This window comes from Candoia aspera, chromosome 4 (genome assembly GCF_035149785.1).
Source record: "Candoia aspera isolate rCanAsp1 chromosome 4, rCanAsp1.hap2, whole genome shotgun sequence".
Classification (NCBI taxonomy): Eukaryota; Metazoa; Chordata; class Lepidosauria; order Squamata; family Boidae; genus Candoia; species Candoia aspera.
The window spans coordinates 88,561,927-88,697,447 of record NC_086156.1 but is presented as its reverse complement, the minus strand read 5'-3'; the positions used below and the strand labels follow the sequence as shown (position 1 = coordinate 88,697,447).

The 135,521-nt window shown below is 38.4% G+C and overlaps 5 protein-coding genes and 1 pseudogene across 5 annotated transcripts; 3 read left to right on the top strand and 3 right to left on the bottom strand.

Moving 5' to 3' along the window:
• Positions 1-27,838: 27,838 nt before the first annotated feature.
• Positions 27,839-28,810, bottom strand: LOC134496385 (olfactory receptor 6B1-like). The gene has a single exon (XM_063302117.1). The coding sequence runs from the start codon at positions 28,808-28,810 to the stop codon at positions 27,839-27,841; it is 972 nt and encodes a 323-aa protein (XP_063158187.1).
• Positions 28,811-56,089: 27,279 nt separating this feature from the next.
• Positions 56,090-57,022, top strand: LOC134496384 (olfactory receptor 10A7-like). Its single transcript, XM_063302116.1, has one exon. The coding sequence runs from the start codon at positions 56,090-56,092 to the stop codon at positions 57,020-57,022; it is 933 nt and encodes a 310-aa protein (XP_063158186.1).
• A 4,853-nt stretch (positions 57,023-61,875) lies between these two features.
• Positions 61,876-62,865, bottom strand: LOC134496383 (olfactory receptor 6B1-like). The gene has a single exon (XM_063302114.1). It carries the CDS (start codon positions 62,863-62,865, stop codon positions 61,876-61,878), a length of 990 nt encoding a protein of 329 aa, XP_063158184.1.
• Positions 62,866-78,310: 15,445 nt separating this feature from the next.
• On the bottom strand, positions 78,311-81,492 carry LOC134496382 (olfactory receptor 11L1-like; annotated as a pseudogene).
• Positions 81,493-87,174: 5,682 nt separating this feature from the next.
• On the top strand, positions 87,175-108,428 carry LOC134495493 (albumin-like). The gene is made up of 15 exons (XM_063300986.1): positions 87,175-87,302; positions 88,343-88,403; positions 89,015-89,150; positions 93,696-93,907; positions 95,087-95,219; positions 95,634-95,731; positions 97,760-97,889; positions 101,310-101,524; positions 102,337-102,469; positions 103,748-103,845; positions 104,518-104,656; positions 105,661-105,884; positions 106,717-106,849; positions 107,541-107,597; positions 108,251-108,428. The coding sequence occupies exons 1-14, from the start codon at positions 87,218-87,220 to the stop codon at positions 107,586-107,588; spliced, it is 1,845 nt and encodes a 614-aa protein (XP_063157056.1). The 5' UTR covers positions 87,175-87,217; the 3' UTR covers positions 107,589-107,597; positions 108,251-108,428.
• Positions 108,429-123,938: 15,510 nt separating this feature from the next.
• On the top strand, positions 123,939-131,678 carry LOC134496381 (olfactory receptor 10A7-like). Its single transcript, XM_063302113.1, has 3 exons — positions 123,939-124,016; positions 126,058-126,984; positions 131,598-131,678. Exons 1-3 carry the CDS (start codon positions 123,939-123,941, stop codon positions 131,676-131,678), a joined length of 1,086 nt encoding a protein of 361 aa, XP_063158183.1.
• Positions 131,679-135,521: the final 3,843 nt, after the last annotated feature.

The following is a 135,521-nucleotide window of genomic DNA, read 5'->3' as shown; positions in this document are numbered from 1 at the left end:
AATGCTCAATTGTCCAAGCCAAAAATGTATCCAATGACTCAGAAGGAGCTTGAGGCATTACGGGACTTTATTGACAAAAATCTGTTAAGGGGGTTTATTGAACCTGCAAATTCCCCAGTTGGGGCCCCTGTGCTATTCCAGGAGAAGAAAGATGGCACACTGCGACTCTGTATGGACTATCGCGGGTTAAATTCCATCTCAATTTCCAACAAGTACCCTCTGCTGCTCATGAAGGACATGTTAGCTCACTTGTCTAAGGGCAAGATTTTCTCCAAGCTCGAACTTTGTGAGGCCTATTTCCGCATCCGCATACGAGCTGGAGATGAGTGGAAAATCACTTTTAATTGTCCACTAGGTTCGTTTCAGTACAAAGTCCTCCCTTTGGGGTTGGCAGGGGCACCCGGGGTTTTCATGCAATTGATTAATGAAGTATTACATAATCATTTGTTTAAAGGAGCCCTGGTTTATTTAGATGATGTTCTCATTTACACTGAAACCGAGGAGGAACATGAATGCCTCCTCAAACAAGTGTTAAGCAAACTTAGAGATGCCAAGCTTTATGTCAAGCTTTCCAAATGTGAATTTCACAAGACCCAACTTGACTATCTAGGTTATAGAGTGTCTGACAAGGGCATTGAAATGGACCCGGGAAAAATCCAGGTGATTTTAAGTTGGGAACGTCCCCGCACCCAGAGGCAGTTGCCAAGTTTCCTCGGGTTCAGTAATATTATCGCCAATTTATCCAGGGATTCGCTGGGATTGCCTTGCCTCTCATTGATTTACTCTGTACCAAGGGCTTGGGGGAGACACGCAAAGTAAAACACCCTGGGGCAGTGCTGAATTGGACGCCTGAATGTCAGGCAGCATTTGAGAAGTTAAAAACCCTCTTTACTGCTGAGCCTATTCTACAGCACCCCGATCCTGAACGCCCCTTTGTGATCCAAGTTGATGCTTCTGACTCCTCAGTTGGGGCTATATTGTTACAGAGATTCTGAAAATCACTTAAAACCCTGCGCTTATTTGTCCAGAAAATTTTCTGAAACTGAACGCCAGTGGCATGTTTGGGAAAAGGAGGCTTTTGCTGTAAAAGCCGCTTTAGAAGCCTGGCACCACCTCCTGGAAGGCGCTAAATACCCTTTCAAGGTTTGGACCGATCACAGAAATTTGGAAGCCCTCCACACTCCCTGGCGTCTCAGTCCTAAACAAATTCGCTGGGCTCAATTTTTCAGTCGCATTAAATTCCAGTTAAAATTTATTCCGGGAAAGAAAAACTTTCTGGCCGATGCTTTATCATGGTTACCTCAAGACCTTGACCAAGTAGCAGATGTGGTTGGGACTGTTCTCACTGAACCACAACTGGTCTTAGTCACTGTCACCTGGAGCCAGACCCGTGTGCAGCCAGCCCCACCCCCAGCCCATTCTGGGAAGCGCAAAGTGCAAGTTCCTTGTCAATTACAGAAGGGCTTTCTCCAGGCGCTGAAATCTGACACTTGGTTGCTAGCTAATAGAGACAATGTTTCTTTTGAAAACGGTCTGGCGTGGGTGGAACACAGCCTTTATGTGCCTGAAACTTTAAGAGCTAATATTTTGCAGTGTTCCCATGATGATAAGCTTGCTGGACACTTTGGTTTTGTCAAAACCTTGCATTTGGTTTGCCATCAATTTTGGTGGCCAAACTTAAGGCGTGATGTAAAAGACTATGTTGCTTCCTGTCCTGTTTGTGCCATGTCAAAGTGAAAAGGAGGGAAACCACAGGGGCTTCTACAGCCAGTGGCTAGCCCGTCCTGTCCCTGGGATGAGATTTCTATGGATTTTATTGTGGACCTACCTCCCAGTCAGAAAAAAACTGTCATTTGGGTTGTAAAATATTTTTTTCTCCAAACAAGCCCATTTCATTCCATGTGCGTCCATCCCATCGGCCCCACAATTTGCCTGCCTCTTTCTAATCCACATCTACCATCTCCACGGTAGCCCCTCCCATTTGGTCAGCGACCACGGGACACAATTTACTTCCCAGTTCTGGAAATCATTTTTAAAGTTGGTTGGCACCAAACAGGCGCTATCCACATTGTCGCATCCTGAGACTGACGGATCTACTGAGATTTTGAACTCCGCCCTTGAACAATTCCTTAGAGCATACATTAACTACCATCAGGACAATTGGGTGGACTTGTTGCCTTTTGCTGAAGTGGCTTACAACAATGCTGTCCATCAGAGTACTGGGCAAACCCCTTTTCGTGTGGTTTCTGGTCATGATTTTGTTCCCATCCCTGAGCTGCCACAACCCCCTCCCCAATCCTGTTCTACCTCTGACTGGGCTGTTAAGCTTGCTGATTCCTGGCTGGTGATTCAACAGACTTTGTCTGATGCCCAGGCCGCTTACAAGTTTCAAGCTGGTAAACGTCGTTCTTTGCAAAACGATTTCAAAATTGGGGAACAAGTATATCTATCTACCAAATTCATCAAATCCCCACAGCCCTCTAAAAAATTGCTCCCAAGTTCATTGGTCCTTTCCCTATTGTTGGTCTTATCAATCCAGTTACTGTTAAGTTGGACCTACCTCACAATTTGAAACGCTTGCACCCTGTTTTCCATTGCAGCCTGCTCAAGCCTGTCCACCACTCCTCCCACTGGCATCCCCAGTCTCCTCCTGCTGCTCCGATCATGATTGGTCAGTAGCACTTTGAGGTCAAGGTGGTCGTTGATTCTCGCAAGCTTTGGGGCACCCTCCAGTATCTGCTCCGATGGAAACACTTTTCTCATCCTGAATGGGTGCCTGCTCGCCACGTTAATGCTCCTGATTTAATTCGCCATTTCCACTTGGCTTACCCTCTGAAGCCTGCCGCTTAGTGTTTTCTTTCTTTTGGGGGGGGGGGCGGTATGTCAAGTTCACTATTTCAATGTGCAATGTACATCATAACATTTCACATGCCATGGCACTGACACGTGTTTCTGTTTGGGAGGGGGCTGTTGTGAAACCTTGTACCAAGCTCTGTATCTATGTTCATTGCAATGGAATGTTTTTGGGTTATGTGCTCTGCTCAAGGACTTTTCCCATGGACCATCAGAAGCCCTTAGGAGCACCTGGGATTGTGAACTTGAGAAGATTTTATGGGGGGAGGGATCTCATTTGTACCAAGGGTTTTTAGTTTGCTTTTGGCGTGCTTTTTTCATTCTCAGCTTTCTTTGTGAACCTGCATACTATTCTTTAATAAATCAGATATCTTTGTGAATCTGCTTATGAGTCTGATGGTGTTTTAGAATAGGCAATCATTACAGTAAGCTAATCAGAACCAAGAGGCCCTAAATATCAAGGGGGGGAGGGGCTTGTATCATTTTTTACCACTAAATTTGCCATGTATTGTGGCTTTGGCTTATTTTGCTTAAGTAGAATTGCTTGCATAATGCTGAAGCAAATTGCTGAAATGGTCTGTTCTGTTCATTGTCTGTATTGAAAATTGTCTATATTTTCATCCACAAAGAGGAAGTAAAATCTTGGGAGAGGTTGTTAATGCTAGTATACAACTTGTCTGTTTTACAATATGTGTGTGAGTTGAGAATTCCTAGCAAAACTTGAAATAAAATATCAAATATAATAAACAGGATTAGGCAAGTCTAATGAGTAAGCTGAGTAAACCAATTCTGGGTTGGCTTGATCATCTTGACTTTGTAGCACATTCTTCCTAGAGAAGAAGTTAACTCTTTAAATTGTTTTCACCATTTATATTTTTTATGTTATAAGCACGGTACAATAATGTAAATACATTTAAATATTTATTAGGTATTCATTAAGGTTAGATTTAAGTGATTGAAAGTGCCTCCACTGATCAGTACTCATGTTCTCAACACAGTAAACTCCTAGAGACACCCACTTCTATCACATACACATAAAATGAATTGATTAAATATCAAAGACCTGAGCCTTAATAACTTAAATTTGCTAATTTGATGCCTTATATTTAATAATAATAATAATAATAATAATAATAATAATAATAATAATAATAATAACAATAATAAATAAGTAGTAAGGTTGAAGAAAGATTGGAGGAGGGAAGAAAAGATAGGGAATATATTTATCACATTGCAGATTTATCATGATATCAGTTAGGATTTCTGAATAAAGGACTTGGCAAGCATTTTCAGGTGCCTAAATTTGTTACAAGACACTTTGCAAGAACAGCAGTGGCAATGTGCTTTTTTTTCCTCCCCTTACTAAAAAGAATGAATTTGAAAGAACTTAAAAGAAGCAGATCTAAAGAAGCTTAAATAGGCAACTGAGTTTGCCTTCAGAAGCACACTTCATTGAAATTGAGTTTTAGCCTTAGCATTTTTACTACCTGCTGTACTGTTTATTATTTTATTAGTAATGTGATCATAAAACATCTTCCTGCTTCTAAAAAGGCAGGCAAAAGGTAGTAGGAATAGCATAATTGATATGGTATCGCAACAATTGGCAAAAGAGGAAGGAGATAGCGTGAGGAGGCAACAGAGCTGCAACTGAAACTCTTGACTGTGGTTTATGATGAACAGGAAACAGGAAGATTGAGGACAAGAAAAGGATGGCTGCTGAACTATCTTGTGTTATTTATTCATTTACCACAAGTGATTATATTTAAAAGCATACTAGTGACTTAGGGAGAAGAAAAAGAAAGGTGCAACTGAGATGCCTACTGCAGATAAACTGACTTAGAACACTACCTCTCTGAAATAGCTTTCTTATGATAAATTCCACTTGATTTTACTCAAATTGGAATTACGTGTTTTACATACCCAATTCCTGTTTTAACAATACAAAGATATATTGATTCATAAAACAGGAGTTATATGCGTCTAGCAAATTTTATTCTTTCAGTTTGTTCGGATCCTGAAGAAGAATTTATTGCAACAGGAATCATGCAAAACTAGTTAGTCAATCTATTAATTTTTATTTTGGTTATTAACCAGCATAAAATAACAATAGATGATGACAATTTAAAACCAACCCAATATGAACAGTTTAGCCTATATGCTTTGATAAAATAGCTAATTTTTAAATTACTGACACAACTATAAAATCATGATTATCACTAAACGTTGGGACTAAGATTATGAAAAATACAATGTAATATAGTGCAGAATAAAACTGTATGATAGAAATGTGTGTGAGTGTGTGTGTAATATAATCTATGTCACAGCTAATTGTCTGTGGTCCAAATGTAATCAACCATTTCTTCTGTGGCTTGCGTTCCTAAACCACTTCTATAATGACACACAACTCCTTTCCATACTAAAAATACTTCTTTCTTCTGCTTTTAATGTTCCTTCTTTTGTTCTGACAATTTCCTCAGTGGCTTTCTACATACTCTTATCTCATTGTTGTGACCATCTTCTTCTGACCATTATTTGAACCCTACTCTTTCTTATACACCATTGTGACACCTTTGGTGAATCCCCTTATTTATTAAGGAATGGGGAGGAAAGGGATCTACAAGAAACAATCCTTCATAAATGTTGGACAAGGACCTGAATAAAATCAACTGTGGCTTGATGATTCCTGGGTTGAACTGTAGTGGTATGAGATTTATATACATAATTGTAGTTCAAACCCTGCACATAGCATGAAGACAATAGCTTTGGCAGATCTCCACTACATCTTCCCAGTATGAATCTACTCAAGGGCTGTCTTTAACATACTGTATATCTTCATCATTGACTAACTAAAAATATGTAGATTTTCATTTTTTTGACTCATTGCTTCTTTATCCCCAGTTAAAAAAAATTGCTGCTCCTATGAACATGAAAAGCGCTAATGCAAGATCTTCGGATCTGATATATTGTTGCATTGCCTAAAACAGCCACCAGTAAAAGACTGAAATTAAAATGCACTTAGCCTGTCTAGCTAAATCAACTGGGTATTTTTGTATAAAGTAGTTCCAGGTAATCAGAATGTGTTACTGGTTATCTGATAGGCTTCATTCAATTTCTGTTGTATTTTCTGTTTCATCAATTTCATAAATTAGCTAACACAAAATAACGGCTATAGGCTGCATGCACTGCTGATATTAACAATGAAAAATGACAATTATGGAAAAAAAATCTTAAATTGCTGAAGTGTGTTAATATGATTAAAATAAAATAAAATAAAGGCATTTTAAAAAGCATTTCACAATATATGCTTTCATTTCTCAATACAGTATATGCATCTATCTTGTGATTCTAATAAGCACAATGCAGTGATGTACATTTTATTGTGCTGCCATCTGGTGGACTCTTTGTTTTGTATCTTTGGAAGCAAACATTTGTCAAAGTCCTCCACCGCCACCCCCCTTGGGATCTAGAACTCTTTTACATGGACTGTGGCAGAATAGCAAGCACATGGATTCTTCTAGTGTGCTTGTGATCAACTCTTGCTGCCTTTGGAAAAACAATCATCAAGAGGGAATTGCTGATAAGAACAGCTATTTTTCTAGTCACCAGCCCCATATCTATGCCACCCTCAATTTGCTTTCCAGCTACCTGTATATATATAAATAAGGAAAACAAACAAACAAACATAGAATTATAAAAAGGAGTGTGTATCTGTGAATACGTATGTAATCACAAGGAGAAACAAGGAATTTTAAAGATCCATATGCAACATTTTTATCTAGAAAAGCATTTACAAAAGATACTCTATCAGAAATATACTAATTATTTGGTTACAAAATTATGAGATTTGAATAAAACTGTTCCTTAATTCTAGGGTTCTTTGAGGACTTTTGCCTTTGAAATAAAGAGAATATCAATACTTAGATCTAGAATGTAGAGTTGTTAAGAATTTGCTACAGCTTTCAACTCTTGCTTGATTTTTTCAGTATTCTGTCTCACATTTATTTTTGCTGCTTTTAGAAGAACTTCGATGTCTTGCCATGTGTAAGATATGTTGAAGGTGTTATATTTATTGTGCCAGTCAGCTACATTACCTTGGAAAACAAAAAGGGTGAAGTTCAATAAGCAAGCAAACATTTCCCACAACATCAAGCATTCAGCTTAGAGTAAATCTATACATATATTTTCTTTGGCATACTACAAAATAAATTCATTAAAATATAAAAGGGGATAGAAATCCTTTGAAACAGAGGTGGCTGCTTTAAGGATTTGGGAAGAGGTGCTTTGCAAGCATTAGAAAGCAATCTTTTTGAAAGAGTTGCGCAGCCCAGTAACATAATGTGAATTACATAAAATAGCAACTTTTTAAATGACTGAACAGGATAATTAAATCTACATCCATAATCCAATCCTATCCAATCCTATCTATCTAATTGTCAGCCTAATTTGGGGGATTTATCTGAATGGAAAATGATCCATCAACAATGGATGTTATATGGGACAGAAGTAAAAAGAAAGCTTCTTCACTGAGGGCACTGTTGCAAGAGATCATAAAAGGGTCTAAATTCTGTTCTACTTGCTCAGAGACCATCAACTATCTGTTATGCCAAACTTATCCTGGAATACAGGAAATAAACATTTTCAAAGTGTACTTCTTGTCTCTGTGAGAGACCGACATCCATTCAGTTTGGGCCAGTTATTAAAAACATGGGCTGTACCTCCACAGTTCACTCTGTTGAAAAGTGGAAAGTGCATGACAGTTGGACCACCATTGCTTTTGAAGATGTAGCAATCATAAGGGTTTTTTTTATCCTTGTCCAAATTTAAGGCATCAATTTCAGGAAAGGAAAGCTTGTTTTCCTTGCAGTATTGACCTGCTTTCTTGAGAGTCTGTGGAAAGAGGATAGAAAAGTGGTATTTATCAAAATCGATTTGAACTGCAGGATTCTGTACCACAGATGAGATGTCCACATTGATAGGGACTGTATCCATGCTGGAAAAATTGCATCATGACATTCTGAAAAGTATGGATTTAGATGTGCCAAAGAAGTCAATTCTACCAATAGGAGTGGAATTCATACGTTAGATAAGACTGTGCAAAAAGATCTTAACTGATGTCCTTTCTAGGGATTTGAGAACTTTGAGAGGGTGCTTCATTTCATTGGTGATTGAAGAGAAATTCTGCTTTGAAGTAGCTTGTGGAAACAAAGATGTGCCCTGCTTTTAATTAGCAAGAGAGAGCAGATTTGTCACATCTCTCAACAACAACTTATGTACATGCATGAGACATACACAGAAGGTACTGATCACAAGTTGGAATGATCACTCAAAGATTGGCTCTATCCTTTTCTATCAGGAAGGATGGCTGGACTGTTACAAGGAAGCAGTTCATGAAGCTGAATCACCTGCAATGTGACACCTCTTTTTTGAGATGACCATGACTAGCTCCTGGAATGCATCATTAGGCTTCAGTCTGAACATTATTAAAAAAACAACCAGTATTTAATATAACCATATAAAACAATATTTCCATATAAAACAATCTAGGTTTCAGCCTGAACAATATATAAAAAAATTTTTACTTTACTATCTCAAAGTAAATATGCATATTATAAAAAGAAGGGGGAAAAAAGTACCAGCATGAAAAGCCTACCTCAAAAGGATCTCCTGCACTAAAATCAAAAGACAGAATGAGTTTCACTTTTCTTTCTGGACGCAAGACAGGTGGGTAAGCAGAATTTATGGCTAACCCGGCATCACCCAACTGAAGGTGTGTCTTATCCGTCAAATCCTTGTCCTTCAAGTCAACTAAGGGGAGAGAATGAAATATTTCCTTGATTATTTATCTGTAGGGATCACTTTGAATGATTCAGTTATGTGATGCATATTATCTACAGACCTATACTGGAACTAAACCCTTTCTCTGTGAAAATCTTCCATGCTCACATCTTTCTAAATTCTTAGTTCTGCTAAACATTATCCTTTCCTCTATTGGGTACAAAACAAAATGATTCAAAATGATTGAGAACTTGCTCTAATATTATTCTAGTGTTGTCTATATATTGACAGTCACTTTAAAATATATTGTACCAGATCCTATCAAATGTCTGCAAGAAATTTATTCTGGTTTTAAGAACATAAAAAGACCTCTGCTAGATAATTCTAAACACTCACTTAATCCAACTCTCTGATTAGGAAGCTCAAAAATACAGCATGAAGGCAATGTCTCTGTCCAATTGCTACTTCTTAGAATCTGATTTTTAAAGTACACCATCTCTGATTATGGCAGTAGAACACAGTTATCAAGTAGCCATTTTGTTAACATTACTTCTAACCATTTATTTTTAAATGGCCTATACTTTAGGTGTCAGGGAACTATGATCTGGCATTTTAAGCATTATGTTCTTCAAACGTTATGTTGCCAGCAGTTAAACTGGATAAACCTTAATTTTCCTGTAGAAAGGTAAACATATATAACCACCTCACAAATATCTCAACAGTTCACAGCACCTAGACATTTGTGCCTGAAAAGAAAATTGTATGGATGAAGTTAATAGGAGTCAAATTTAACTTAAGGATATATTTATCTATTCTTTCTCATCAAAAGTGTATGTATTCATTTATATTTATCTTATTCTTACTGCATTTGTAAATATGGTTAGAGATGTTTCCCCATTTCCAGTTAAAGATGCAATCAGTAGTTTTGGTCAGAAATATCAAGATATCCCATATACCTGCAAAATAATAATGATAATAATAATAATAATAATAATAATAATAATAATAATTTAACAAAGCAATATCCACTCATTCAAATGTTCTTTCATTAAATACTGAGATCCCATATATATGACCACAATTTTCTTGGGAACCCATGAGAATCAGACTTGGTATAGTGGTTTCTTCACAAATAACTAACCAGCAGCTTGGTTAAAAACCCTAAAAACAAAATTTGGTAAATACTTTGGATGTAAAAGAAAGGCGAAAGTATTAAAATATGTATAATAATATTACTTATATTTAATTGAATTTATTGCTTATAAAAGGAAATTAATTTAGGGTTATTTTGGTCCTGGTCTGATTAACTAGTTTTTGGAGTCTGGCCTTTGACACATGATCCAAAGCTTAAGCCACAGTCTTAGTCTGGCAAAGGTAGTACACCCCATAAATTGCTCATTCCAAAGATTGCTTCTCTTGATGGTTAAGGCTGAAACCATTTATCATAATAGAGCCTTGTGTGGCTCAGAGTGTTAGGCTGCAGTATTGCAACTGAAAACTATCCCCATGACCCAAGTTCGATCCCAGCGGAAGCTGGATTCTTGGGTAGCCGGCTCAGGTCGACTCTGCCTTCCATCCTTCCGAAATCAGTAAAATGAGTACCCAGCTTGCTGGGGAAGGTGACGACTGGGGAAGGCAATGGCAAACCACCCCACTATAGTCTGCGAAGAAAATATCACAAAAGTGGCATCCCTCCAAAGGGTCAGACATGACTCAGTGCTTGCATAGGGGACCTTTCACCTTTTCACTATTCATCATACTAACATATAGTGGTGAGCTCTCCATTTCCAAATTGTAGTGTGTAGGATTCTTGCATAGTCATCTTCTTTGTACTCCTTTCCATTTCACTGGTGACTATTAGCAGAAGTGTGGAAACAGAGCAACAAGTGTTATTTTAACAAACAATTTTAATGCTACAAACAGCACCAATGGCTAGTTCTGAAGTTCTGGTAGCAACTTAATAATGAGGGTGCTGTAACTTTTTCTGAGGTAAAAGTTACAGAGGGAACTACAAACACTCTCAATTTGATTTAATGTACATTTCTACTGAATTTTAATTAGATATAGATAATATGATTACACACCAGTCAAATATGCAATACATTTCCTTGTCTAGTTGCATGATAAATTACAATTTAATAAAAATAGGGGTAGTCATTTTCAGGGCTATATGAGGCCCTGAAACCTCTAGTTGTGCAAGTATGGCTTTGAAATGCTGCAATCATGTGGCAACTGGGAACTTGAGACCTGTTTCAATAATTTGATTTTCTGCAACAGAATCAAGAAACAGATATGCACTAGAGGCTGCAGTTGTATTTTATGGATTTATTTTAGCTTCACAGGTCTGAAGGCAGCTGAATGTGGTAAGGTCACCAGAATGGCAGGGTATGAAATAACTTAAAAGAAAAATAGGCATGTCAGAGGTTCAGTGTTCTGATTTTTATCTTCCTTTTCTTTAAGCAAAGAAAAAGAAAAAAGAAAATAAATCACACCACCAATTTTTAACTTTGTTTATGAATTCCAGTGGTTCAATTCTGGAAGCTCTAGAGGTACAGAGGGCTGCAAAAAAATGGGTGGGGGGCAATAAATGTGCATAGCAGATAGCTGGATGGCATAGCAATGGTTGTACATGTATATCTTTTTGAATTTATCTATTTATTTTTTAAAGTACCATATATCTCTATATAATCCATAGGATTGTACAAGGTTTTGATCTGAAGATTCAAGGCAAAGACAATTCATTCAAGTCTCCCCTTCAGATTGATTTGATATGTTCAGTGGGTAACTACAGATAGATTGGTGGAGGGGGGGACAGTCTTGTGCATTGAAGTTAAAATTCAAATCTAATCATTCTGATTCAACAAGCTAAATAGACAATCCAAACTGGCAATCTGAATTAGATCTACACTGATCCATCCCCACCATTTTAACTCTCCTTTTCCAGAGTTGCCAAGCAGATACTGTCTTTCACACATAGGCCTGTCCATGCAGAAATCTTTACAGGATCTTTTCAGGACTTAAGGTGAACAGCTTCCAGTTGTATCTAAATACAGATCTTAGGGAATTCCAAGCTATTTTTTTCTTCTCACGATTTAAAACATAGAATTGTTTAAACTCCTTAAAAGTTAAGGAAACTAGTACTTCAAATAACATATATCCATACTACTCTGACAAAAAAAGCAAACAATATGTATCTTAGAACTACATTTTCATATTGGCATTTTTAAATGTATTTCTAATTCATTTATTTTTAAAAAAAGTAACCTTCAAGATTAAATTAATATATATGGATATGATACTTACTTGTTGTCATTTCTTTGTGGCTGATGATTATTTTTTTTTCAGCTGTGCAAAATACATAAACACATTTAAAAGAATGTCGTTAAGATCAAAAGTTAATATGCAGTAAAATGATTCTGCAAGAAAACAACTACACCAAGCTTCCTGTAAAAAGAACATGTTATACATCTGTATGTTCTAGGCCTCCCTTAGAAATGAAAGCTGGCTCAATGACTTTGGGCCATTCACTCTCTCTCAGCCTAACCCACCTCACAGGGTTATTGTTGTGGGGAACACAGAAAGCAGGAGTATTAGGTATGTTCAACACTTTGAGTTATGTATAAAAGGGGGGGACAAAAATATAATTTACAGCAACCGCAACTTAAGCACCACCAAACACAATGGAAGGAAGTGGTCAGTAGGAAAGGTTTAAAACATACAGGTATACATTGTAAGGCATACTTGCCTGTAAATTCTAGTTGTAAAATCTCAGCCATTTTCAAAGAGTGTTCTTTCCATTCAGTTGGGTCTAGAGTATAACTGTTTTCCTTCAGGACACAGCAAAAATTGTAGGTATCACTGGGTCCTTTATCTTTTGAACATAATTGGAGATGGGAAGAATGGATTAAAACATTAAACTTAAGATCAAATCTTCAGAATCTCTGTAGTTCAGATTTCTGAAAATGCATATCAGATTGTACTTCCAAACTTCTTCCAGACTGAATTTAGTGAATTTTACTGTAAGAAACAGACTAGAACTAAGACAGATGCAGGTAGAATGATTACTTTTAGTTAGGAACTTGTTGGCTGGAGGGTTCTGTATCAAGATGGCGACCGGTTGTGGAAGGTTCAGGGGCATCCATGGGGGAACTCCATAATGTCATAATGCCAGCCATGAGCAAAGCCTCACCACTTTTTATGTGATTGTGCAGCTGAGGCCACCATTTTGCCTTTTTTGGAGACTCTGCCCCAAAGTGACACTCCTGGGGAGGTGGCTTTAGTTGTTTCTGTTAATGAATTGGTCAACAGACATGGTGAAAGTAAAGATACTTTGCAAGGATACAAAGATCTGAAAACGTATAGTGAATGGTATTGGTGTCAATCAATGTTTCCTTTTCTTCTCATCACATGGATTTAATTTCTTTGACTTACTATTTCTCACTCCTTCTCTGCACTTTGCATAACACTGCTTATCCCAAAAGAGAGGAGCACAACAGCTATGATTATACACATGGATGTGTGCACTTTAATTACCAGTGACTTGGTTCATTTTGTGAGGACAGCTGGATAAAGGCTTTTGAAAATCCAAGGGGTAGCCTGACCCCAAGTTCAGTCCAAAGCCTAAATGAAATGGACAAGAGGTCCCTGCTCTTATTTAACTAGATACACATATCTAATTCTACAAGAGAAGTCACTGATAACTGCAACATCTTTGTTTATAGGAATTAGTCTTCAAGTATGCATCAGAAGTAGAAACCCCTATTGAGACCATGATGGACTTCATAGAAACAAAACCAAAGGGTAAAATCCAGCATTCCTCAAGGTCAATTTACCTTCTAAGACTTCCATAATGCTTGTGATATGCTTCTCAACGTCTTCATGCATTTTATTTTCTATAGTATGTGTTTTGCTATCCATAACACACAGCAGGAGGTGTATTACCCATAAAGCAGCTTCACAGAAATAGCAGGAACACCTGTATCCTTCAAAAACAGAAGGAAGCTGTTGAATTATTTTTTTATATCTATGAAGTGAATGCCTATTTCTTAAGATGCAGTTTAAAGAAAGCCTTGCCCAACCCGGTCCTGATTTCAAGCCTCAGCTCAGCTGCTCACAGCAGCCTCGTAACATTCCTTTCTTAACAAGATGTCTTTTTTTTTTTCTTTAAGTATCATCATAGCATCATAATTGCCCAGGCATATTATGCTTTAGAATGAAAGGCACTCGATTGCCAAAGGCAGCCATGCTATCACTTGAAGCAAGAAGAGAGGCTTTGCCTCTTGCTGTAAAAAACAATTTGAAATGTTGTTAGTGAATTCAGGGCCATAACTATAGTCATCTTCAGTAGGCCTGTGCATAGCAGCTGCATGCTGCCTTGACAAGGTGCTTCATGCCACAACAACATGTTTCTCCTTGTAAGGTGATGAGGCAAAACACTTCTTGTTAAGACAGTGGACATTATCTGGGAACCTTGTTTGGTGGTTGACTAGCTGGATGAGTTTTCTGTGCATGTGCAAAAAATTCCTTTTCTGGTCCCTCCAGGAGATGATGGAAACTGGGGTTTGGAGGAACACATACTGAGAAGTGCCTCCACATTTTTGTCTTCTATTGTCCAAATCAATATTTTCTTAACTTAAACATTGACCATGGCTGCTCCCTCACAAGCTGACTTTTCTATTTTTGACCCTTTAGACTAGAAAGCTACTGTCAATACTACACAGAGCAAACAGGGATTTAGATTTGATAAACAGAGAGTGGCTTCCTTTTGAAAGCATCTGTCGGTGTATATTTCAAAGGAGTTGGGGACCTTACCTGTTGCTAGATAATCAAAAACCATCTTCTTAATGAACTCTAGAAATGTAATAGAATCAAACAGTTCAGTTCATAAATATTTTCACATCTTTTAAAACATGGCATGCTTCAGGGAATAACTTTGCCCGTATCAGCCTTTCCACTTTTTAAGATCATGAGTGATACCTGGCCATTTAAATACTTTTATGAAAGACATTAACTTCAAATTAAAGATGTAAAAAATGTCTTCTTAGATGGCTTGCCAATTCATTCAAGACAGTTTTCTTTGACTATTTTAATATTTCAATTAATGTGTATGAAAGTGTGTGTTTCTGTACCACTTTATTTTATTGGCAGACATACATACACACACACACATATACATATATTTATTTCATTTCAAATTCTGTTGTATGATCCACCAAGGCCAGTTCTAAAACCCTTTAACCTAATAAAATTTAATTAGATATTTTTTCTGAGACTTGACTTGTCCTACAAGGAGCTCAGAAATACAGTATATACAGTATCTGCTCCTTGAAAACGACAACAACAAAACTTTAAAACTGCTTTAAAATAGATTGCAGTATGGCATAAGGGAGAAGCAGGCTTAATACATCCTACAATCCTAGTTCAGTTCCTATAGCACAATTATTTCTGTAAAGAGAGCAATGCAGGACATAGCTCAATGCTAAAGGATATGCCTAGCATTAAAAAAAGTTCCAAAATCAATTCAGTCCCTCACCTACCCATGAAAGCTTGGAAGAATCCTCTGTCTGGAATTTCAGAAAGCCACTACCAAACAATGTGGACTAGGCACAAGAAAAATGTGGGCTTCCAGTTGTTCCAGATGTGTCAAAGTACACATCAATCCAAACATCATGTCCAATTGTGAAGAATGTTGTGCTATTATAGATATCCCAGCCTTTGCACAGACAATGCTGGTCTGGAAAAACAATCTGACTTTACATGGGGCAGCTTACTTTGCCCTTTAGCAAACTTGAGCAATGAGTCTGTCCTTCAGGCTGCAATTCTATCTACATTCAGCTCTAAATCCTTTTGTGATCAATGTGATGCATTTCCATATAAGAGTGCATGTAGTTGTTTTTTTTTTTTTTTTTCATCCAATATGAAATATTAAATACCTATTATAACTCTGAGGTTTTCTTTGGAATTTGCAGCGCAACTTCCCCATAATCCTGAAAGAAAAGAAACATTGTTTTCTAGAAGCTTAACAAAATGTGCAAGAATGTGCACCATCAGGTATTGTGCTTAAATGAGAGGATGCACCACATTTTCTGGACCAAGAGCTTCACTTGGTCTCTAAGTTGTGGATAGGGGCCACCCTCCAAAAAGTAGGAGATGGCAATTGTGACAAAAATAATTATGATTCCATTTTATTTAGGACTAAACCTCACCACTAAGGAACAGGGTTAATATGATTATTCTCAAATCAGATATTTATTTAATAATTTTGTCCTTTGATCATGTTGAAAATAACGATTTGGTCATAATTTGGAGAGGTCTTGGGTGAGACATACCCTAGCATTTCATAGGGTCTTTAGGGGATGTTGTGGTGACACTTGATCAATTGGTCTTAAGATTCAATAGTTATATTAAAAAAAAATCAGAACAAATATGGTCACTAGTTAGATATCCACAATAGACAAAAGAAAATGCAACTGAAGAAAGAGGAACTGCTTAAAAGTTACAGATTTCCAAGTTACAGGACAGTGTATAAATTTCATCAGCTGAGGGCCATCTTAGGCTTTCTTCAAAGGATCAAGGGTTTCACTCCAAAAATAGGTTATTTGGGGAGGGATGCTGGGAATTGTAAAGGATGAATTGGGTACCCTAAGCATCTGAAAGACAGTCATTTTGATCCTCACCACTTCAACCCTTCCAATAGAGGAAAAAAGACATTTTTTTTTCCTCCTACTCTAAAAGCATTCTGGGAACCACTGAAGTGATGCCAGCCTGCATTCATAAGTATGATCGCTGGATTTCCAGACTGGAAAATACATTACTTCCAATACATTCCTTCATGTCGTTCAAAACTAGTGTAGGCATGACCCCTGTAAATTCCATTCTTTTGTCTGCTTATGTTCAAGCACCATGTCTTATATCTCTGTACAAAGTCTGTGATTGTATATGTGTATATAAGATTGCTTATAAGGGTAGCCACTTACTCTGAAATCACTTGATACCATGTGTGGTACTGTATTATTGTTGTTGTTGTTGTTATTATTATTATCCCATAGTAAGCAGAGTGTGAGAACTCTCTCTCACACACACAATAGAAGTTAGTGCAATTAGTGCAATTCTAAAAATACATAAAGTAAAGGTAAAGGTTTTCCTTGACATTAAGTCCAGTTGTGTCCAACTGTAAGGGGTGGTGCTCATCTCCGTTTCAAAGCCAAAGAGCCGACGTTTGTCTGTAGACACTTCCGTGGTCATGTGGCCGGCATGACTACATGGAATGCCGTTACCTGCCCGCTGAAGCGGTATCTATTAGTCTACTCACATTTGCATGTTTTCGAACTGCTAGGTTGGCAGGAGATAGGACTAGCCACGGGAGTTCACCCCGTCACGTGGATTTGAACCACCGACCTTCCAATCGGCAAGCTCAGCAGCTCAGTGGTTTAACCCGCAGTGCCACCACTGCAAAGTAAATCTCCATGTAGTCCAAAATCTCACTGATTTATTCTCAGAGTTATGCATATCAAATTGCAATCTTATTCAACACTAGTCAACTGTGCAATAGTATATTTTCTTTTGTATGAACCATTATATTCACCCACATTTTACTTGTGATGTTTATAACTTCCATCTGATGCCATGGGTTTATGCAGCTGATGCCTCCCAGGGACCCTAACACGCCTGCACTTGTCAGTATCCTTGCACAATTTATGAATAGTAGTACCCCCAAGATTCCAAACTGGAATGAAGACTGGGTGCTCCATGCAACCAAATTCCTCTTCCTGTCTTTGCACATTCTATATCAGTGTATCTCCATTAAAAACAGTGCTACCTCTCAGATAAGACATTTTCTTTTCATCCTTAAGTGCCTTCAGTTCACCATTCTCAAACTTGCTTCCAAGAAGAGTCATATCCACAAACGCACCAGGGTGAAAGAATCCAGCCTCATGTGGAGTAAATTCAAACCAGATATCTTTAAAAAAAATGAAAATTACACTTTGAAAATGTTGGAACTACTACAGTATTGCAAAACCAGGATATCTCTTTCAATACCATGTTTTTGCATGAACATTCTCTCAAAGTTTGGGGCCATTTCTTAGTTGAACCCAAGATATTGTTGTACATGATAGTATCAGAAAAAACAATGCATCTAGAAAATATGGATTAAACAGGTAACATATACGTGTGTCTTCCCCAAACAAATATATGGATATAATGCAGCACTTGTTGATTTCAAAGGGAAAGTTGTGAGAAACAGTCTTATATAGATCTTAGTGTTTACCTGGGTGGGCTTTCTTAGCTTTATTGTTTAATTTGGTTAAATCCACGGCTGCATAGATTGGGTAAGGCACATTCCCATTGTCAGTGATTTCCTGTTCCTCAGTCAGATGATGGTCATCCAGCTGTTGAGAAAAAAACTCATGAGCAAATAAATCCAAGCCAAGTTACATATCCGATATAAGATATGTAGGCTAAATTAACAGCCAGTTTGGTATAGTGATTAAGGCACCAGGTTAGACACTGGGAGACCATGAGTTCTAGTCCTGCCTCAGGCACAAAGCCAGCTGGGTGATCTTGGGCCAGTCACTCTCTCTCAGCCCTAGGAAAGAGGCAACAGCAAACCACTTCCGAAATCCTTGCCAAGAAAACTGCAGGGACTAGTGCAGACAGTTACCAGGAGTCAACAACAAATTGAAGGCACATGCATGCATGCATACACACACATGCTAGACTAAGAAGGGGAAAAATAATCCTGGAAGAATGCTGTGGTACATCACTTCCATACTGCTACCTAGAAAATTGTATGGCAAAATTTCTTCCATGTAAAAGTTAAGCACAGTGTGAAGGAGGAAAGAGTTAAGTTTTATGACTGCTGTTATTGCAGTAATCAGTCCTCTCAACTGAGGCTTCTTTGTTAAAACAAGAAAAGGAAATCCTTTTTAACACATTTAACATAATGCACAGCTTGTTTTGAGAGTACTTTGGTTAAAATAGGACACTTAAGTAATGAGAGAAAAAAACCTGCATATTTGTGATTCTACAGAAGTTTAGTATTCTAAAAATAATCAAGTTGAGAGGCACCCCTCCTGAGAGTCCAATGAAGGTTGCATATGCTTAGGGATACCCATCACTGATACTGCTTCGGAAGGAAGAGCTGAGAAATGGAATGGAATGCTTTAGAAGAGGAGAAGATTAGTTAGAACATTCACTCTACAACAATGTACACAATTCCATTTGTTCTGGTTTTAGAATAATAATCTTCATTTAGCTTTCTTCCATAGGAAAGTAACTCCATCTTCCTTCCCTCCCTCCCTCCCTTCCTTCTTTAAAAGGTACAAAAACAGTCTTTGTAGCATATAGAGAAAAAAAATGGGTTATGCAAAAGATATTGCACTATTGTTTCTTGAGCACATTTGCAGGTGTGCTTCTTAAACTTATTTAAAACAGTTATAGCATCCATCATAGTTCTAGGGAATAACAGAATCTCTCTTAAAAGGAATTATTTATACTCACTTCATGCATCATTATGTAGACTATAAAGTTACCCCAGAAATCAGTCAAAGAGTATGTGTCTTCTTTACTTGACTCAACCAGGCTTTTGAGGACTTTCTTCCAGTCCCAGGATGAGTTTACCAGTTTGTCAGACAGATTTTTTTCCAAACTGTCTAGCTGTTTTTCCCAATCCTTATTTTCGTAAATGTATGACATACACCTTGAAAATAGATAAAACTGTTGGCACAGCAATGGCAGAGGATCACACCCAACCTGAAACCTGGGTTAAAAATGCATATTTCCCAACTGTTCCATTTTGCCTGAGATGGTAGCAGTCACCATCTTATCCAGAAATATATGTCCCAGGAAATCCTAGTAATTCTTCTTAGCTCCTAGCTCAGGGACAAGAAATAGAATGGATATCAGAACTCTGAGCAGAAAGCCATGAAGGTTGACATGTGGGATTGATGTACATCTCGCTGGGAGAAAATGGCTCATGCAGGAGTGTTTCCCATCTGGCTGGCAGGGGGAGTGACTGAAGTACAGTATATATATGAAACTACTGGCCAATGTTTAGGGTTGGCTTATTCAGAAGCCTTGCTTAGTGAAAGACTGATTTACAGTATTTTCAGAAATTGACTAACTTAACTTTAATACTTTTAATACCAAGACATTCCAAAACACATATAAATTTAAATCATCATCATCATCATCATCATCATCTCTCCTCCCAGCTATGGTCCTATCCTCTCAAGTGCCATCATAGATTCTCCCCCCCACTGAAGTTTACAGAATTGGTAGAGGCAATTAGGTCAGATCCCTTGCTCTTTGTTCAGCTGCTACATCTACAAGTGTATAAATCATCCATCAACATAGCTTGTTGCCACTTACCAAGTAGAGCCTGATACTCCACAAAGATACGTCACAGTATCCAGCAGACCACATTCCTGTAGCGCTCCCAACGTTCCTTGCAGTGCGATCATAGCCCGCAGGCCCCCACCTGAACCTAATATGGCAACATTGGGAACTTTGTCCTGGAAGCAGAGAAATACTTCTTATTCTTGATAATACCTATTAGTCATACTAAATACTTTTACAACGGGTTGAGAACTGAACTCATAAATATATGATAAACTGGAAGGGAAAGATATATTTTTTTATTTATATCTCTTTAACCAAAATAGGTTAAAAAGATTCCCATGGGTTAGTACCATTATTTTTTTCTCTTATTTTCACACATATGATAATATATGTCTATATACATTTTTTTTTGCTTCCAGTTCAATTCAAGATAGGTACCCTTAGAACTTGGTGAAATCAATGGGAAAAGTCATTTACCTTGCCTTAAAACCTATTCATGTCAATGGGAACTTAGTGTGCTCACTTTATTTTAGATTTAATATAATGTCTAATGAGTTTTCTGTCTTTTGCATTTTAGTATGTCATTGTCCTGCCATTTCTTCCTTTCTGTTTGCAACTATGATGATTCTGTTTTTGTGTTTGTATAAGAACTAATCATAGAAAGTTAAATCTTCATTACAATAGTATCCAAAATACCCTATGAATATCATTGCTTTTTGCACCACAAATTCCACACTCAAACTGTATTCACACATTCATTAATCTATAATAAGTTTTACTTAGTGTGGCTTAATGTATTGTGTAAACCCAGATGTTATGGTTTATAAACTATGGTTTATAGCTTAGGATGTTGTGTAAACCCAGCTGTTACAGTATCTTCAACAAACTACCATTAAAACAAGCCACAGTTTAATACCATATATGAATCCACCCACAAAAAAACATTTCTCTCAGTGTTTTCAAATATTTTTCATTGTCTCCTACTTTTCCAATTCCCTCTTCTTTCAAATCTCTCATGTGGATCCATTCATTTCTGGCCTACTGTGGCCTATCTCCTTTCTTAGATCTCTTCCCTTCCTTAACAAGTTTTAAGAAATCACCAACTGAACCAATGGCAGATTCCCTCTCCTTCCCTGAGGCAGATTTCAGGCAAACCACAGCTAAAAATTGTATCAACAATGAAACCATCAGTGTCCTCCTTTCCCTACCAAAGAGCCATATAGTATATAGCACCTCACATTCCCCCAAACCTTAGTTGTGCCCCATAAGACCCTTCCAAATTTGCTTCTAAGTTGTATTTTTGAATGTGAAAAAAGGGATGACAATTTAATTTAACTTTAATTAAATTAAATCAACATTAAATTAAATCAAATGTTGTTCTAGCCTTTTCCCTTCCCCCAACCCCATCCCTTTTTAGCTCAATTCTTAGCATGCTACGCAAATGTCATGTCTGAATAAAAGAGGCTGCACATCAGTATAGATTATGGATCTTTACCATGGAACATTCAATGCCATGCTCCCGAAGACAATTTTTCACTCTGCATTTTCTTGCAGCTACGTCTGCTTTTTCTTTGTCTGATATATCTCTGGAAATCCGGATAAGGCCACTATTTGTAAAGAAATGCAGAAAGAATGTAAGAAATCACTTCCTACCATTCAAATGGAAGGCCACTTAAAGATTTCAAGTGTACAACTGTGAGGAAAGAAACAGTTTTTAGCTCATACATCATGTTATTAAAGAAGTTAGAGACAAAGATTGACTTCTTCATTGCTTTCTAAGTGATTAAATCTGCAAATTTCAACTTTCAGAAAGCACAGGTCAAATCTGCACATGAGTTTAAATTTTTAGTCAGGTTGGGAGAACTGAGGTAATTGGAACTATATCTGAGAACACAGTGCTGTTTACATTAAAAAGGAGGAGGAGGAAGCCTAACTGACAAATATCCTCTTTGGTCAGCATTTCACCTGAACAGCAGAAGACAGTACTAATCCCCAAATGTTTGTTAACAGGCATTAATAGATTAATGGAACTGATTAATCAAAATTGATAGAAATTACATTAATCAAAATGTTAGTGACACTTTGTGAACAATTTTCCCTGAAAACAGAGAGATTGGCAGAATCACTTCTTGTCTGAGAGACCATCTAACAGCTGATTGTGATTTAGCAAGTTCCTCACACACCTAGGGCTGCTTCAGCATCAGCATCTAGCTCAAAGACATCAGGTGTTGATAACAAGGCTGTTCACTGGGATTCATTTAAATTGTGCATTGAACATATGGAAAGGAATCTAGGCACGGGATGATGCCAACTGGGATGCTTCTGCCACAAGTCTCAACCTGATTTCCTCCTGTCATGCCCATTAATCAGGCTGCTTCTTTAAACTTAGCTATATAATGACTCCTCCAACTTCTTTGTGTTGCAAACAGCATATCCAGTTTGCCTTTTAATGCCCATTTTCATTGTTGGATATATGTGCTAAAGGTACATGAAACATCTATTTCCTTCTCAAATGTGTTGCAATTTATTTTACTAACATTTGCTACAAATATCAGTTCAGCTAAGGATGCACTTAATGAAAGAATGCTCTGAAGGAGGGCAAAATATCTCAATTGATTAGCAGCAACTGCCCACATTTTAATTAGGGTTCACATCCATTAGCAACCTCAGAGATTGCTTCAAAACTCCAGAATCTGTCATGTGGTGTGGTATGACCCTCTCAATTGACTGTCATGTAATAGATTTGCATGCTTTTCCTGCAAAGGCAGAATTAGGGCTGGATCTTTTAGGGATGAATTCCAGAGGTTTACAGACAAGACCTTCCCCCAGTGACCACCAAGAGAGCAGCAGCAACAGTAAATAGCTAAACCACTTTCTCAAATAATACTAAGCTGATTTAGACAACATTTGTATATAGTTGTTTATGTTTACTCAGTAATAAGTCTAGCTCTGCCTTGATATTGTTGTTAAGAGTTTATTGTAAATAATGAATATGCAGGTGAGAATTTGCATTGCATTATATTGCATCATATTGTAATAGTTATGAAATTTATATTCTGCCTTCTTGGCAAAGTTGATTCTTGATTCAAAGGCCAGTGGGTTTAGGACTGCCACTTTGGTGGGGCAAATTAGCATTGATCTATAGAAATGCCTTTTGTTTCAATAGTGTAAGTCAAGAGAGAAGGTTATAATAGTTTCATTACCTTTTTTGGAGAGCTGACAGTTCAGAAATGCTGGCCTTTATTTTGAGAGAGAGAGAGAGAGATTTTATAAATCTTGCACAAACATCAGTCAAATTTTACACTGTTCGGTTAACTCAGGGCAGGACATTTTTGGAGGGCAAAGATATCTTTTAACATGAGGAAGTGGATGCTAACGATCATAGAGTGGGTCAGCCACACCATCTATATGGGTAGGATTGGGGTTTGTGCAAAACTTTTTGCTGTACTTTTCTTCATAGTAATATGCCCACTTTAGGGGTACAGAAGAGTCAAAAACTGATTGTCATTTTCAGGATTCATGATTAGAAGAAACTCTGGGATCTGCCAAAGGAAATGTTGAAGCCATATGCTTCACTTCTATTGCTCCACACTGAAGTTTACTTAGTACTGAAGGCAGTATACAGTGAAAGACTTCAGGAAATAAGAGATAAATTGCATAGATTTCTTACCATTTTTCTTCTCAGTTTTCTTCCTCTTTGAATAACACAAGGATTTCAGAAATCTCTGTTGGAAAGAAACACTTAAAAAAAAAATCCCACTATACCATTACACAATTGTGTTATATTATTATTATTATTACACTATTTGAAGTCATTGAACAATTGGTATTTTTGTTTGTACAGTGAGTGCTCAACCTTGTGCAACTAAATAGCTTCAGCAATGTAGAATTTTTTTCCACTTCTATTCTTTGCAGTGCAAGTTTCAGATGCCAGAAGAATAAGCTAATCATCATGGTGTTGTACAAATTGATAGAAACAATTTTGGATTTTGGGGAGAGAGTTTTTGAGGGGTTAAAATAGCTATTTTAAGTATTCAGAAATCCAAAAGCTTAGCACAGTGTATTTCAGTAATTTCCACTGAAAACTTACATCCACTGAAGTCTTACGTTTTAAAAATTACACACAATAAGAAATAAAAATAAGGAATAAAAGATGGCAAAGAAGACCTGAATGGATGGATGGATATATAGCATGTATATGCATATGTACATGTATACACACACAAACACACACACACACACACACCTCAGCTCCTTCCCCCTATCTATGGATTCTTTTGGTGGGGTTGGAGAGTTTTTACGTAGCAAAAAGGGTGACTTACATGCTATAGAAAAAGGCACTCATTTGAACTTCTAAAAACTCCCAGCTGTAAGGAACCCACTAATCTAGCTATCCACTATCTGAGGGACCTAGAGGGAGAAGCATCTGACACCTTTAAAATCACAAGAAGTGCAGGTGAAGCAGTAAAACAAATACCTGAATGAAGTTTGACTGGATCAATTATTTGCCATTCCTGGGCTGGGCATGACACTCATGCTGGCCTGTTTTATTAATTGTGCATTTTCCCTATAAGAAGAAAATCTAACCCATATTATAAAAAATAAGATGATTGGCTTTTGGCATCATTACTGGTCAGCATTTATTATACAACTACACAAAAGTTGTTTGTTCCCTCCTTAAGTGGGCACAGCCTTGTATTCTGTCCCTAGTGCTGTTCAAATAAACATGGCTGAAGCAGACAGTGTGGTCTCCACTTGTACACCGGGTCATGGGGAATTTTCCCTTTCACAAGATTATATATCATATAATATATATATGAAAAGAAGTAAAGTAAGGAATGGAAATGACAAGCCAGGAACCAGCAGATCCCAGGCTAGAGACATCTGTCATGTTAAGATGGATCAGAAGCCTTCTACAGCCATCAAGAGAATGGTGAAAAAACAACCTAGAATTTTAATCCCAGATGATAGAACAATAAATATGTATGTACTTTTGTGTTTTGCTGTAAGTTAATGTGCTGGGTGTATGTGGATTCATTCTTGCCTATAACAAAGAGACTAATCAAACCAAGTCTTGTCTGTAAGCCTTCTGAGTAAGCCAGGTTCTCAATAATGGGCTAATTGTTTGGAAGGCTGAGAAATAAGGCCATGCATGGTGCAAGATTTAATATTTACACTTCTATTACTTCTTCTATATGTAATCAATCCCCACTGATATCTTATTGAAAGTTAGAATTTCCCAACAACCCTTACAGTACCTATTGTGAACTGATCCAAGTCCTTTGGACAACAAATGTGCTCTGGAGATTTAGCTATGTGGACTTTGTTCTTTGCACATCTACTGTAAAAAGGTTTCTTAACATGCCCATTGTATAAGGCCCCAGTGTAAGAATTCAATATATAAATTCTGCATGCTTGCCTCTGCAGGAAACAGTGCAAACACAATTCCTGCAATCAGTTCTAGCCACACCCAATGGCACATCACATGCCCAGTTAAGGCTCAAGACAGGAATGCTGTCAATTCAGGTTAGGGCCTGGAAGATGATGATTAATTCTTGGCTTAAAATGCAATGCTCCCCAGTTGCTTTGACCCCTCTAGTCCTAACAGGTAACTTCTCTTCAGCCTGGAAGCAGGTGGTAGAATATAAGCTGGCTTCATATGGGCTCTCCCCACTTTTCTTAATATCATTAGGTTATGATCAAGCTAAGCAACTATTCATTCAAAGAATAAGGGACATGGAGTTCCAGACTGAAGTTAGAAGCTGCCCCAACATGATAAAATTTGAATAAACAGATTTTATCATATTATTCCCACTTCCTATTCTTAGCCATAAAGCCAAATTTAAGTAGAGATTCTGGGAAAAAATAAAAAAATAAAAATAAGAAGCTTAACTCTTTGTTTTGGGGGATCTGTTACAAGGTTAACTGAGTATACGGTCCTAGTCTGTCTTTGTGTGTTCATAAAGAAAATATTCCCTGAAGAGCCATACTCACATTAAGTCTGAAGCAGATCACATTCATTGACAATTACGTGGAAGCTCTGCTGATCTAGGGTTTGGGCTGGATGGAATATATAAGGATCTATAGAAGCTGAGTCATACAACAAATAGTAGTGGGTTTTTTTTCCTGATAACCAGATGCATTGTAAAAACATTTCTGAGGAAGTATGAGCAATCAAAGTACACCTGCAAATTTCTGAAGAAAAACTTTGGGTTAAAGTCCAGCATATAATAGGAAAATAAAACAATCAGGCAAATATATAAAACTAACAAATGGGACAGCCACAAATAAATGGGACAGAAAAATGATATTGCATGAAATTAGCATGTCAAACAGCATGTTTTTGGTTTTGGTTTTTTAAATGCTGAATTCTATTATCTTTGAACATTGGAATCCAAAGGCTAGAAATAAATTCTAGGTTGCTTCCAAGTGTTTCCAAGCATCAAGATACTGAATTAACCATCCCAACAGGACTTTGATGCCTAAAGGCTGTCCTTCAGTTCCAATCATAGTTATTTTGTTTTTTTTTAATATAGCTTTGTTTCACTATTGATAAGGTGGTACTGGGATAGAAGTCCTCATCAATTAAACCATTTTATGATTTATTACCTGCAAATCATAGCCTAATTTTCTTCCCTTGGAACTTTGTTTTTGTACATGATAACTGCAGTGAGATTATCGTATGCACAAATATTTGGCATTACCCACAATGGAGGAATGGTTGGTGAAGTTGATGGACGTTTATTGCTGACTGGAAACCCCTTATGGACTTTTTGCATGAAACAGAAAAAAATGAACTTAGGATTTATGATTTTGATGATTAGACAAAATAAATTATAGAAGTAAGGGAGTTATGTTGTAGACACAGAGTAAGCAGTGAATGTATAATTGTGCTTTTAACTGCTGTAAAGAAGATTGAAGCTACTTCTTCATATCTTTTTTCTTCTCTATTTTTCTTTTACTTTTTTTTCCTTTCTTGCATTTTTACCTTTCTCTGATTGATTTCTTTCTTTTCCTTATTTTTATTCATTTGTATTAGGTTTTATTTTTATCTTCCTTTTAAAAAAAAATCTCAAGTTGTATGCTAACAGATAATAACTAGCTAAATGAGGAGCTCAGGACCCTGTCCAATGTACCTTTAGTCCCAGACACTTATCCCATATGTTTCTCCCACTATTAGAACCCCATAGCATGCACAGGTAATTTTTACAAAACAAAATAATGTTTGGAATGTCAAAATGAGTGGCTCCCTCATTGACCAGGTGGAAAGGATGCTGTTCAATTCACAGTCCTCAGCATGCAGGATGAGAATATTCACTAAGTGGAATGAGAACAATTCTGATGCTCTTGAGGGAAGGCAAAATGTTGTTATAGAAATGCCACATCCACAACATGATACTATCAAAACAGCTGGAAGAAAGACAATGTTTTCATGCTTCTTTAAGTGAGCAGACACAGATTTTAATTAATTTTAATTAATCAGGAGCAACAAAAAAAAAAGCAGAGTATTAGAAAGAAGTATACGCTTGTTCATAAAAAGGCTCTACAATAGAAACAAAATGAAAAGATTAGGGGTTCCCCCAGTCATACTAGGATTTGATTTGTTTTAATGCACTCGGCTTTTCTTTTTTGGGGGAATAATATTATGTGTCAACCCCCTTGGAATTTGAAATGTTCCAGCTTGGAGTGACCCAAATATTTACCCTTAATTGGTACAGAATTCATGGGTGAGGCACTTGGAATGACCAAATGTGAAAGCCTAAGAAATTTTGAAACTGCAAACAATTTATTCCAAAAACGTTCTGGTAATTTCCTCTGTGGAGAATGATCTATCAGTCTAAGCCTTGATTATTAGAAAAACACATACATTTTAATTACACTGGGTGTTTTGAACTCTTCTTGAAGATACAATATTGTTAGTGACTTTCCTGAGAGCATCCTTGAATTCTCTGTTCCTCAAGGTGTAAATAAAGGGATTCATCATAGGAGTCAGGACTGTGTAAAGAACAGAGAACACTTTGTTCAGATTGTTCAGTCTGTTGCTTTTTGGTAATGTGTAAACAATGATCAGGGTTCCATAGAAGATTGCAACCACAATGAGATGAGAAGAACAGGTAGAAAATGCTTTTCTTCTGCCAGAGATGGAAGGAATTCTTAAAATGGTTCTAATGATGCAAACATAGGAAGCCAAGGTCATCAACAAGGCTGGCATTGTGCAAGCAGAACCTAGGACAGACATCGATGTTTCTGCTTGGTAACTGTCACTACAAGCAAGAAATAAAAGTGGTGAATAATCACAAAAGAAATGGTCCATTTCATTCGGACCACAGAAAATTAACTGAGAAGCAAAGAGTGTAGTGAATGAAGTAGACACAAAACCTATCATCCAAGACACTAGGGACAACTGAACACATAACCTATGGTTCATGATTGTTACATAGGACAAGGGTTTACATATGGCTAAATACCTGTCAAAAGACATGGTGGATAAGAGATAACACTCAAAGCAAGCAAAAGAGCCCATGAAATAGAACTGGAGGAAACATCCACTAAAAGAAATCCCATGGTAATCCCTTATAAAACTGACTAGAGTCCTAGGGACGATTACAGAACTGTAGCAAATTTCTGAAACAGACAGGTTTCCCAGAAAGAAATACATGGGCTTATGAAGATTATGATTAGTGAGAACTACTGCAACTATGAGGATGTTTCCAAATACTGTTGCCATATAAATTGCTAAAAACACCACAAAGAGGACAATCTGAAGTTCAGGACGAGTTTTGAACCCTAGAAGCAAAAATTCTGTCACAACTGTTTGATTGTCACTTTCTTTTCTTGCCATAGGTGATTTCATGCAGTAGTTCCTGAGAAAGAAATCACAGTTATAAACATTCATTGAATTAGATCCTTATAATTACAGTAATATTCATGTTTTCGTAGCAATTCCATGCATTGTATGAGACTTCTTGTGATCTATCTTAATTATCAGACCCTCTCTTTTTATGAGCCAACATCAAGAAAGTCAAGTGTGGGCAAGGTGTTTTCCTTCTACTTTTTATTTGTCTGTTTATGTGCTTTATCATCAAAGACCAAAACCACTACAGCAGAATCCCATAAAACCAATAAATAAACAAACAAACAAATGTCAACTCATAATATAAATATCAATGAACAGGTACAAATTAACCATTAAATATCATTAGCTGGCTATGGAGATTAAACATCAGTTTTAGACAGAGCTTGGAGTATGGAATAGGTATAAAAGTTTAAAAGAAGGGAATCAGATATGCATCCCTGTTTAACTCCTGTTAAAACCAACATCGAAGCAGAGAGATCTCTAAAGCTGGCCTATCTGACCTACATATATGTAACATCATAAGTAATTTCATGTAGCATCATGACTAATTGCAGACAGCAATCTATACTTGTTTCTCTTGATTTAGCCCATAGCACCTCCCTATATAGCGAGTCGACGTCCCCTTTCTTCATGATCACCTGGAAAGATTTTTCAGTCAGTTTTAACACCATACATTTCTCAAAACCTTAATGTCTGGGTCCAAACCTGCTTCCTCCTGCATTAGCCTAACAACAATTTCTCATGTAGATGCCTAGAATATAATTCAGTAATAATATTTAAGAGGCTAACTGGCCAATAGTTGAACAGATCCATTTTATCACCTTTCTTAAAAATTGGGACAAATACAGAGAAACACCACTCCTTCAGCATCTGAAAAACTGATTGGCATGAGTAAATAGAGAAGTCAACACTGAGGCCCACTGGCAGAATTGTAAGAGTTCACCAGAAATGAGATGTTCCCCAATGGTTTTCCATTCTTCAGTTGGCCAAAAAGTTTCAGTGGTGGACATAGGAGGCCAGTCAAGGAATCTACAGCTAGGTAAGAAGCACTTCAGTCATTAAGAGCAACACTGAATATTTATTTACTTACTTAAATGGTTTATATAGCTGCCATCTCACACAAAGTAACTCTTACAAGATTAAAATAGACAAAGCCACCAAACATAACCCCAGGCACCAAAGGATAAACTGTTGACCATCAATAGTAGCAAAGCTCATCGAGCCACCTGACCCAAATGCATGGGGAAACAGCCAGGTGTTTGATGCCTTGTGAAAGGTTGAGAGGGTTGGGCCAATACAAATATCTGGGGGGACACTCTTCCACAGGGCAGGTGCTGCCACTGAGAAGGCACAAATCTGGGGTCCAACAAGATGACCTTATTCAACAGAAGGGCCCTGGATCGTGTCCTGTCTACTAGATCTGGTGTAGTGGGCAGAAAGAATAGCAGAAAGGCAGTCTTGGAAGTAGCTTGTGGCATGGAAGGCTTTATAGGTGATGACCAGAACTTCGAAATGCACCTGGAAACCTAGTAGGAGCCAGTCAAGCTCATGAAGCAGCAGTTTTACAGGGACATAAGGAGAAACACCCAAAACTGCACAAACCCCTGCATTCTGGTCCAGCTGCAGCTTCCAACTGCCCTTCAAGAACAGCTCCATGTAGAACATCTTACAGTAATCCAAATGAGAGGTGACTAAGGCATGAGTCACCATGAGCAGGGCGCCCCTTTCCAGCAATGGTCACAATTGGTGCACAAGGCAAACCTGTGCACAAGCCCCGCTCGCCATGGTTGCCACCTGCTCCTTGAGCAGCAGCCAAGAGTCCAGGAGGACCCCCAAATTGTGCACCGACTCTAAATAGAGAAGGCCATCCCAATGCAGAGGTAAAGGTGGAAAATTCCTGGAACAAGGAGGCCTTAAAACCCACAGCGATTCCACCTTGCCAAGGAACAGCCGAAGCCTGTTCTCCCCCATCCAGACCTTCACAGCCTCTAGACACTGGGAAAGGATCTTGAATACAGGACTAAAGTGCTCGACTCATATCTTGGAGGAATAGGCTTGAAAATCCTCTCTAAAAGATGACCACTGGTTGGGCATGTTAACGTTTCCTACTACAGATTAAGGTTACTATGGTAACTAATCATTTTGGCTGGGTGAAAAGGTTGAATTCAACTGTCCCCTTTTCAGATGTTGATTTTTGCACCTGGGGGGAGAAACTTACCTGGACTTGTTTTTTAGTTCCTGTTTCCTTTCTGTGTAGGCATGTAGCTGCTCTGAGAGCCAAGCCTTTTAAATATATTTTGTTTTCTGTAAATAAATTATTTTTATAGAAATGCCTGGTGTGTGTGACTTTTCTGATCTCTCCTGGGCCAAAGGCTTTCCCAGCAATCTCCCAACAGGTTATGTGCCCAGTAAACAGCCCAGTAAGCCCAGTAAAACCCAGAGAGAATAGAGAGATCAGCTCCACACCTCATGCACAATTTAAAGGCAGGTAGCAAAGACCTGTGAAGATTTTCTTTGGAGCCACCTGGAGATTTTCCAGCAACTGTCGGTCTACAGGACAAAGAAGCCAGCTGAGGTGACTTGCAAAAGAAGGAAGAAGCCATGGCTACCTCCCAGCCCTCAGCGATGCCTCTGGAGCACCTATCAGACACCAACTACTTGAATTGGGCCCTGAAGATGGAGATGTATCTTCGCAGAGAGAATCTTTGGCTGCCAATTGGTGAGCAAACCCCCCAAAATCCCAGTGCTGAATGGCTGAGACAGGATGAGCGGGCTAGAGCCACCATTATCCTGGGAGTTGAGGACAATCAGCTAGTCCATGTGCGAGGTATGCAATCTGCAAAGCAACTTTGGGACGCTTTGAGAGACTTGTATGTAAAGGCAACAGCAGGGAGTAAAGTTACCCTGACGAAAAAGCTGTACAAAGCCTACCTTGCAGAAGAAGATAGCCTTCCAGAGCCCCTGCATTAAATTCAGCAGCTGTTTGTTGAGTTGCAGGAGAGAGGAATGGAATTTACACCTCTCACAAAATCCTATATCCTCCTATCCTCACTGAATGAAACATGGGACACACTGATTTGGACCCTGGAGGCTATGCTTGAAGCAGACCTCACCCCATTGTATGTTACACAGCATTTACTCGCTGAATGGGAGAAGAGAGAGGAAAGATTCCCCCCCCCATCTCTTCTGGAAAGCTGCAATACCAGAAAACAAGGGAAAAGAAGGGAAAGGAAGCTGAGGCCACAGCACTAGCCAGCCAGCGATGCTTCACTTGTGGTTCAGCTGGACATTTGCAAAGAGACTGTGCCATGAGACCCAAGAGTAGAAAGACAGAGAAGAAGAACACAAGGGCAACACAGAAGAAGGCTCTTCATACAACCCAAATTGCACAGGTTGCTGAGAAGGGTAATTCTGATGTATGGGTGTTAGATTCTGGGGCCAATTGTCATTTATGTAATTGTAAAAGCTCTTTTGTGTCACTGTCTAAAACTGAAAGACAAAGTGTATCTTTGGCTGATGGGTCTGTGACCAAAATTATGGGACAAGGTGACTTGTATTTATCCTGCTTGGGAGAAACTGTGAAAGGTGTGTTGTATGTGCCAAATTTACAATCAAACCTTTTATCTGTGGCACAACTGGCTGCAACAGGGTATATCATAACATTTAAGAAAAATGGTTGTGAGATATGAAAAATGGGACATTGTGTGCTACTGGTATGTTAAAAGACTCCTTGTACATTGTGCAAAATGCAAGGAAGCCAAGCTGCAAAGCTACAGTTGGCAACACTCCATATCATGACCAATGTGCACACCTGATGCATCGAAGATTTGGTCATGCTAATTTCAGATATATAGCACAAATGTGATAGAGGAGGAGAGTTCCTTTCTCACAAATTCAGAAGGTTCCTAATGGAAAAGGGGATAGAACAAATTTGAACAACCCCTGAGCAAAATGGTGTTGCTGAAAGAAAGGGCAGAACCTTGCAAAATGCAATGGAATGCATGTTAAAAGATTCACGATTATGTTTTAAGTACTGGGGAGAGGCAACATCTACTGCCACTTATGTACAGAACAGGTTGTATAACTCTGTGATTCAGGACACTCCATTCCATTTGTTTTATGGTGTGAAACCAAAGGTAAACCAGCTTAGAGTGTTTGGTAGCACTGCATGGGTTCATATTCCAAAACAACAGAGAAGGAAAGGAGGCCCCACAACAAAGAAAGCCATCTTTGTTGGCTATGAACAAAGCCAGAGGAGCTACAGGTTCATAATGGGAGAGAAATTAATGGTTAGCAAAAGCGCTTCTTTTGCTGAACAAAACTGGGGGAGATTAAACTCTAGCTCTCCAGTTGATCTGACCACCACAAGAGAACAGCAGGGACTTGCTGATGGTGATCTTTTGCCTGATGAGGACATTAAACCAGAAAAGCAAACTGAAGATCTGTCTGATGAGACAGATGCTTCTCAGGAAAGTGATAGTCAAAATTTAAGCCCTGTATTACCTCGCAGATCTCAGAGAAGTAATAAAGGCGTTCCTCCATCACGTTTACAGCCTGAAACAGTAAAGGCTTTTCACATATTCACAGAACCTTTGTCTTTAGAACAAGTGAATGCTTTACCACCTGAGATTGCACAAAATTGGCATTCTGCCATGCAACAGGAGTTAGCATCCTTGAAAGAAAATAAAACATGGAAACTGGTAAATCTACCTCCCAATGAACGCTGTCTAGGTTGTAGGTGGGTTTTCAAACTGAAAAGGGATGCTGATGGCAAAATCCAAAAATATAGAGCAAGGTTGGTTGCAAAAGGGTTCACTCAAAGGAAAGATTTAGACTTTGACAAGACTTTTGCACCAGTTACTAAAGGTAAATCAATTAGATTACTGTTAAAAGTTGCTGCACTCAAAGGAATGTCAGTTCACCACTATGACATTCAAACTGCATTTCTCTATGGTGATTTAGACCACAAATTATACATGCAGCAACCCCCTGGCTATGAAAAAGGGGAGAATCTAGTCTGTGAACTGCAGAAGTCAATCTATGGGTTAAAACAAGCTGCTAGATCCTGGAACCAAGAATTAGATGAAAAACTGCAGAATTTTGGTTTTGAAAAAGGAAAAGCAGATCCATGTGTATATATGAAGAAAGACAAACAAGGCTGTATGTATCTGTGCATTTATGTTGATGATTTGCTGCTGTTCGCATCAACAGAAAAACAAAGGCTTGATTTTGAAGCCTGCATGAAAAGCCATTCCACATTAAAAAGCCTTGGAACAGTAACTAATTACCTAGACTTGGAAAAACACAGGGAGGAGGATGGTAGCTTTCTGTTAAACCAAAGGGGAGATAATGTTAAAATAATGTGAATGGAAAGACATACAGAATTGTCAAAGAAGATTGGTTTGCATCTTAATCTGTAGTATAAAAAGGGGAGTGTTAATGTTTCCTACTACAGATTAAGGTTACTATGGTAACTAATCATTTTGGCCGGGTGAAAAGGTTGAATTCAACTGTCCCCTTTTCAGATGTTGATTTTTGCACCTGGGGGGAGAAACTTGCCTGGACTTGTTTTTTAGTTCCTGTTTCCTTTCTGTGTAGGCATGTAGCTGCTCTGAGAGTCAAGCCTTTCAAATATGTTTTGTTTTCTGTAAATAAATTATTTTTATAGAAATGCCTGGTGTGTGTGACTTTTCTGATCTCTCCTGGGCCAAAGGCTTTCCCAGCAATCTGCCAACAGGGCAGGTTCCCAGTAATATTTCTCTTACATTGTTATTAAGGGATCTCACTCGAGGAAATAATAACCTTGAATTCACTTCTGATCTGGAAAATTAATTCCTATTATTCAGCAGTGAATTTGGGGATGGGAAGGGGAAAATGTAAAGAGGCCTTCAGCTGTTACAGTAAGAACAAACCATTTTATGATTACTCTTTAATGGTAGGATAAGATCGTTCATTAAATGCTTCAAGGCACAACTTTATCTTCTAATGTTACTTTACATTATATGCTCTAAACTGCATTACATAATTAGGAGTCTTATCATGATCTGAGAATGAAGGATTTTTCCTAAGCTGGAAAAAGAATGGCATTTGGGGAAGACCTGAATTTTCCTCTTTCTCTCAGAAGCTCAATCCTATGGACTTGTCTGCATTTAAAAACAGTATTAAAGGGAAGAAATCATCCATCATTTATTTCTTTGTTTAACATTATCTTTTGGCGCAGGCACTATCACCCAGGGAAACTGTGATAAAAAATGGTTTAATAAAAGCAAGGAAAAATCTTTGAAAAGAAAAAAAAATAGAAAACATCTATATTACTAAATAAACTTCAGTTCCTTGCCTTTGAAAGTATTTTCTTCCCCTTATATAGTCAAGTGTAAGAGAGAATATCTCCTCAAGTAAACATAGCTTAGCACCAGAGATTTTTTATTTTAGAAATTATGAAAAGAGGTGACTTCCGACTTTTAACAGCAAGGATATATAGAATCTTCCATAATCAATCCCTTACTCTATATTAAACCAAAATCACATTATTTCTATAAATTATTCCATTGGTACTAATCACTAAATACAATTGCTCCTTCCCTTTATTTTTAAAAAAGAATATCTATCTATCTATCTCCCCCCTAATCAACGTCCCCCCCAAGGATAACATTTATTTAATTATTTCCTTCCTACTACTTTTCTATACATTTCTGTCTACTATAACAATCAAACTAAAAAGCATATAAATTGTCTGCCATTATAATTAATAATACAACAATTATAATAATCTTAATCATATTAAGCCTAAAACCAAGCATTTATTCTTATACCTTATTAATCTTAACTGAAAAGGCAATTAGAATAATCAGAAAAAAATAGTCCAGGACAACAATAAGCAAGCATCAAGACTGCCAAGATTCCAGAATAATACAAATAACTCAGGAAGGATGGCCAGGGCTCTGATATGAATGCTCTCTTCCCATATCTACTGCCTGAACAGCTGCCTTATGGTAGGGCCAATGCACGTCAAATACAGTACCAGGACTAGATTTCTGCAGAACCTATTGTTCCAGGAAAATTGCAGGTTTTATTCTGTTCTGCCTTTCGACCACATATTTCTCAGCAGTTATGCCTCCTAACTGAAATAGGTTTATGGTACTGTCAAAAAGGGTGATCCTGAGGAAACATGATTATCTGAGGGCTGGACAATGTCCAGAACACCATGAGTTACTTCTGGTTTAGAATATTAACTTCTGGAAAACTAAAATACCACCTGAGAACTATTGGATCACCGTAGTTTGGAGAAGGAATAGAAAGGAATAGAAAAATGGTTCATTCTTGGAACAAATTATTTTGTGCATCCCTAAAAGGATACATATATGAAAATGCCTCCATCTGATTATCCCTGGCTTCCAAGGATATCAGGTACAGGATTTTTTAAGCCCTTTCATCTGCAAACTGGAATTGAGCACAGCTGCATATGAAATTATAGAGGTTCGTCTTCTCTAGTGAGCAAGAACATACTCTGCAGCATCTATACATTTCCAGAAATGTTCTGCAACATTGCAAGAACCTTCTCAAGAGTCCAATTACAAAATCAGCAAATATATTTGCTTTATGATTCTGCAGCCTTCCTTGTACTGTTTCCTTCTGTACTTTGTCCCTCTCTTTCACATGTACACACACAGGACTTTGTACCTTCAAACACACCTCCACCATCAATGCTTTGACTTCTTCCTTAGAATATCAGGAAAGCCGGGTAACAATTATATGGTGCTTTTCCATTCCCTCCACAACAAGTATGTGACTTCAGTAAGGGAAAAAAAAATAAGAAAAAAAGGTGTGATGATGCTTCATTAGTATGCTCTGAGTAAATCTTGCAATTATACTGTGTACAGACACAACTCTTCTGGGCAGTTCTGCCCCAGGGAAGTCCAAATTAATCATGACAAGGAAACAAGCTCATTGAATAAAATGAAATAGGAAAACTTTGATGGAATTGGTATTTTTCCATTTAAAATGTTTTCTTAAGAGGCATTCTACTATTTATTTTATTTTATTTTATTTGTTTTCTATCCCACCTTTATTATTTTTATAAATAACTCAAGGCAGCAAACATACCTAATACTCCTTTCCTGTTTTCCCCACAACAACAACCCTGTGAGGTGGGTTGGGCTGAGAGAGAGGGACTGGCCCAAGGTCACCCAGCTGGCTTTCATGCCTCAGGTGGGACTAAAACTCACAGACTCCTGGTTTCTACCCTGTTGCCTTAACCACTAGATAATATGTTTTCTTTAGTGTTCATACTTGTCTCCTATATTGTGTTGAAGTAAATGTCACATTAAGCTTATATATATCTCACAATGTGGACTTAATGGGAAAACAGTACCAAAGTCATATTTAATATTTGATTTATGTAGGCAGTTTTTCCTCTTTTTGTTTAGATCCTGGCATCTCCAAACAGAATTAAGTTAGCAATGTGATTAGCACTTCTCCACACACTGTAATGTTTGTTTTCTCCATTAGAAGCTGTGGCTTAGATGATTTTAAAAAGAAAAACAGAGAATTTCAAAGACAAAGGTAGAGTCCTTTAAATAAAAAAAATATATAGCTCTCGGGTTCCTATATCACCAAAGACAATATCCTTCTAATAATTAATTGCTGCAGATATGTAGTGAGAGAGGAAAATAGTAGTTTCTATTTTGGTCATCAATCAACATAACATAAAACATAAAACATAAAACATAAAACATAAAACATAAAACATAAAACATAAAACATAAAACATAAAACATAAAACATAAAACATAAAACATAAAACATAAAACATAAAACATAACATTTCAAGAATCCAATTGCAGCCAAACCATCATTGTAATACTCTAACATACAGTATATACTATAAAAACTACTAAACTTTAAAACACAAGCCAGACTGCAACAATGTGATGCCAATACCATTAAGGGTATGAAATTAAGATTATAAAGACAAAAGTGAATAGAGTAGATTTATGTAATTTGGCTAATACTAAAGAAAAATAAAAGTAGCTAACATGAAACAGAAAATCACAGTATGTCTAAAATCTAGATATAAACTACATTTAAGAATAATATTGTAACTTTGTTGTTTATTCGTTCAGTCGCTTCCGACTCTTCGTGACTTCATGGACCAGCCCACGCCAGAGCTTCCTGTCGGTCGTCAACACCCCCAGCTCCCCCAGGGATGAGTCCGTCACCTCTAGAATATCATCCATCCATCTTGCCCTTGGTCGGCCCCTCTTCCTTTTGCCTTCCACTCTCCCTAGCATCAGCATCTTCTCCAGGGTGTCCTGTCTTCTCATTATGTGGCCAAAGTATTTCAGTTTTGCCTTTAATATCATTCCCTCAAGTGAGCAGTCTGGCTTTATTTCCTGGAGGATGGACTGGTTTGATCTTCTTGCAGTCCAAGGCACTCTCAGAATTTTCCTCCAACACCACAGTTCAAAAGCATCGATCTTCCTTCGCTCAGCCTTCCTTATGGTCCAGCTCTCGCAGCCATATGTTACTACAGGGAACACCATTGCTTTAACTATGCGGGCCTTTGTTGTCAGTGTGATGTCTCTGCTCTTAACTATTTTATCGAGATTTGTCATTGCTCTTCTTCCAAGGATTAAGCGTCTTCTGATTTCCTGACTGCAGTCAGCATCTGCAGTAATCTTTGCGCCTAGGAATACAAAGTCTTTCACTGCTTCTACATTTTCTCCCTCTATGTGCCAGTTATCAATCAAGCTGGTTGCCATAATCTTGGTTTTTTTGAGGTTTAGCTGCAAACCAGCTTTTGCACTTTCTTCTTTCACCTTCATCATAAGGCTCCTCAGTTCCTCTTCACTTTCAGCCATCAAAGTGGTATCATCTGCATATCTGAGATTGTTAATGTTTCTTCCAGCGATTTTAACTCCAGCCTTGGATTCCTCAAGGCCAGCTTGTCGCATTATGTGTTCTGCATACAAGTTGAATAGGTAGGGTGAGAGTACACAGCCCTGCCGTACTCCTTTCCCAATCTTAAACCAGTCCGTTGTTCCGTGGTCTGTTCTTACTGTTGCTACTTGGTCGTTATACAGATTCTTCAGGAGGCATACAAGATGACTTGGTATCCCCATACCACTAAGAACTTGCCACAATTTGTTATGGTCCACACAGTCAAAGGCTTTAGAATAGTCAATAAAACAGAAATAGATGTTTTTCTGAAACTCCCTGGCTTTTTCCATTATCCAGCGGATATTGGCAATTTGGTCTCTAGTTCCTCTGCCTTTTCTAAACCCAGCTTGTACATCTGGCAATTCTCGCTCCATGAACTGCTGAAGTCTACCTTGCAGGATCTTGAGCATTACCTTACTGGCATGTGAAATGAGTGCCACTGTTCGATAGTTTGAACATTCTTTAGTGTTTCCCTTTTTTGGTATGGGGATATAAGTTGATTTTTTCCAGTCTGATGGCCATTCTTGTGTTTTCCAAATTTGCTGGCATATAGCATGCATTACCTTGACAGCATCATCTTGCAAGATTTTGAACAGTTCAGCTGGGATGCCGTCGTCTCCTGTTGCCTTGTTATTAGCAATGCTTCTTAAGGCCCACTCAACCTCACTCTTCAGGATGTCTGGCTCTAGCTCACCGACCACACTGTCAAAGCTATCCCCGATATTGTTATCCTTCCTATACAGGTTTTCTGTATATTCTTGCCACCTTTTCTTGATCTCTTCTTCTTCTGTTAGGTCCTTGCCATCTTTGTTTTTGATCATACCCATTTTGGCCTGGAATTTACCTCCGATGTTTCTAATTTTCTGGAAGAGTTCTCTTGTCCTTCCTATTCTATTGTCTTCTTCCACTTCTGCGCATTGCTTGTTTAAAAATAATTCCTTATCTCTTCTGGCTAACCTCTGGAATTTTGCATTTAATTGGGCATATCTCCCCCTATCACTGTTGCCTTTTGCTTTCCTTCTTTCTTGGGCTACTTCTAGTGTCTCAGCAGACAGCCATTTTGCCTTCTTGGTTTTCTCTTTCTTTGGGATGTATTTTGTTGCCGCCTCCTGAACAATGCTGCCAACTTCTGTCCAGAGTTCTTCCGGGACCCTATCTACTAAGTCCAGTCCCTTAAATCTATTCTTCACCTCCACTGCATATTCCTTAGGAATATTAGTGAGCTCATATCTAGCTGATCTGTGGGTCTTCCCTAATCTCTTTAGTCTGATCCTAAATTGTGCAAGAAGAAGTTCGTGATCTGAACTACAGTCAGCTCCAGGCCTTGTTTTTACCGACTGTACAGATGTCCGCCACCTTTGGCTGCAAAGGATGTAATCAATCTGATTTCGGTGTTGTCCATCTGGTGAAGTCCATGTATAAAGCCGTCTCTTAGGTTGTTGGAAGAGAGTGTTTGTTATGCAGAGTGAATTGTCTTGGCAAAATTCTATCAGCCTGTGTCCTGCTTCGTTTTGTTCTCCCAGGCCATACTTACCTGTAATTCGAGGTGTCATTTGACTGCCCACCTTAGCATTCCAGTCTCCTGTGATGAAAATAACATCTCTTTTAGGCGTGTTGTCCAGTAGGTGCTGCAGATCCTCATAGAACTGCTCTACTTCAGCTTCTTCAGCATTTGTGGTTGGGGCGTATATTTCGATCACTGTGATGTTAGATGGCTTGCCCTGAATTCGAATTGAGATCATTCTGTCGTTTTTTGGGTTGTATCCAAGCACTGCTTTAGCCACTTTACTATTAATTATGAAGGCTACTCCATTTCTTCTGTGGTCCTCTTGTCCGCAGTAGTAGATCTGGTGGTCATTTGATGTGAAGTGGCCCATTCCAGTCCATTTCAGTTCACTGACGCCCAAAATGTCTATCTTTAATCTTGACATCTCACCAATAACCACATCCAATTTGCCCTGGCTCATAGATCTTACATTCCAGGTTCCGATGGTGTGTTGATCCTTAGAACATCGGATTCGCCGTTCACCACCAGCACCGTCGGCCGCTAGCCGTCCTTTCGGCTTTGAGCTAGCTCCGTCATCACGTCTGGGGCTAGTTGAGCTCATCCTCTGTTCCTCCCCAGTAGCATTTTGACCATCTTCCGACCTGGGGGTCTCATCTTCCGATGGTATACCGACATATCTCTGGTTGTACTGATCCATTTAGTTTTCACGGCAAGAATACTGAGGTGGGTTGCCATTACCTTCCCCAGGGATCGCATTTAGTCTGACCTCTCTGTCATGACCTTCCCGTCTTGGGTGACCCTTCATGGTTTAGCTCATGGCATCATTGAGGTGCTCAAGCTCCAGCACCACGACAAGGTAACGATCCTTTGCTGAAGAATATTGTAACTAGAAGAACTATAATAATGTGATATAAAATATAATAGTTTGTAAAAGAATGACAGTTATATAAAAAGCTAAAGATGATGATGATGATGATGATGATGATGATGATAGCTAAAAGGGGGAGGGAGGTAATGTTTCTTTCATGGCCTGAATATAAGATTCCCAAGATTATTTCACTAGCCATTGTTAGAAACAGGATGCTGGTCTATACTAGAAATACAGTATCCTTTGTCTGATGTGATTGGGTCATTTTTATATTCAGAAAATACTTTAAAGATGCAATGAATTTGGTATTGGGTTTGTCTTCATTCCTCTGAAGGAACTTTGATCCAGTAGGCACTTTCACTAAATGAAATGGAGTACAGGACCTAATTTGCTGTTCTTTCTGCAACTACTGTATTTAAAATCTATTTTACCATTTCAAAGGATTTTCCATAAATGATCAAGCTGACAGAAATAAATAAATAAATAGTAAATAAATAAATAAAGCATTACTTGTTTCCCATATATTGGAAGCCTTAATCCTTGCATCCATTCTATAGCACTGCTAGTCATAGTTATAGCTGGATGTCAGCTCTGTTTTTAAAAAATGGTGAAGGAATGCTAGTTCAGGTTTTATTTTGGGCAACCATAGAGAATTAATCAAATGTAGTGTTTGCATTTGAATCAAAATAAGGAGAAAATTCTTGTAACTCTCCTTACAGCATTGGTCTATACTTGGCCAGTTTCCCTACCTTCCCTCTCCCATGGCAGATCCAACAGTTTATATTGATGAGGTCTCCAGTCTACAATATATGCTATACAATTTATTGATTTTTGAAGAATGTGTCATTCCTGCATCTGTCTGTAAGGAGACAGTCTGTTTCTGTTTCCTGTTAAAGATTCACTAGATAGCCAGTTTAGTGTAGTGGTTAAGGCATCAGTCTAGAAACTGGGAGACCATGAGTTTTAGTCCAACTTTAGGCACAAAGCCAGCTAGGTGACTGTGGGCCAGCCACTCTCTCTCAACCCTAGGAACGAGACAATGGCACACCACTTCTGTATTCTTGCCAAGAAAACTGCAGGGACTAGTCCAGGCAGTCTCCGGGAGTCAAGACTGACTCAAAGGCACCCCTTCCCCCCCAAAAAAGATATACATAGCAATCCTATATAAATAGGGCTTCTGACTATTCAAAATCGTCTTTACCACTTGCATAATATGAACTGACAGCCTATATGATGCATCTGTATACAGTGGAAAATGGCATATTGTTGACGTTTGATTGCACTCAGTTTTCCATTTTTCCTTATATTTCTTTCTGCAACAGCCTTTCTACCCTCACAAGTATATAAACATATGCGTATAGACTTTTCAAAACATATTTATTTAATTTACAAACATTTTTAATATATCAACTGTACGCAATTGTTTTTATCACATAGCATGTATTTAGTATACATATTTTCTGAACATGTGTTCCTTTTCTGTATATTTTATATAGAAATTGATATTTTTGGTTAATTTGCACGTTACCTGCCCATAGATCATTTTTGCTTCCTGGAAAAAAGGAAAAGAGAAAAAAAGATATCTTGGGATATTTCAAAGTGGAAATATTGGAGAGGAGGGCAGGAAATGGCAACACTACAGCTGACTTACTTTTCTAGTACTGTGGGCAATAATATTGCAAATATGTTGTTAAAAAGGGACATATTGGAGTAAGAGGAGAGATAAATAAACTGGGAGTTTGTTCCTATGTTCATTTTCCAAATATAGTGCTCAGTGTAGAAAATATTTTGAAATATGGTGCTTTGTAAGCCTATGTGAATTTATTATTATTATTATTATTATTATTATTAATGTATTTATATTTCTTAAGAATTTATATACAATAAAAGACAAATCAGAAGAAAAAAAACAAAAGAAAAAACAAAAGAGCGCAAGAAAAGAAAAACTAAAGTTAAGAAATATATGAATGACTTCAGACTTTCTTTTCAACAGATGTAGTAATTATAATTTTATTGTCTTCCTCCCTCTTAAATATTTTATAAATCCCCTCACACCCTCATTTAGTCCACATCTTTCTTAATCTTAAAATCCATAAATCATCCATTCATTTTTTTTCTTCTTTCAGCAAAAAAGTCCATATATGTTTTCCAGCCTTTGAAAAAAAAAGTCGTTGTTTTTAATTTGTTTGTTGTCTAACCAAACAGGTCAGTTTTGCCATTTCTGCAAATTCTGACATTTTCAAAATCCATTCCTCCACTGTGGGGACTTTATTATTCTTCCATCATTGTGCATACAATAATCTTGATATTGATATACAATATCAGTCTACCATGAGTCTTTTCTAATTCATTGTCCATAAGTCCCAATAAAAAGAGTTCTGGTTTCTTAGCAATATTAATATTTAAGATCCTTTGCATCATTGTATGAATCTATATCCAAAATTTCTTAGCTTTCTCACAAATCCACCATGCATGATAAAATGTCCCCTCAAGCTTTTCACATTTCCAACACTAGTTTGAAATACCTTTATACATATGACAATCCTGGTGTCATATACCCATGATACCAAATTTTATAAAAGTTTTCTCTTAAATTATGACACAGTGTAAATTTAATACCAGTTACCCACATTATCTCCCAAGTATCCATCTGTACGTGATGTCCAAAATTAGTAATTCATTTTATCATGCAATCTTTAACCCGATCTTCTGCTTCAAATCTTAACAAAAGTCTATACATTTTTGCTATCACATGTTCATCATTTGTTGTTGTTGTTGTTGTTTATTCATTTAGTCACTTCCGACTCTTCATGACTTCATGGACCAGCCCACGCCAGAGCTTCCTGTCGGTCATCAACACCCCCAGCTCCCCCAGGGACGAGTCCGTCACCTCTAGAATATCATCCATCCATCTTGCCCTTGGTCGGCCCCTCTTCCTTTTGCCTTCCACTTCATCATTTGTACATAATTCAATTTCATATGCTCATCAACTGTGCATATGAAAACCATTGAAAACCATGTCCTTCTGCATTAAATTGTTCTCTTGACTAGCCTATGTGTAATTCTGAAGCATGTTTTGCTTTGAAGAAATTTGCTATGACACAACTATCTGAAGCTTCCATGCTTCGAAAAGTAAAGTGTCCTTAGATTTGTCTAATTTCTGATATCTGCTCTGGCATTTCCAACAGCAGAAGAGAATTCTGTACATGCAGAATACAAAATCCCTCAGTGATATAAATAGTTTTGCCTCTGTAGCACAGTGTTTTGTTCAGGAAAATTATAGTGATATCTTGTGCATTGAACATTATTCTTCATGGCCTGGGGTCACAATACATATTTACAATGTAACATAAGAGGATGATGAAGATGATGAGGATGAGGATGACGATGATGATGATGATATATGTTATATGAAACAAGCAGTCGCTTTGATACAAGGCTACTCAGGGGCTAGTATGATTTTTTCCTATATCATGGTACTAAAAGCTGCTATTTTAGTCAGAAATAAAATTTCCATTAACACCAATGTCAGCTTCTTTCCAGGAACAAGTAGTAATTTGGAGATTGTAGGATAGTAACACAAAATAGGAGCAAGAGATTAACATTTCTCCCTGTGCACCACAGACTTTAGCCTGATCAATGCTGTTTAGCTTCTTAAAATTAAAAACATGAAATGCACTCATATCATTAATGTGTTTGTCAGAAAACTGCTGGCTTACAGTCCTCTCTTCATAGTGTTTGGGAAGCAAATGATGTCACTAGAAGGATCAACTTACTGCAATGGGGTTGACTGCCAGAGCTTCTGGTGACCTATCTTGATGCCATGATGGGGGTCATTAGCAGTAATCTCTAACATGCTCTCAACATTCCAAATGTGCTCAGTTGCACCCCAAATTAGAGAAATCTGGCTATAGAAGTGCAAGGCAGCAACAAACGACACAATATAAATCACAGAATAAATCAGGACTACACAACTTTTTTCTGGGTTGAAGGAGATATCGTGGGCTGCATTCTAAAATGTAGGATTTTAGATATATGTATCCTCACATTAGTAGTAAAACATATTGCCTTTTTATGTTTGTATACCACCTTTCTTTTAGGAAGCATTTTAGCATTTAGGGTTTATTTTTGGAAAATAAATGGTTCTTTTCTCAGTATGTTATTCTTACAGCTATCATGAGTGAACTAAAGGACAGACGCTGGGCATAGATGAGGCAGTAAACTTCAAGGTGATATGGGGATATGAGTTTAGATTTCCATAACTGTTAGGAATGTAACCAAGAATTTGATGGAAAATTGTTCACTAGTAGATTTGTGCAAATCAGGCACAATCTGATTTCAGTTGGTTGATTCAGTTAAATAAAATGGATTCCATCTGACATTTCAAAGTGCTTTAGAAAATTTATCTGATCTGATTGAGTTGTTCAGACTGAATAATTGAATTGGGTTGATGTGATCTGGGGAAAAAAGATTCCTGTGCATGGACAGAAGAATCTGAATCATTCAAATTCATCTGGATTTCCAATTCCGTTCAGAAAGTGATTCAGAGTTTCAATAACGTTGCCTTGAATCAAATGCCAAATTGAATTTTTGCATATTATTACTCACTATTAAATTATTTTTAATGAGCAAAGACTTTTGTTTCTTTTCTTCAATAGCAGTTCAATATTTCTATCAATTCTTTCTCCAGCCATAGAACTCAAAGGCACTGTTCATGCAGCATGCCTACCACAGTTAAATGGACTATAGTTTATGAAATAAGCTAATTATAATGAATCACTCAAGGTACTGAGCGATCAACTAATCCCATGGGCTAGGCTGCATGACATCCAAGCTAAAATGAGGTTGGCTTATCTATAGGTCAGTATGTTGTACATGCTATGTTCCAGGCCATAACATGCTATGTTCCTTGTCCATAACCGTATATAGATAAATTTAGCAAGGTGCCTGCATTATGCATATTCAGTCATTCATTGTTATGTAACATAATGAAATGAAATGAATAATTTAATTTATTACTCTTGTACTGTTTATTTATTTACCTTTTACTTATAGCCCTCCTTCCCAGTTTTAATTGTGTTCAACGTGGTTTACAACAATAACATACTACATGAAATACAGAGTTAACATCAAATCAAAATATAATTCAGTGAAAACATATTAATAAAATTAAGAACAATGCAATGTCAACCAGTTAAATGCTAATTAAGCAAAATGAAAACTCATGTCTAAAACCAACATGTTCTAATGGATCAGAATTTACTAGACCTGTAATAATATGGAACAATTGCATAGAAGCTTTCATATGGAACAATTTAAAGAGTGCTACATCTTGGTAGTGATATACCTACAGCGGGGAAAGAGCCAATATGAATTGCCTTTAGCCTACTTCACTTCCTTCAGATATTTTAATGGTCTGAATAATTAAGTAGAAGTTTCAGCTTCATCCAGTGATGTTTCAAACAGTTGGACTAGCAGATAATTATTATAAATTGAGCCAAGTGATTATATACTCCCTTTTGGGGCATTTTGCTCATGAGCAGCAAAGAAAACCTCTTTCAGTTTACTCATAGAAAACACAAGGTCCAGAGCCCCCGTTCACTGAAGAAGTAATTTTCCATGCCAAGACAATACAGTTAAGTTCAATGGAACATTCCCCAGTTATCTAGAAATACAATTTTAACCTGAATTTTATTACTTAACAATATTATTTATTAGAGCTATTTAAAAACAAAACAAAAAAAAACAAAGAACAAACTACCTAACTAATGTTTTCCCTCTGAAACCAACATTTTCCTAAAGACATCTTTCATTCAAATCCAGTTCTTTGGCCTACAAATTGCGAGGGCTAGCGAAGAACATGCTTAGCTCTTATGTCAATAAGAGAATACCCAAGAGAATGCAAGCCAACATCTGTTTCAAGTAATTTTGTGGAAATTGTTATTAAAAATAAATGGACCTACTATTATGGAAGAATATGCTGAAGAAAATAAGCACGGTTGGTGTAAAGATAAATCTTCTCTTACTACTATTTAGGGCTTGGAGCATTTTAAGAACTATTTAAATAGTTCAGTAAATAACCGGTGGCCTGATATTTATTGATTACTTCTGCTACTTCACTGGGGAATATCTGATTTGAGGAAAAGGATCAAAGTCAGAAAGAACCTGGAGATTTGCAGCTTTTAGAAGGTGAGCCAAGCCACTGAGGATGACTCTGTATTGCACTCTGCCAGCCTCATATCAGGTTGCAAAAAGAGATGACTAGAAAGGGATCAAAGTACATGTCATGACAGTTCATACCTGCATGAAATGGAAGCTTTGTAGGACAAGATATTTCCCTTGCAATCCCTCATACTTACAGGCTGAAAGGCCTCAGTATGTAAAAAATTTTCTCCCAGTTTCTCAGCAATGCAAATGAATGGTACCCTCGAGTTTGTTGCTCTCCTCTGCCATGATTCAAAATCTGGTGCTCTTGGACTTCCCTGGCTTCTAATACTTTGAACTATCTATGAGTATTCTCTTGATTTATAGACATGTTAACTAGACTGTACTTGTTATTTGGCTTTAGAAACCCTGGACATCTCATGTCCTCCCATTTGACTTCTCTATTTTTTATTTTCACCTTAGGCTATAAAGTAATTACTTCAGTGTGGTAAAGTTCCTCACAAGTTTCTTAACACAACATAGTAATAATGTAATGAGAATTAATTATTTTGAGGATTGGTGAAGCACAGAATGGAAATAAATAAATAGTACTTACGATGGACTTCAGCAAAGGATTGTTACCTTGCCGTGGTGCTGGAGATTGAGGACCTCAATGATGCCATGAGCTAATCTGTGAAGGGCCACCCAAGACGGGAAGGTCATGACAGAGAGGTCAGACTAAATGCGATACCTGGGGAAGGTAATGGCAACCCACCCCAGTATTCTTGCTGTGAAAACTAAATGGATCAGTACAACCAGAGATATGGCGGTATACCATCGGAAGATGAGATCCCCAGGTCAGAAGATGGTCAAAATGCTACTGGGGAGGAACAGAGGATGAGTTCAACTAGCCCCAGACGTGATGACGCAGCTAGCTCAAAGTCAAAAGGACGGCTAGCAGAAAACGGTGCTGGTGGTGAACAGCGAATCCAATGTTCTAAGGATCAACACACCATTGGAACCTGGAATGTAAGATCTATGAGCCAGGGCAAATTGGATGTGGTTACTGGTGAGATGTCAAGATTAAAGATAGACATTTTTGGTGTCAGTGAACTGAAATGGACTGAAATGGGGCACTTCACATCAGATGACCACCAGATCTACTACTGTGGACAAGAGGACGACAGAGGAAATGGAGTAGCCTTCATAATTAATAGTAAAGTGGCTAAAGCAGTGCTTGGATACAATCCAAAAAACGATAGAATGATCTCAATTCGAATTCAGGGCAAGCCATCTAACATCACAATGATCCAAATATATGCCCCAAACACAGATGCTGAAGAAACTGAAGTACAGCACTTCTATGATGATCTGCAGCACCTTCTGGACAACACGCCTAAAAGAGATGTTATTTTCATCACAGGAGACTGGAATGCTAAGGTGGGCAGTCAAATGACTCCTGGAATTACAGGTAAGCATGGCCTGGGAGAACAAAATGAAGCAGGACATAGGCTGATAGAATTTTGCCAAGGCAACTCACTCTGCATAACAAACACTCTCTTCCAACAACCTAAGAGACGGCTTTATACATGGACTTCACCAGATGGACAACACCGAAATCAGATTGACTACATCCTTTGCAGCGAAAGCTGGTGGACACCTATACAATAGGTAAAAACAAGACACGGAGCTGACTGTAGTTCAGATCATGAACTTCTTATTGCACAATTTAGGATCAGATCAGTAGATAGGGTCCCAGTAGAGCTATGGACAGAAGTTCGCAACATTGTCCAGGAGGTGGCAACAAAATATATCCCAAAGAAATAGAAAACCAAGGAGGCAAAATGGCTGTCTGCTGAGACACTAGAAGTAGCCCAAAAAAGAAGGAAAGCAAAAGGCAACAGTGATAGGGGAACATATGCCAAATTAAATGCAAAATTCCAGAGGTTAGCCAGAAGAGATAAAGAATTATTTTTAAACAAGCAATGTGCAGAAGTGGAAGAAGATAATAGAATAGGAAGGACAAGAGAACTCTTCCAGAAAATTAGAAACATCGGAGGTTAATTCCAGGCCAAAATGGGTATGATCAAAAACAAAGATGGCAAGGACCTAAAAGAAGAAGAAGAGATCAAGAAAAGGTAGCAAGAATATATGGAAGACCTGTATAGGAAGGATAACGGTATCAGTGATAGCTTTGACAGTGTGGTCAGTGAGCTAGAGCCAGACATCCTGAAGAGTGAGGTTGATTGGGCCTTAAGAGGCATTGCTAATAACAAGGCAGCAGGAGACAAAGGCATCCCAGCTAAACTGTTCAAAATCTTGCAAGATGATGCTGTCAAGGTAACGCATGCTATATGCCAGCAAATTTGGAAAACACAAGAATGGCCATCAGATTGGAAAAAATCAACTTATATCCCCATACCAAAAAGGGGGAACACTAAAGAATGTTCAAACTATCGAACAGTGGCACTCATTTCACATGCCAGTAAGGTAATGCTCAAGATCCTGCAAGGTAGACTTCAGCAGTTGATGGAGCGAGAATTGCCAGATGTACAAGCTGGGTTTAGAAAAGGCAGAGGAACTAGAGACCAGATTGCCAATATCCGCTGCATAATGGAAAAAGCCAGGGAATTTCAGAAAAACATATATTTCTGTTTTATTGACTATTTTAAAGCCTCTGACTGTATGGACCATAACAAATTGTGGCAAGTTCTTAGTGGTATGGGGATACCAAGTCATCTTGTCTGCCTCCTGAGGAATCTGTATAACGACCAAGTAGCAACAGTAAGAACAGACCACGGAACAACGGACTGGTTTAAGATTGGGAAAGGAGTACAGCAGGGCTGTATACTCTCACCCTACCTATTCAACTTGTATGCAGAACACATCATGCGACAAGCTGGGCTTGAGGAATCCAAGGCTGAAGTTAAAATCTCTGGAAGAAACATTAACAATCTCAGATGTGCAGATGATACCACTTTGATGGCTGAAAGTGAAGAGGAACTGAGGAGCCTTATGATGAAGGTGAAAGAAGAAAGTGCAAAAGATGGCTTGCAGTTAAACCACAAAAAAACCAAGATTATGGCAACCAGCTTGATTGATAACTGGCAAGTAGAGGGAGAAAATGTAGAAGCAGTGAAAGACTTTGTATTCCTAGGTGCAAAGATTACTGCAGATGCTGACGGCAGTCAGGGAATCAGAAGACGCTTAATCCTTGGGAGAAGAGCAATGACAAAACTCGATAAAATAGTTAAGAGCAGAGCCATCACACTGACAACAAAGGTCCGCATTGTTAAAGCAATGGTGTTCCCCGTAGTAACGTATGGCTGTGAGAGCTGGACCATAAGGAAGGCTGAGTGAAGGAAGATCGATGCTTTTGAAGTGTGGTGTTGGAGGAAAATTCTGAGAGTGCCTTGGACTGCCAGAAGATCAAACCAGTCCATCCTCCAGGAAATAAAGCCAGACTGCTCACTTGAGGGAATGATATTAAAGGCAAAACTGAAATACTTTGGTCACATAATGAGAAGACAGGACACCCTGGAGAAGATGCTGATGCTGGGGAGAGTGGAGGGCAAAAGGAAGAGGGGCCGACCAAGGGCAAGGTGGATGGATGACATTCTAGAGGTGACGGACCCGTCCCTGGGGGAGCTGGGGGTGTTGACGACTGACAGGAAGCTCTGGCGTGGGCTGGTCCATGAAGTCATGAAGAGTCGGAAGTGACTAAACGAATAAACAACAACATATATATATACATATATATACATATATATACATATACATATACATATACATATACATATACATATATATATATATATATATATACACACACACATACATACATACACACACATACATACACACACATATACATATACATACATACACACACACACATACACACACATACACACATACATAAACATACATATATGCATACACACATATACATACACACACATACACAAAGACATACGTACACATGCACACACTCATACACACATACATACAAACATATACACACACATACATACACACACATACATACACACAAACACACACGCACACTATACATATATATATATATACATTTTCTTTAGAATTGCAGTGTTCTAAGATTTTTTTTCTCCAGAATTCAAATTTGACTTTCAAAGAGAAACAAGAAGATAGACATCAATGGAATCAAAGGGAGAGAGAAGGCTATCTCCTTATATAGTTATATAGTTTTCAGAATCCTGTTAATGTATGCTTAAATTGTATGCTATGTAGCTCTATATGGTATGTCTAAGTTAGCACACTGAATGGGACTAGTTTTATTCTGTAGTGCAATACAACTGAAGTAACTGTGAAATCTGTTGACAGACAGTATATGTAATGGATTCTGAGAATAACCTTGGGAGACAGAGTCGCAGCCTAGACAATGATCTGATAACTGAAATCTGAGTCCAAAGGAGGAATGGGGGTGGAGTAAGTGTCTGATAAGGGACCATCCCTAGTTCTCTGGAAAGTAAAGGCAGGGGAGGGGGGAAGTGCTTTCAGACTTAAAAGATTGATATCAACCTTCAAAGCAGTCAGGACAGGAAGCCAAAACCATGGGTACTAAGTCTATCTTTATTGTAAGATTATAGTAACAGAATCTTGCACAATTCAGCATTTCAGCAGAAAATTGCTAAGGAAGATACCAAGGAAGTTTAAATGCTATGGTTCACCATTTGTGTTGCAACCACTACCAACTAACAGGATATTTAGAAGTGAAGGAGAGGATGTTGTACTATTAAGTATAATAGCAGAAAACTTACATGCTTTTTAATTTGATTCTTATTACAATAGACAGAAATGTATAGAACAGTGGTAGGAAGGGAATATTTAAATATGTTTTATCTTTTGGAGGGGAGAAAGATGTTTAGGAGGTTTATATGATTTTTTAAATTATTATTTTAATATAAGGGGGAGGAGTAACTGTACTTAGTGATTTTTATTATGTGTTAAAGTGGAATAACTTATAGAAATAATGTGGTGTTTTGGTTTAATATAGAGTAAGAGATTGAATATGGAAATTTTGTATATCCTTGCTGTTAAAAGTCAGAAGCCATGTATTTTTGTGAATTAAAATGTTTTCCTCTTGTCTTTCTGCACTTTTTTATTTATTTTTTTCTTTCTTTGTAGTTTTTTTTTTGGGGGGGGGTAGTTTTTATTCTTTTCTTGAAACCAACTAAAATTTACTATAAAAAAAAAGTGAAGGGGAGGCAATAGTGGTTTATTTTATTATTATTATTTTAAAAGGTTTATATATTCACCTATACTGTAGCAACAACCCTGGGTGATGCACAAATCAGTAAAAACAACAGAAAAACCCAAATCATAAAATAAAAATAAATTAAAACTCTATATGGTTTCATGGAAAGCTCTAATGGTTTGGGATATATATTATAAGGGTTTGATGAAAATATAAATTATTTTGTTAAAAATAATACATTTTCAATTAATTCTTTGTTTTCAGCTAAAAATCAATCTTGATTTTTTTTCAATTGCCCTCTTTTGATTCTTGGAGGAAAAAATCAAAGAAACCATTGGATTTATTTATTTTTTATCTATTGCTTTTTGCAGGGGGAATTTTAAAGAGAGGAAAGAAGAGGGAGAGGGAAATAGAAAGAGAACAGTTCAACTAACTGAGAGCCAGTTTGGTTGGTCTAGTGGTTAAGGCAACAGGCTAGAAACCAGGAGACTGTGAGTTCTAGTCCCGCCTTAGTCATGAAAGCCATCTGGGTGACTTTGGGCCAGTCACTCTCTCTCAGCCCAACTCACCTCACAGGGTTGTTGTTGTGGGGAAAATAGGAGGAGGAAGGAGTGTAAGGTATGTTCCCTGCCTTGAGTTATTTATAACAACAATAAAAGCAGGGTAGAAAATAAATAAAAAGGAAATGCCACAAAGCAAACGGCATGCTCCTCAGCCTCCAGTAGTAGTTACTTCATTATGAACTTGCAAATGGTAGTTTCTGTTCCAAACTATGAGTATTCAGTACACTACAGTAATAGTAACACTCCAATTTATAAGTGGCATTTGGTCACAACAAAAAATTGGCAAGTCACAATAATACTTCAGAACTAAACTATTCAGTATGAGAGTGAAAGTAATTTTTACAATTCCTGCTTTAGACTGTAAAGCTCAATAGGCATATATCCTAATTTTACTGTGTTTTTATTCTCTTATTTTTTTTTCTTTTTATAACATTGTTATAAATCTTGAAACATTGTATTGTACCAATCGAAGCAAATATTTGTAGCTCAGGGTTGAACTGTGGAGTCCTTGGTGATCTCTGAGCCTTGTTGTTTTCTTGCAGACGTTTCATTCATTCATGTTGCCTAGTTTGGCAATGAAACATCTGCAAGAAAACAACAAGGCTCAGAGAGCACCAAGGACTCCACATTGTATTGTTTCAGTACAGTGATGTTTATATCATGTGATTATACTGTATATTATTAATATTCTATTATTTAGACAGCTTAATGTATTGAAAATAAAGAAAAGAATGATACAAAATCTATCAGTATTAATTACAATTTAGGTGGTCAATATTACAAGCATAAAATGACTAAAATCAATAAAGGGAGGGATGTCACACGCAAAAAAAGTGGTTGGAATCACAGTAGGACAGTATGACCACCATGCTAGTGAGAACAAAAAACATGAAAAACCCACTTAACCAAGATGCTAGAGCTAAACTGTTATAAACCCTTTGAGCCATCAAGACAGGGTAATACAGAGGCTTACAGATGGCAACATAATGATCATAGACCATCAAGGTCAGAAGGAAACATTCTGTTCCACCAAGGAAGAATGAAAAATAGGTCTGCACAGCACAGCCAATAAAAGAGTTGGATTTATTCCCAGAGTGGATATTGTCAAACATCTTGGGGACAGTGACTGAAATAAAAACAGATTTCAAGGAAGGCTAGATTTCTTAGGGGGGAAAAAAATACATGGGTGTATGTAGGGTTGGGTCAGCTAATGTAAGGAGGTTGTTTAGAAGGTTTGCACTCAAAGTGATAACATAGATTCCCCCCCAAAATAGAAAAGAATATGTTTTGCAAGTGAAGCTCATCAGAAAGACCCAAGAGGATGTATTTGGTCAGTATTGTGCTATTCTGTAGAATATATTCTTTCTTTGTATGCATCCTAGAAAGAAAAGGAACCATATTTCACTTTATGAAATTAAAATACAATGATCCAGTTGTGTGAAAATATACTGAGACACAATAGTGTTAAACCTCAGGACATAATCTAGGGGGAATAAGATAAATTTGTTCAATATTGGCTGATCAGAAAAAAGGTTAGAAAGCTTCAACACATTCTCTTCTGTTATAACTGAGACAATTCTTGCTTGCCCTAATTAGTTCCTCCATGTGATCAAATAGTTGTTAGTCACTAGGATTAAATCATGTTGTGAAGAGTGGGAATTATGGTGTGTAGAGAGATTTAGTTCTTAATATTCCTAGTCTAAAATGCTATGGCTCCCCACTCATAAAGCTCTGGAAGATATTTGCAATTATCAAAAATTATCACCACCTAGACCTTTTTGATAAAAGAGAACATTTATTTATTTAGTTGTTTGTTTGTTTGTTTGTTTGTTTACATGCTTAGTTGCTTTCTATGGTTTCTATTCCTCTCCATGCCAGAAGCTTTTGAAGATGTTTAAGGTGAATATTTAAAATGCTCGTGTGTAAAAAGAATGGTGATTAATTTGTTTAGTAACATAATATCAGTTATTAACCAAAATACTTTAATACATGGATTAGTGTTTTGTTAAACACAAAGGAAAGATGGAAAGGAAAAGGAGATGAAGATCTCTCTGGCATTATAAGTTGACTGAAAAGAAAATGGAGTGTGATCTCTTTTGCTGGAGCTGTTTGAACAGACTGGTTGTGTATCTGTCCAGAATACTATAGCAGTGGATTCTTATACTGGGCAGAGGAACAGATTATATCACTTATAAGATTCCCTTCAATCCTGATAGTCTATGATTCTTCATCAAAAGGAAAACCAATTCATTTAGCTCAATTTTATATCCATGATAATGTATACGAGCTGCACTGGTTTTCAGACCCTCAGCTCTATCTACAGAGATAGAGAGTACCCAATTTAAGAAGGCATATTTGAAGAAGGAAAACTTCATCTTCAAACTGTATTTATAGGAAAAGCATTTTTAAAAAAGAATTGATAGATCTTGATACAATTTCATAATAAACATTAAGGAATGCAGTGTAATGATTCATTGACTTGAGAAGGCTCAGTCAAGATGAGGAAGAGTGAACTGAAGACCGATGCCTCCAGTGAGAAAGTAATCTATCAAGTTCAGTATCTGGTATACATAGAGAGAGGGGTTAGACACAAAGAGATACAGATACAGTCAAAACCTTATTTCTTATGAATTAATTCAGTTTTTGTTTTTAATTGTGTCAATATGCACAATAAGAACAGTTCAGTGATGGAACCAATTATACAGAAAGGTGGCAAGTTCCTCTTCAGTGAAGTGAGACTGGGCTGCCACCTGTTTAGGACGCCTTAATTTAAATTCCCACAGTTTGTAACAAGTTGGATTTGATGGCTAAAGTGACTCCTTCCAACTCTTTGATTCTACAGACTGTAAGCAAGGCCAAAAGTGCTTTCACACCAGTAATTTCATGTTCTAATAAAATGCCATTGATGGAAGCATTCACCATACCCTGTATTTAAATATTACCTTAAAGTATCAGATGCAATAAGCCTTACAAATGACATCTTGTTATTTTCCTTCTTCGTGATGACATGAATATGAATGCAACTTCCATTACCTATTTTATTTTTCTTGGATTTCCTAGCCATTCACAGGTTCAGATTCTCATGTTTATATTTATGTTTTCTGTTTATGTTATCAGTGTAACCGGTAACTGTCTCATTATTATTATCACTTGGGCAGACATAATCCTTCATACACCCATGTATTTCTTCCTGAAACTCCTGTCGTTCTTGGAGATATGCTATATCTCAGTCACCCTTCCTAAAATGTTGCATAACCTCCTCTCTGGAGACAGGACCATCTCATTCAGTGGCTGTGCAGTTCAGATGTATTTTCTCTTATTCCTAGGGACAGTTGAGTGCTTTCTCCTGGCTGCTATGTCTTACGACCGGTACATTGCAATCTGCTTGCCCTTACGTTATGCAACACTGATGTCTAAAGAAGTTTGCATCTATCTAACTTTGGCTTCATGGCTGAGTGGCTTTTTTCTACCACTCGTGAATACAGGTTGGGCATTCAGCTTACCGTACTGCGGTTCTAATGAAATCAACCATTTCTTCTGTGACTTTCCACCAGTTTTGAAGCTAGCTTGTGTTGACACATCGCTAAACGAATTAGTGATGCTAGTGAGCAGTTTGGCTATCACTCTGATACCTTGTATCTTCATCCTCCTAACCTATATTTGCATCCTTGGTGCCATATTAAGGATGACTTCAACAAAAGCTAGGCAGAAGGTATTCTCTACATGTTCTTCACATCTTATCATGGTGCTTATTTTCTATGGAACAGCCAGCTTTATGTATCTACACCCAAAATCCACTTATGCAATGGAGAGGGATAAATTTCTCTCCCTTCTGTATACTGTTTTAACACCAATGCTAAACCCTATTATCTACACCTTGAGGAATACAGAAGTGAAAAAATCTCTGAGAAGAATGTTAAGAAGAAAAATATTGTTCTGACAATATTGTTAAATTACAGTTAGGATAATTCCAGTGAGAGATGCTACAGATTCATGAAAGGCGTTGATTCTTGTCAAGAACTTGGGGATAACCTCATTTGTGAGACATATAAATAACCCAATTCTGGGGGGAAAAAATTAAAAAATGTCTTAAACATTTGTATGTAGGAGGAATTGGGTATAAATGTGTTATCCTATAGGTTTTGGTCTTTTTTGAAACAACTACATATTTTTCTATTTGTTGTTTCAAAGCATTGAAGGATTAAGTGTAGTTAATATGCTTAAACTATAGGATTGCTAATGTTTGTTGAAAATCAAGTTTATGATGCTCGGAATTCATCTATGCCCAATTAACTTATGTGATCTTTCAATCATGTAAAGAATATGCTTCTTTTTTTTTACTCATTCCAAAATGCATAGCCTCAAATAATTAAAATGTGTCTACAATGCGTGAACAATATGTGTTTCAGTTATCTCATTAGCCTTCATTGTTCCTTGCATCACATACAATTAATGTCAGTTAATCATATTCAGAGCCAAATAATGAAATTAGAGAGAGAGAGGGAGAGAGAAGGAGGGGGATATGTATTAATTTATATGCCCTGACATTATTCATATGCCCCGGCATGAGTACATAAGAGCATTCTGGAAGATAGCACATGTCTAGATTTTATCTCAAGGAAGGAAATAAGTGTGAGGGATGTGCTTCTGTCAAAGGATGTAGAGGATAATGTGACTGTATTTTGAACTGTCAAGTTTTGTTAGGTTGATTGGACATGAATCAGCTACTTTGGCTTTCTACTCACAAAATAGTGATATGGTTAGTGTCTTGCAACCAATAATTGCTTTACCTATTCCCCATTTTTTCTTGATTTAGCTCTTCAGATATAGCTCTTGAGATTATATCAGTCAAATGAGTAAAAATAATGAAAAAGGGGACTTTAGAAGAAATGAAGCAGTATGAAAAAAGGTTATTTCTATCCTCCATCTCTCAATTATTAATATCCCACAACAATCTGGCATACTGGTCCATTTTAAGAGGAAAGAAATGCTGAAAGAGTCATTTGATTTTAGTGGTTTGGGCAGAATATAGATAATTAGTTGTTTGTTGTTATTACAGTACCACCAACTTTCCTGGAAGTGAGGATGACGATAGATTTGTATCTTTATACAATAGCAGTTTAAACATTCAAGTGTGCTTAAGGACATGAATTTTTACTCCAGCTATTTGATATAGCAATGTCTTAAACAGATCATTTGTCATCTCCCGTACAGACTATTGCAATGCACTCTACATGGGGCTACCCTTGAAGAGTATTCAGAAGCTTCAGCTGGTCCAGAATGTGGCTGCGCAGACAGTCATCAGTGCTGTAAAATCAGCCCATGTGACACCACGGTTACGCGAGCTGCGTTGGGTACCAGTTTGCTTCTGGGTCCAATTCAAGGTGTTGATTATTTCCTTTAAAGCCCTACATGGTATGGGACCAGGGCACCTGAGGGACCGTCTCATTACCATAACATTGACCTGCCCCACCCTGTCAAGCAGGGAGGGCATGCTACGGACCCCATCAGCAAAGGAATTTCATCTAGCGGGATCCAGGAGCTGAGCCTTCTCTGCATTGGTGCCTGCCCTTTGGAATATCTTGCCCCTAGAGTTGAGATGGGTCTCCTCGCTCCTGAACTTCCAGAAGAAATTGAAGGCCTGGTTCTGCTGCCTCCCTTGGGATGGGGAGGGTGGCAGCTACACCTGGGGGTGTCTGGCGTCCTAGCACCCCTTATTGATTGTGGTTCCATCTCTGCCTGGATTTTATATTTATTACTTTATTTATATTTTTAGACTGTAACTCAGGTTGATATGCTTTTATCATTATTTTATTGTAAACCGCCCAGAGTCCCCCATTGGGGGGATGGGTGGTGATATAAATTGAAATAACAAATAAATAAATAATTTGGTGCTTGTTCAAAAAGAGCCTAGTCATGGTGTAGATTCATCCCAGGGAGAATTGCTCTATAGAGATTTGAGTTACAAATGCAGATTTTAAAAAGTATGATGTGATAGAAATGCGGTGGTGGTTCCTCCCCAGGTTTTGTTCACGGAGTTGTTTGGCTGAAGTTTGCCCTACCAGGGTTACTATTTTGAGGAAAAAATGTCTGTTTATAAGAGACTTTTTAACATTCTGAAAGGCCCAGCTTTTGAATGAATGAAAGCATTAATTTTTCAGGTTATTTCAAGTACTGAGGTAAAGTTTGCTAGAGACCTTTTTGTACTCCCCCCGCAAAAAAAAGTCCATATGAAAATCTTGCAACATATTTGTAGTTTTGAGTACTTACTAAACCAAGTTGGGCAAATATATCATGTTTGCCAAAACGTTGAGAATTGGTCTGTGTACATGCTTTATCTCATCACACTTTGAACTCTTGTCTGGACAGACTGGGCCATTTAAACAGAAAAGAGAAATGCTGATAGTGGCAATCTTGGTGTAGGAGAACTCTTGAAGTCTGAGGGGTGGGGTTATTTTGAAACACGGGAAACAAAAAACAGGTGCACATTCAGTCCTATCTCTTAAAAGATTTTTTTAGCTCTACAGTCAAGAAATCTGGGAGGAGAAGTTGACAGAAATCCTACTTTAATGTGTTCACAAATGAGTGAGGACTTAGTTATTACATGTACAGTATATTATATAATTAGTTTCCAAGTTTGTATGTTTATATATTTAGTTTCCAAGTTTGTGTATCCAAAACCCCATTACTCCCTTGGTTGTGTCTTTTTGTTAAGAGGCTTGATACCTGCCATAGATTAGAATTTAGATTTGTTTCAGGCAACACTGGAGTGTGGGGGGGATAAAAGAAGAGGATGCTTAGATACAGTCAGTTCTAACATTTATTTCTACAACCTCCCTCCCTCCCTCCCTCCCTCCCTCACTCACTCTCTCTCTCTTTCTTTCTTTCTTTCTTTCTTTCTGTCTTTCTTTCTTTCTTTCTTTCTTTCTTCTTTCCCAAAGGTAAGGAGAAATTTTAGACATTGCATTCTTTTAAAGGTTTAAGATAGTTCCACAATTATGGCTATTCAATAAGGCCATTAAATTTCCATACACATGGATTTTTTCCCCAAAATTGTTCATTGCATGAACAAGCCAAAATATCGGCATGTAAATATACTAAGAGAATTAATCTCTTCTACAATTCATTCAAAATAAAGTCAAATGCATATTCTCTGTGACGAGATGCATAATCTCTAAATGCAGAAACAAAATATTAATTCAGCCATATTGTATTCCATAGCTCTATTTGAAAACAGAGCTATTTTCTATGGCCCAGAGTCCACTGAAGTTGGGCAGACAATAAATTTAAATAAATAAATAAATAAAAAATTATCCAAGGCAACCAATAACAAGATAATTCAAACCGTTGTCCTGTAAACATTTTTTGAGAGCAGGTTCTACTGATATACAGAGGATTATATTGCAAAATATACTCAACAGAGAAATAAAAGAATAATATAAAATAGAAGATTTTTTGTTAGATCAATATTGGGGGGAAAAAAACAGTATACTGGAAAAAGGAAATTTCTAAAATAACAACATATGGAGAATCATATCTTATTGTATTCCAAACACATTGGAACAATTTAAAGAGTGTTACATCTTGGTAGTGATATACCTACAGCGGGGAAAGAGCCAATATGAATTGCCTTTAGCCTACTTCACTTCCTTCAGATATTTTAACAGTCTGAATAATTAAGTAGAAGTTTCAGCTTCATCCAGTGATGTTTCAAACAGTTGGACTAGCAGATAATTATTATAAATTGTGCCAAGTGATTATATACTCCCTTTTGGGGAATTTTGCTCATGAGCAGCAAAGAAAACCTCTTTCAGTTTACTCATAGAAAACACAAGATCCAGAGCCCCCTTTCACTGAAGAAGTAACTTTCCACACCAAGACAATACTGTTAAGTTTGATGGAACATTCCCCAGTTATCTAGAAATCCAATTTTAACCTGAATAGTTTTACTTAACAATATTATTTATTAGATCTATTTAAAAACAAAACAAAAAAAAACAAAAAAACAAACTACCTAACTAATGTTTTCCCTCTGAAACCAACATTTTCCTAAAGACATCTTTCATTCAAATCCAGTTCTTTGGCCTACAAATTGTGAGGGCTAGCAAAGAACATGCTTAGCTCTTATGTCAATTGCACAGAAGCATATTTATTTCCCTTAACAGAATTCTGTTCATTTTCTTTGGACCAAAGTGTTTGTGATTTCCATTTACACCCAATGACTGATCTAAATATGCAGTGGGATCCAGAAATAGATACTCTTCAAGGACCAAATAGAACACTATGGCAAGAAGACCACTGAAGCCTCAACTATCAGTTGAAAAAGAGCTCTTTCAGAAACTTGCATGTTTTCTGTTTCAGAAGCAGTACCATTCTCTAATTTCTAATTGTCTTTTACAGAAGAAAGGAAGGAAAGGAACACTTTTTCCTCAACTGCTGGTCATTTGCCAATTCACATTGCAGATGGGATACAATGGCTCGGACAGTGACCGTTCACAAGTTACAACAGTGATGGAAAATTAACTTTGTGGCCAAGGTGTGCATTTACGACCTTCACAGCATCTCTCAGCTGCAGATACAAAAAATAAAAACAATCAACAACTCCCTCACATACCTCTATATGAATAAGTGTTTAAAAACCCTCTAGAACTTAACATTCTCACATGTGAATTCTCCATTTGCTACACTGTGTTTTGCTCATGCTCTATTTATGCATCGGAGCAGGTAAGAAGGATTTTTGCAATGGAGCACTGCAATAGGTTTCCCCCACCTTTTCAAATATTACAGACCTTGTTACAATCTTAGAACATTTTTCTTAGGCTGTACTTCCTGGAATATTCTCAGTGACGCAAGTTTGCGGGTCCCTTTCCTGAGGGCCTCCTGAAATTCCCTGTTTCTTAGGCTGTAGATGAAAGGATTGATCATGGGAGGTAAGACTGTGTAGAAAATAGAGAACACTTTGTTTAGATTATTCAGTCTTCTGCCTTTTGGTAATATATAGACAATGATTAGGGTTCCATAGAAAATTGTAACCACAATGAGATGAGAAGAACAGGTAGAAAATGCTTTTCTTCTGCCAGTGATGGAAGGAATTCTTAAAATGGTTCTCATGATGCAAACATAGGAAGCCAAGGTCGTCAACAAGGCTGGCATTGTGCAAACAGAACCCAGGACAGACATCAGTGTTTCTGCTTGGTGAGTGTTACTACAAGCTAGATTTAACAGTGGTGAATAATCACAAAAGAAATGGTCCATTTCATTTGGACCACAGAAAGTTAAGTGGGAAGCAAGGAATGTAGTGAATGCAGAAGCCAAAAAACCAATCATCCAAGACACTAGGGACAACTGAACACATAACCTATGGTTCATGATTGTTACATAGGACAAGGGTTTACATATGGCTAAATACCTGTCAAAAGACATGGTGGATAACAGATAACACTCAAAGCAAGCAAAAGAACCAAAGAAATAGAATTGGAGGAAACATCCACTAAAAGAAATCCCATGGTAATCCCTGACAAAACTGACTAGAGTCCTAGGGAGGATTACAGAACTGTAGCAAATTTCTGAAACAGACAGGTTTCCCAGAAAGAAATACATGGGCTTATGAAGATTATGATTAGTGAGAACTACTGCAGCTATGAGGATGTTTCCAAATACTGTTGCCATATAAATTGTTGAAAACACCACAAAGAGGACAATCTGAAGTTCAGGACGAGTTTTGAACCCTAGAAGCAAAAATTCTGTCACAACTGTTTGATTGTCACTTTCTTTTCTTGCCATAGGTGGTTTCATGCAGTAGTTCCTGAGAAAGAAATCACAGTTATAAACATCCATTGAATTAGATCCTTATAATTACAGAAATATTCAATTTTTCTTAGCAATTTCATGCATTGTATGAGACTTCTTGTGATCTATCTTAATTATCAGACCCTCTCTTTTTATGAGCCAACATCAAGAAAGTCAAGTGTGGGCAAGGTGTTTTCCTTCTACTTTTTATTTGTCTGTTTGTGTGCTTTATCATCAAAGACCAAAACCACTACAGCAGAATCCCATAAAACCAATAAACAAACAAACAAACAAACAAATGTCAACACATAATATAAATACCAATGAACAGGTACGAAGTAACCATTAAATATCATTAGCTGGCTATGGAGATTAAACATTAGTTTTAGACAGAGCTTGGAGTATGGAATAGGTATAAAAGTTTAAAAGAAGGGAATCAGATATGCATCCCTGTTTAACTCCTCTTAAAACCAACATCAAAGCAGAGAGATCTCTAAAGCTGGCCTATCTGACCTACATATATGTAACATCATAAGTAATTTCATGTAGCATCATGACTAATTGCAGACAGCAATCTATACTTGTTTCTCTTGATTTAGCCCATAGCACCTCCCTATATAGTGAGTCGACGTCCCCTTTCTTCATGATCACCTGGAAAGATTTTTCAGTCAGTTTTAACACCATACATTTCTCAAAACCTTAATGTCTGGATCCAAACCTGCTTCCTCCTGCATTAGCCTAACAACAATTTCTCATGTAGATGCCTAGAATATAATTCAGTAATAATATTTAAGAGGCTAACTGGCCAATAGTTGAACAGATCCATTTTATCACCTTTCTTAAAAATTGGGACAAATACAGAGAAACACCACTCCTTCAGCATCTGAAAAACTGATTGGCATGAGTAAATAGAGAAGTCAACACTGAGGCCCACTGGCAGAATTGTAAGAGTTCACCAGAAATGAGATGTTCCCCAATGGTTTTCCATTCTTCAGTTGGCCAAAAAGTTTCAGTGGTGGACATAGGAGGCCAGTCAAGGAATCTACTGCTAGGTAAGAAGCACTTCAGTCATTAAGAGCAACACTGAATATTTATTTACTTACTTAAATGGTTTATATAGCTACCCATCTCACACAAAGTAACTCTTACAAGATTAAAATAGACAAAGCCATCAAACATAACCCCAGGCACCAAAGGATAAACTGTTGACCATCAAACTGTTGACCAGCAAAGCTCATCGACCCACCTGACCCAAATGCATGGGGAAACAGCCAGGTGTTTGATGCCTTGTGAAAGGTTAAGAGGGTTGGGCCAATACAAATATCTGGGGGGACACTCTTCCACAGGGCAGGTGCTGCCACTGAGAAGGCAAACTCTGGGGTCCAACAAGATGACCTTATTCAACAGAAGGGCCCTGGATCGTGTTCTGTCTACTAGATCTGGTGTAGTGGGCAGAAAGAATAGCAGAAAGGCAGTCCTGGAAGTAGCTTGTGGCATGGAGGCCTTTATAGGTGATGACCAGAACTTTGAAATGCACCTGGAAACCTAGTAGGAGCCAGTCAAGCTCATGAAGCAGCAGTTTTACAGGGACATAAGGAGGAACAACCAAAACTGCACAAACCCCTGCATTCTGGTCCAGCTGCAGCTTCCAACTGCCCTTCAAGGACAGCTCCATGTAGAACATCTTACAGTAATCCAAATGAGAGGTGACTAAGGCATGAGTCACCATGAGCAGGGCGCCCCTTTCCAGGAATGGTCACAATTGGTGCACAAGGCAAACCTGTGCACAAGCCCCGCTCGCCATGGTTGCCACCTGCTCTTTGAGCAGCAGCCAAGAGTCCAGGAGGACCCCCAAACTGTGCACCGACTCTAAATAGAGAAGTCCATCCCAATGCAGAGGTAAAGATGGAAAATTCCTGGAACAAGGAGGCCTTAAAACCCACAGTGACTCCACCTTGCCCTGGTACAGCCGAAGCCTGTTCTCCACCATCCAGACTTTCACAGCCTCTAGACACTGGGAAAGGATCTTGAATACAGGACTAAAGTGCTCGACTCATATCTTGGAGGAATAGGCTTGAAAATCCTCTCTAAAAGATGACCACTGCTTGGGCAGGTTCCCAGTAATATTTCTCTTACATAGTTATTAAGGGATCTCACTCGAGGAAATAATAACCTTGATTTCACTTCTGATCTGGAAAATTGATTCCTATTATTCAGCAGTGAATTTGGGGATGGGAAGGGGAAAATGTAAAGAGGCCTTCAGCTGTTACAGTAAGAACAAACCATTTTATGATTACTCTTTAATGGTAGGATAAGATCGTTCATTAAATGCTTCAAGGCACAACTTTATCTTCTAATGGTACTTTACATTATATGCTCTAAACTGCATTACAGAATTAGGAATCTTATCATGATCTGAGAATGAAGGATTTTTCCTAAGCTGGAAAAAGAATGGCATTTGGGGAAGACCTGAATTTTCCTCTTTCTCTCAGAAGCTCAATCCTATGGACTTGTCTGCATTTAAAAACAGTATTAAAGGGAAGAAATCATCCATCATTTATTTCTTTGTTTAACATTATCTTTTCGCGCAGGCACTATCACCCAGGGAAACTGTGATAAAAAATGGTTTAATAAAAGCAAGGAAAAATCTTTGAAAAGAAAAAAAAATAGAAAACATCTATATTACTAAATAAACTTCAGTTCCTTGCCTTTGGAAGTATTTTCTTCCCCTTATATAGTCAAGTGTAAGATAGAATATCTCCTCAAGTAAACATAGCTTAGCACCAGAGATTTTTTATTTTAGAAATTATGAAAAGAGGTGACTTCCGACTTTTAACAGCAAGGATATATAGAATCTTCCATAATCAATCCCTTACTCTATATTAAACCAAAATCACATTATTTCTATAAATTATTCCATTGGTACTAATCACTAAATACAATTGCTCCTTCCCTTTATTTTTAAAAAAGAATATCTATCTATCTATCTATCTATCTATCTATCTATCTATCTCCCCCCTAATCAACGTCCCCCCCAAGGATAACATTTATTTAATTATTTCCTTCCTACTACTTTTCTATACATTTCTGTCTACTATAACAATCAAACTAAAAAGCATATAAATTGTCTGCCATTATAATTAATAATACAATGATCATAATAATCTTAATCACATTAAGCCTAAAACCAAGCATTTATTCTTATACCTTATTAATCTTAACTGAAAAGGCAATTAGAATAATCAGAAAAAAATAGTCCAGGACAACAATAAGCAAGCATCAAGACTGCCAAGATTCCAGAATAATACAAATAACTCAGGAAGGATGGCCAGGGCTCTGATATGAATGCTCTCTTCCCATATCTACTGCCTGAACAGCTGCCTTATGGTAGGGCCAATGCACGTCAAATACAGTACCAGGACTAGATTTCTGCAGAACCTATTGTTCCAGGAAAATTGCAGGTTTTATTCTGTTCTGCCTTTCGACCACATATTTCTCAGCAGTTATGCCTCCTAACTGAAATAGGTTTATGGTACTGTCAAAAAGGGTGATCCTGAGGAAACATGATTATCTGAGGGCTGGACAATGTCCAGAACACCATGAGTTACTTCTGGTTTAGAATATTAACTTCTGGAAAACTAAAATACCACCTGAGAACTATTGGATCACCGTAGTTTGGAGAAGGAATAGAAAGGAATAGAAAAATGGTTCATTCTTGGAACAAATTATTTTGTCCATCCCTAAAAGGATACATATATGAAAATGCCTCAGTACCATTCTCTAATTTCTAACTGTGTTTTACAGAAGAAAGGAAGGAAAGGAACACTTTTTCCTCAACCGCTGGTCATTTGCCAATTCACATTGCCGATGGGATACAATGGCTCGGACAGTGACCGTTCACAAGTTACAACAGTGATGGAAAATTAACTTTGTGGCCAAGGTGTGCATTTACGACCTTCACGGTATCTCTCAGCTACAGATACAAAAATTAAAACAAACAACAACTCCCTCACATACCTCTATATGAATAAGTGTTTAAAAACCCTCTAGAACTTAACATTCTCACATGTGAATTCTCCATTTGCTACACTGTGTTTTGCTCATGCTCTATTTATGCATCAGAGCAGGTAAGAAGGATTTTTGCAATGGAGCACTGCAATAGGTTCCCCCTCACCTTTTCAAATATTACAGACCTTGTTACAATCTTAGAACATTTTTCTTTGGCTGTACTTCCTGGAATATTCTCAGTGACACAGGTTTGCGGGTCCCTTTCCTGAGGGCCTCCTGAAATTCCCTGTTTCTTAGGCTGTAGATGAAAGGATTGATCATGGGAGGTAAGACTGTGTAGAAAATTGTTGTTGTTTATTCGTTTAGTCGCTTCCGACTCTTCGTGACTTCATGGACCAGCCCACACCAGAGCTTCCTGTCGGTCGTCAACACCCCCGGCTCCCCCAAGGACAAGTCCGTCACCTCTAGAATATCATCCATCCACCTTGCCCTTGGTCACCCCCTCTTCCTTTTGCCCTCCACTCTCCCTAGCATTGTTCAGTTTTCTCCCTTTTGGTAATATAGAAACAATGAGGAGGGTTCCATAGAAAATTGTAACCACAATGAGATGAGAAGAAGAGGTGGAAAATGCTTTTCTTCTGCCAGAGATGGAAGGAATTCTTAAAATGGTTCTGATGATACAAACATAGGAAGCCAAGGTCATCAACAAGGCTGGCATTATGCAAACAGAACCCAGGACAGACATCAGTGTTTATGCTTATGTTTTTAGAGGTGAGTGGATCACGAGCCACCATTTTTTTAAAAAAAAATACTTTTCTTTTTAACTAACTACACTAACCTTATCAAGTGAGACTTTTGGGGTCCTGTTTTATTTTGCTCTTTTTGTTTACTTAGTTTGCATGCCACCCACTCCTGAATGCTCTAAGTAGCTAACAATGTCAACATATAAAATAATAGTTCAGAATACCCCAAATACATAGAAAAAAATTAAAAGATCTTCTCTATAGAGCCTTATAATTATTCTTACAAGCATATTCACTTCATTACAAATTGTGTACTTTGTTATTCCTGAACACCTGTATGTGTCAATTGATTTGTCTTTGGCCTGGACACATTCTTTGTTGAATCACAGCTTTGATTTGGGGTTCGGACCTGATAAATGTAGCATTTAAATGTAAACATAGCATTACCTTCTTGGAGTTCCATGGATGATCATTGCTGTGATCAAGGTGCCTTTCCAGTAGCTGTGAACTGAAAGTGCATCCCAAGAGAAGTCAGCCCAGTTTCCTGCCAACTGATATTGAACTTACACTAAACATGGTATAATTTCAGTTGGTTTTTGATTGTATTTCAGGAAGGTTTGTCTTGTTTCAAAGATTGCTTTGTTTCTGCTTTTTTTCCTATTATTCTGATGGTCTTATCCTATGGTATGTTAAAAATACAGAAAGGGAAAATTCAATATTAACTGCATAATAACAGCAGCAGCAGCAGCAATAATGTCCACAACGTCCAAACCTTTGCTTTAGCAAACCCATTCTTGTGTTTGAAAAACTGATCAGAACCATTTTCCGTGACTTAGTCAATATCCAGTCTATTTTAAATACACATTGACTACTGCATACTTACTTCAGAAAGTAATCAAAATCATAATAATAGATCAATGAAACCACCTATACTGGCATCTCAAAATCAGGGAATAGACCCATTACGCTGTTGAGAACAGCCCTCGTTGGAATGAAACAGGGAAAGGTCAAGAACAACCTAATTTTATAGTCAAGGTGATTTGACATTTCTTTGTTGTTCTTTGTTATTACTTCACATAATCTCAGTATTTTCCAAGAAAGGAACACTTTCTTTCAATTACGAATTATTTTATGTTCTGTCATGCTCCCAGATCAAACGTTCCCAGAACATCTGATCCAACTTGTATGCATGAATGGAATCGACACAGGTTGAGACTTGCGAGTCAGTAGAAGTGGGAGGGTGGACAAGCCAGGAGTGTGAATGCATCTTGTTTGGACTATCTCTGGCATCCAAGGTCAACCGGCATAGTCGTTGCAGACATCTACACAAAACTGAACAGACTGGCACGAAAAGGGGGGCTGCATAGTGAAGAAGGGGGCGGGGGTTGAGTTCATTGGGCTGTTTAACTTGGGGAAATCAGAGGAAGTCTATTTGCAACTTTTTCTCTGTATTCTCTGTATTGCACACTACAATTAATTAAAAAGATTTCTACTTAACATGTATGAATCAGATTTAATGGTAAACTGAATGGCAGTCATCACATATTCTTTCATCTTTGATGGCAGCATGAACCCCCAACTATTTTCAAGATGGCTATGAATTGCCCAATTCACACTACCCTTTTCAATGTTGTAAATTTTAAACATATAAAGCAGGGCCTACTAATCTTGCTGCTTGAAAATCCTCTCCTTAAAAGGTGCCACTATTTTCCACCTTTTGGAGTTATTAAACAATATTACATTCAATAAAAATGAGAACTAGAGTACATTCCTCATCTAGAAGATTAATTCCCAATTATTCAGCAGTGGATTTGGGCATGGGAAAGCAAGAATATGAAGAGGCTGCCAGTGTTCGGAGGAGAAAGTAGTAAACAGATTTATGATTCCTTTGATGGCACGTAATTATTTGGTATATGCTCAAAGGCATGGCTTTATTTTCTAATCTCACTTTACCTTGTATTCCATAATGTAAATTAAAGAATTAGGAGTCCAATCAAAATGAACAATTACTTGTAAGTAACAAAAAGAATGGCAGTTTGGAAAGGCTCAAATCTTCCTGTTTCTCTCAGAGTTTCAGTTCTGCATACTTTTCTGCATTTAAAAACAAAAACTTAAAGAAGAAGAAATCAATAATTTCTTATTTACTTTTTTATTAATATTAAGTAGGGTCTAGAGCTCAGCAAAATAGTGACAAAAAGTTATGAAAGCAAGAAAAAAAGATTGAAAACAAAGAAAATGGAGACATCTTTGTCACAATATTAACTTACATCTCCTGCTTTGAGAGATGTTCTCCATATTATATGAAAACTCCAGGACTAATTACCAGGATAGATATAAAAGGGATTGTCTAAACATTTTGAAAAGTTGATCACTATTATCCAATCTGAATTCCATATACAGATGTGTATTTGCAGATGAATCTTGATGCAACATTGGTCATGCAATGATGCCTGTAGAAAACAGGCTAGTTTATGGGACACACACAGACACAGATGATATATCTTCTGACGCTTTATGAGTGCTTGCATATCACTCTGATGTACACTTATTTCATGCACAAGTAAATGCTAATTTCAGTCATTGTATCCAACCTGGTGTCATAGACAGTAAAATAGAAGTCTCTTCACAATGCCTGTTCAAGTATAGCCTGCCTCAGCAGCCTCCCTGTCTGTTCACTTATGCCAATATCCTATAACAACTATGTGTTGAACCAACTGAAGAAGGCAATTAGACATGAGATGAGGTGATTTGGGGGGGGGGGGGGAGGGCATTTAGACTGCCAGAATTCCAGAAGAATATGAATAACTCAGGAAGGATAAATAGGGGCTCTGGAGTCAGGGTTCCCTTCCCACATCAGTCCTAGCTTTGTACTGTATATATATTTTCCATGAAAATTTCACAATATTTTGGTCTACTTCTGATCACTCAAATCCAGCCACTCTGAGGATAGTCAGATATAAGTTATTCTTAGGAACTGGTAGATGTTTGTGATATTCCAGGCAACTTATACCACATGAAACAAGACTGTTCTTGAGTTAGGCCATGTCCTGAAGGCCACAAACTGTTTCTGGTTTACAGAATTAACTTTCAGAAAATCACTATACCACTCCAGAACATCTGGGTCAGCTTTGTTTGGACAGGAAATAAAAAGTTGCAGAATTCTTCAGAATGTTCCATTCTCAGAACAGTACGTTTTGCAGATCCTTCATGAGGACAAGCCTATCAAACTGCCTAACACCAGTCTATTCATGGCTTATAAGAATATCAGAAAGAGAATTTTCAAAGCTCTTTCAACTTGGACATTTTCAATTGGAAATAAGATTAGCAGGATACAAATGTATAGAAGCTCTACTTCTACAGTTAGCACAAATATACAGCAATCTGCACCAGTTCCAAAAAGACTCTACATGTTTGAAAAAAAAATATCAAAAGTCCATTTACTCTGCTGTAAAATCAACAGAATATTTGTAACAGGTCCTGAGAGAGGTCAAGCCCCTGATAATTTTGTAACATTCCCAGAATACTTTCTCTCCCTGTCTCTATCTTTCTGTCCTTTCACACATATGCACACAAATCTTTGTACCTTCAAACATGCTTTCCCAATGGTGCTTTGACCTCTTCTTCAGCATATCAGGAAAACCAGATTACATAAAGATCTTATGGTACTTTACCATTTCCTCCACAATGTGTATGTGATTACCAAATGAAAAGTGAACCTGTGATAATGTTTGAGTTTGCATTCTCTGAATATAATCCTGCAATTAATCAAGACAAAGTCTTTCTGGGCATTTATTCCCCAGGGAATTCCAAATTAAGTATTAGAAAGGTACAATTTCATATAATAAAATGATGTAGGGTAACTTTCCATTTACAATGTGGCCTCAGGGAATATTCTCCCCTTTTAATATATTTTGCTTTGTTTTTAGAGTTCTCCCCTTTGTTTAACTGAAGCAGATGTTCCTTATATAACTTATATAAACTTATCAGTGAAAATATCAATGGATAACAAGAAGAGAAAGAAAATTTGATATTTTGTTTAATTTGCCATTTTTCTGATTTTTGTTTGGCTAATAGGATCTCCAGACAGAATTGGATGGACAATATGCTTAGCTCATGCTTCTTCACATAATATAGTGTTTGGTTTCTTCATCACAGTTAGATTAGATGAGTCAACATCTGCTATCTTAGATGGTTGTACAAAGAAAAACAGAGCATTTAAACTAGGGACTTAACTTATAACTTATTCATTATAGACAAGAGATAATAAACATCGGATAATTAATGGTAGAGACTTTTAGCATGAAGGGTTTTTGCTTTCATGGCCTGAATTTAAGATCCTCAAGATTATCTAATTAGCCATTGATAGAAAGTGTATGCTGCACTATACTAGAGATATTCTGAGTTGGTAGAATTCTTCTGTTCTGAAAACATTCTACAAAATACAGTGAATTCAGTATAGGGGAAGTTTTTATTCCTCAGAAGAGAATTTGATCCTGCACATGCTACCACAATATAAAATGGAATGAAGAATCATCTTTAAATTAATTTCCCCTTCTTTCTGCATCTATTACAAATTCTATTCCAGCATTTTGAGGACTTATCAATAACAGTGCTTTACTTTTCTCCATGTATGGAGGTTTATAACCCTTGTATTTGGATCATATCAGTGTTGTAGTAATTACAGATGCATATAAGATCTATTATTTAAAAACAAAACAAAACAAATATAACCAAGAAACAGTAGTTTGGGTTTTAGAATTAGTACTTTTGTAGAGCTTGCATTTAGGAGGGAATTAATGTAATTTTACACTATTGTTCTGTGCTTGGCTTACTTCCCTGCCTCTCCTCAATATACACAATACACAATTTTCCTTTTCAAGACCCCATTATTCTAACCTTAAGTCTCCTTAAGGAGACCTCCTTCTTTAATGTCCCCATAAGTATCTAGACAGGTGAATTGAAATTTTCTCAACATACACATTTTTACATACAAAATGTCTACATCTATTATAATGCATTTGGTGCACATATTCCCTAAATCATGTTTTGTTTGATTTGATTTGATTTGATTTGTATGGCTGCCCATCTCAACAAGTGACTCTGGGTAGCAAACAATCTTAAAATAAATTAAAAACAAATCTCCATCATAAATATAAAAATTAAAATACACAGCAGCTGTGGAGGATGTCACCATCAAAGGTTGTTAGCACAACCTGGACTCAGGACCCTTCACACACTCATGGCCCCAGGCCCAGGCCCAAGCCCAGAACCAGGTCTTTAGTACCTCACAAAAGGCCAGCAGGGTCAGGTTCATCCTAATCCTTGGTGGGAGGGGATGTTCCATAGGGCAGGTGCTATGGCAGAAAAGACAGGCCCCAGCTGATGGGACCCAGAGCTTAACCATCCTACTGGACCAGATTGGATGGGTAGTAACACCTGGGAAAAGACAGTCCCTCAGGCAACCCAGTCCCAAGTCATGAAGGGCTTTAAAGGTGACAACTGTGAGACTAGGCTGAAACTGCCATAACTAAAGATGAAGCAGGCACATAAGCAGAAAAGACAAAAAGCCAGGAATCTTGTCTAAACGATCCCTACCCAGGAGGTAGATGAGAAGGGAACAAGTTGTTAAGGAAACAAAGAAAAAATGTCACCTGAACCAGACAAAGGAAGTTGGGCCTGAGCACATGGAAACACCCCCCATCCCGTCAACAGCTACCAGACTTGTAAATTAACAAGGCAAGAGTAGCTGCTAGCCTTGTGAATCAACAAGGACTTTTAGGGATAAAAGGGGTCCTGAGGCACACCCTCTCCTTGAATCGTTCTTTGATCCATACTTGGTGGCTTCCATCCCTCTAGCTAGTGCCTGGCAGCCTAGTTGAGAAGGACATGGGTAAGTGTGGATGAGTGTGTGAGAAAGAGCAAATGTACATTTGCAACCAGTAAAGTCTCCATCTATTACAAAAAGCCTGTTGTGCCTCAGTTTTCATTTGGGAGTGATTTATGTGCATCCCTAATTGATTCACAGCTGTTGACCAGGGCTGTGTGTCTGTCTGCTCAAGCTGCACCTGTCTGGAAAACCCAGGTAGAAAGCAAGGGGGGCTGACAAGATCCACATGTCTCAACAGGCTGTGAGTGTGTGAGTGAGTAACCATAAGACAAACCTGGCAGCAAGTGTAACACAACCAGCACCTTGAATTGCACCCAGAAGCACACTGGCAACCAATGCAGCCTACAGAGTAGTGGTGTTACATGTGCCAAGTAACCAACAGCATTTACTACCCATGCAACTGCATTCTATACCAGTTGAAGCTTCTAAATGCTCTTCAAGGAAAGCCCCATGTAGAGCAAATTGCAGTGGTCCAGATAGGAGGTCACAAGGGCATGACTGACAGTGAGCAGGGCCTCCAGTCCAGGAATGGGTACAACTGGCTCACAACCTCAAGGTGCACAAAAGTCCTTCTAGGTATGGCTGCCACTGCTGTTTGAGCAAGAGCTGTGAGTCCAGGAGGACCTCAAATTGTGCACTGGATCTGTCTGAGGCAGTGCAACCCCATCCAAGACCAAATATGGAAAATCCTCACCACCAGAAGGTCCAAACACCCAAAGCCACTCAGTCTTTATATCCATGCTGCTGTTCCTGAGATTGAAACTTTTAGATATTGAATTTTAAATGATTTTTTAAATTAAATCTAAACATTGAAAATTTTAGAGAAAGGCAGGTTTTTAGAGTATCAGTGTGTTCTGATTCATATATTGTATGTATGTGTGTGTGTGTACACACACACACACACACACGCACACACACACGCACATTGATGTGTGTGTATGTATGTATATGTGTATGTATGTTTGTATGTGTATGTATGTTTGTATGTATGTGTGTGTGTGTATATATATATATATATATATATATATGAGAACCAGATAGATAGATATACAGTATCTTTCCATATAGATATGGAAATATTCCATATAGATATGGAAAGAGCTAGTTAGGTAAATTTTATTATGTAAACCAAGTTTCTCCCATCTTCATTACCCATACATTTTCACAGATAATGCCACATATGTTCTTATCTGAAATAAAACTCCTAACATCTCAAGGAAAAACGATTTCTGGCAATCCGCATAACAGAAGGAGCAGGAGGCAGGGATGTACTGATTCTCCAAATGCCAAATAAAGGAAAAAACTAAAGACTGCAAATGTACCAAATTTCTGTGAAGAATGGGAGAAGATTTTGCTTACACACATTATCTGGATTGTTTGCACTTCCCAGAAAAGAAAGAAAATCTTGGTATATTTTAAAATAGAAATATTGGGAAAAAAATGGTAACACTGCACTTGACCTACTTTTTCTAGTATTGTGGCAATTACATTGCCAACTTGTGGTTAAAAAAAAAAAAGATTAATATGTGTGGAGTAGGAAGAGAATGAATAAAAAAAGGATCTGCTTTCTATGTTCACTTTCCAGACTGTTGCTCAGGGCAAAATATTTGCTATGTCTTTGGCATTTTGAAACAAAGCAACTAACTCCAATCATAAATCTATGCAAAGTTCTGATGTACTAATTTGAAGCTGCTTTACAAAAGGGAGGGGCTTTCCTGCTACTACATGCTAGTACTATCATCAGCCTGCAAATAAGTCAAGATGTTTTAGTTGATCCATTCTGGAAGTAATGTTTTTCTTCTTATCCTGGTTCAAGCCCTTCTATCTGGAAAATCCATGAATTGCATGAAGGAGCTTTGAGGTGACACAGTTAGGAGTAGCAATCTGCTTGGCCCCAGCTGGTTTGCCTCAGCTGCTGTGAGATTTCCCCTTCCACCTGATCCTTGGGCTTAGTTCTGGAACTGCAGTGCAGGTTTGGCTGTGAAAGGGACTGGAGCCCTGGTTTCCACAATCCCCCCCCCTTTTTTTTTATTGGTTGGTTGGCTGGTTGATCTGTGCAAATCATCACTGCCTTAACACATGTAATTGAAAGTATAATCCAAAGAGCTCAGCTCTTGTATTTCTGGAGTCTGTGCAGTGTGGAATTATTTTTCCAGTGGCTGCTGTGCTGAGGGAATCCCTGAGTCACCGCTTTTTCTCCTCAAGGTATGGATTGCTGCAGCAAAACCCTTTTCTGAAACTCCAGCTCATCAATCACCCTTATCCAGTAGCTGTGCCTCAGATGGACAAATCCAGACAACCAACAGATAGCAGGCTAGAGAGACCAAAAACTTTTTTTGCTGGAATAATAATGATAAGAAAAAAAGTTCAGTTAGGCAATGATACAACAGGAAAGAAGAAAGAAAATCCTATTTCTTGCACTCTCCATAATAAAAAACAAAATGAATCACTGATTAAACAATTCATATAATTTTAAGTGATAATTATACTCCTTCCTCTAGGAGTTCCCAGAGTGCCAATATGTTCCTTACTGCTCACTAAGCTCCAGGCCTTATCTAATTACCTGTTAATTTCAATATTATTTTAATTTTAAAAAATGAATGGGAAGCTTGGATACTGCAAAGCCAAGTGCCAGCTTCGAGATAATCCATATTTCCTAAAGAACCTCTTTGCTCTGCATGTAACTCAGAAACATCCTGAGAAAATAAAATGGATATTCTTTTATTTCTAATGAACACATCTACTGTGCCAACCATTTTGTGGAAGTATCCATCAAATGGTCTCAACATCCCAAATTTTCTCATGGTCCAAAACTGTGTAGAGATCACATTTTTGCCATTTTGTGTTGCATTTTGTGAATAAGCTACCTGCTCACCTTCCCCACATTTAACCATACTCAAGTTCGGTTACAGTGATAAAATGCAAAAAGGCACATACTTAATAACAAATCAATATATAGTTCAGGGAAATTATAGTCTTTTAACTATATGTTTACTAAGTAAAACAGTAGTGTAGATGCAATGATTATAGAAAAATGCAGTTTCTTTTCTATTCCTGTGGTGTACACAGACTTGTTCTGAGTTTTCCACTCACATTATTCTGGCTCTTACTCACTTTGTTTCATCATCTCTGCCTTCCTTGAAAAATGGGAGATTTTTTGGACCAGGACAGACAGATCATGTCAGCTGTCTGTAGGCATTTTCTCAAATCCACAGGCCAGTCAAGATACTGATGCATTATCTTGCCAAGATACTTTCCCACTAATCAATTTGACATTTAACATCAGTAATTTCAACCCAAAAGGAATGTCCCCAAAGATATTCATGCTCTCTAAATTGACACACAGTGTTGGAGCAAGAGATCTCATATTGTAATTCCTTTCCTTATAATGACCCAGCTCTCCTTCATTGTCATTATTTTTTCTGACCTCTACTATTAAAATGGCTGATCTCTGTTTATTTGCAGTTTATCTATCTGCTATATTTGCAGTTTATCACTGTTCTTATTTTTCAGAAGCACTGTTACATTCTATAAATAAATGACCCCTCAGTTGGCAAGGAGGCAACCTGGTTTGTCTTTATGATGCACTTTGTCTCACTGATTACTTAAACATTTTCATCCTTCCAGTAATTGATCGGAAGACTATAATTCAGTGCAGTGTTTCAGAGAGCTGGACTTATTACAAGTTCAGTGTTGAACCAAGTGATCGTATACAATCTCTTATGGCAAATTGCTCGCAAGAAACAAAAAATATATCCCATAAATTATGTGCTTCCACTCCATAAGCAAAGGGTTTTCCATGCTAATGTTCCTATGGAACTAGGAAGCAGACACCTTTAATGTAATAAAAAAAAAAAAAAAGGGTTAATTTGAATTGTTTGGTGGTAGAAGGAGGAGTGATAAATATATCAAAGGTGATCCAGATATTTATTCCCTATTATTATATATCCATCTTTTACATTAGGATAGGAAGAAGGATTCATGTTTGAAATAGAACCAGTCTCATGGGGTAATAAACAATCCTGTCTGTTCTCCCACATATGTAGGTATATGTTTTAATACAATGTATGCATTTTTAAACAATATTATTTATTTAATCTAAATTTATCTTATCTTCTTTTCTCTCAGATATTAATATTCCTAAAGACTTCTCTCATTCAATCCAGTTCTTTGCCCTAAAATTCATTGGGGTTGGAAAAGAACAGCATTCCTGTGAATTTTACAATGCAGTAATTGTTTCCTTTAAGGGAATCCTATTGATCTTCTCTAGATCAAATTCTTTGTAGCTTCCATCTCCATCTCCACTTGAGCCAAGGACTGATCTTAACATGCAATGGGATCAAGAGATAAAGTATTTAGACACCATGGCAAGAAGACCATGGTGGATCCTGATATGGTGCTATTTTAGGAACTTGCTTTCCCTTCTGTTCCAGAAAGAATGTCCTTCTCCAATTTCCAATTGTGTTTTGGAGAGGAAAGGAAGCAAACACTTCGTGTCAAACCACTGCTCAGTTACCTATTCAGACTGCAGATAGGATGGTGATGAGTTTGGTATTAATGAAAGCTTCTCTGTGAAAGAACAAACAGATTAAAAACCTTTATACATTTTTTTTTGTTTCTAGAAAAAAGCCTTAGTGCTCATTTTTTTTACACTTTCCATACTCTGTTATGTTTGCTTTCTATTTATGCATTGGAACAGGGAAGAGAAATCATCATCATCATCATCATCATTGCAACAATGAAATGGGATATCTTCTTATCATTTCAAATATTACAATCCCTGCTACTATCTCAGGATGTTTTATCTGGGTAGTATACCCAGTGATATTCTCAATGACACAAGTTTGCCAATAGCTTTCCTAAGAGCCTTTTTAAATTCTCCATTCCTCAGGCTGTAAATAAAGGGATTGATCATAGGAGTCAGGATTGTGTAGAAAACAGAGAATACTTTGTTCAGATTCCTGAGTTTGTTGTTCTTTGGTAATAGGTACACAGTTATGAGGGTTCCATAGAAAATTGTCACCACAATAAGATGAGAGGAGCAAGTGGAAAATGCTTTGCTTTTTCCAGTGGTTGAAGGTAGTCCTAAAATGGTTCTGATAATGAAGATGTAGGAGGTCACAGTCAGCAACAAAGGGGGCAGTGTGCATACAGAGCCCAAGACTGACATTACCATTTCAGTCTGCTGTGTTTGACTGCATGAAAGCATTAACAATGGTGCATAATCACAAAAGAAATGGTCGATTTTGTTGGGGCCACAGAAGGTTAACTGAGAAGTGAAGAAGGTGGTGACTGCAGCAGCTACAAGACCAATCATCCAAGAGGCAACGGATAACTGTGGTTCATTATGATTACATAATGCAGTGGCTTACATATAGCTATATACTGGTCATAAGACATTACAGATAAAAGTAATTTCCAGCTCCAGCCAGAAAAGCAAAGAAATAAAATTGGAGGAAACACCCACTAAAAGAAATTCCATGACAGTCAGTTATAAAACTGGCCAAAATCCTAGGAAGGATTGTTGAAGTGTAGCAGGTTTCCAGAACAGACAAGTTTCCAAGGAAGAATACATGGGTTTGTAAAGACTATGATTAACTAGTATTATTACAAGAAAGTTTCCAGCCATTGCCACAGTGTATATTATTAAAAATATAACAAAAAAGGTTATCTGCAACTGAATCCTAGGAGGATGAATTCTGCAACCATTGTTTGATTATCCTTTTCCTCTTTTGCCATGGAGTGTTTCATCAAATGGTCATATACTCTGCAAAACAATATTACATTGTTCAGTAAAAGTTTTCATTTAAAATGTTGACTATAGTGATCAGGTGTTTTGCTGTGCACATTTTTTTTCCCCTGATGTACTGATGAAAGCTGGTCACAGACAATCTTGGACATTTCATACTAAAAGAATTAACAGTTATGCTGGGGCATATATTTAAATGACGTGTCTTGTTTAAGGTACAAATGTATTATTTGATGTTGGAATTCAGTTATTTCTAAGAATGAGGAAAATGGTTAATTTTGATTTCATTCAAATTTGGATTGCCCAACGTTACTTAATTTTGTCTCATTTTACATTACTTTAGAATTCAGTTTAAAAAATAGTCTGAACATGTGCATTTTTCACAATTATGTCTTCTTGCATCCACATTTTCTATTATGCAATTTTTAATACATGTTTTTTTTTCATATTTATGAGTATTTATTGTATATATTTATGGGTAGTTTTTTTCTTAATATACACATTCGATATATGCTTTAGAGTTACAAAATTTAAAAAGAGTGGATTTCAGTGCAAAAATGTGCATATCATGCATAAATTTAGAAGATTTGAGAGGGTAGGTTTGTAAAAAAAAAAATGAGATTACCCTGTCTAATTATTTCTAATTGGTTTATCTAATACAACTTCAGAAATAAGAATAACCTGGAAAGTCTACTTTTAATTTGGTCTCTCTCATTCCTTTATCTATTTATCCCCCAAAATCCCAGTGTAATTAACTTAACTGTGTTTGTATTAGAAAATTTATTCCAATTTCACTGCTGTTTTTATCATCTACATACAACGCTTTTTTTTTTTTTCACAGATAAGCATTCTTATTAGGCATATGGGTCCAAGAATCGGGAAATGTTCTTAAAATATCCGATAAGTAGTAAAATGACTATCTGTATTATTGAGGAGAGTTTTGCTCTGCCTAAGACTTGTAAACAATATTTCTATATGGAGACATACAAAAATCATCTTATAATGTTTTCTTAAATGTTAAAAATAGTTTGTAACATGGGTAAATAACACCTATCATCCATCTACTTCATCATTCTGTATCACTCAGCATTCCAGCTGTTGGCTCTCAGAAAGGTAGCTTGAGAAATACGTGGTTATAATGGAATACCTCTGCTGATAGTTTTTTTCTGTTAATGCATTCCTGTAGACATTGACTGTTCAACTCTTTTTGGCAATTGTTTCAAAAATGAAATCCAAAGTGATCCTCTGATGCTTGCTACTGTACAGATAAGAGATAAGACTCTTGGATCCAAGATTCAAGCTACAAGTCATACAAGTATGACTGAAATTCAAAAATGACAAGTGAAACTTCTTGGCAAAAGTACCTTTAGTATCTATTTTAGATTTTATCTTCAGACTGATGAATTATGGACTGATTATTTTATCAAAAGACCTATAAATCTGTACTGAAACATTCTCAGACGATCTAGCTGGCTTTGACTTCTTTGTCTTTCAAAGATAAATCCAGAAATCCTGATTCATTTGCTAACTGAAGCCATCTGAAGCTCTGTTATTTGGAGAAATCATAGCCTAGTTTAACTGCTTATGTAAGTTAGAAATTACACCAGTATCCTACCATGTGTGACAAACTTCACCAGATATAAACTTTACCTTAATCTTTAAGGTAAATCTTTAATACAACCTTTCACATTATTTAAATACTTCAGTAAATGCTTTCCTTATTAATATACTTGCTAATAGAATTAAAAGGGGGGATACTCCCAAATTCCATTAGCAGATTTCTGTTTACATATTGGGTTTTTGGTTTGTTTGTTTGTTTGTTCTCCCCTCTTATTGTCTGTGCATTCTCCAAATCTGTTTTAAAAGGTTCCCAAACTTTGTGGAAAAAGTTTAAGGATGCATAGGCAGGTTGGTTAAAGGAGGAAGAATTTATTTCTTTGGCAGATGCTATTCAGAAAGCAGAACATCACTGATGGATATAATGCAATATTTGCAAAAGGTCCTGAAACAGGACAAACTGGACAAACAAATATGATAATTTTGCAATGCCTATCTCTCTTTCTTTCCATTTCTCTCTCTCTCTCTCTCACACACACAGAGACCTTTGTACGTTCAAACAGGCTTCATCCATTGATGCTTTGATCAAGAGCACTGGATGCATTATGGTGCATTTCAATTACCTCTGCAATATGCATGGCATTTAAAGAAAGAACAGTGCATCTTGTTCCAGACATTTAGAAACCTAGCAATGCTCAGGCTTACATCTGCTGCTTATTTATCTTGCTTCTCAGAAGATCTAATCTCACTGGACACATCTGCCACAGGGAATTATGTTAAGTGTTCAGAGTACATTTTTTTCAGCATGGAAGAATGCAGGAAAATGTTCTTGTGAAATAAATAACTTTCTTCTTAAAGTAATCATGAAATTATCCCTAAGAATAAATACAGTACTGGGGAGAGCAGTCAGAGGGGAAGAAAGAGATTGTTACAATGGATTTTAAATTTGTCATGGTAAATTCACATAAAGTCTCCTGTGAGAATACATCAGCACAAAATGACCATACTAAATATCAAAATGAGACTCAGGACTTTCATAATTGTGGAACAGTTCTTTTTTTTCTTTTCTCATGTGAGTGTTTTAGATGATTCCAACCCTGTTGGGATTATTGATGTAGCATTTCACCATGTATATTGAAGGCACCATGTGGAGAAAATTGCACTGGTGTATGGATTACACCTAACATGTTACAAACCCAGGACAGAACTACTTAACTCCTATTTTGGATCAACCTTCTCTAACAAAATGCATTTGTTCCACCAAGCAATTATGAAGAACAAAGTGACTGAAGCTTAGACATTCATAGAAAATTAGTCAAGGGGTACCTATTTATTTTGAATGTGCTTAAATTTCCAATGCTGGATCAAATGCACCCTGAGGAACTTGTTGACAGTCTGACTGAACCTTATCCACTGTTTCTGAGAAATCAAAGAGAATAGGCCAGACTACTGGAAGACAACAAATGTTGTTACAATCTTTCCAGAGAGACAAAAACTATGGCAATAGAGTCAATCTGAAATCAATACTTTTCAGGATTCTTATTCTATTTTTCATTTCTTTTTTTCAGCTTCATCTCCTCCTAAGCTTTTGTCTTCTTGATTCTATCCCTAAAGGTTTGAACTACCAGTTAATACTTTTAAGTCCAGTACACTTGGGTCTAGCAATGGCTTCATGAATAGGTGAACCCCTCTCTCAAACACAAGAATTTACCATCTTCAAAATTCAGCTACATGTCACCTCCTGGGAGGTCCTCTTCATCAGGACCAACATGATGACACTCCTCCCAGATAGACTGAAGCTAGACTGAGCCTCAGTCATCTCCATAGGACCTGCTTCAAGGCTTGAGTCCAACATGGAGTGAATCCAAGTGACTTTATTCAACAAATGCCTAGCTTATTCCTCATAGTGACCTTGCAAGTAAGTCTATAAGCACTCACCAAATATTGAAAGGGTATCACAGAGAAGAGTGTCAAGACGTGCTCTCCATCAATTAGGAATGTGAATTATGGGTTTAAGTTACAGGACAAAAAAATTAGAATCAATTCGGCATTTCAGACTGGTTCATCAAAATAACTCATAATGGTTTTAAAGCAATTTGAGAATTTAAAAGGATTTTTACACATATGCAAAAGCCTCTTTCTTTTAACCAAAGTGCCAAATCAGATTGAATTTGTTTCAAAAATGGTTTGAAACTGAAGCTAATGTACACACCCATAATACAGGGTTTACCAGGTTTCCATGAAGAGGCCATGTGTATGTTTTGGACTTCTCAAAGATCAGAAAACACCAGATTGTTATTAATGAATTGGATCTAGTTTCAGTAATTCAGTAAAACATTTTGAAACCAATCAAAATTAACTTAATCATGACAAGCATGTGTGTGTGTGCGTGTGTGTGTGCGCGCACATGTATGCATGCTTGTGGGCCTTCAAGTCAGTTTTTTGACTCCTGGTAAGTAGCTGGATAATCCCCTGTAGTTTTCTTGGCAAGGTTTTTCAGAAGTGGTTTGTCATTGCCTCCTTTCTAGGGCTGAGAGAGAGTGACTGGCCCAAGGTCACCCAGGTGGCTTTGTGCTTAAGGTAGGACTATAAAACTCACGGTCTCCTGGTTTCCAGCCTGGTGCCTTAACCACTGTGCCAAATAGGCTCTCTTTGATGGTCCTCACATGGTTTAATCTAAATCCTTGTTGTTGTTTATTCGTTTAGTCGCTTCCGACTCTTCGTGACTTCATGGACATGGACTCTTCGTGACTTCATTCTACATTTTCTCCCTCTATTTGCCAGTTATCAATCAAGCTGGTTGCCATAATCTTGGTTTTTTTGAGGTTTAGCTGCAAGCCAGCTTTTGCACTTTCTTTTTTGCACTTTCTGAATCCTACCCAATGTTTTAAACCATACTGGGGAGCTAATTCCAAGTATAAGCAAAATTAGGGATTATCACCATCAAATATACTTTCTGTTTTCTAAAGGTTAGCAATAATCTTGACAAAGCTGAGAGACAGATGATCTCCACTGAATTCCTTATTTGTGAGGGTGTCTTTGTATGTCTCTCTGGTGTTTGATGAAGGGGAGGGGAAGAATTTAACTTTTTCTTTTTCTTCCTCAGAGCTTTCACAAATCAATTGCTGAATTGACAATTTGCATTTCAGACAAAGATGTTTTAGTGAAATATATGGAGTTTCATAGTTATTTTTGTCAATTGAAATTGTTCCCTTTCAAAATCTACTTAGTTTGACCCTTGAATACTACCATAATGTATAATGTCTCCTCTAGACAGTGTCTCAAAAAGTGAAGCCTGTAGGTTGGATGTGCATGTGGGCTGCCAGTAACTCATTTGCAGTCCTGGAGACCCTAGAATGAGATGGGCAAAATCTTCAAACCTGTTTGTCTTGTTATTTGCATTTTGGAGGATTAAGGGACAAAAGGAATCCCTAAGTATTAGATATGATTAAGTAGGGCTACCAGATATAGGCTGCAAAAACCTGGTGCCCATTAGATATCAGGAAAGAGATACAGACAGTTAGCTGTTTGCTGATATCCAAGTGTTTGTAGTCCAAGAGTGTTAGCTTGAGGCTTAAGTGTTCTTTTGGAAAAAAATGAAAAACAAAACATGGGCCAATTTTCCCTATTTTGGGATTCTGTGAGGCAAAATGCAAACACTTCAGGGTTTCTCTCAGTAGAGGAAGCTAAAATACCAAAAGGAATTTCATTGTCAGTGGCCTCTACTGCAGCAGCAAGTATCTTATTTTGGGGGGCGGGGGGATTACAATGATAAAAGCTCTCTAAAATACTAGAAAAATAAATTTTAAACTAAAAATAAAATGTAGAAATAAAAGCAAATAAGAATATTAGTGATCGTCAACAAGAAATGTAAATTTGCTGTCCTTCAGAAAGCAGCCTTAGGTATGCAACGTGAAGCCCAGTTTGCCCTTAAGCTAATAGAGGTGGTAGACCACTTGTCCCAAGCAATTGTAGGAACCAGTTTATGTTGTCCTGATGGCTACCCATATATATTAGTCAAAAGGTAGCATAAAATCAGTAGTGAGCACTTTTTAAGAGCTTCTCTTCTTTAATGACAGAGGAAGGTCCCATGCCAGAGCATCCTGCAAGGACATGGATGACATAGCAGCGGAGCAAGAACTAACATCACCAGATGGATATAACTCTGAAAATAATGTACAGTGAAATTAAATCAGGGAAAATCCTTTGCAAAACCTGTGAACATTAGCCAAATTTCAAACAGCAATATCGATGTTTGGAGAAATGAGAGGGAGGCAAAGAAACAGAGAGAAATGGAACTTAAAAAAAAATCAAGGGTAATAAACCAAGCTTGAAAAAAAATGGAAAACAGAAATGTACAAATTCTGACACCTTAGGGATGAATATAGGACCTCAGCTGTTATCTGTCTACTACTATGTGAAGAGAAGAGCTGAAACTATGGTTTAAAAGGTATTTATCAAAACTTATATCCCTCAATCTATTGATAGCTGGATCTTGTGAGATCATACGGAATCAACTAAAAACAGGGTTAGACCAAGCTGAAAAGGCAGAACGTTCTACTGAAATTTTAGGCCTGCCTAGGTTAGCAGAGCAAGTGGTTAAAAAGCCCCTGAAAACTGATGACCTAGGGCATTTGAAAGAAGTGGTGAGGAAACCTGAAAACTGCTGACTTAACAGCAAGCGGTTGCACAAGGAAATCTATCTTTTCGGAAAGAACATCTTCCAGAACAACTAGATATTAATTGCAAAAAGGCAGACATCCACAGGATAAAGGGAAGTGTTAGAGAAAACTAATATTGACACCATCTAGTGGTCATCTAGATTTTTGCTGCTCCATTCTGTTTGTCCTAATATCTTCAGAAGCATGTATTTTTTTGTATACAATATTCATTGCTGTATAGTTATGGAAGTGAGTTTTGGGGGTTTTTTTCCATTCTCACTTAAGCAAAATCTTATGCTATTTTATGTGAGCATTTATTTGATGTAAAATGAAGCTCAAAATACATGCATAGAAATTGTATCAATACAGCATTGGTAATTTCAATGATGGAGCCAAAACTAAATGTTCCCTTTTTTTGCACAAAATAAGAACAATTATTACCAGCAAGAAATATATATGAATGACAACCAGTATAATATGGTAGTTAAGGTAGTGGAATATGAGCCAGTTTGGTCTAGTGGTTAAGGCAACGGGCTAGAAACCAGGAGTCTGTGAGTTCAAGTCCCACCTTAGGCATGAAAGCCGGCTGGGTGACCTTGGGCCAGTCACTTTCTCTCAGCCCAACTCACCTCACAAGGTTGTTCCTGTGGGGAAAATAGGAGGAGGAAGGAGTATTAGGTATGTTCACCACCTTCAGTTATTTATAAAGATAATAAAGGTGGGATAGAAAACAAATAAAATAAATAAATATATATGCAAGTTCTAATCCTCCATCAGTCATGGAAGCCAGCTGGGTGACTTTGGGCCAGGCATTCTCTTTCAGTGGGTTTCAGTGCAAGTGATTTTCCCTGATTTATTTACATTTTGTACATTATTGTACCCTCTTTTTAAATTAGGAACTTGAAAATCATCTACCAACCTTCAGGGATTGATTAGGGATGATGATGATGATGATGATGATGATGATGATGATGATGATGATGACGATATACACAGAGTGCTGCATGAAGATCAGGGAGAAGCAGGTTCTATTCCTCCTTTATGCACCTGGATGACTTTGGACCAGCCACTTTCTCTCTGGCTTGACTGAGGGAAGTCAAAAAACATTTCTCTACCAACCAGTACTGGACCAGCATGGTAGGTAATAGCCCATAAACCTCAATGAAGTGGTCACAAATACACACACAGTACATATACATATAGACACACATTATGTGATGATGTGCATGGCCTAGTGGTGATTGTCATTCTACTAGTTATCTGATACTAGCCCAAATTTTCAGACTCAGTTGCAAATGATCAAATGTTTGCTCAGATGTGTAGCCTTGAAAATTAGCATCACGGGCCTTTGCTCTGAATCTGAAAAAGAACCACTAGTCCACTCACGTCAATTTAATTCACCTTTGGAAAAAAATATTGAAGGGCCTAGGGTTATTGGGCAACAACGAAAAGAGTTTACTTTGCTTCTTTGAAGTGTGATAAGCCTAAAGTCTATTTATCCATGTTCTGGAAAAAAAAATGGCAGATATTTTGTGAGGCAAGGTATCTCTTTAACAAACAAAATGGGCAAATATTTTATCACAGTAATGATTAACAAGAGTCTTTCTATTGTCCTTCCCATGAGTGCAGCATAAGGTGGGTGGTGATTACCCCAAGATGCAGGACAATATGGTATAAAAGTTCCACCTGTCCATGTGCTCTTCCTACCTTGTCCATTCTAGCCCCTAAACAATTTGGAACCATGAAGTGGGTAATATTCATTTCTTTTCTTTGCCTGGTGAGCTTTGCAGAATTGAAAAACCTACCCAGAAGATATCGGCATGTTGGTATGATGTTTTCTTTTTCTCACTCTCTTTTAAAAAGATCAGTTTTTCATTTCTTCATGATTGCTCAGATTGATATTGAGTTGGTAGTGCTAATTTGGTACCAAAGTGTAAAGGCTTAGTCCCCAGGGAATTTTGTGTTCCTTCAATAGAAGTTTCCAGAGTATACCCTATTTTCTCTTCAAATTGTATAAATCTTTTGCATTTTCAACTGGATTTTTATCCAAGAATTTTCCAGTGAAGTTTGTTTGTTTGTTTGTTTGTTTGTTTGTTTTAGGATGAGTGTTCTCTGTAAAAGACATCTCAGCACATTTTTTTGATAGGGTCTGCTGGTATTTATATGTCTAATCAACTTTAATATCTAAATATTTTCCGTGCCCCAAATCACGGCATTCTGTATGGCAGACCCTGACATGTCCTGCAATCAAGGATTATATTGTGAACATTTTCTAGCTGTGTAGGAGAAATTATTAAGAAGTTTCTTGTTCTGCAGAATTCTGTTGCCCATGGCTGATTTCAAAATTCTAAGCAGGGTCATATCTAGTTAGTACTAATGTGGTGGACCACTGAGAAATACCAGACAGAATGGTAGTTCCATTGAGGCATCCAAACAACTTCTGAGAAGAAGGAAATCATAAAACCATTTTACATTGTTGTCAAGAAGACCACATAAGATTTCTACAAGTATTTCCTGGGAGTTGAGCATGAGGCAGAGGAAACATTATGTTTATTACATTGCATTACATGTATTATCATTTTTTTTAAAATATTACAAGAGAAATCTAACTTTAAAACACAGTTATTTTGTAGCTACTTTATTTATATTATTGGCCAGACTTGCAAAAAATATTAGAGTACATTCTGAGGATTGCAGGATCTCCTCGGTCTTTGCAATATTTTAAATAAGTTTAGAATACAATCAGTTTGTTCTTGCATACAGAATAGTACCATCATACTTAATTAGAAGTTTTCTAAGGATGTAACATGTAATAATTATTGCCTGGAATAGTGACTAAAAAAAATATTCACTGTCTTCTTTATAGGTGATCAGGATAGGAGCATCAAACGTTTCACTAATATAACATCTGAGCAGTTTGCAGACATGTGAGTCTTCCAGAAAATTGTGCTGTAATTTGCAAATCGGTGCACTATACACAGAGCTTTAGAACTTATAGTAATGGTTTATACAAAAAATAGTATAAAATCACCATAAAATGGCTATTCTTCCCCTAAGAAGATATAGATATCTTAATGGTTCAGCATTTTGTTGATATATCTATAATTTTAACAGACTGAGAAGGCAATCCTAACTCCCATATCCCAAGGTTCATCAGATTTTTCTTTTCCTCTTCAGAAAGAGGAATTTCTCTCTTGTCATAGTCACTTTTTTCCTATGGTTGGGGAATCCTGACCTTGAAAGTCTCAAGATCAGAAGAACCTAGAATCCAAGCACCTCCCACTGCTTTTTCACATCCTCTACCTCCTTGTTCAATATGTCTCCAATAGAAGAGAATATATATAGCTGAAGGTTGAACTGTGGAGTCTTTGGTGCTCTCTTGGTTGTTTGCTTGCAGATGTTTCATTACCCAACTAAGTTACCTCATTGGGTAATAAAATGTTTGCAAGCAAACAACCAAGCTCAGCACCAAGGATCCACTGTTGAATATGTTGCTATTCACAGAACTATTGTCTTAATCACCTGTGCTTTTTTCCAGAGCCTTAATCTTATTCAGTCAAACTGTACAGTGTGCCACCTTGGAGGAGACAAAAATACTGGTGGAAGTTTCTGTAGCATTTCACCAGCAATGTACTGTTGATAAATATTATGACCCAGATTGTGAAAAACCTGTGGTAAGCCTTTAGAAGCTAAATTTGGAGTACATATAGACCTACTGATTAAGTGCGTACTTACAGTCCTGTTCAGCTACAGTTTTTTGGCATATTTTTAGGGGTAAAACAGGTGCATTAACTTTATACCTAAGAAACCAATTTCCCTCCAAATTAAAATGCTTAATATTTCTGTCCTTCACACTCCCAACCAGGCTGAAATGTCTGACCTGTCCACGCTGATGATATCCCCCAACATTGCTTATCCCTGCACTAAGCTACATTTTTATTAACTGGGTTATGAACAAGGTAAGTTGGCAAGGTCATCCATTAATCCAAAATCAAATAAGCCTAGCATAATGTGCCAATCCAGTTATCAATTCTGAAGTCCATCTGGCTGCTGTCTTTGTTGGAAATCTTATGCAAACTTACTTGGGAAAAACTCAGAGCCTTCTTCTGAATAAGTATGTTCTGCCGTTAACTCAGTGTTTCTCAAATTGGCAACTCTGAGATGCATAGGCTTCAACTCCCAGAAATCACCAGCCAGCATGGCCATTGCTGGCAGTCCAGAGTGTTGGTTTATATATCTCAAAAATACCAAAGTTGGGATTTTGTTGTTTATTCATTTAGTCACTTCCGACTCTTCGTGACTTCATGGACCAGCCCACGCCAGAGCTTCCTGTTGGTCGTCAACACCCCCAGCGCCCCCAGGGACGAGTCCGTCACCTCTAGAATATCATCCATCCATCTTGCCCTTGGTCGACCCCTCTTCCTCTTGCCTTCCACTCTCCCTAGCATCAGCATCTTCTCCAAGGTGTCCTGTCTTCTCATTCTGTGGCCAAAGTATTTCAGTTTTGCCTTTAATATCATTCCCTCAAGTGAGCAGTCTGGCTTGATTTCCTGGAGGATGGACTGGTTTGATCTTCTGGCAGTCCAAGGCACTCTCAGAATTTTCCTCCAACACCACAGTTCAAAAGCACCAATCTTCCTTCTCTCAGCCTTCCTTATGGTCCAGCTCTCGCAGCCATATGTTACTACAGGGAACACCATTGCTTTAACTATGCAAACCTTTGTTGTCAGTGTGATGTCTCTGCTCTTAACTATTTTATCGAGATTTGTCATTGCTCTTCTCCCAAGGATTAAGCGTCTTCTGATTTCCTGACTGCAGTCAGCATCTGCAGTAATCTCTGCACCTAGAAATACAAAGTCTTTCACTGCTTCTACATTTTCTCCCTCTATTTGCCAGTTATCAATCAAGCTGGTTGCCATAATCTTGTGTTTTTTTGAGGTGTAGCTGCAAGCCAGCTTTTGCACTTTCTTCTTTCACCTTCATCATAAGGCTGTTCAGTTCCTCTTCACTTTCAGCCATCAAAGTGATATCATCTGCATATCTGAGATTGTTAATGTTTCCTCCAGTGATTTTAACTCCAGCCTTGGATTCCTCAATCCAGCATGTTGCATGATGTGTTCTGCGTACAAGTTGAATACTTAGGGTGAGAGTATACAGCCCTGCCGTAGTCCTTTCCAAATCTTCTGTGGTCTGTTCTTACTGTTCCTATTTGGTCATTATACAGATTCTTCAGGAGGCCTACAAGATGACTTGGTATCCCCATACCACTAAGAACTTGCCACAATTTGTTGTGGTCCACACAGTCAAAGGCTTTAGAATAGTCAATAAAACAGAAATAGATGTTTTCCTGAAACTCCCTGGCTTTTTCCATTATCCAGCGGATATTGGCAATTTGGTCCCTAGTTCCTCTGCCTTTTCTAAACCCAGCTTGTGCATCTGGCAATTCTCGCTCCATGAATTGCTTTAGTCTACCTTGCAGGATCTTGAACATTACCTTACTGGCATGTGAAATGAGTGCCACTGTTCGATAGTTTGAACATTCTTTAGTGTTTCCCTTGTTTGGTATGGGGATATAAGTTGATTTTTTTCCAATCTGATGGCCATTCTTGTGTTTTCCAAATTTGCTGGCATATAGCATGCATTATCTTGACAGCATCATCTTGCAAAATGTTGAACTGTTCAGCTGGGATGCCATTGTCTCCTGCTGCCTTGTTATTAGCAATGCTTCTTAAGGCCCATTCAACCTCACTCTTCAGGATGACTGGCTCTAGCTCACTGACCACACCATCAAAGCTATCCCAGATATTGTTATCCTTCCTATACAGGTCTTCCGTATATTCTTGCCACCTTTTCTTGATCTCTTTTTCTTCTGTTAGGTCCTTGCCATCTTTGTTTTTGATCATGCCCATTTTTGCCTGGAATTTACCTCCAATGTTTCTAATTTTCTGGAAAAGGTCTCTTGTCCTTCCTATTCTATTGTCTTCTTCCACTTCCACACATCACTTGTTTAAAAATAATTCCTTATCTCTGCTGGCTAACCTCTGGAATTTTGCATTTAATTGGGCATATCTCCCCCTATCACTGTTGCCTTTTGCTTTCCTTCTTTTTTGGGCTACTTCTAGGGTCTCAGCAGACAGCCATTTTGCCTTCTTGGTGTTCTCTTTCTTTGGGATGTATTTTGTTGCCTCCTCCTGAACAATGTTGCAACCTTCTGTCCATAGTTCTTCCGGAACCCTATCTACTAAGTCCAGTCCCTTAAATCTATTCTTCACCTCCACTGCATATTCCTTAGGAATATTAGTGAGCTCATATCTAGCTGATCTGTGGGTCTTCCCTATCCTCTTTAGTCTGATCCGAAATTGTGCAATAAAAAGTTCGTGATCTGAACTACAGTCAGCTCCAGGTCTTGTTTTAACTGACTGTATAGATGTCCGCCACCTTTGGCCGCAAAGGATGTAGTCAATCTGATTTCGGTGTTGTCCATCTGGTGAAGTCCATGTATAAAGCCGTCTCTTCGGTTGTTGGAACAGAGTGTTTGTTATGCAGAGTGAATTGTCTTAGCAAAATTCTATCAGCCTATGTCCTGCTTCGTTTTCTTCTCCCAGGCCATACTTATCTGTAATTCCAGGTGTCATTTGACTGCCCACCTTAGCATTCCAGTCTCCTGTGATGAAAATAACATCTCTTTTAGGCGTGTTGTCCAGTAGGTGCTGCAGATCCTCATAGAACTGATCTACTTCAGCTTCTTCAGCATCTGTGGTTGGGGCGTATATTTGGATCACTGTGATGATAGATGGCTTGCCCTGAATTCGAATTTGAGATCATTCTATGGTTTTTGGGATTGTATCCAAGCATTGCTTTAGCCACTTGACTATTAATTATGAAGGCTACTCCATTTCTTCTGCGGTCCTCCTGTCTACAGTAGTAGATCTGGTGGTCATTTGATGTGATGTGGCCCATTCCAGTCCATTTCAGTTCACTGACACCCAAAATGTCTATCTTTAAACTTGACATCTCACCAATAACCACATCCAATTTGCCCTGGCTCATAGATCTTACATTCCAGGTTCCAATGGTGTGTTGATCCCTAGAACATCGTATTCATCGTTCACCACCAGCACCGTCGGCCGCTAGCTGTCCTTTTGGCTTTGAGCTAGCTGCATCATCATGTCTGGGGCTAGTTGAACTCATCCTCTGTTCCTCCCCAGTAGCATTTTGACCATCTTCCGACCTGGGGGTCTCATCTTCCAATGGTATACCAACGTATCTCTGGTTGTACTGATCCATTTAGTTTTCATGGCAAGAATACTGGGGTGGGTTGCCATTACCTTCCCCAGGGATCACATTTAGTCAGACCTCTCTGTCATGACCTTCCCTTCTTGGGTGGCCCTTCACGGTTTGGCTCATGGCATCATTGAGGTTCTCAAGCTCCAGCACCATGACAAGGTAACTATCCTTTGCTGAAGAAAGTTGGGATGCACGGCTTTATTTCAAGAAAACATCTTTCAAAAGATAGAGATAACTTTCAGAGCATATGGAACCCATTCATCTGCTTTTTAATATAGCTTGTTAGAGTCTTTAACAGTTTTGGGATACAAATCTAATGAAGGAAGAATTTCAGTGTCATCCTGAACTCAATATTTCTTTCATTTTTTCAGTCAGTCCCAACTTTCCATCTGGAGAAGAGAACTTTGCTCATAGTCTGTACTGACAACCAGTCTAGCAATATAGTTTATAAATGAAAGGTTTATATGAACAGGAAATGTTTTAAAATAGTGAATTTAATAACCTGAAATACTGTTTCACACATTTGTGTGTGTGTGTGTGTGTGTGTACACAGAGCACACAGAGAGAGAGATAAACCTTGGCATCTAAATTCATGAACCCCAGTCTGTGACACATTATCATATTAACCCCGTGGAGCAATACAAGATGGGCAGAAACACACTGCTTAAGATTTTTTTCTCATTTCTTGTCTCTCTTGATGTCTTCTTTGCAAAAAAAAAAAATGTATACAGATAAGCAAACAGAAAATATTTGATCTACCATATATGGATCTGGATCCCAATCTCATATCATCAGGGTTAAGCAAGGTTTCATGGAATATGGACCTTATGACTCATTTTTCCTAAAACCCATATCACTTGACATGGATATCAATTATATAAATCACTGCTAAGGAATGCTTACTTAAGAGCTGTTTTGCTTCTGTTTTCTAGGGAACAGTTTTCCTGAATGCAGTCTGTCATGATGAAGGGTTTTCCAAGAAATATGAATTTAATGAGTGTTGTGCTAAGGCTGATCCAGAAAGAAATACATGTATTGTGTCCCATAAAAACAAAGCTGCAGGATGTATTACTCCCTTTGTTCCTCCAACTGTAGAGGACGGTTGCAAAGCATATCAGAATGACAGAAAATATGTTCTGTCCAAGTAAGTCAATTGACTGACACTTATAACTTAGAATAATTAAACCTTGTTTAAGTGAATGATGCTAATATAAAATTGCACATACTGCTCCTTAATTTCACATATCAAATGCCTGCAAAACATGGTCTTTATCCTCCGTTTCTAACAGGCTACTTCTGCCCAGGATTTCTCTCACCCATCTCTGCAGTCTTCCAGGAAATCCCATTCTGTATCATTCCAACAACACAACTCTGTGATGTGGTGGTTAGATCTAAAATGTAAAAATTTACATTTTAGAAATGTAAATCATACTAAGAAAGGAGTAATGTTAGATGGCCATGCCTATTATTGCATTTGAAAATAAGCACTAATGTGAGAACAAGAATACATGCACAGACATGTATAGAAACTAAAATGAGGGGCTTCAACCATCTTTATGCTCAATAACAATAACAGCAAATTTTTGGAAGTAGAACAAAAGAAGGATGCTGCAGTGCAAGCAGCATCCCCAGTGGTCTCAGAAATAAACTAATTCAGGTCCTCTTGTTGGGTAAGTTTGCCATTCTCCCCATCATCTCCATTGGATATCAACTCTAAAATCCAGCCTTAATTTCATCATTCAATCCTCATTAGGCTACTGGAGAACGGTGGTGTTGGCTGACTCAAAAAAAAAAAAAGAAGAAGTTAACCTGCCTTATTTTTCCTGTAATGGAAATACTGTTTCACCACCGATTCTAGAGGGCACAGAACTGAACTCTGGATGGTCTTTGAATTGAGAGTTGCATAAAAGTTTGCTTGTGATTGATCAACTTCCTCTGATCAAAATCCAGTGAGAAATGCATCCAAAAATATATTTATTCTATGTCTCAAGTTTGTACTGCTGTCCATCTCCCCACAAGGAGGGACTCTGAGTGCAAAGAGTGGTAAATTTAAAAAGAGAAAACTTCTTTTTGGTAATTATGGCTAATGGATTACCTTCCCTTTCCACTTAACTTCAGATTAAGAAACAAAAGAAACAGTACTTTGCTATGAAAACATATGAATTTCTTCTTCTTCTTCTTCTTCTTCTTCTTCTTCTTCTTCTTCTTCTTCTTCTTCTTCTTCTTCTTCTTCTTCTTCTTCTTCTTCTTCTTCTTCTTCTTCTTCTTCTTCTTCTTCTTCTTCTTCTTCTTCTTCTTCTTCTTCTTCTTCTTTTTGTAACAGATATCTTCATATTGTGTCCAGAGAAAATCCTTCTACAGAACCTGTTTTGCTTCTTTATGGAGCTCAAAGCTATGATAAGGTATTGGAAACTTGCTGTGAAGCTGCTGATAAAGTTGCCTGTTTCCAGGAAAAGGTATTTCATTATGCATCTTGAAACTTTGTAGAAATAAGTTGCAGTACTAACCTCTTAAGGATTCAACAGAAGCTGTTTTATATTAAGTGAGGCCATTGGAACTCTAGTAATTCTTTATAAATATAAAATGTATGTAATTTATTTATCAGTACTATATAAACCATGATATCAGTGTTGTTGAAGTTGTTGTTGCTGTTGCTGTTGCTGTTGTTGTTGTTGTTGTTGTTGTTGTTGTTGTTGTTTGGATCCTGTTGATTCCATGTGACTGCCCCAATGTTTCCTGCTGAAAGCAGCAACAATTCCAAGCACTTTTACTTTTGGAGCATCTCTCTCTCTCTTTCCCAATCTATTTATTGTACTGGACAATGAATCAAAAACATTTTCTTTAACTTCTCTCTTTTGGTTTTGTAACAGGCAACAGAAGCCAAAAATAGATTGAAGGGAAAAATTGACGAACTAGAGAATAGATGTTCCATTATAGAGAACCATGGAGGGGATGATTTATATTTCTTGTAAGTCTGCTTGATTTGGGAAGGGGTGGGGAATTAACATCTAGGACTGTGCACCAAATATGGCTAAAATCTGTATCTGGAATTGGTGGGCTGTCTTGGGCACATGTTAATAATTTTCATGAGGCAAAGTGTGTTCTCTACCAAGCATCCAAAACAGAATGATCAGGAATATTCAGAAGAGACTGCGCTATTGAATCAAAAAGGGAAAACAATACAAACAAGTGAAGCTAAATGATCAACTGATTGACAAGTGAAAGTTTCTGGGATCATCTCCTAATATTGAGGGTCATAAGGAGGCTTTTTATCATTCCTCAAGTTCTTACTTATCCAGACACTCAAGACACGTCAAACCAATGTGAATGATGACATGGTTTACAGGCAACAATTTTGTGTGTTGATTATTTGGGAAAGACCTATATGGATTTAGTCAATTAATAGTTTGCTATTGTCAGCCTTTTGAGGTAGTCCAGACAGGAAACCAAAACCATGAGTACTAACACTACCTTTATTGTAAGGTTACAGTAATAGAATCTTGCAAGTCTGAAAGCACTTCTCCCCTCCTTTACCTGTACTTTCCAGAAAACTAGGGAGGTTGGATCCCAGTATGAGCTTCCCACATCCCTTTTCCTTCTGTGGGCTTGAAAACTTTTGATCATAAAAAATACATACATTTCTTAAGCAAAATCGTAAAGTCTCCCTCAACTCAAGCTAACTTTTGGTGATCAAAAGCACAGTTGCAGTTTCACTTAGTGACCACTTTGCTTAACAACCAAGTTGCCAGTCCCAACTGTGGTTGCTAAACAAGGACAACCTGTAGAGCAATATACTCAATATACAAACAACAGGATGAATGACTAAAGATTGTTCAGAAGTTTTGCCGATTTCATGAAAACTTTCAGTCATAAGAAATATATACATTTCTTAAGCAAAATGGTAGAGTGTCCCTTGACTCAAGCTAACTCATGGTGATGAGTACATGGATATTCCATTGTTTTGCATTGTAGTTTGCTATGCATTTTTTCTGAGGATTATCTTTTTCTTTTTTACTTCCCAATATATCTTACAACCCTTGTATTTCTTGGTGATCTCCCACACAAATCCTAAGCAGGTCAAACCCTACATAGCCTTTTTGACATCAGCAAAGGTCAGATAGCTGCTACCACAGGCTGTGAGAAACCAGTGGCAACTCTTATTACTGATTTCATTCTGTTTTCTGCTACTTACCAAGAAGATTAGTCAGACTGAAAGAGACTAATTTCTGAATATGTGAAATGCCCTTGGACCTGTAAATTCCAGGAAAGATTGCCTATTCCTGTTAAGTACTGATGCTATGCCAAAATCTCCTCTATAATTCTTTGTTTTGTTTTGTTTTCTTTTTTTCAAAAACAAAATGCTCATGATGCTTGAGAATTTATTTCAGATCTCCCTTAGTGGTGTTTTTTAGCTTACTTTTCTTTTGGCAGCTGGGGAAGATTCTGCTTAGTTACAGGTATAGCTGCAGTTACCGTTACCATTGCTGTTACAAGAGTCTGCTTATAATTCATGCACGTATTTCCAGACCTCCTTGTTTACTCCTTTTTCCTAATTTGAAAAAGGTCCCATGGGAAGAGTTCCCTCAAGATACCTTCCTTGGAGACTGAACAGATGCATAGGGAGCTAACGCTGCATCCTACTGGAGCAATTATTGTTCATTGAAAGAAAAATAGTTGCATCTTTGCCTGTGTGACATTGCAAGAAAACAAACTTAAAGCTCCAAATGCAATTGTAAAATAAATTAATGCTCCAACTTTCTGTGCTTATGGGAATGATAGGATTTAAAAATTGGAGGAGAATTTTGGCTGCTACAAAGTGATGCAGCAATGATATGAATGGTATATGATTAAATGCATGGACTATTGATATCAACTGTAGCTACACTGTCCTTTCTTAATTATATGATATGGCACATTCTTGTGGAAATACACTGTAGATATTATTTGGTATCTGCTTTGAAATAATCCTAATGCTCTTATTTTATTTTCTTTCCAGGGAATTTGTTGAGACAAGCAAGAAGTTCCCCAATGCTGATCAGGCAACTGTAGCCCATATTGCTAAAAATGTGGCACACATCCTTCAGGAATCCTGTACAGGGAATACACTGGAGTCTTTACTCGACACGGTGAGATTTAATCATTTCCTTTCTGCTACTTCAAACCTATAATACATAGATGTGAAAGCTCCCAGAGGAGGGCTCCTCTGTGCTTGCCACTTTGACTTTATTAAATTGTTATTGTTATTGTTATTATTATTGTGCTTTCAAACCTTTCTACAATGCTTTTTAGGGGAGAAGGCATGCACTCAGTGAAATTTTATTCTATATACTGTATAAAATCAAGAGGTGGCTTCTTATATACTTTTTCTCAAGCCCATGGTTTTTGTTTTTGTTTCTGACTTGCTCTTTCTTCTAGCACCATCTTTTGAAAATGTCAAATTTCTCTGGTGCTGTTTCAGTTTTGGTGCGGTTTTTTAGCTTCCGTTTCCTAAATTCTTGAAACTGGAGTTCAGCAAATACACACATATACACACAGAGATATTTTGTTCCTCTGTTTAGACGACTGAGGATTGATAATATACAATAGAGGTTTTAAGTGGGAGAGCCAGCATGGGGGGGCATTTAAGGGACTGGTTTAAGAATATGGAGACCCAGGTTCTGGTCCTCTCTTAGGCACAGAAGCTGGCTAGCTGACCTTGGGCAAGTCACCCTATCTCAGCCCCAAACCCTCAGGATATAACTCTCTCTTAAATCATGCATTGATTGTTTTGCTCAGTGAAGTAGACCAGCCCAGGGCAAACTATCAGATCTTGCAACCAAGCAAGGGGGAAAAGAAGGAGGAGGAGGAGGGGATAGTTGTCATATCACTTTATACTACTGAAGAGGGCAGAAACTTCCATGGGCAGTGTGATGACATAAAATGGGCAGAGTTTATTCAGATTTATACCCTGCATCCCCTCCAGAAGCTCAAAGTAGTGTACAAAGCATTGCCTTGTCAATTTTTCAATAATAATAATAATAATAACAACAACAACAACCACCTATGGCTGAGAGTGACTGGTTGAAACTCAACCAATAAATTGAAGATGGATTTGAACATCTGTCTCCCAGTTTTAATCGTACACCTTAATGAATATGCTTGTGGCAGAATGATTTGTTTTTTGGGGGGCTGAGAATAAATTATTATTATTATTATTTAATTCAGATCTGATAATACTGTGCTAACTAGAAGCCACTGGGTGAGGTCATCTGTACCCATGGCATGAGTTATCACCAGCATACTGTATAGCTGTATGTCCTTGCCCCTGGTGAAGTAAGCAATGCTGTTGATCTCCTGTTGGATGGTTGGATGGGGAACCAGAGGCTTCAGCTCAACCCTGGCAAGACTGAGTAGATTCCTCACTCCTGCTCAATGAGCAGGTGGCAGTCGTGGCTAGGAAGACCTTTTGCACAGCTTCAGATTGTTCACTAGTTATGCCCATTCCTGGGCAAGGAGGCCCTATGCTTAGTCATTCACAGCCTGGTCACTTACCTAGTGAATGACTGTAATGTGTTCTACATGGGGCTGCCCTTCAAAAGCATTTGGAAGCTTCAGCTGGCACAAGGTGCAGTGGTATGGGCAGTCAAGTGTGCATCTACCTGCCCCATCATGTCTGGCTGGAAGGGCATGTTGCAGGTCCCATCCATGAAGGAATGTCATCTGACAGGACCCAGAAGGACAGCCTTCTCTGCCACAGAACCTGCCCCCTGGAATATCATTCCCTCTGAGGTCAGATTGACCCCGGCCTTGCTGGCCTTCCAGAAGGGCCTGAAGCTTTGCCATCTGGCTTGGGGATCCAGGAACATGGGTATGGAGACTGTAAAGTGGCTGTATTACTAGTGTGTTCTCCTATAGATTATGCTTTTGTTTTTGTTTTATTTTAAAATTATTTTTGCCGTTAAGTTTTTTGTTATCTTGTATTTGTTTAAAATTCAACACCACTCAGAGTCACATCCGTGAAATGGACAGCTATGTAAATTTACCAAATAAACCAACAAATCTAAACTATATTAACATTGACTTCTTACAAAACACATAGATTACCCTCTATGTATAATTGACATACAGTATAAAGAAGTTTAAGGAGTGAACTCAAATCCTTTCTCCCAACCCTTTGCTGTTTTGATGGAATCATTTTTTCTGGCAACATCTGCGTAATACCTCACTATTTGTCTCAGTTTCCTGGAATGAAGGAAGAAAGAGGGTGGTGATTCTTTGGATTAAACACTTGCAAAGTCTTCCTTCTTCTTCCTAGCATTTTCCTGTTATTGTGGGGTCTGGTTTTCAGATCCTAAAATGCCACTTTGCCCGATCATCCACATCTTCAGGGCGCAGACCCTCAATTTGCATGTCCTTATTGATGGTGTCTTGCCGTCTCTGTTTTGGTCACCCACGTGGCTGCCAGCCATCGATTTTAAGATGGTAAACAATTTTGGCAACAGTGGAAGGTTCTGCTCTAAGGACATATCCCTACCAATGAAGCCAGCTTTCTCTCACCTTCTCTGTAATTAATGACAAACCTAGTTGTTGTCAGATGGCATCATTTGTGATGTGATCGAGCAGGGAGATGCTCAATATCCGATGGAGCATAACACATTTCCAAAACATGGAGGCAGCCCTCTATACCCTTTGTTGCTGTCCAACATTTGGTTCCATACAGTGCAACAGGGTGAACAATTGTTTTATAGATCTTAGATTTGAGATGGGTTGATATTTTTTTCAGCAATGCTTTTGAGTGGATAAGGCATGCACTCTATGACATTTTATGCTATATACCATACAAAGTCACGGTGGCTTCTTATTCTTTGTCTCAAGCCCATTTTTTTGTTTGTTTGTTTGTTTCTGACTTGCTCTTTTCTTCTAGCACCATCTTTTGAAATTTTCAGATTTCTCTAGTGCTGTTTCAAATTGGTGTGGCTTTTTAGCTTACCTTCCGTTTCCTAAATTCTTGAAACTGGAGTTTAGCAAACACACACATATACACACAGAGATATTTTATTATTCTGTTTAGAAAACTGAGAATTGACAATACAGAATAGAGGTTTTTAAGTGGGACAGCCAGCATGGGGGGGCATTTAAGGGACTGGTATAAGAATATGGAGACCCAGGTTCTGGTCCTCTCTTAGGCACAGAAGCTGGCTACCTCATTTTGCTTCAGTTTCATGGAATGAAGAAAGAGAGAGGGTGGTGATTCTTTAGATTAAACACTTGCAAAGGAAAATAAATAAATTTAAAACAAACAAACATTGTACACTTTTTTTTTAAAAAAAGACTCCTATTTAAGAATTCCGTGGCATGCTCTGAATACTTAAATAGAAGATATGTGATGTTGTTGTGTGATTATATAAACTTATTGACTTATTGACAAAGCAAGATCTTTTCAAGAGTTACTTGTTCATTAATTTTCTTTGCAAAGAAACCTTGCAAGGGTTTTGTGAGTCTCCACAGTTCCTCCAATTACATCCTGTCTGTCTTCAAAGGACCAATCTCTCTCTCTCTTCTTGCAGCTAGGTATGTTAGAGGATCTCTGTAAAAAAGAAGTTTCTATATCTGCTAACCTTGATCGTTGCTGTGAAAAGCCTCTGGTGGAGAGAGCAGAATGCCTTATTCAATGGGAAAATGATGAAAGGCCTACTAATCCGCCCCCACCATGCGAAGAAATCATAAATAAGGCAGGAGCATGTCAATCTTATGCTGAACATAAAAAGGATCATTTGGAAAGGTACGGCATAGAGATTCCACACTATCCTCAATCCTTTTATCTGGTGGGGCTAGACTGTGCAAAATAATTCAGGGAACATACAGCATTGGCAGTTTGCCCCTAGTGTTACTTCTGAGCCCTAAGCAGTTTCTTCCCACGGAAAATAAAATTTTGTGTGTCTTTATCTCAGCTGCTAAATTACCTCGTTGGAGGATCTAGTTGCATTGCCAGCACTGAAACACGATTCAGCTGCCAGTCCAGTTGGCTTTTGTACATAGAATGGAGAAGATGTCATTATCCTTTGCTTCAGGCAGTAAAATGTTCAAGCAGATGTGATTGGGATTGGAGATAGATGGAGCATAGGTAGGCTAATCGAGAGAGAAGCCACTGGAACTAAACAGCTAAGGAATCTCTCTAACACAGGACAGGAATTGGAGACAGAAAGAAAATAAGCAGAGCCGTAGTTAAGTAGCAAAAAGGTCTGGCAAGCTAAACCGGGGCTAGAGAAGCAGCATGGATGGATTCAGAACTGATCTTGGAAAAGATCTACATTTAAGTAATCCAAAGTGTCATTTCCATTTGATCTCAGAAGAAACAAATGAGTCACACTATAAAACATGATGGGAACTGAAGGCCACTCAACTTTGTTCTATTCGCTCCAAAATTTCAAATGGCTGACCCAGAAGGACTTCTGCAAAGTCTAGAATAGTATAATTGTCAGTTTACAAGATTTTTCAAAGTTTACTGAAATAATGCATCTCAGGAAGATGGAATACATTGTCTCCTTTCTGCTGTTAGTAATGTTTGCTGTTCCCATTTTTCACCTGTTTTAGCTTTCTTTTTAAATTAAAAAAATGCCACACTGACTATCCTACACTGATTTATCTGGACACTTTACAACAATATAAAGACTTGCTGGAAAAATGCTGCAAAGGAGAAGATTCTGAACAGTGTTTGCATACAGGGGTGAGTTCCTTTCTCTCTGGGCATTGTATCTTGATTCCTCCCCAGCCCCAGCCCCACTGTGGTGCTATTCATACTTATTCAGAAAATGGAAGACACATTTTGGATTCAGACAAGACCCATTATTAAGTGTCATGACCAGAATGGAAAATTTCACCCCCAGGCTGTGTGTGTGTGGCTGTTTTTGTTTGGTTTGTTTTGCTTGGAAAGATGGAGGATTTGTTGCTCCAAAAGCCAGCTATTGGATTATTGCAATGTAGAATGGGTGGAGCTGCCCTTGAAGTGTTTGGAAATGATAACTGGTGTGAAGTGTAGCAGCCAGATAGTTTTCTGGGATTTGCTTTTCTGACAATATTCTACACGCCTCAAGGGTAGCATCTGCACTGGTTTCATTTCCAGGCCATATTTCAGGGTTACTTACTGTAAATCCCTAAATATCACTTTGTCTTATTTAAGTTGACCTGGTTGTATTTTTATGCCAGTTTGGGAGATGCTGTAATATGTCCCAACTACAAAATAGATTCAGATCACAGGAACATGTGACCTCATATTGTCTATGGCAGTGCTCTACTGGTAGAGAGGGAGCATAGTTGCTGATGCTATTTTGTTAGATAGTGAAATCATTATTCTGTGTGGCTTTTCAAAATACGACTTGTATGTTGTTATCTATATCATTTGACTTTCATGCTTTAGTTTTAATACTGGTGTTTTCTGATTTTTATTAATTTATGTAAATGATTTTGCAACCCTTGTTCTGAATGGAATGAAGACTAAAGATGTTTTATTTTTTTTAATTTTTTTTGCAAGTGAATCATTGTGTACAGACTTACTTTACGGTTACGCTGAACCATGCAGGTTTCTAAAGCTTCATTCACTTGGATGAATCCCATTTTGAATAGAATAGAGGTGGAAGGAGAACAAATGTTTGCACTGTGGAAAGAAGAAGTCTAGGTCTGAAAGGGATAAGGGGCTCTGGCTAGATTTCCCAGATACTCTTTTTGCCCCTCTTTTACTCACAACATTTGTATATTTAATGAGTATAGCAAAATTGTTTTTATCAAATTGTGATGTTGGCTACTCAACTCTACTAGAATTTCCCTCTAACATTGGGAGAATCCAAACTTACCAATCCCATTTTCAACTGTCTTTAAAATCAGTTGTCTCCTCCAGAGTCAGAATTACATATATTTCTCAGACTTTCTCCCAACTTTGTTTATGTTGCCTCCTATATGTGTGTTCATTGTTACTGCAGACATTTAACAAAATATCATTTTCTTTCAGGAAGAACAACTGAAATTACCCAATTCTATGATTCAGAAAGTGTTGAAAAAAAATTGTGAAGAGTATAAAACAATAGGAGGATACTTCTTCCAAAATGAGTATGTATTATTTGAATGATAAATGTGCAAATAAGGGGAACTGTTCAATAAGCAGAGCCATTTGTGGATGCATGATTGTCCCTATGCAAGGGGAGGGGGGTAGTGTAGTCACAGAGTGAAATGGCTGCAACCCCTCAGAAAATGATATTCCACCAAATGCTTAAGATTTCTTGAAGTTCTCCTGAACTTCTACAGATGTTCAATCTTTCTCAGAAGAGTATTCAGGAAAGTAATTCCTAAAGTTTTGCTGCCAGTGAATAGAATGGAGAATTCAGGAATTCACTTTTAATAGTATTAAAATGCTAAAATAATATGCTTAGATTAAACTTTCCTGGGTGTAAAAATATTTTAAGATGCACTGAAGAAATAAAATACCACAATGGTTGTGCCCACATTTTTTAAAAAAGGAATCAACATAAAAGCTAATACTTACTCAGGTCCATCTCTTATGTCACAAAGAGAAGGCAATGGGTGAGGTTTGTTTGTGTAGCCAGTGACATCAGATTTTGTAGAAAGGGAAAGAATTTTTGGATTTTACTAAAACTCTGTAAGTCAGCCCTTAGTTTTAGGAAAGCAATATTGTTTCTAAGCGTCCTTTAGTGCCTTTACAGACCTGCCATAATCAAGAGCATAACACTTTTCTAATTAATACCTATTCGCCTTTCATTGCAGAAAGATTGTCAAGTATACCAAGATTATGCCCCAAATGCCATCTGCAAATCTGATTAAGCTCACAAAAAAGTTGGCAGAGGTTGCTGGGAAATGCTGCAATTTGGATGATGATCACCAAACCTCATGTGCTTTGGAAAATGTGAGTGTTGCTTCCACCATACTCTATATTCCACTCTTTTGCTTCTCCTCCATTTCCTCCTCTAATTTAAATTTCTTTTTTATCCCACCTTTATTATTTTTACAAATAACAAAATGCGGGGAACATACCTAATACTCCTTCCTCCTCCTATTTTCCTCACAATCCATATTTCCTTGATGTAAGCTCTTTCATAAAACAACTCTCCATTACATGCATGCTTTCTGAAGTGTCTTTTCAGACATAATTCTTTCAAATTAGTTTTTGGAGTTAATTCACTGTTGCTGTCCAAGACACAGTTACAGCCCATTTTGGTGGAACTCAAAAATCCATTCCCAAAATTCGTTTACATTCTTATTTGAAGCTGTGTATTCTCAGTCTACCACACTATTACCCTTCATAGAGTTAAAAGTCTATTCTCCAAATTCATCACCCTTGATTGAACCATATATGATCATCAATTTTGCCTTTAGCTGGAACGTAGGTAGATTGGATCATTAGATTTCCTATTACTAATAGGCCATACTTCATCAGTGTTACCCATAGGCCAATATTTAGAGGTATAAAAAGTATAATCATGTTCACTTATTTTTACCTTAAAATCTCCTGCTATCAAATAATAAGCAGAAGGATTAAAATCTTACATTTCTGGAAGGCAATTTCAACATAATAGATGTCATTTTGTTTCTTATTACTACCTGGGGATGGATGGATGGATGGATGGATGGATATAGACAGACAGATAGACATTATCAGCAGTTGTCTATGGCACATTTCAGTGAAGTTTAAATCCTTGGAGGAAGGTGAGTTTAAATATTCAAAGAGAAGGGTATTAATTTAGTCAGACCTCCTTGTGATCTCCCTTTCATGCAAACTTTTTAGAATCAAATAAAGGCTAAATACCACATGTTATGTGCATGGCATACAATATATCTTACATATATAGTGGTCATTTCATGTAACTGAAGAAATTCATTGCAAGTTTTTTTCTCTCTCTCCCTTCTCAGACAGATAAAGCGATGGGATATGCATGTACATTTCACAAATGGCATCACATAAACAGACAAGTTTGCAGTTGCTGTGCTAACTCCTTTATCAGACGTTGGGAATGTATCAGTAACTTAGGAACAGATCCATCCTATGACCCTCCTACATTCCAACCAAAAGTATTGGATAACCCTGAAAAGTTGTGCTCATCTGATGAACATACTGTGAAAGAAACTAAGCAAAGGTAAGAAAACAAAGTCTTTTAACCCAACATTGTGTTCTCGATATCACATCAAACATATGACATCACACCCAGGTATGTTTCAATCTTCCATACCTCTGCAGTTCCTGACCGCATCCCATTGTATTCTTTAAATGTTTTTGCTTCGTTGCCTCCCATACCAGCCTCCTTTCATGGGACATTCACATAGGAAGCTCCCTTCTCCTACCTCTGTCTTGTCCTTCCCTTTTTTATTTCCCCTAGTTATCTGCTTCTCTTATCTTTTTTTCTTCTATCATGTTATTTTCTGTTGAAGGATAAAACCAGATGAGCAGCTTAGATCCACCAACTACCCAAGACTTCTTAAAATGTCTTTGGTGATTTTTCCCCAACCATTTCCATTCAATTTAAAGAAAAAAATATTTTTTTTAATGAAAAGAACAAATATTTTGAGAAATTCACATGAAATAGGCTACTGTCCCATTTTCAATTTTACAGCCATTTGTCTGATGTTCCAGAGCTCCCCTAGCATCCCACACTTCAGTTAAATCCAGTATGAAGATATTATGCAGGTATAATGAATCTTAAAAAAAAAAATTGTGAACAGCCAAGGAGATTGCAGAGTTGTGGAAATATGTGTCGCACCATTTGTTTTCAACTTCTTCTCACCTTTTCCTCTGCTAAAACTTCTAGTTTCATAACTGAGCATTTATACTAAGAAAGTGCATATTGAAAAAAATGATTCTGTTTATCCATGAAATTATATATTCCTCAGTTCTTTGGATCTCCAAGTGTTCCAAGTTGTGGGAGCTCCTGGCTTTAACAGAGGTTTTAACAGCTATTGTTTGCCTTGCAGCGTGCTTATGGACTTGATAAAATCCTTCCCAAACATCACAGAGACAGACCTTGCAGCTACAACCGTAAAGTTCCTTGCCCTGCAGACACAGTGCTGTGAAGCTGAAGACAAAAACGAATGCTTCAATACAGAGGTATACCTTTAAAAAGGAGAATGGGTGGGGAAAGTTTAATAAAGACTTTTGGCTTGCTGTTCCCCAAAAATTTCAATTTGCCTTCATCAGCTTGGTGTAGTAAGCTCCTACTCCTAGAGTTCCCAGTTGACATGGCCATTTGTAAAAGGGATGGAAATAGGTAAAATGATTCCAACCCTAACTTCCTCCATCGTTTTATGTGCAGCAGAATGTTTGATCTGGTATTCTACATATGCTCTCCTAGAATTTGATCTGTCATCCCTCCCTCCATCCATCTATAAGATCAAGGGTACAGATCAAAAGCCCACATCATACCAGTTTTATCTTTTTCTATCTCTGTTTTGGTATTACCTTGTACCATGTCACCCATCTCCTGTATCTTCTTGGAGAATGAGAAACTGACAAATGAAGGGAGCCTGGACACGTGTATATTAAAGAACAAGAATGGAGAAAGTGGGATTTGCAATATATTTCTCTTTCTAGAATTATAGAATTGCAGTGTCCAATATTTTCCATATTTCTGTTCAAAACTGGAATGAAACTGAGGATGGAGGAGTTCAGGTGCACAAACAGCCATACTGTTCATAATAAAGACTGCTAGGAAGAGCACCATTAAATTATTCAATTGGTTGGAGATTTGTGTGAGCTCCTTTGCCCAGCAAAGTCTCAGAATGTGTATTTCCAATTTCAGGGTAAAAAACTGATTGAACAGATCATCGCTGATCTTGGAGGCCACTAACTATCTCAGGTGAGCTCATATGGAGATATGGTTTATCCATCAATGTTTCAGTGATTTTGGGTTGATGTTGCCTGAAAAGGAATGGAATAGGAAAGTCACCTGCACCGAAGTTTTTTAATTTGAAAAATCCAGGGTGGATGAGTTTATTCCATATATTCTAAACTGACACTTCCAGCTGCCCCTTTGTAGTTATAGCAGAGGATGACAAATAGGCACGTTGAATTATTTAGCTATCAAGCTGCCACAATTCAGGGTGGTAATTTCTGCTTTGGAACACACAGACTCTTGTGCAGTGTTACTATGAATGTAGCTCCATTGCCATTTGCACTGTTGTCCCAAAAGAGAGGATCCATATAAAAGGTAGCAATTGCTACAATAGCCACTAAAACATATTTCTTCCAGAATTTCTCTCAACATTCATAATCTTTCCCCCCCAAATTCTTCTCCCTCAAGCTTTGATAACTGAGTTTTAACTTCTCTGTTTTAAAAAAAATCAAAAGCGCTAACCTTTACTCCTTTGGTGTTGAAAATTCATAATTGTGTGAATTGTTCATTAGATCTTTACATGGAAGGTATTTTTTCCTAATTGGGTTTACAGCTTAGTCTATCCACATGTACCGCTTTGGGGCTACAAGTAACAGATTGTTTCTATTTTCTTTTAGCTTTCACAATTGAAGAATGCTGGAGATAAAGTCCAAACATCCCCAGGCACCCTTCATGGTGGCTTTCTTGTTATATGCCAGCTTTCTAATGCCAAGGACAAGCAATTTGATTCTTGCCTCAAATTTATTTCTCATGATAGTGTTACTATCGAAAATGAATAAAGTCTTTAAAAGGAAAGATTGTCTTATCAATTAATGGTGAAAAGATATGGCATCACCCTGCCTCTGATTGTGGGTCTGCATGTGTGTGTGTGTGTGTGTGTCAGACTCCACAATCAAATGACTGCTGAATCATCCAATTGTGTCTGTCTGCCATGATGAGTCAATGCATGTCAAGAATAGGATAGGAAGGGGGAATTGCACGGAGTGTGAATTTCTGTGGTTTGGGCTGGAAGCGGGGGAATCAAGGTTGTCCTGCCAGAGACCTCTGCGGCTGGTATGGCTGAACATTAGAGGTTGGGTGAGAAAGGGATAGGTGGGAGGAGGGGTGCTGGAAAGTTTTAAGGAGTGAGTTTAGGCACAAATCTTTCAATCACAGCTTTCTTTTGTTCTGTACACTGGATCTCAATAAACCTGATTTCTGCATATACCAATTGTGCATGAGTTGGGCCAATGTTGGGACTTATGGTGTCTGTCCTGTTGGAGTTTGTGCAGAGTGCTGGAAAGCGTTTGGCCCAAGAGATCAGAAAGAAGACACCAGGCATTTCAGCAAAGAAGTATTCAAATAATCTGACTAACCTGAATATGGAATAGCCACCATTTCAACCTTTGTCCCCTAACATTACAATATTGCAATTGGTGATTGACTCCTGTGGAAAGTCAGAAGGCAAGGAGCTGGCTATAGTACCAAAGCTATCCTGAGACCACTCTCTAGAAGAGGATACAGCATTAATAATATTCAATGAGGAACATGACATGGGGTTCCCAACAAACATGATCTGGGTCCTGATGGATTACACATTCAGAGGTGTCCGAGTGGGACTGGAAACCACCCAGCGATTCCAGATGGAGCTGACAATGCTGGTTGGCAGAAATGGGAGAAGGTGGCAAATCTGTCATCAGCAGCTGGGTGAATGTCCAGCGAAGGAGAGCAAGATTCAGTGGTAGAGAACTGACAGGCAATATGAGGAAGGAGAATGCCAGGATAGACTTTCTAGAGGCATGGGTTGCTTCTGAGCCCCCTGATACCTCAGAAAAGGGAGTAGCAGCATGAAGCCAGGAGGAGTGGCAGACCTTTTGGATTCTGAGGAGAACCCATAGCTGAACGAGTAAGTCAAGCAGGGACAAGAGGGGACAGCCGTGATTTTGAAATCAAGTTCAATGGAGAACTCCATCATCTAGCAGATTTTTTAACCAGTGTGGGAGTCTTTATGGAAGAATTTGAGCACACATTCCTTTGGAACAATTGGAAGTGAACTTTGTGGGATCTAAATTGACAGGAACTGCAGCTGAGTGGATAGTGCAGTTGTGTGATGTGGATGTCCCAGAACTAAATAATCGAGATGATATTATGATGGCTTTAAGAGGAAGATTTGAAGACACACACACACACACCCCGGTGAAACTTCAGGCCGAAATTGAACTGCAACAACTGAAGCAAGGTACCAAGTCAGTCTCAGAATATGCAATTGAATTCAAAGCAATTGCTGGGAGACTGACGGACAGGCCACAGTCAATTAAAGTGGATTACTTCAAAGAAGGACTACAACCAGAAGTCTTAAAGTGGTCCTTAGGACACTGAGATCCACGCACTTTATGAGAATGGATATGCCTGGCTGGAGAGGTGGAAAACACCCAAATTCAAGTGAAGCAGCAAGCACGAGAACAAGCTGTAGGGAAAAACCCGATAGCTTCCAGCAGCCTTCCAACCACCGGAAAGAAACCCAGCCAAATGTGGGAAGAAGAGAAGGACAGAAGATTGAGAAAGGGAGTGTGCTTTTGCTGTGGGAAAGAAGCTCATTGAGCAGTTAACTGCAGCCAGCAACGAGCCTCAACAATCCCCCAATCTGGAGCCAAGTCCTCAAAATTGCCTCCTGTCAAACAAAAGGGAACCACTGTGTGTGGCACCTGTCGCAAGGAGGAACAACTCTACCTTTTGGAGGACTCTGATGATAAAGCTCCCCAGCCAGCAGGAAACAAGCCATGCCTGTTCTGAATGGCTCAGACAGGGAGGTGGTGGATGATGGGTGCGAGAGTCTAATGGTAAGTGAGGAATGTCCCACGATGATGGTGGGGATACAATTAAGAAACATGGCAAATGACAGGAAAGCCTATTTAAAGGTGATGTTGGACTCGGGGTGTACTAGATGCATCCAGCAGTAGTAACCAGACTAGGGCTCAAAGTGAGGAGACTCAAAGAACCAATAATTTTCATGCAGCTCGATGGGTCAGAAGCAAGAGGGGGTCCAGTGGAATTCTATACTGAGACTTTTGAAATGCAAGTGGGCAACCATGTAGAGACTTTACAATTCATTGTTACCCCCATAGCAAACCCCATAGCAAGGAGAAGCAGTGAAAGACTTTGTATTTCTAGGTGCAATTACTGCAGATGTTGACTGCAGTCAGGAAATCAGAAGATGTTTAATCCTTGGGAGAAGAGCAATGACAAATCTCGATAAAATAGTTAAGAGCAGAGACATCACACTGACAACAAAGGTCCGCATCGTTAAAGCAATGGTGTTCCCCGTAGTAACATATGGCTGCGAGAGCTGGACCATAAGGAAGGCTGAGCGAAGGAAGATCGATGCTTTTGAACTGTGGCATTGGAGGAAAATTCTGAGAGTGCCTTGGACTGCAAGAAGATCAAACCAGTCCATCCTCCAGGACATAAAGCCAAACTGCTCACTTGAGAGAGTGATATTAAAGGAAAACTGAAATGCTTGGGCCACATAATGAGAAGACAGGACACCCTGGAGAAGCTGCTGATGCTGGGGAGAGTGGAGGGCAAAAGGAAGAGGGGCCGACCAAGGGCAAGATGGATGGATGATATTCTAGAGGTGACAGACTCATCCCTGGGGGACTTGGGGGTGTTGACGACCGACAGGAAGCCCTGGCATGGGCTGATCCATGAAGTCACGAAGAGTCAGAAGTGACTAAATGAATAAACAACATGGTTGGGTAATGAGTTGTTTCTTGTCAGTATAAGGACCAAGTTTCCCTTGAATCATGGTTCCTGTGACTTCTGTAGTAATGGCAGCAATCTTACTTCCTGAATTGCTTCTTGGGTTTTCCCGGGTAGAACCCATCATTGTATTTCACGCTCTCATTTTCCCAATTAATTGTTGGGATTTCCTTTCCTGAACCAAGGTAAACCCAGGATTACAGATTGGTTTGCATAATTACAGATCATTTCCACTATTGGAAATGGGCCAATGAACTTGGGGGCCAATTTCTTTGGGGGCTGCAGAGACTTAATGAACTTAGTGCAGAGGTAGACCTTATCTCCCACTTTGAAGTCTGGCTGTGCAGCCCTGTGGTTGTCCGCATACCGCTTGTAGGTTGCTTGAGCTTCAGAGAGAGCCATCTGAATGACTGGCCAAATGTTGGCAAGCTGCACCGCCCAGTCATCTGGGGAACAAGGCGGGGTCTCTGGCTGTGGCAACTCTGGGATCAGAACGAAGTCTTGACCATAGACCACCTGGAAAGGGGTGTGACCCATGCTCTGGTGCACTGCATTGTTATATGCCACCTCAGCAAAGGGGAGTATGTCTACCCAGTTGTCTTGCTGGTAACTTATAAAGGAGCACAAAAATTGCTCCAGGGTGGAGTTAAGGATCTCCATAGAGCCATCCGTGTGGGGGTGCCAAGCAGTGGACAGTGCCTGCTTGTTTCCAATTAACTTCAAAAATGCCTTCCAGAATTTGGAAGTAAATTGTGTACCCCTATCTGTTACCAAGCGGGAGGGGGTACCGTGTAATTTATAGATGTGATTTAAAAAGAGGTGTGCCAGCTGTTGAGCAGAGGGAATGGAGGCGCATGGGACAAAATGTGCCTGTTTAGAGAAGTAGTCTTTAACCACCCAGATGACCGTTTTTCTCTGGCTGGGTGGCAAGTCTACAATAAAGTCCATTGAGATTTCCTCCCAAGGGCGGGAGGGGCTTGCCACCTGCTGCAATAGTCCCTGGGGCTTCCCCACTTTTCATTTGGCCATAGCACATGTGGGGCAAGCAGCGACATATTCCTTTACATCCCTCCTGAGAGTAGGCCACCAGAATTGTCACCTGACCAGATGCAGTGTTTTTACGAACCGAAAGTGCCCAGCCGTTTTGTCGTCGTGAGAGCGTCTTAGAACCTCAGCTCACAATTGCTCCAGCACGTATAAGCTATTTTGTTTCCAAGCCAAATTGTTTGCAAAAGAAACATTGTGTTGATTGGCTTGCAACCATGTATCCATTTTTAAGGCTTGTGTGAACTGCTGTTGCAAGTGGGATGAAATTGACATGCGTCTCCCTCCCCTTGCAGGTGGTTGTGCCGGGGTGGGTTGCATTCCAGTTTGGCTGCACGTGACAGCTTGGCAACCCAGGTGTGTGTCAGTCCACACAGTACCTACAATGTCGGATGCCAATCCTGGGGCCGCCTAGAGAGAGCGTCGGCTAAGAAGTTCTTCCTTCCCGGTATGAACTTCAGCTTAAAATCAAAGCAGCTGAAAAATTGCGCCCAGCATACCTGCTTGGGGCTGAGGTGTTTCGGGGTGCTGAGCGCTTCTAGGTGCTGAGCGCTTCCATCCAGACCTCAAAGGGGCAGGTGGCCCCTTCCAGGAGGTGTTGCCATGCCTCTAAGGCAGCTTTGACAGCAAAAGCCTCCTTCTCCCATACATGCCATCTCTGTTCTGTCTCGGAGAATTTGTGGGAGAGGTACGCGCAGGGCTTCAGCTGATCATTTAAATCCCGCTGAAGCAGGAGTGCCCCAATCAAAAAATCGGAGGCATCCACTTGGACTACAAAAGGCTTGGTGGGGCCGGGGTGTTGTAGAACCAGTTCTGCTGTAAATAGGCTTTTGAGCTGATCAAAAGCCCTTTGGCAGTCAGGCGTCCAGTTCAGAAGCACTCCCGGGTTTCGTGCCTTGCACGTGTCACCCAAGCCCTTTCTGCGGAGTAAATTAGTTAGGGGCAAAACGATTTCTGCTAGTCCCTTGATGAACCCCCTGTAAAATTTTGTAAATCCGAGGAAACTTTGTAGTTGCCTCCTACTGCGTGGGCGCTCCCATGCCAGGATGGCCTGAACTTTTCGAGGGTCCATTTCGATGACCCTCTCAGAGATTCTGTAGCCCAGATAATCTATCTGCAATTTGTGAAACTCGCATTTAGAGAGCTTGGCAAATAGCTCTGCTTTGCGAAGTTTCCTGAGCACTTGCTTAACCAGGCGTTCGTGCTCCTCTTCAGTTTCAGAGTATATCAACACATCATCTAAATAGATGAGTACCCCCTTGAACAAGTGGTCGTGCAAGACCTTGTTAATCAATTGCATAAATACCCCTGGTGCCCCTGCCAAACCAAGCGGTAACACTTTGTATTGGAATGACCCCAGTGGGCAATTGAAAGCCGTCTTCCACTCATCCCCCTCCCGTATGCGGATGTGGAAATAGGCTTCTCGCAAGTCCAGTTTGGAGAATATTTTCCCCTTTGCCAGATGTGCTAATATGTCTTTGATAAGGGGTAAAGGATATTTGTTTGATATGGAAGCCGCATTCAAACCGCGGTAGTCCGTACAGAGTCTCAATGTCCCGTCCTTTTTTCTCTCTGAACAGGACTAGGGCTCCAACTGGCGAGTTTGCGGGCTCGATGAAGCCTCGTGCTAAATTCTTGTCCACAAACTCCCGCAATGCTGCCAGTTCCTTCTGGGTCATTGCATAAATTTTGGGCTTTGGCAAGGGTGTGTTGGGGACCAGTTCTATCATACAGTCCGTCTTTCTGTGGGGTGGGAGTTTGTCTGCTTCTTTCTCCCCAAACACATCTGCAAACTCCGCGTACCTGTCTGGCAAGCCTTCCAGGGCCGCTGCCTCCAGGTGTGTTGTTGTAGATGCCACCCTCCCCATTGCAGCACGGGGAACTTGATCCCCTGTAGGTGCTTGGTAGAAGCCATCTGTAAACGTGATTGTCCTGGTTTCCCAATTTATGTATGGGTTCCTTCGTACCAACCACAGGATGCCCAGGTTGATTAAGCTCTGGCCCACCGGTGCCATGACAAATTGCAGTCTCTCCCGGTGGCTGCCTAGCTGCAACGCTACTTCTTCGGTGAATTGGGTGACCGGGCCCCTCCCGCTGCTGAACTGTCCAATTGGGTAAATACTATGTGGCGCTGAAGTGGATAGCAGCAGAGCTTTAAATCAGCCTCCAGGTCCAGGTGCATTAGGCACCAGGAACAGCCCGAGTCGATTAGGGCCCAAACTTCGATAGACTTCACCTTGGACTTTAGTTTCACCTTGACATAGAGGGTGGGACAGTTGGCACTCACCCAGATGTTGCTGCGCCCATTCTCCTCCTCCACCTGCCCTCTGGCGCTTCTTAGGGCAGGTGGCTGGCATTTCCCACCGGTTCTTCTTCGTCGCTCTCCTCCTCTTCAATGGAGTAAGGTAGATCTTTTGCTCCGATCTCTCCACTGGCCACTGGCATCTTTTTGGGTGCTGCGGGTGGTTTGCCCAGCGGTTTTCTTGGTCTGTCAACTGCCTTTGTTTTCGGGCAGGCTGCTGCTTTGTGGTCCTCTTTCCCACATCAAAGGCACTGCCCCTTGGTGAACCGTCGCTCCCTCTCCTCTCTCCAGGGTTGGGGTGCTGGTCTTACCAGTCCTGTAGTGGTTCAGGGCCCCTTTGCCATCACTGCTTGTTGTGCCATCCTCTTGGCTTGCAGGAAGGTTTCCTGGGCATTTTCCGCCTTACTGGCCAGCCGTATCCACTCAATTAGAGTGTTTGGGTCGTCTCTGCATAATGCCCACCTCAGCACGTTCAAATTCAGACCCTCTTTGAAGCGTTCAATTAGGGTAGATTGCGACCAGTCCTCCACCTTTCCAGCCAGTGCTTGAAATTCCATGGCATAATCTGCCACAGATCGTTGTCCTTGGCTGATTCCCCTTAGGGATCTGTTTGCTCTCTCCTTCTCTAAAGGATCTCTGAAGTGCAGATCCAGCATCCAGAGAAACTCATCAACGTAATCAAGCTCTGGGGCATCTGCCTGGCATAGCTGGACATACCAGTCAGCCGCCCTTGCTTTGAGTTTGTTTGCTATGGCATTGATTTTGCCCTTTTCCGAATGGAAACATGGACCATATTCCTCCATGTAATTTTTTGTGTTCGTGAGGAAGAACGATAGTGTGGCTGGGTCCCCGTCGAACTTGACCCCAAGGTCTTCCACTCCCACTCCCGGTGGGCTCCAAACCACATCTGGTCATCTGGGGGTACCTCGGGCTGCTGGAGTTCTCTGGTCTCGGTGTGGGGATTCCCTCAGCCAGGCTCGGGCGGCATTGCCTCCGTCTCGTGCCGGCTCCAGCCTTTTTCCAGCTGCCGCGTCTCCAGGGGGGGGGGAGATGGCCTCCTGGCTGGTTCTACATGGTGACCTCTGCCCAGCATTGCCTCAGCTTCCTGCCATCTCTGTCCTCGCCCCAGTTGTCACATCTCAGGGATGGGACGGGGGGGTGATGAACTTCTGGTGCCCGGTTCCGGCTCCCCCCTTCCTCGGGATTCCCACTCGACCGACAACCTCAGGAGCAGCTGTTCGATCGACTCCAGCCTCGATTCCACTGTGCTTAGCCACTCATCTGTCTGGAAGCCATCCTCAGTCTATCCGCTCTGGCGCCTTCCCTCAGCTCCTGCGGTCGTTGGGGACAGCTGGTCCCGCGGCTTCTTAGACGCCCCGAATGTTCCAGGTAGGGATCCCGCCATCTCATCCAGGGTGACCCACTCACCCTGCGACTCTCTGGTGGCTTCGAGTGTCCTGCTCCTCCCGGTCCTTGATCCCAAACCCTCCTTGATCCCGAACCCTCCTGGATTTCATGCCATCTCAGAGTAGGGTTCTTACCGATCGCTCGTGCCGCGGAGTCTGGTGACCCGTCGTCGGTCCTCGGGTAGCCACCTCTTCGTGGGTTGCATCTTTCCATCGCCAATTTGGGTCCCTCACAGATGAGATCTGGATTGGTGCTGGCGGAAAATTTTTTTTTCGATTCCCGTCTTTATGTGATGGTTGCCTTGCTCCCAAAGAGACACGGACTCACTTAGATAGGCTAAGGATTCCGGTTTAATGGGAACAAAATGCATACATGGAAAAAGACAAGAATGAGCACATGGCATGCGGGGTATCCCGTAAATACCCGCGGTGCGGACCTGGCCCTTCTCCACCCCCCATTGTCCCACAGTCCAGATCCGGAGTCTTGATGGGTGATCGGGGTGTGATACTGGGGTCTCAATGGGCGATCAGGCGGATTAGTGCTGATCTCCTGTCTTCTTCCCATGTCTGGCGCAGGTGTGTCCCCCAGCGTAATGCAGAGATTTCTGGGAGATATGATGATGGCTTCTCTGGTCAGGGCAAAGGTATGCCTCCTTTGTCCTTTAATTGCATTTGTATCTGAGTATTTAAAGGATTAGTATGATTTCTTCCTCCTTCCTTCCCTTTTCTGGAAAGGCATGTTCCCCATTGTGATGCATGATTGCATTGCAATGGGGGACATGACACACCTTCAGTTACAGCCTCCTTCCAGGCCATCAACCCAGGGTGCTTCTGTTCCTACTAGCACTCAGCAGCTCCAGAGAAACAGCCACTCCACCCTATACTCTCATCCTCCTCCCACCAATCCACTCTCAGTTGATTGGTTGGAGCTCACACAACCAGCATCAAATAACTCTGAGGGTGATCAATCAGTCCCCCTCCCCCCAGCTCTCAACCCACCAGTAGGCAGGGAAACTGACCCTATTCAGGGGAAGAAACACCCTCTCCTACCCCCAACCCAAGTCCATCTGTCCATGAAGTCTATGGATTTGCCAGTCCTTCCACTCAATTCTCCAACCCGTGAAGAAAGCAAAATGGCTGCATGGGTAGATAGTGGGAGGGGAGCCACAGCTGCAAGGATAGAGCAGTAAACCACACCTCAGCCCAACCTTGCATTCACTGCAGTCATTCCCTACCCAACAAAAAAGTATTCATCTGTCAATTTTTTGTTGAATACTCTTACTTCATCTGCAATTTTTCTTTTTTTTTCTTTTCTTTTTTGGGTGCTGTTTTCTGTTGAAACAATGTTAAAGCCATGCTGGAATAAATGTATTTAGTAATAAATATATTTCTTAAGAAATAACACAAGCCCATCATAAATGTCCTTCCCAAAAAGATATTTTTTCTTGTGCAACCACTTGTTGTAAAGTCATCAGTTTTCAGGTTTCCTCACCATGTCTTTCAGATGCAATACCTAGCCCTAGGTCATCAGTTTTCATGGGCTTTTTAACCACTTGCTCTGCTAACCTAGGGAGGCCTAAAATTTCAGCGATCATAAGATATTGCAGAAAGGAGGCAGCATTCAGTTGCTGAAGAGAACCAAATACCCAAAACTGCATGATGCATCCATGAACAGGGACTGTCCTTTTCCCAGTCCAGAAACTAGCCAGCATTCTGGGCAGAATGGTTGAAGTATAGCAAGTTTCTAAGCAAGATAAATTGGCCAAAAAAAAAGATACATGGGGGTTTGAAGGTGCTGATCAATCAGAACAAGGACAACAATGAAGATTTTTCCAGTCATCATCAAAATACAGATGACTAGGAAAAGAAGAAAGAATGCAATCTGATATTCTGGGACATCTCCAAAGCTGAGGAGGACGAATTCTGTTGCAATGGTTTGATTTTTCCACTGCAATTCTCCATACAAATGATTTTTTTTCCCTAGATGTAAAGAAAAAACAAAGATTTTTTAAAAAAGTAGATATCTGATATAAACCATTATGATCTTAGAGGGATGTCATAGTATTTTTTGGGGAGATTTCTCCTTCCTTCCTTCCTTCCTTCCTTCCTTCCTTCCTTCCTTCCTTCCTTCCTTCCTTCCTTCCTTCCTTCCTTCCTTCCTTCCTTCCTTCCTTCCTTCCTTCCTTCCTTCCTTCCTTCCTTCCTTCCTTCCTTCCTTCCTTCCTTCCTTCCTTCCTTCCTGTATGGAACAGAATTCTACAGTTCTAAATACAGATATTAAAAAAAATTAGTCCTAGCTAACACAGTGAAGTTTGAACATACAGTACATCTTATTTACCTGCAGATTTTATATGTGAACATACTATTAAAATATGAAGGAGCTGTTGCAATGAAGATCACCAGCACAACTACACTGTATGCTTAATTTAGATATCAGGCAAAACTGTTGATTATGAAGCCTATAATATGGTATAATTACGATCAAATTTATTTATTTATTTATTTATTTGTCACATTTGTCACCACCCATCTCCTCCAACCAGAGGGACTCTGGGCTGTTTACAATACAGAATAAATATACAATAAAATTCAAATAAATATACAATAAAATTCTAATAAAATCCCATTAAAACTAAAACAAAAACAATTTCTTAACTACCCCAGCTCATAAAATCCAGATGGCTATGATCTCTTCAATCATTATGTAGGAGGGGCACTTTAAAGCACCAGCCAACCCCAAGTATGTCGATTCTCCTTCCTGCCCCAAGCCTGGTGGCAGAGCCAGGTCTTCAACTTCCTCCGGAAAGCTAGAAGCGATCGGGATAATCTCACCTCCAGGGGCAGGAAGTTCCAAAGGGCAGGTACTACTGCCGAGAAGGCCCACCTCCTGGACCCTGCCAGATGGAATTCTCTTATTGACGGGGTCCGCAGCATGCCTCCTCTGCATGAGTGGGTGGGACAGGCTGATGATACGGGGAAGAGGCAGTCCCTCAGGTAACCCGGTCCCATGCCACGTAGGGCTTTAAAGGTGATAACCAACACCTTGAATTGGACCTGGAAGTAAACTGGTATCCAATGCAGTTCACGTAGCAAAGATGTTATGTGCACCCTTCTAGGGGCACCAAAAATAGCCTGTGCGGCCGCATTCTGGACCAGCTGAAGCTTCCGGATACTCTTCAAGGGTAGCCCCATGTAGAGAGCATTGCAGTAGTCTATATGGGAGATAACAAGGTCATGAGTGACTGTCCAAAGGGCTTCTCGATCCAGGAAAGGGCACAACCGGTGCACAACACGAAGCTGTGCAAAGGCCCTTCTGGCCACGGCTGCCACCTGCTCTTTGAGCAGGAGCTGTGAGTCCATGAGGACCCCCAGATTAAGCACCAGGTCTGTCTGGGGAAGTGCAACCCCATCCAGAACTAAAGATGACAAAGTCCCAGATACGGAGGAACCCTTAACCCACAGCCACTTCGTCTTACCAGGGTTCAGCTGAAGCCTGTTGTTCCACATCCAGACCCCTACAGCCCCCAGGCACCAAGAGAGGGCAGTCACAGCATCACTTACCTTACATAATTGAGTATCATCAGCATATTGATGATACCTCATCCCGTGGTGATGGATGATCTCGCCCAGTGGTTTCATGTAGATGTTAAATAGGAGAGGCGAGAGAACTGAACCCTGCGGCACCCCACAGAGGAGAGGTTGAGGGTCAGATCTCTCCCCCACTATCACCACCAACTGGGGCCATCCCTGGAGGAAGGAGGTGAACCAGCAGAAAACTACGCCACCCACCCCCAACTCCCTGAGCTGGCCCAAAAGGATACCATGGTTGATGGTATTGAAAGCCGCTGAGAGGTCAAGAAGAGCCAGGATGGATGCACTGCCTCCATCCTGCTCCTGCCAGAGATCATCCATAAGTGTGACCAGTACCGTTTCTGTCCCATATCCAGGCCTGAAACCTGACTGAAAGGGGTCTATATAATCCGTTTCCTCCAGAATCCTCTGGAGTTGTAATAACACCACTTTCTCAACCACTTCCCCAAAAAGGGGAGGTGGGAGACTGGATGAAAATTATCCAGTACAGTAGGGTCCAACAATGGTTTCTTGAGGAGGGGTTGCACCAGTGCCTCCTTAAAGGCAGCTGGAAACACCCCCTCCCTCAAGGATGTATTAACCATCGCCTGGACCTAACCACATGTCACCTCCCAAGCTGCTTTCACCAGCCAGGAGGGACATGTATCTAATTGGCAAGTGGTGGCATTTACTGTCCGGAGGATCCTGTCCACTTCCTGAGGTCCAACAGGATCAAACTCCTCCCAGATAACATGGTAAGTATGATCTCTTGGTATCTCCACAGACCCTGCCTCAGGCTTGGAGTCTAGCGTGGAGCGGATCGGAGTGATTTTGTCTTGCAGATGCTCCAAAATTACTGAACTAAGCAAATCTAAATCAGGATTCATGACCTGAAATATATTTATATATGCTAACTCTTATCTCATGACAAATTACATTAGAAATATATGTTTTTATAGGCCAAGTATTTATTTTCTGTATATAATAAAAATTGTGCTAAAGAATGTTTCTGTTAATGTTATGGGGGTTTACACAAAACCTTAAAATTAAATTATTTGCAGTAGAATATCCTTTTTTACCTTGGAGGAACTTCAGATGGGAAGAAAAGTATTTATGAAACCAACAATTCCTGACATAGTATCTAAATATAGAACTCCAGCTTACATACACTTAACACAATTATATGCATTTATAATTTACTTGAAATTGGTCTGACTGTATTCAGATAAAATTATTCATAGGTAACCAAATGGAACCAATCAATTAAAATATGTTCCAGTCTGATTTGCAGTCACTCTCATTCTCACTCAATACAACATGATTTATGTGCCAATTCTATCATGATAAATAATGTTCATGTGAAACAAAGCAGCATAAAAGCCTAGCAAGGAAATTACCTGTTTTGTTAATTAGGAAGCTTCTCCATACAGCTAGAGACTGTGTTTATATTGGCTGAATCCCAGTAGGAACTCTAAACAAGAATTTAACTTATACGTATTTAATAACCATGGGTTTCAAACCTGTGATACAAATGTACGTTCTAAGAAACCAACACATATGCCCTGTAGGACATAATCCCAGTTGACTGAACAATCTCTTTGAGGAATATGTATCCCTCCTTCATATATTCCCCTTGTGGCACATTGTTTTCCTCTCTCTCTCTCTCTCTCTCTCTCTCTCTCTCTCTCTCTCTCTCTCTCTTGCTCTCTCAACTGTTGTTACTCACACTAAAACTACAGTGTGGATCCTCGAATATATTTTAAAAAACCCACAGAAGGATGTTCCTTTTTCTTCCCAACAATCCCCTGAGTTTGTTAGAGGTAAATAGTTTTAAGGAAGCTCAGAATATTTTCTTTTTTAAATCATCCTTTTTTTCCTGCTTCAGCAGCTGGCCACCACACCAAAGATCACATTGCACCAGAGAGATTTGGGAAGTTGAAGTTGATGGCAGGGGAAAAAATTGTAGAACACCATTGGATTCCTTAGAAATGTGGGGACAATCTTGTAGTCCCAATGTTGTTCCCAGATTGTTCTGAGTGGAAGATGGTTTTCCAAGCTGACCATTTCCACTGACCATTTCTTTTAAAGAGAAAGACTCCCTTAGTGTCTGAATGATCTTACCATGTCAGCACAGAACAATCATAAACCTGTTTGCCACTTTGTCATAGGGACAACTGCTGATTCTTCACTTTCCCCATTTCCCCCTTGAAGTCAGCTTGTGAAACAAAGTGAGATCTACCTCAAGTCGAGGCTGACTACTGGTCACTTCATGGCCAGACCTATGTAGCTTTTTTTGGAAAGTTTATGGAAGTGTTATTGACTTCTTCCAAATTACTTTTTAAACTTCCCAGTCTAGTTTATACCTGTTTGGTTTCCTAGTGGCCTTCTATTCAAATACTAGTGAGGTCTGACCCCTGCTTAGCATTTTTTGAGATCAGCCAAATTTAGTCTAGATGTGCCACCTGCTGTGTTCAGCCACAGAATACTTTCTGTTTGAAAAAAAGGAAAGAGGATATCATTAATGTCTGCTGCACACCAAAATTTGTCAATATGTTCCTTTTTGTGGCTTCTGAATGAGGCCATGAAAGTTTGGAGGGAAAACATCCTGATTTAGCATCATAAACATGCTAATAAGTTGCTTTATATATTTGCTTTTAGAAGATAGATATCAATCCTATTAATTTTCCTAGTAATGTTTGCTAAAAATACAGAGGCTAGACTCAATAGTGAGAGGGCAAATTAACTCTGCATTGATTGTTTTATGGTCAAATGGCCATTCCAGGAAGAAAGAAGCCTCCACACTGCAAATTGTCTACTATTGCTGGAAGGGCTGGTCTTCTTTAAAAAAAAGAAAGAAAGCTATCTTGGCTATCTGAAACTTAAATGTTATTATGGCCAAAGACCAACATAGAATAAAGCAATATAAAAAGTAAAATCATCATCATCACATGATGAAGAGGGAGAAATGAACTAAACTAACCACAGCATAGTTAAAACTGCCAAAATAGGTACTAATTACCAAAATAATAAAAAGTCAAAGCTATAAGAATATATAATAGGCAAACAAATCCTTAACAGATATATCTAATGGAAAAATCAATATAAAACTAAAACCAGTATAACTAGACCCTATATAAATATACTAGACAATGCATAAAACAGGAAAATATCAGTTCACAGAAAGATCAATCGAACAACCCTGGCTGAAAACAAAAGCATGCATGTAAGAAGGTATTTCTGATTGCAAAATTAACTTTCAGCCAGCTTCTCCAGTCTGAATGACATCCCAATGTTGTCACTGTAGATTTGTGTCAGGTGGATCAGTCAGCAAGTCGATGTCTCGTTCTCTCTCTCTCTCTCTAATATATTATATATACTATATATATATAACATAATATAATACTATATATACAATACAATACAATACAATACAATACAATACATATATTCTGATAATATCAGCTGAAAGTCCCATGTGACATGGAAACCCTTCTTTGATAATCGAGAGACTGTATTGAAAACAAATAGCAAAATGCACGTTCCATCCTCCATCTGGAGACACATATATGACTCTTGGAGTTTTCTTTACTTTTGAGATTGATACATTCCTGGAAATGAAGCCTCTGAAGGCCTTTATGAATTAAGTATGCCTTATGCATATTGATATGATAGAGAGAATAAAAAGGCAAAGCTACACACAGATGGGAAGAGTGAGGGATACAGTCATCCCAAATTTATATATCCAGTTCAGAAATACCTCCAACTGGGGCTCAAAATGCTGAAGAAACATAAAAGAAATAATCCATGGGTAAACATATTATGGGATGTTGAGATCCATTTTACAAACAAACAGACAAACAAACACCTCTGAAAACATAAATGGAAGGACATACAAAATGGCCTGCTGTCTGAAGCCCTTCATTGGGGATTCAAATACATATAGCTGATATAGATGTAGTAAATCTCAACATTTCCAGGCAGATTTCTTTATTTTTAAATCAAAACTAAATGTTCTGCAAAGAACTAAGAATATAAGGAAAAACAGAAAGTTTTGGCATTTTTATTCCCCTTAATGAATGCTGAAGCTTGAAGGAAGAAGTTTAGAGGGTCCAGAGAGAGGACAAGGCACCCACTGATTCCCCCCCTGGATATTCAGTGAGCTGTTTTAATTTCTCCCTCTGGGTCTCTGCTACTGCAGATGTGGATATCCAGAGAAAGGTTCTGGGAACCCAGGCAAGGAAAGAGATGGTTGAGTCTCTTCCTCATAGTCACACATCTCTCTCATCACTGCTCAGAACAACCGTGCTGAAGAGAAGTGAAAAGGTGAGTTATTTTTGAGCGGTATTGTGAACATTAAACAAAAAAAGTGTCAGATTCTAAAACTGGATTTCTCAGATGAGAAGTTATGGAGGTTTCAGACTGAATGCATATTTCCCTCACAAATTAAAGCTCTAGAACAGCACATCCCTTTAAAAATTATGCACAGATTCAGCCTGCATAATTTGAAGTAAATTGAAGTAAAACATAATCTCTCTGGTGAAAGAAGAGACATTATATTTTACAGCTTTTTAAATATGTAATCCAGGAGCTGATACCTATTCATATATTTTATAACAGGGATGTAGAGAGCTAGCACTTAGCTTCCCATTCAAACTGCCCACACCTGTCACTGCACAATCCATTGCACACCCAACAATTGTGGCCCCTGAGCATGGTGATTATTAATTGTCTTTGTGTGTTTTTCTCTGATTAAATTTGACACTCTTTATGACTTTCTCTTAGTTCTTCTGATAGTGTAAAATTGTCCAAATGCCACAGAGTGATGCTATCCTTCCTGGGGCGTTGATGTTTCCCCTTGGAGCCTTCTGAAATGGAGCCAGCATGTAAACTGAAGGAATAAATAAATTAATAAATAAGTAAATAAAATGTTTAGCTTTCAGCTACATAAAGATTGCCACTAAAGGAGCAGATTCAATATTATTATGAGATTATAATTTATCACTCTCATGATTAATGTTTGTAGTTAAATTATAATTCAGCAACTTCCCTAGATTACATATTGCCCAGTTTTTATCTAAATATGGATGGGAGATTTTCTCATCCAGTTCACAGTTTAATAATTCACTGTATAAATTAAGACATAGCCACAAATTCCTCTCTGAGGAGTTTTATTTAAATTTTGAGGAGGTCTTGTGAGTAGAAATCTGATTTTATTTATTTATTTATTTATTCATTCATTCATTCATTCATTCATTCATTCATTCATCAGCTTCTCTTTTTTAAACTTTCCAATAGTTACTGGCTGTCAGAGCATACTTGCAATCAGAAGTATACTGACTATGATTCCTCATAGGTATTTGGAAGGAAGAGTAGGTTTGTTGTAATTCATTTTTTTCCTGAAATGCCTTCTGTGAATGATACTCTGAAAAATATTGACATCTGTCTGGCTACTAACAATCTCTCTCCCTTAACTATATTATCCCAATCTCTGTAACAGTGACAGAATATTATACATTTGAAAGCACCGAGGACTGTGTATCAGTGAAGAATTTATATTGGCTATACTTAGTACATAAACCAAGGGCCTTGTCCAAGGGCCTTATTCTATTTCACATTGAAAAAAATCAAAATATGAGAAGATTGGGCAAAATGTGAAAAGTGGGCAAGAGTAGACAAGTCTATCTTTGCTCAGAGATGCATTATTTAATTTTAACAAAACATTTAGCCATCTTTGAATTGTGTTTTGTGGGAAATGGCGACAGCTAAGTGGCTACTTGCAAATTTCTGCCTTTGTGTTTGTTTTTTTCTCATTCTATGTGAGAATGATACAGTGTTGTGAAATTGGAAGCATGGTATGTGCATCAGGGAGGATTTTTTGTGCAATCAAGTCCTAGGAATTTTCTACAGGCTAAGGTATGCATTTGGTTTTGTGTTGCAACATTAAAATGTTAATAGATTTAAGATTAAACAAAAAGATAAATAGGCAAGAACAGAAGTGTCTACACTTCTCCTAGTACTTCTATGATATTTAACATAACAATTAACTATTTATAATTATATACAAAACTATGTTAATAATCCTAGAGCAAACAAATGCATTATGCTGAACAAACTATATGCTATGCAGAATTGTTTTCTAAATTCATATTTCAAGAAAGATTTCCTTAAAAATTTAATTACATAGATTTCCTCCGGTGGCTTTTCTTCTCTTTGGAAATGTGAAATCAGTTAAAATCGATGATTATAATTGGTTTCACCTGAATTGCAAGTATATAATTGGATCTGTTGCCTGAAATTAAAAATTAATATAGTCTACCTGTGTATAAAATTATAATTCTTGCTTAAAATCATTTATTTCTCATAGCAAATAGAAAACATAACAAATCAGACCACCATTGCAAGCTTCATTCTCCTTGGATTTGCTGATCATCCAGAACTTCATAATCTTCTCTTCCTGGCCTTTTTAGCCATCTACATGATCACCATGGCTGGGAATCTCCTCCTCATTGTGCTAGTTGCATCCGACTTTCACCTCCATACTCCTATGTATTTCTTCCTAGGAAACCTCTCTTGCCTGGAGATCTGTTATACATCCACTCTGCTGCCCAGGATGTTATTCAATCTCCTGACTGGGAATAGAGTCATTTCTGTTAATGGCTGCCTTTTACAGTACTATTTCTTTGGATCCTTAGCATCTACAGAATGTTATCTCCTGGCTGCAATGTCCTATGATCGATATTTGGCCATATGCAAACCTCTGCGCTACAAATCTTTCATGAATGGCAGGCTCTGCATCTGGCTTATTGCTGGCTCATGGATGAGGGGTTTGCTAACTAATACCATAATAACATCCCAAGTTCTGCAGCTGTCATTTTGTGGCCCAAATGAAATTGAACACTTCTTTTGTGATCTGGGCCCAGTGATAAAACTTGCATGCAGCAATACTCACAAGGTGGAGCTTGTCACTTTCATCCTGGCCTCAATGGACACAACACTCCCATTCCTACTTACTGTGATTTCGTATGCATATATCATCCTTAATATTCTCCAGATCCAGTCCAAAGCCATGAAGCAGAAGGCTTTCTCTACTTGCTCCTCCCATCTCATTGTAGTGACCCTGTTTTTTGGATCTCTGATTATTGTCTATGTAGTTCCCAAAAACGACACCCTGAAGGAACTTCATAGGATCTTCTCTCTCTTTTACACTATCTTAACACCTATGGTCAATCCTCTGATATACAGCCTGAGAAATAGGGAAGTCAAGGAGGCTCTATATAGAACTGTCAATAAAGCAGTCCATTTGGTAAGATTTCCTTAAAAGGACCTACATCAAATTAACTGCTGATTCCAGTACTGTTTATGCTACATTTCAGTCAAATTAAGAATATTATGTTCCAAATAAAAACAGCTATGTGAGATAAAAGCTGACCAATTACTTACAAAAATGTTAAATGTTTATAATGAGATAAGATGAGTACTGAAATTACAGGTCAATGAATCTGTCCATTTCACTCTCTCTCATACTTGGTCATTAAAAACAACAACAACAACTCAAATTCCTTCCATTCTTTCTTGAAAAAAATTGCAAATTCTGGTTATTATTATTATTATTATTATTAGATTTTTAAAAAGAAAGAAAAAATGTCTATCCATCCACAGCAGGATAATTTGGTAGACATAGCTGTTCTCTCCACAAACAGGATCACATTATATCTGCTTGCCACATAGCTGATAAAAATCTTTATCAAAGACAAACTTAAATTAGCACCATCAGTGATGACTAAACTGATAGTCAAGTCTAGGATTTTAATAAGTAGATCTTTTTTTCTAGGTGAGCAACTCTAGTCAGTTTTATTAGATTTATACAGATGTAAACTATCACTAAGTATTATTATGTAATTATTGGACTGCAAACTGTGTCTTAGTGAAAAGTAATATTAATGCCAGCAGAGAGATTTGAAATTGTTTTTCTATATGTTTTCAGTAGATCTGATGAAGATGATGCTCATAGAAATTCATTCAGATGAGAAATATATCATTTAGAGCAGAAAATATAAAACCTGAAATGTAGATATAATGTCGTGATAAGGGCAAGGCACTCTTAATTTCAAAGGGTGATTAAAATGTATCTAATCAAAAGGTGGGATCCACACTCAAGGCAATTATATAAAGCTCAGGACATAAAATGTTTTCTCTTTCTCTCACTCAATCAAGTTCAATCATTTTTCTTTGGTAGACATTGTACTTTTCATATTTTGTGCCCAGTACAGATTGTTAAGATAGATGAGAGGACCAATATTATTATGTATCAAAAATATTATAGGAACATGATGAAAATCTTTTACTTGATGCTTGGTTAAAACTTCTGTGGAGGTAGGACTTTTTTGGGGGGTGCTAGTAACAATATCCATGGCCTTCTATGCACCCATGGACCTCTCACTATGATTTATGCCTACCATAATTTATTTTTATTTAGTTTCTTCTAAACTTTAAATAAATGAATCTTGCAGAGAAAGTGTCAATCCCTAGCATCATCTTCATTTTCAACAATGCACTTAAGCCATGCATAATCATTCTTGGAACATTGGTGTGGGAGCAAGAAGGTGTGGCAGGGATCAATCTTACAAGTATAGTCCTTCCTGATAGTCATGTTCTGATCAGGTAATCTTCTTGTGGCTGCTGTTTTATGAGAATACCCTCAGTCTGCTCTCAACATTCCAGATATGTCCACTAACCCAAAACACTTGCCTACCCAATCTTTTTTTTTTTTTGGGGGGGGGGTGTAGGGGGAGAGAGAACAGATATGGGAAAGAATCTTTATTTGGGACAGAAATAGGCTATTCATCATCTGGACATTTCAACTAGAGGGGAAGATTGGAAAACAATATCTCTCATTGAACGTCAATATGTACATATAGGAGAAGGTATTCCTTCAGGTAAATGGCATTATCTCAGGTTAATTGTTCACAAATACAGTATCTGTCATCCATGAGATATGAAATATTAAGTACATATTACACAGATATGAAATATTGAGTACATACCAGATTAGGAAGTGTATAAACAGGAAATTCATGTTGAAATCACCTCAGCTATCAGAAACAGACAGTTCAGGTGTTTCTTATATGTGGTTCAGATAAACCTGTTAAACAAATATTTTACAAGCTCTGAGATATAAATGTGTGTTTTTTTTTATTGTGGGCATACTATGCCATGCTAAACTAGATTAGCACTCTAGTTTAGCATTTGTTTTTAGCAGATAATACCCTCTACAGGCACAGTGAGGGCTCAGACTTTATTAAGATCTATGTAAGTACACCTCTCCTTCAGACAAGCTAGCTAAACATGCAGACCAACAGAGAGAAGGGACAGGAAGCAAAGAAGGAGTTCAGCCATATATAGTATGATAAAACACAATCTGTGGAGATAAAGGCATCCTATCCAGACTGCTATTCTTTCAAAGGGCGGATCATGGAGATGCAACTCTGTTTGTTTGTTTATCCTCCAACAGATACACATATACAAAAACACAATGATCAGGATTCTATGTCTGATACAAAATTCAGTTACTTAAAAATAAGGTCACTTTCCCTTCAAGATCAACAAGGAAGTTAAATGAGTTATTTTACTAGTAATTTGGGATGTTAATCTAATCAATTACATCAATCATATCAATACATCAATACTGTTAACCTCTAAGCATAGGTTAAAAGTTGCCACATCAGCCTGGAATAAGCAAGCTAGCTAGCTAGCTGGCAGGACAGATACTATATATAGATATTCACTAACATACTAAGACATTACCACAACTGTTTCACTGTTAATTAAGAACAAAGCAAGGCTTCCAAGTTCTTAATGAAAAATAACTCTTTGTGAACTCTGTCAACAACTTTGTATTATGCGGTATTCTTTCCTGTTTTGTTAAACTTATTAATTTTTCAGTGTTATGTATTTTGACCCAAACATCCTGGCTTATTTGCAGAACCTTCCCTTGTTCATGGATTTAATTATGGCAGCTATGTCTATTTCTTCTTTCGGGAAGAATCCATAGTATATGAAACTGTGGAAAAAAGTAAAAGGATGATTTTTTTTTCTTAGACTCCAAAATCAGCTGTGTCCTTGCAATATCATAGTTACTGCATACAGAAATAAAGCTTGCCCTCATGTGAAAGACTGGTAGGAATGTAGCATTATATCATCTTTATAATCACATTCTAGGAAACGTAAACATATCCTTTTAAATAGCTTCCCCATGCTTTGTCACTTCTTTCTTTTCCTAAAAAAAGGGAAATTGTATAAAGGTCCCGTTGGTTACAATTTTTTTTTTTACTATCTTTATAATCTTCCTCCTCTGTAGGTAATTATATCCAGAGTAGCTCCAGTCTGTAAAATGATATTGGTGGAAATGAGGCATTTCCAGAAAATGAATGGACTTGTTTCCCGAAAGCAAGACTGACCTGTGTAATTCCTAGTGACCCAAGCTTCCACCTTCTGGCAATTTCAGATATTACACCTGTTTTTGGTCAGAATATAATTTTTGCAATTACTCCCTTGAATAGATAATCTATTGAGGATGGTTTGATCTTTATTTATTGTCTATGTGCTCATAATGAAATAAATGGAATATAATTCTTGGAAATAGAAGCATGATATACTATTAAATGTCTTATTATAGTATGTAATAAACACTATATTCGGGCATGACATATATGAGTTGATGGCCTACAGCAATAATTTCAAGAGGTCATTCTGTAGTACATCTTCCTGACCAGCTTCAACCACAACAAGAGTGTTTGTTTTGTTTTTCTGTTTTAAAGTGAACTTAAAACCTTGTACCAATTCTTTATAGATTCCTCAATTTAAAAGTAAAAATAATAATTAATCATGATCATACACCAGAGAGCATGGGAACTAGTCCCTAACCCTATGATAAATATGTCCAAGAGCAATCCACAGCTTCAGATCTCTAAGAAGAGGGATCTAAGTTTGGAATGAATGCCTTTCAACTAGTGAAGATTAACTCTGTTGATCTTTGAACCAATTCATTGTCACCTTCTTTCCACTGTATCCAAAGAATGTTCAGTAGCCAAAGCTTTATCATTATAGTTGTGGTTCCCGAAGTGATATTTATACTAATGGTAAGTTCTTAAATGTAACATTCTAAGACAGTTGTGGATGGTGTTTGGTGTGTTTGAACTTTAATTTCCATAATAAGATTAGGCAATTACCTAAAGAACAGTAGAGCTTGATGAGTAGAAATAAAGCAACAAAGGAAATACCAGGGGACATCATTACATGTTCCAGTTTGCCTGCTGTGAGTGAGCAGAGTTTTGGAAGCGATTGTGTAAACTAAAGTGACTGTCCACACTATAATGTCCCCTCACTTCCTCACACCATTTTAACACTCCTGTTTTCTTTTTGTTTTTGTGTTCTTTCATTCTGTTTTGTTTTGTTTTGTTTTTCAATATGCCACAGCACTTTCTATTAGGAATTTACATGCAGAAAATAGGCAGTGATTTAATAATCCACTAATTTATTATTTGAGTTGGAAGAAATGTACAGCATTTGGGGTAGATCTACAGATCTTCAAAATCACTTTGCTCTTTTGGAAGCAATCAGTGACGGTAGGAAGGATTTTCAGTGCCTGTATGGAAAAGTGTAATCTGGCCAGCCTTAGATAAAATTTTTGAGTCAAACATGATCCCAAAGGATTTGCTGAATATAGACATGCAACTTTCTTGAAAACAGTATAGAATTAGATTGTGATTGCTTTCTTCTGAGATGCCTCTATTCTCTGTCTAGGCTATAGCCCTGAATTTCTTGATGATTTCCCATCCAAATGCTACCCAAATCTGACTTTACTCAGCTTTTCTTGTGATCAGACAATAGGTACAGACCTACCAGTATTCAAATCAAGTTTCAGACAGCTATCATGAAAGTAGCAATTCATTATTAGTACTACCAAGGGAGAGGGACAGAGCCTGAGCCTTGTGATAGAGATATTGTTATTTACAATGTTTTCCCAAAGATATGCGTGTAACTTCTAAGATGATAATTATTTTTGGAAAGTCATATTGCAGTGTCCCTAGCTCTTCTCTCTGTGCTTTTGATATTGAGGACATAGACTGCTACTGGGAGGTTCAAAGAAAAGTAAACTCAAACTTCATTTTGGACACCAGTTCCTGAAAAGAACGTGCCTACACCCAGGTAAGTAAGTACCTAAGTAAGAATGGAAGATGCAGGGACACTAGAAACATATCTCCATTGCAGAAGTGAACAAAGTATTAATAATCAAGGATAACAATCTGCTTTTTAAATGTTTCCCACAAACTGATACAATACATACAATGATACAATTGTGGGTAAGCACTGCTGGCCAGAGAATTGGGCTTCATTCCTAAAGGAATCCAACTTTGATTCAGTAAATAACAGCACCCACTTGCAGGTGCATGATTTCCTGGGGGCAAGGTATTTAAAAAGTAAATCTTTTCTTTTTAATATATGTGGCTTCGTACCAAGTGCCACAGAGGTTTCCATTGAAAAGTCTGTATTTAAGCAGGCAAGCTTTTCCATTTGGAAAGCATGTGTGTTGCTGGGTAGTGAATCAGGAATTGTACATTCTTATTAATATGCAGGCACATATGTATGCCAGGGCAGACAGACATAAACTCTCTTCCTTTCCTCCCAAGCAAAGTTAATAGAGGAAACATGGCCAGGGGGTTCAGAGTTAAGGCAATCCTATTCCCACTTGCCTAACCCCTTCCTGTATTAACAAAGCTATAATCACAGTCACTTTCTGACAACCTCCTTGGGTAAGGACCAATGACTATGACTCTAGTGCCTTCTTAGATAAATATATCTCTGCTGCAACAATCCAATTGACCACTGTTGTTGTTTATTCGTTTAGTCGCTTCCGACTCTTTGTGACTTCGTGGACCAGCCCACGCCAGAGCTTCCTGTCGGTCATCAACACCCCCAGCTCCCCCAGGGACGAGTCCGCCACCTCTAGATTATCATCCATCGACCTTGCCCTTGGTCACCCCCTCTTCCTTTTGCCTTCCACTCTCCCTAGCATCAACATCTTCTCCAGGCTGTCCTGTCTTCTCATTATGTGGCCAAAGTATTTCAGTTTTGCCTTTAATATCATTCCCTCAAGTGAGCGGTCTGGCTTGATTTCCTGGAGGATGGACTGGTTGGATCTTCTTGCAGTCCAAGGCACTCTCACAATTTTCCTCCAACACCACAGTTCCAAAGCATCGATCTTCCTTCTCTCAGCCTTCCTTATGGTCCAGCTCTCGCAGCCATATGTTACTATGGGGAACACCATTGCTTTAACTATGCGGACCTTTGTTGTCAGTGTGATGTCTCTGCTCTTAACTATTTTATCGAGATTTGTCATTGCTCTTCTCCCAAGGATTAAGCGTCTTCTGATTTCCTGACTGCAGTCAGCATCTGCAGTAATCTTTGCACCTAGAAATACAAAGTCTTTCACTGCTTCTACATTTTCTCCCTCTATTTGCCAGTTATCAATCAAGCTGGTTGCCATAATCTTGGTTTTTCTGAGGTTTAGCTGCAAGCCAGCTTTTGCACTTTCTTCTTTCACCTTCATCATAAGGCTCCTCAGTTCCTCTTCGCTTTCAGCCATCAAAGTGGTATCATCTGCATATCTGAGATTGTTAATGTTTCTTCCAGTGATTTTTTACAGAAGTTACTACAAAGTAAACATTTATTCCTTTTGCTTGGTCAGTCATGCAACACTCAATAGAGAAGGGACTTCATTCCAGACCATTTAGTATGATCTTTAGAAGTTGGTTGGGATGAGGATGGTTGTTCAAGCAACTTCATTTTTGCCCGTCCTGTAAGACCCAGCAGAGTGGGGACACTCTGAATCCCATCCATGGAACAATGTCTACTGATGGGTCTCAGGAAGTCTTCCTTCTCTGCTATGGGACCTGCCTTCTAGAATAGCATTCCTCAAGAGTCTCATGCTCCCCCAACTCTGCTGTCCTTCAAACATCTTTGAAGATCTGGCTCTTTCCTCAGGCTATCAGATAAGAAGATGTGACTGCCTTGAAGGTGTATGTATTTTCTGTTTTCAGCACCTATTTTGATTTTAATTTACAGTTTTCACTGTATGCTGTCCAGAATCCTATGAATTGGGTGGCCTTATTAAATAAATAAGTATAGATTTAAGCAGGAGTAAATATTTTTCCTTAAGATTAGAGAAGTATGTGGCCTTCATCAGAAGAAGGGAATAGATTTTGGAAAAAAGCTAAATTAAAATTCATTTTATTTACATTTAATTAAATGTGAGAAAATACATCATATATTTATTTTCCCCTTCTGTCATATTAAACATACCAATTTGGTAAGAACACATGAAGGTCTCTAAGAGCTACACCAAAAGCTTCTGAAGGTTGCATTTGTTCTTTTGTTTCTATTTGAAAGGTGAAAATTAGCATTTTGGACTGAACTTGGAAAGATACAAGTAACCTAGTGATGATGTAGTATATGGATCATATAATCTGACAGTTTCATTCCATATCAACATTCAAGCAGCTGCATTCCTCACCAGTTAAAGTTTCTGGACCATCTTTAAAGCGGTTACATGGAGAGCATGTTAGTAATAAAGCCAGGATATTTTTAGTATATGAGTAGGTAGGTTAAGAAAAGAAGATTGCAAAACTATTCACCCTAAGACAGAATAAATGTATATTATGCTTGATTTCAAGCCTCGTGTGGCGCAGAGTGGTAGGCGGCAGCTTTGCAACTGAAACTCTCCCCACAACCCGGGTTCGATCCCAGCAAAAGCTGGATTCTTGGGTAGCCGGCTCAGGTCAACTCAGCCTTCCATCCTTCCAAGGTTGGTAAAATGAGTACCCAGCTTGCTGGGGAAGGTGATGACTGGGGAAGGCAATGGCAAACCACCCCACTCTATAGTCTGCCAAGAAAACATTGCAAAAGCTGCATCCCCCCAAAGGGTCAGACATGACTCGGTGCTTGCACAGGGGACCTTCCTTCCACCACCATGCTTGATTTCGAACAAAGAACATACTATATATTAAAATATTTCATATATTGAGAAAAATGTCTATGGAATGTCTCTTTAAAAAAAATATTAGTATGGAGGCTGCATACAAATGATTGTGAATAAACATGCAAATAAACAACCATGAAAAATCATATCAGTACTGGAAACTGATCTAGAATGAGATGAAGTAGTTGAAAAGATGAGAAATGGAATAAAACCAAGACAGATATGTTTAACAATTTGCAGAAGAAATGTTAAGCAATTCAGCATTAAGAATTATTTCCTTTGTGATAATTAAATTCATTTTGAAATTAGAGTTGCTAAAATTTGCTTGCCCAAGGGAAAAACCTCTTCTTTTTTTTCAAATTAAAGTCATGTTCTATTCTTTAGTATTCCTTGTACCTTTCTTATTATGTGCCCAATTCAAAGAATCAAAATAAGACCAATATTATTGTGTACTGTACACAATAATATTTGGATGTGTACTGTACATCTAAAACATTCTAAGAACATGATGAAGAAGTTATTTTAGTTAATGCTTAGTTAAAGGTGCTGTTTGGCAGGATTAATAAAGCATTCCATGAAATCAAAGAGTATAAATATCAGAGGATTTGTTTAAAGACTTTATATTTGCTTGCTAAAAACAACTTCTCATTTGAGTTTGGTGAGTCAAGAATAACATCAAAGAAAAGTTACCATGGCTGGCCAAGGTGATTCTTCTTCTCCTTCTACTTCTTCTAACAAGATTCAGAGTTTGGTATTGTAACTTTTGTTCACAAATGGATTAAGACGGTTTA

What these genes read in the sequence shown, in the direction of transcription:
- LOC134496383 (XM_063302114.1), bottom strand. Translation starts at nt 62,865, where the DNA reads ATGGCAAGAAAAGAAAGTGACAATCAAACAGTTGTGACAGAATTTTTG.
- LOC134496384 (XM_063302116.1), top strand. Translation starts at nt 56,090, where the DNA reads ATGAATATGAATGCAACTTCCATTACCTATTTTATTTTTCTTGGATTT.
- LOC134495493 (XM_063300986.1), top strand. Translation starts at nt 87,218, where the DNA reads ATGAAGTGGGTAATATTCATTTCTTTTCTTTGCCTGGTGAGCTTTGCA. An exon ending in TTGCCTGTTTCCAGGAAAAG is followed by an intron (nt 95,220 to 95,633) that starts GTATTTCATTAT and finishes GTTTTGTAACAG; the next exon opens with GCAACAGAAGCCAAAAATAG. An exon ending in AAAAAGGATCATTTGGAAAG is followed by an intron (nt 101,525 to 102,336) that starts GTACGGCATAGA and finishes CACCTGTTTTAG; the next exon opens with CTTTCTTTTTAAATTAAAAA.
- LOC134496385 (XM_063302117.1), bottom strand. Translation starts at nt 28,810, where the DNA reads ATGGCAAGAAAAGAAAGTGACAATCAAACAGTTGTGACAGAATTTTTG.
- LOC134496381 (XM_063302113.1), top strand. Translation starts at nt 123,939, where the DNA reads ATGGTTGAGTCTCTTCCTCATAGTCACACATCTCTCTCATCACTGCTC. An exon ending in TGCTGAAGAGAAGTGAAAAG is followed by an intron (nt 124,017 to 126,057) that starts GTGAGTTATTTT and finishes TATTTCTCATAG; the next exon opens with CAAATAGAAAACATAACAAA. An exon ending in TATATAGAACTGTCAATAAA is followed by an intron (nt 126,985 to 131,597) that starts GCAGTCCATTTG and finishes CAGACCTACCAG; the next exon opens with TATTCAAATCAAGTTTCAGA.